The following is a 106,320-nucleotide window of genomic DNA, read 5'->3' as shown; positions in this document are numbered from 1 at the left end:
TCTTCCTCGCCCGACGTTCCCCAAACCTTACGCCTTGTGATTAGAGTCTACATGCCCCCCTTACCGCCAACCGTGATCTGCGGCATCCTAGAAGTCACTGCATCCGTTAGTCGTGATCCGCTACTACATGTATGGCTGGAACTTGACTTCGGGCTGCATCTGTGTCCAGTGACAAAAGGGGGCTGCACTGAACACATTTTTGATGCTGTGGAAGAAAACTTTGAGTTTCTGTTTCCATCTCTATTAAATATCAGTATCGGAGTCATTAATCGTCAGTTCTGGGGTCTCACATCGTTAGTAATAACCCTGTACTTTGTTTCCCAAGACCTCTGCTTGCTGATAGTGACTTGAAAGTTGCTCAACTTTCATTATGTAATGATTAGTGGGGTCCGTTCAGTCTTTGGCCAGGCTTCCAGCATTCGACAGGATGCAATAAGGCAGCACGCTGCGCTACTTTGTCCTAACGTTTAATGGAGTTCAGCAACGGATGTTGAGGTGAACGAGTCCTGGGAAATTTGTCAATACCCACAAACCCGGGATGTGCGGACACAAAATGTAATTACCAAATATACAGAGACTACAATAGGACGTCGTGGGGGCAGCTGTAAACAGTCAGGATCCAGCGGCGGGGAGGCGGAGTCTAGGACCGCGCCGAGGAGGCGGAGTCTAGGACCGCGCCGACAGGCACTGATTCACAACTTCCAGCAAATGGGAATTCTCCAGCGCGGCCGCCACACGTTCCTTGTCCGCCAGCTGCTTGTTTACTGCAGGAAGACAACGGGAAAGAATGATCAGTCTCATAACAAGTCAAGCCTTTTCACACTTGCTAATTGCTGTAGGTGAAGCCTCATACTCCAGTCACATCCAAAGCTGCAACAACCAAACCGGTGATGTAGTGCACTTTGGTACGTTGCATTAGATACAATATATCAGATCATACTGGGCGCCATTTATTAAAAACACGTCTAAAAGCGAAAGTTCATATCTAGCGGAACCGGTGCGGAGTATTAACAGCGGCAAAAACCGCATCAGAACGCGCGGATCCCCCACATTTGCACACGCTGCGGGGTATATTCGCACACCGCGTGACGTCACTTCATGACGTGAAAACGCGATTTTCCACTTCGGAATTCTGCGTACGGATTCTGCCCACTGACCAAAGTAAACAGATCAGAGCCAAAAAAACGTATCAGAAGGACGCGGATTTTATGTGGTTTAGAGGTGGAATCCATGTGGAAAATCCCGCAGTGCATCCGCGCCCGGGGGCGCTCACAGGCAGCGGAATCTGGCGCTATACGGGAGCGCACCGAGCGTCTGTTCAGATGTGAGGGATGTTGATGCGGATTTCGCTCTTTCAATTATAGTCTGCTGCGGATCAGCCATAAATCCACAGCGATGCAGAATGTCGCCGATTTCCTGCTGGGGAAAATCCGCAACAAATTTACTACGTGTGAATACGTCCCGAGGCCGCTGTCACACGGCCGAGAGAATCACGCGAGATTTGTGCGTTGCAAGACGCGCAATTACGAACCCCATTCTTTTGAGTGGAGTCACGCAGGAGCGATCTTTTTCCGCATCGCGATGTGGAAAAATAAATCGTGGCATGCCCTAACTGTGGGCGTTCCCTGACATCACCCATTGTTTTCAATAGGGCAGGTAAAGCATGGCACGGCGTGCGAGGGGCATGCGAGTGTGGTGCGAGGTTCCCAGTAAAAACAATGGCAAACACTGCGCAATCCTCTGCCGCCGCATGGACGCAGGATCACCGTTTAACCGAAGTGATGAGAGAGGCTTTTACACACAAGAACGCCTCGCGCCCGCGGGGACATCGCAGGCTGGCAAGCGCGATATTGGGCCAACTTTCACACGAGCAAGGGCGACATCGGGCCATGAGAACTCCCCGCAGATGTGAGGCGCTTATGTCAAACGCATCTTGCATCACTACGGGGAGCTGCCGGCCGCGACGCAGGGTCGCACATTTTCTCCTATTGCTTTCCATGAGTAAACCTCGCATCGCACTGCGTGCGCCGGACGTGTTGAGAACAATGGCGCCGCGAGGGCGCGCAGCCAGATAGGACATGCTGCGATTTGTTTCCCGCATTGAATCGCAGTGCCATGCAGGAAAGCGCCGCTCATGTCTGACTATTCACATTTCTGCGTCTCACAACACACAAATCCCGCGCGGTTTTCTTTCCGTGTGAAGGCGTCCCGAGGGCGTGCGGAGAATCTGCAGGACAGAATCTGCCTTAACACTCCGCGGTCGCGGTTCTGGTTCGTTGCGTTTTGCTGCGGCTCATCTCAAGTTTTGGTTCGAAAATCTGCTGTGCCAACGAATCGGCAGCGACTGTTGTGGATTTTGGCGCAGATTTCGGTCTCTCCACTGAAGAGTATGGCAGAAATCCGTAAGTTTTCCCAACCCCCTGCTAAAACGGACATACTGCAGATTAAATTTGCGCACGGACTTATTGCGGATGTTTCCCTGCGGCGCGTGGATGAGGTTGTTATAAATGTCCGTCGCGCCGCTGTAAATTCTGCGGATTTTCCATATGGAATATCAGGCGAATCCCCCCGTGTGAATAGGGCCTGATAAGGAAGCCACTCCTTGTCGCCCGCAGCAACCGAGACATCTTCCCCCTTGGGCAGCTTTAATAACTGAGGGTCATTGTGTGAGGGCCGCCGCGCCAGCAGCGAGTAAGCAGTGAGGCGGGAGACAAGCGGAGGCCTGAGGTGTGACAGGGGAGCGGCACGTAAATGTGGGCCTAGTTTATTAAAACGGTCAGTAAGATGTTCTTGTTGCCCCCGGCAACCAATCAGAGCTCAGCTTTCATCTCTGAAGCCGCTGTAGTAAAATGAAAGCTGTGCTGTGATTGGTTGCTACGGGCAACAAGAACATTTTTACCAATAGACAGTTTTGATAAATGAGGCCCATTATATGTAAGATGAATCTGTGATGCGAGGCCACAATAAGCAGGTCCTCCACAGTGAGGCCTAAGTCTAATGCTGTGCCGATGCATCATGGGAGAGCTGTAAGAGTGAAAACAAAAAGCTCTGCCTCAAGATGGTGTCTGATAAGCATCAGACAGGGGGCTGCACTGCAGGAAGTGACTGGAATATACAGAGGAGACCTCCGGAGTGTGACAGACATGGTTTTTAAGGAAGCAGAATTTTTGGGGGTATCTTGTGCAGTCCCCTTTAAGGCTGTGAGCCAACATATAGCAAAGTCCAAATGTCCCCCTGCTCCTCACCTGCGTGTTCGGAGGCGTGAGTACCGGGCGTGATGTGAACATCCACCTGCATATAAAGACAGTTTAAATCAAGGTGCGCAAAACAGAAGGACAATTAATTGTGCGCTGTCACTTTAAATGACTTTCACGGCTTGTAATCTACTTTTATCTCAGCATGCAACCGTGACATCCGCCTATCTGTGCTGGAGTCGGAGATCCAACCCCTGCTATCATCATAGCTCAAGATCCTGATTCTGTTCCTTCCCCATGCTTTACACTGCAGCATTGCTCGCTCAAATTATCTTCCAAGCAAACGCCGAGCAGGAAGCTGGTGCCTGGCATCCAACTAGAGAGGACACAAGGGGCCCAAGGAATTGGTGGGGCTCCAGATGTGCAGCCTTTAAGTACTGATGGCCTATCCTCACTGGAGTGAATGGAAACTGTGCCTGTAATACCAAGCTGGGCCACAGCAGACAGAGCGGAGCTGTCTGCTTCCTGTACACTGGTTCAGCGAACAGCTGATCGGCAAGGGTCCTGGGCAGCAGACCCCACTCATCTACTACTGGATACCGCTCCTAAGTATAGGCCATCAACGTTAACCCCTTAAAGGAGATGTCCCGCGCCGAAACGGGTTTTTTTTTTTTTAAACCCCCCCCCCGTTCGGCGCGAGACAACCCCGATGCAGGGGTTAAAAAAACAAACAGCACAGCGCTTACCTGAATCCCGGCGGTCCGGCGTCTTCATACTCACCTGCTGAAGATGGCCGCCGGGATCCTCTATCTTCATGGACCGCAGGGCTTCTGTGCGGTCCATTGCCGATTCCAGCCTCCTGATTGGCTGGAATCGGCACGTGACGGGGCGGAGCTACACGGAGCTACACGGAGCCCCATAGAGAAGAGGAGAAGACCCGGACTGCGCAAGCGCGGCTAATTTGGCCATCGGAGGGCGAAAATTAGTCGGCACCATGGAGACGAGGACGCCAGCAACGGAGCAGGTAAGTATAAAACTTTTTATAACTTCTGTATGGCTCATAATTAATGCACAATGTACATTACAAAGTGCATTATTATGGCCATACAGAAGTGTATAGACCCACTTGCTGCCTCGGGACATCTCCTTTAAGGAAATGAATATTTTGGTCATAAGAACATGCCAATTGTTTTGAAGGCTTGTGTTTTGGTGGTGTACGGTGACCCTCATGGGAGCACGGATTGTATTCTATAACTTTTATTAATGGTTTTGGAAGGCAGGGAGGAAAAACATGAATTCTGCCATTTTTTTTGCTTTTCTGCCGATCGGTATGATTAGGACACCAAAGTTATATTTTTCTTTAGGTTTTTCCAGAATAAAAACCCTTTTTTAGTATTTTTTTTGTTTCACTGCATCCAAACTCCAATACGTTTTTTTAATTTTACGGACGGCGCTCCAGGGGCTTGTTTTTCACGTTTTTTTTTATTGGTACCATTTTGGGGTACATATGGCTTTTCTTGATCGCTTTTATAGGGGGGCAAAACAAATATATAAAAAAGGAAGTATTCTGACGCGTTCTTTGCTTTTATGTTTCGTTGTTTTTTATACCGTTTGTCGTGCAGAATAAAAAGTGCGTTCAATTTATTATTACATTTTACTGCCTACATTTATGTCCCTTTAGGGGACTTGAACTTACAATCTCATCGGTACTGCAGTGTATTATAGCAATCACAGGCTAGGGCAGACCCAGACATCATTCACTGGGGTCCAGTTGCCATGGCAACCCATTAGCACTTCGCAATTACATTGACGAGGATGTCAACATTAATCCCTGCATGGGGGGGTTTAACGGCAAGGATCAGTGTTCTCACCGATCCCTACTGCTGCAGCTGGCGGAGGCTCACCTCCTGAGCCCGTGCCATCCACATGCCGTAAATAGATGGAATTTCCCCTCCACCTCTTCCTCCCCGTGAAGCACATCATAGGGGTTAAACGTTACATAACCCCTTCAACAGCCCCATGGCCACCTACCAGTAATCACTCACCTTAAATCTCTCGGGCAGGGAACGCAGAAGCTTGACTTTAATGGACAGCCCGATCAGGGTGGCCATGCTGCAGTGAGGGATTGTGGGAGTGAACTCCACCGACACCGTGCTCTCCTTATCCTCCACCTGTAGAGACATCAAGTGTTAGTCGAAGTGCTTGGGAAGATACGCTGCACTATATCAGGCGTTCTACTCCAATCACAGCCAAAGCTGCATACAAAAGTCTACTTTACAGCAGCTAGCAAACAACATCCATAGTGAGCTTAGCCACGGGACTGCGAGGGTTAACAGTCTGATGACAGAAAAGGGGGAATAAATGACTTCTCTCACAATACAGCAGATTACATTGTAGGAGTCAGAAAACCAGCAGAATGTTAACCGCAGCTCTGGGAGTGACTAGAGCACAAGACCGTCACGTTACTGTATACTTTAACCCCTTGGTGACATGAGACATACATGCATGAGGGGGGAGTATAAAGTGGGCTCAGAACCTAAACCCATCCTACGCCCGCTGGCTATCAGCGGATAGCTAGTATGCTCCGGTTGCAGCCATGGAACTACTTAGATGCCGGGGTCAGTGCTCACCGCCCCCCCCCCCCCCCCCCCCCTCCCCGAGGAGGTGCGCACCTTCACCCTGATCTCCTCCACCACGTTCAGCTCCTCCAGGCTCAGCGGATGCTCCGGGTCATTGATGGAGCGGATGAGATGTAGAAGGTTAAGGAAGTTGGTTCTGAGAACGCGAATCCCCCGGCCGCCGCCGTCCCCGAGATCAAAGGGCGCCGGAGGGGAGTCTGACGCTCTGCTGGACGGGAACAGCTGGAAGAAACCTGATGTGGGTAACCCTTCCCACCCCGACACATATATACATAGCGGGCGAGAAGGGCTTCCCACAAAATTATATATATATGTCATGTGGATGGCGGGGGGCAGGAGCGGCAGCTTCCCGCTGTAACTGCTGAGAACGCCGATCCCCATTGTTAACCCCTTTCATGCCATGCACAATGTTGACCGCAGCATGCAGGATGTTGAGAGGGAGGGCACACCCCCCTGTGATGTCATCAGTCCGCCACAAAATCTTGGAGGGCCATTGGGTTTCCATGACAGCCGAAAGCCAGCCAATGACATCCAGGCAAAAATGGTAATATTACACTGCAGCACAGGAGTATTGCAGTGTAATATCTGAGCAAGCTTGAGACTGCAGGGGTTGGAGGGGGAAAAAAAAAAAAAAAAAATTAAAAGATTGTAAAAACACACTTTTTGGCACATTTGTGGCCTTTTTATTTACAAAAACAACTAAAAAACCCTCCTGTGGTGTCGCTTCAGTACAACGATGTGGGCACTCTTCTACCCCACAGGGGAAACGCAAAAAGAGCCAAGAAGCTTTCTGCCCGCGTCGCCGCCTGAAAAAACACGAAAAAAAAAAAAAAAAGACTTGTTAGAAATAGAAAAAAACGATACATAATGAGTGTTGAAATTTTACCAATGTGTAAAAAAGAAATAAAAAATCTTACGAGATTTGCGCGTTGCGAGCCGCACGAATATGAAGCCTGCTCTTTTGAATGGGTCACACACGTGCGGTTTGCTCCCGCATCGCATACAGTTCGCGGCGCGGCGCCCTCACATCGCATGTCGTACTCACCGGCGGCGGCACGCAGTGCGATGTGGGGTCTCCCCATTAAGAAAACAGAAACGCCTCGCAGCAAAACCGCACGTTGGCGAGCGCGAAATCAGCCGTGCTCTGTGGCTCGGTATCGCACTCGCCCGTGTGACGCCCCCTCAGGGGTTAGTGTCGGGTCTGTGCAGGTTATTGTTCACCGACAGCAAGCAGAGAGCTTGAGAATTGTGAGAACCAAAAAGTAAAAGTTTAGAAGAAAGTTACAGAACTTTTCATTCAACTTTTACTTGAGTTGCTAAAAAGGCGTGGTCTCGCATACAGTTGGGCGGGGCCTTAGTCAGCTGGCATCGGGGCGGGGCCTCAGTTATCGCTAACGGTCGGATCACGTGCGGTACAACACTACGGTCAGGATATCAAAGATCTCGCGGTCGTCGATCCTGTCGTGCAGCTGCTCGTCCTCGTCCTGCGCCGTCACCTGCCGCTCCCCGCTGCGCTGGTAGATGAGCGGGTTGGCGTTCTCCAGCTGACTGCTGCCCACCATCCTCTGGCCGCACCGCGCAACCCAACTACGAGGAGACTGGCACCGACAAACCGGCTATGGTCATGTGACGCGACATTAATCCCGTGATTGGACCGTTAAACTCCTCCTGCGTTCTCATTGCTCGCACAGTTATCACGTGTGCAGGAAGTACTGGTGACGAAGAAGGAGGGGTTAAGCTTGATTGACAAGGAGAGGCTATTATGATACCCAATAGCGGTGCTCGTTCTGTCAGGAAGCTCCGCCTCTTTGTGCTTCAGGATCACCTGTAGTTTTACAGCACGGAAGTCTTGTCTAAGAAGGGCGGAAGTTGAATTCCGCCATTATTGATTCTGGAGAAAGTACTTTTTAAAGGGGAAGTGTTTCTTTTTTTTCCTCTTTGACTCAGTGCTCATTCACACGGCCGGATGCAATGTTGGTTCATGAGCGTTTTGCACAGATACCGCTGATTCATTTAAATGGCTATTAAGCCAAACAAAGTGGTGGAGTACGCAGGTTTGCGCAGTGTTTTGCGCATACCCACGCGTATATATGTGTGCAAATGCGCACAAAATAAAGCAGGCTCTATTTTCTTGCGTTCACGAAAATCATAAGCGCCAAAAAAAGAGATGAGAATGAACCATTGAAATGAATAGGTTCTGTTCTCCGTGTTTTGCGTGCGGGATGTTTCCACGCGCAAAAACACAGTTGTGTGAAGAAGCCCTCAAATCAACAAAAACACCGGAGTGATGGCTGGCATCTGAGTGCGCTCCGCTTTGCACCGATCATTGATAAGGGCGGCTTCACGCGGGCGTATGGGATTTTGCATATGAAGAAATCTTTTTTGCGCACGTATCGGCGTATTTTACTGTACTTTTTGCGCTCGCGGGATGTTTTTTTCCGCATGAGACACAAACGCCCCGAGTTACATGGCCAGTTGGCCTTATCAGCTCCAGATGCGTTCTTTTTCCCGTGGAATTGCGCTGCTTTTTACGCCTCTGCTTGCATATTGCGCGCACATTTGCGCATCCCACATAGACGTCTACAGGTACCTTTGATGCACCGGACATTAGAGCGCGTTCTATTCTTTTGCGGTCGCCGTTCACATGAATATATTTGCGAGATCTCTGCACCTCGCAGCACACAACTCTCGTGCGGTTTTCTCGGCCGTGTGACACCGGCCTAACGCCTCTTTCATACGAGCAACAGCGGTATCGCCGCAAAAAAATCGCCGCGCTATTGCAGCCTTGTTCCGCTAGTTTCACACAGGCGATCGTGATTTTGCCACGAGAAAATCGCGCCACCATCACGCCTTTTTTTAAAGGATAATTTCGCATCGCTGCCGCCCGCGATTTATTACCCCAACAGTTAATAGGATGCAAGTTTGTTGCGATGCGATAAAAAGGAAACGTGGGAGATAAAAAAAAAAAATCGCACATCGCAGAAAGATGAAGCACACCGCGATTCTGTTCTCTCAACATGGCATCAGTGAAATATCGCGGATCGGAAGGAAACCGTTAAAAATCATTGGCTTCAGATTGAGTTTGTTACTGACCATCCCAACAGGTGAAAGTCGCAAGTTCATGTGATGCGATAAGAAGGGAGGCTCCATGGGGAAACATGGGAGATTACAAAATTGCACATCGCAGAAAGATGAAGCAGCCGCAATGGGGTTTTTTCGCAACACGGTATCAGTGAAAACGTTGCTAATCTGAAGGAAACCATTGAAAGCGCGAGTCTCACAAACGTGTTTTGTAGCGCTGTCGCATTGCTGGAGAATCGCATGATTTCGTCGCCCGCGTGGAAGCCGCCTACGCCTTAATTTTGTCCTTTTGCGGCAGCCGACGAGCAACGGCTGGAAGATATATAAACCGGGACAGGATATAAAAAGAAAAGAAAAATCCTGAGACTGGCGGGTTTTCACTGGATGTCACCGCTGCTCTCTGGATATCACCACTGCTCTCTGGATGTCACCGCTGCTCTCTGGATGTCACTGCTCTCTGGATATCGCCATTGCTCTCTGGATGTCACTGCTGCTCTGGATGTCGCCACTGCTCTCTGGATGTCGCCACTGCTCTCTGGATGTCACCGCTGCTCTGGATGTCGCCACTGCTCTCTGGATGTCGCCACTGCTCTCTGGATGTCACCGCTGCTCTGGATGTCGCCACTGCTCTCTGGATGTCACCACTGCTCTCTGGATGTCACTGCTCTCTGGATGTCACCGCTGCTCTGGATATCACCACTGCTCTCTGGATGTCACCACTGCTCTCTGGATGTCACTGCTCTCTGGATATCACCACTGCTCTCTGGATGTCACTGCTGCTCTGGATATCTCAACTGCTCTGAATGTCAACGCTGCTCTCTGGATGTCACTACTGCTCTCTGGATGTCACTGCTGCTCTGGATGTCACTGCTGCTCTGGATGTCAACGCTGCTCTGGATGTCAACGCTGCTCTCTGGATATCACTGCTGCTCTGGATGTCACTGCTGCTCTGGATGTCAACGCTGCTCTCTGGATGTCACTGCTGCTCTCTGGATGTCACCACTGCTCTGGATGACACCGCTGCTCTTTGGATGACACCGCTGCTCTCTGGATGTCACCGCTGCTCTCTGGATATCACCGCTGCTCTCTGGATGTCACCACTGCTCTGGATATCACCACTGCTCTGGATGACACCGCTGCTCTCTGGAAATCACCGCTGCTCTCTGGATGTCACTGCTGCTCTGGATATCACCACTGCTCTGGATGTCACTGCTGCTCTGGATGTTACTGCTGCTCTCTGGATGCCACCGCTGCTCTCTGGATATCACTGCTGCTCTGGATGTCAACGTATATATATATAGCATTGCTAGTCTTTTTAGAATAAATCTGCAATTTATTTGTCAAGCCTTGTCCGTTTTAAAATGAACCATAACTTTGAAGATTGTGTTCATAAGACTGGGTTCCAGCTTACCTGTGATAAAAAAGTTGGTGGTGGTGCTGCGTCCGAGGAGTGTGCCCACAGATGAGGGTAGAGTGAAGGCCTTGTCACGGGCTCTACCATCTCCTCGATACGGGTGGCTAGGAACTGATCTTGTTGCTGGCTGGGGGAGAACACAACAAAAGTAACCTAAGTAACCTGAAGTCCTGTTTGTCACTCGTGACGCCACTGTTCAGTTCTGTGCTGCAAATCCCTTTAATAAAACAAGGTAGTCCACACACAGGAAAGTACTTTGGCGAGTCAAGACGGGGAACGGTCGGTTACTAAACTTTGGTAACGGTACTCAAATAAAACAGTCTTATCACAGGAACAAGACCAGTGCAGGGTTTCAGCAGTGAAGGTACTCGGGGCATTTGTACAATCCACAGCCTGAGTTATCCGTCGGATCTTTCTCTCTCCACTGTCGCACACTCACTCTTCTCTCGCTAGTAGCGGTTTCCATTCTTCCAGGTAGTATGTAGAAACTGCGCTATACACCCACGCGTTTCCACCACGTCCGGCTTCCATACTCTCCTGGAAAAGTTGGTAACAGGAGGGTTCCTGGCACGGCCGGGCTCTGGTGTGAGTGGCAGCCCGTCTCTCCATCTCCTTTTTCTCTCTCACATTCTGACTCTGTTGCTCTGTTTCTGTCTTTCACTTCTCATGCATCCACATAATTACCCATACATCACATGACCAACAACCAATCCATGAAAAGACAAAACGATACAATTCCCAGACAGCACCACACATGAACAGACATTAACTCTTTCATGCCTGCAAACTTCCATGCACATAAAACTGATGCATCTTGCAATTAAAGCATGAACACAAGACAGACATAAAGCATGCATACTGAGGTGCAGTAGTGGACCCCAACTTTTGTCACTGCAGTGGCAGCGAATCTGTGCAGGTATGTTAGAGTGCAGGAGCCATTAGACCGATCAGGTGATGATTTGAGCTTTCGTTCTGCAGGCGTGCAGAAGCCCGGGAAAGCTGGGTCCTAATCCGCCTGTATTCTGACGACTCCAACCTTGCAATCCCGCTAAAGTCATCGATCGAGGCTCTGCCGTGACAAGTGTTCGCAGCGGTGAGAGCACTCAGATTAGTCAATCCGTGACAAATTGGTGGAAGAGGCGGGATCGGTCGGGGTTCCCCCTCTCTCACCATTACAGGACCCCAAGGCTAGTCTCACACAGGCGTTAGTAAAAAAAAAAAATCAATGGAGGCGTTCTTAGGGGGCGTTTCAAACGCTGCAAAAAAACGCCTGTGTGAGAGCGGTCTCAGGCTGCCTTCTCACAGGGCAGAAACATGGAGATGTCAAAAACAGAAAGACTGAAGCTCCACCCTTTTGCCACCTTTTAAGCGAAATGTCCACGGTGGAAAATCCGCTGCAGACTTTGTGGATTGGCCGTGGATTTCACTCCCTCGTTTGAAGAGCTGAAATCTACAGTGAAAACTATACTTATATTCGTGATCGCAGGTCAGCCTCCGCGTCGGATCGGCGTCCTTCCAGCAGCCTATGGCATTCAGGGAGTATTCGCACTGTACTTTCACGGATCGCACTTTGCTGCATGCAGAACAAAACCCTTAATTAGAGCCTCAGCGGTGGCACGAAGACTTTGTCGTTTCCCAGAAGAGGTTTCATCTTATCGCATAATCTACTAATATGCAAATCAGAGCGGAAAGATACCGTGACAGCGCCAACGCCGGCGGATGTGCGGCAATAATCAGGCTTGTTTGCTCCGGATGGCAGAGGAAACAAAGGGGATTAATGTGATATAACGCTGGTTCTTGCTGTTCTTCTTTGGCTGCCATGGACAGTAACCCCAAACCTAACCCTAGGAGTGGGGTCTGCACGACCTCTGACCCCTCAGCGTGCAGTCACAGGGGAAGAATTAGCTATAATACACAAAGCCACATACGGCCAAATCTGCACCAAAACCCGCTTGTCTTAGGGCTCCTTCACACCGGAGTATCTGCGCACGTCATTGAGTTCGGTCTCACTTCCCAATGCAAAAATATAGAGCATGCTGTATTTTGTGCACATCTGCGCACCAAAGGGAACCGTAGAAGGCACGCGCACGCCATATGCACAAAATACAGTGGGGCAAAGAACACAGCAGGCCCTCGTTAGGCTAAATAGTCTTTTACATCAGGGCTGGGGGGGGGGCATGATATGAATACGCCCTGCATGCAAAAAAACGTACAGTACAATGCGCTGATACGTGCGCAAATCAACCTTGTTCACAGCGCAAATGTGTCATGCTGAAGTGAGCGCATTGCCGCATCCGCTCATATGAAGGAGCCCCAAATACGGATTTTGATACAGACTTGCAGTCAGAATTAAGGCATTTTCAGTTCCACATCAGATCCGCACGGAGGCCGGCAGATTTTCGTGCAGAAATGTACGCATTTTGTGCTGCATCCACATTCCACCTGTGTGAATTCTCCCTTATTGACCAACCATATATAATGTCCGGTTCTCACTAGCGCAGCGAAGGAAAGAGGAGATTTTACATCAAGGTCACAATGTTAAGAGATTCCTATTGATTTCGGGAGATCAAGAGCGTGGCGGCGGCGGGCACACAGGGCACTCAGGGTCAAATATAAAGATGCTGAACGGCCCCTTTATTAGAGCCCTTAACTAGTAGCGTTGGGCTCCTTTGGCTTTCAGAACCACAGCAATTCATCATGGCGCAGATTCCACTTGGTGTCAGAGGAGGCAGCATGCACCAAGAAAACCTTCCCCCACCATTACTGCACCTCCACCAGCTGACAGGAAGGGGTCAGCGACTCATGCTGCTGGCGCCAAATTCTGACCTCCCATCAGCAATAGAAATCTGCATCCAGGAGATGTTTCTCCGCTGCTCAGTGATACAAGTTTTGCGCTCTTTTGCCCGCTGGAGTCTTTCTGTTTCTCTTAGACACAATGGCGCTGGAACTGGTCGTCTGCTGTTATAGCCATCCGTGCGGAGGAACGGCGAGTTGTGTGTTCGGACACGTTAGTTGGAGCTCCAGCGTTGTATTCAGCTGACTGTGCAGCCTGTTGGTCAAAATGATTCCTGACATCCTCCTCCGACCCCTTTCAGTGATGAGTTGTTTCCATCCACAGGATCCCCTTTTACTGGATGTTTTTCTCCGTCACGCCATTCTCTGTATACTCTCTACACCGTTACATTAAAAAAAACGCTGCGGCTGGCAGTGAGACCCCGGCTAGTCTAGCACCGATGACCGGCCTCGTTGGAAGTCGCTCTGATCGCTGGATTTTTCCATCTAATGTTAATTCACACTGAAACTGATCCACGGAAAACTTGTCACGTGATTTTATATCGCACTCTGGGGCAGAATTTCCATAGAGGGAAGCGCCAAATGTGAGAGAGCTGCAGGATATAATAAAGGTGCCATAATGTATGTATCCTATGATGACGACGCTATATTCCCCACATCGTCTCATCACTTCCGTGTTCTTGCCTATTGTAGACCCGCTCCTGGTTTTGGCTCACAAAATACTGATGTGTATAGATCATTGTCAATCACTGATTAGGACCGCCCACTGGACTCCTAAGCAAGTCTTACAAGTTACACCGACTCTGTTCCTATACATGTATATATCTGCTCAGCTCCTCCTGCCCACAGATCGGGGTGACAGGTTCTCTTTAAAACAGTTCTGTGCCGAGGACTGAAACTTAGGGGAAACTGCGAGAGAAAAGCGTCCTGAAGGGAGACGGCAAGGACTATCAAAGGGTGGCCGAGGGGATTCCTGATCTGTCATCCCTGCACTATATTTCCTTCAATTCTCACTTGTTTTCAGTCTCTCAGTCCCCGGTGACCGCCGGGCTCCGTGTTCTGTTACCTCCTACAACTTCATCAGGTGTTTATTGAGGCGATTAATACTAACCGGCGAGTTATATCTCTCATAAACTGTTACCGGCAGGACAAAAGTCCAAGGAGTCAACTTAGTACATGGGAGGGAGAAAGGATTCACGAGGTCTACTGTATATAACCAGTACATAAAGCCGTATCATATCAACCATTGGATGGCGTTCCATAAATAATATATAGCACAGTGTGCACTATATGACCCTTGTGGGTATCATTATCCTAAACCTCAATTGCCTCTGTAGTTCTATTCTTGTACAAGGGGGCAGTAACATAGAGACATAGTATGTAAGGCTGAAAAAGGCATCTGTCCGTCCAGTTCAGCTTATTAACCCCCCAATGATGACCATGGGGAAGGAAAAAATCCCAACTAGGTAGAAGCCAATTTTTCCCATTTAGGAGAAAAGATTCCTTCCTGACTCCAATCTGGCAATCGGAATAATCCCCGGATCACCGGCCCGTCTGAAGTCATTAATGATTATAACGCATAATATCATAAAGCTCAAGAAAAGCATCCAGGTTCAGCTTGTACTCTTTTATCAAATTCGCCATCACCACATCCTCAGAAGAGAGTTCCGTAGTCTCACTGCTCTTACAGTAAAGAACCCACTTCTATGTTGGTGTAGAAACCTTCTTTCCTCTAGATGTAGAGAGCGCCCCCTTGTTACACTCAGAGTCCTGGGTCTAAATAGATGAGAGATCTCTGTACTGACCCCCGATGTATTATACATAGTTATTAGAGCGCCCCTTGTTACAGTCCTGGGTATAATAGATGATGGGAGAGATCTCTGTACTGACCCCCGATATATTATACATAGTTATTAGAGCGCCCCTTGTTACAGTCCTGGGTATAATAGATGATGGGAGAGATCTCTGTACTGACCCCCGATATATTATACATAGTTATTAGAGCGCCCCTTGTTACAGTCCTGGGTATAATAGATGATGGGAGAGATCTCTGTACTGTCCCCCGATGTATTATACATAGTTATTAGAGTGCCCCCTTGTTACAGTCCTGGGTATAATAGATGATGGGAGAGATCTCTGTGCTGAACCCTGATATATCTGTACATAGTTATTAGAGCGCCCCCTTGTTACAGTCCTGGGTATAATAGATGATGGGAGAGATCTCTATACTGACCCCTGATATATCTATACATAGTTATTAGAGCGCCCCTTGTTACAGTCCTGCGTATAATAGATGATGGGAGAGATCTCTGTGCTGACCCATGATATATCTGTACACAGTTATTAGAGCGCCCCCTTGTTACAGTCCTGAGTTTAATAGATGATGGGAGAGATCACTGTACTGACCCCTGATATATCTATACATAGTTATTAGAGCGCCCCCTTGTTACAGTCCTGGGTATAATAGATGATGGGAGAGATCTCTGTGCTGACCCCTGATATATTATACATAGTTATTAGAGCTCCGCCTTGTTACAGTCCTGGGTATAATAGATGATGGGAGAGATCTCTGTACTAACCCCTGATATATCTATACATAGTTATTAGAGCGCCCCCTTGTTACAGTCCTGGGTATAATAGATGATGGGAGAGATCCCTGTACTGACCGCTGATATATCTATACATAGTTATTAGACCGCCCTCTTGTTACAGTCCTGGGTATAAATAGATGATGGGAGAGATCTCTGTACTGACCCCTGATATATCTGTGCATAGTTATTAGAGCGCCCCCTAGTTACAGTCCTGGGTATAATAGATGATGGGAGAGATCTCTGTGCTGACCCCTGATATATCTATACATAGTTATTAGAGCGCCCCCTTGTTACAGTCCTGGGTATAATAGATGATGGGAGAGATCTCTGTACTGACCCCTGATATATCTATACATAGTTATTAGAGCGCCCCCTTGTTACAGTCCTGGGTATAATAGATGATGGGAGAGATCTCTGTACTGACCCCTGATATATTATACATAGTTATTAGAGCGCCCCCTTGTTACAGTCCTGGGTATAAATAGATGATGGAGAGATCTCTGTACTGACCCCTGATATATCTATACATAGTTATTAGAGCGCCCCCTTGTTACAGTCCTGGGTATAATAGATGATGGGAGAGATCTCTGTACTGACCCCTGATATATCTGTGCATAATTATTGGAGCGCCCCCTTGTTACAGTCCTGAGTATAATAGATGATGGGAGAGATCTCTGTACTGACCCCTGCTATATCTATACATAGTTATTAGAGCGCCCCCTTGTTACAGTCCTGGGTATAATAGATGATGGGAGAGATCTCTGTACTGACCCCTGATATATTATACATAGTTATTAGAGCGCCCCCTTGTTACAGTCCTGGGTATAAATAGATGATGGAGAGATCTCTGTACTGACCCCTGATATATCTATACATAGTTATTAGAGCGCCCCTTGTTACAGTCCTGGGTATAATAGATGATGGGAGAGATCTCTGTACTGACCCCTGATATATTATACATAGTTATTAGAGCGCCCCCTTGTTACAGTCCTGGGTATAAATAGATGATGGAGAGATCTCTGTACTGACCCCTGATATATCTATACATAGTTATTAGAGCGCCCCCTTGTTACAGTCCTGAGTTTAATAGATGATGGGAGAGATCTCTGTACTGACCCCTGATATATCTATACATAGTTATTAGAGCGCCCCCTTGTTACAGTCCTGGGTATAATAGATGATGGGAGAGATCTCTGTACTAACCCCTGATATATCTATACATAGTTATTAGAGCGCCCCCTTGTTACAGTCCTGGGTATAATAGATGATGGGAGAGATCTCTGTACTCCTGATATATCTGTGCATAATTATTAGAGCGCCCTTTTGTTACAGTCCTGGGTATAATAGATGATGGGAGAGATCTCTGCACGGATCCCTGATATATCCATACATAGGTATTAGAGCGCCCCTCAGCAGTCTTTTTTCTAAACTAAATAACCCCAGTTTGATAACCTCCCTGGGGATTGTAGTTTGCCCATTCCATTTATTACTGTAGTTGCCCCCTTTGTACCCGCTCAAGCTCTGATATGTCCTTCTTGAGTACTGATGCCAATAACTGTCCACAATATTCCATGTGTGGTCTGACCAGTGACTTGTGAAGAGGATGAACAATGTTCTCGTCATGTGCCCCTAGACCTCTTCTGATGCCCCCCATGATCCTATGTGCCTTAAGCTTATAGTTAACTAAAACCCCTAAGTCCTTTTTCATGTCGGTGTTTCCCATTTGGTGTGTAATGGTGGGTCAGAAAAGGTGTTGTCTCCCGTAAGGAGAGCACCCAGAAGATGCGTGGAAACACCCAGTAGGTAAGTAGGTCAGGGGGTGCATCGTCTCTACCCAAGAGCACCCAGAAAGGGTGTGGAGACACCTAGGAGGTGAGTGAGGAGACTTACAAGGGCATGCATGCTCCTCTGGGTAATATATGCAAATAAGGAAGATGGAACACTACCTTTACTACAATGGATACTAGCACAAGAATCTAGAGGAATCTAGTACAGTGGCCTTTGGGAGACCCAATATCTGATGTCTCAATGGTCATAGCAGATTTTCTTCTACCTCTTCACCTTCATTGATCTTCACTTGGGACCCCCTGAGGTGATACTATTTCTGGTGACTGTTTTTCGCTGAAGGGGCCTCTCCTAAGTGTAATGACTCCCTGTTATAAGGAGATATCGGAGGGGCGAGTCCACATCGGGGCTCCACTCTCGTCAGTGTTGTATCTTTATCCGGCACTAATTGCCCAATCGCTCTGGTTTTAATCTAAAACAATAAAGGTTATTTTTTAATCCGAGAAATTTTTGAGGTAATTAAGCTTTTTTTCTGCCTTCTGCGATTCCTTCCAGTGAGGGAAATCATGTGGATCTTATATAAGTAATCACACAGCAGTAAACTCCTTATCAATCATTAGCGGAGACGGAGAAGTTGTTTGTGGAGCGAATGCTGCGCTGTCAGCGGGACGCCGTGTGCCGGGCTGGATGAAACATTATCCCACTAGGTATAACGCCCCCCAGGGAGAGGTATAACACGGGGCGCTGATGGTGTAACAATCACAACTGACATCTCACCTGAGTTTTGTGGGGTAGAAGTCATAACTTTGCTTTTGTAACCCAAGATGTTGACAAATGTGAATTTGGTGCTTTGCCAACTTCATGATCACAGATTGGCACCTTAATTGGGGCAATTAAAGGAATTTTCCAGTCTTGTACATGGCATATTAATTTACTTTCTGTCTTAGGGCTCTCTCACACATACTTATTTTGCACATGGGAGCATGCAGCTGGTATGCAATGACACGTGGACCTTCTGCGTGCCGACAATCCCTTACATTATATTGGCGCACACACTGGTGTTAGCCAGCAGATGGCACTGTTGTATAACAGCAAAAAGAGAAAGCCTTTTAGGAAGCCCTGAATCCAAAATTGGATTGGAAAGGGTTAAAGGGGTTGTCCAGGCATCCGAAATACTTACCCAGTCTAGCGGTGCCTGAACCTCCACTTCCGACCCGGTTCCGACACCATGTCACATGTATGGCCCTTTTCCATCTCCCGTCATGTTATCGCACGGGGCGGTGTTTTCGGCTCATTTTAGAGTGACCCTACAGTTTCAGGGTCACTCTAAATTCTGTCCAGGCAAAGGAGAGGAGAGGAGTATATAACCTGCAGCTGTTCTTCTCTGCTGCCCCTCCGATCCAATAGTTTCCGGCCATCCAAGATGGCTGCAGCAGTTTTCAAACTGTCTAATGCGCACTGTTCATTGCTCTGATTGGTCAGTGCTGATCACATGAGCAGTCCAGTCCAATCAGAGAGTAGATATAGTGCATTCATAACACCTTCTTGAATTTTGTCTGGAAACCGGAGGGTCACTTTAATAACTAAGCCAACACTTTTCTCTACCTCCACCATGGCAGAAAAGGGGCCTGGCTTGGTTATTAATGGGCAACAGAAGGGGCTATGTAACTCGGTGTCGGAACCCGTCAGGATATGAAGGTCACGACCCCGCTGGATCCGGAAAGCATTTACCTTCCTTGGACAAGCCCTTTAAACAAAGTAGCAGCAGAAATCTCTCTGTACTCCAGGCTGAGAGCTCTTATCTACACTGATACATTGTAGCGAACCAGAGCTGTCAAAGCAGGACTATGTCTAAAAATGATTTTTAGTCTTAGTTTACCACGTGGTCACCTGATATCCTGTGTAGTGGAAATGAAGTGACAAGAAAAGGAGGCCACACTTGTTGCTTTCTATAAATGTATGACTTCACCCCATCAACTCCATCATATTTTTTTTACTATCAATTCTTTTAAAGAGGAACACTTGTAACTTTTAATCTATTTTTGCTGGAAGGGCCCCTAAAAATAAGGCGATTACAAAGTATCCTGCTGCTGTCAACCTCATTGATCAGCTGTAATCTCTGGGAGAACACAGCTGCAAGTGTTTTATTTTCCCACAGCACTCCCACAGGGCAAATGCAGTATTACACAGTTCTCATCAAATCCATGTAATATATGGATATGTTGGGTTGCCCATGAACAGAGGGAGACACTGGTGGCCAGAGACCCAGTAGTTGATCTTGGATTTGCTACTAATTATTTTAATTAGTGTTTTTTTTTTCAATCCTGACATGTATGGGATCAGATATGACCATCAGGGTTTTGTTTTTTTTAACTTTTTGGTGCAACTCTGCTGTCACTCCTCCACAACAAAGCTGTAAAGTGACATACACAAAACCAGTTCAGACTATCGTAGGAAAAGACGGGTCGGTCAGCTGACGGCTTCTATACCACGGAATACCCTCTGACCAGACCTACATAATCAATGCCATAATATATTTCCAGGGTGACCTGTGAGTCCCCTTTGTTGCATTCACAAAGGTTGTTCAGTTGAAGTCTGAATTTCACATAGTCCAGAAAACCGATTCACCGCAGTGGAAGTCACGTGAAAAAGTAGCAGATAACCGTGCCGCCACAGTAGAGAGCAGCTCTAATCGTATGAGCGGACTGGCAGGGCTGGGATCCTGCATATACACATTTATCATGTATGCCAGGTCATTGGCTGCCAACGTGGGGCGGTCTGCCCCTCCCCAGCTACCTTGCATCTAGATACTACAAGGAGTGATATCTGCCAGCTCACTGATTAGGTTCAGTCTTAGCCGGAGGACTCATGTACTGCTGATCTGTATAGCTCTCTGCCCGCTGACTTCACATCTGTTACAGTCATGGAAAAATTTCAGCAGGAAACCCCGGATTCGCACAATCCGCCGGACGAACTGATAATTTTTGTGAATGGCAAAAAGGTAAAAAAAAAAAAAAAAAAATTGCAATTTTTTTTATTTTGAATTGAAATTTTTTTTAGATCTTTGTTACATTTTTAGACAATTAATATTACGCAATTTCAACAAATCGTTTCCACGGACACAATTATGGATTTTTATTTGTTGCGAAAGGGAAAAAGTTTACAACAATTGCTTGTTTTTCAATTTCAATTTATATTTTTTCATATTTTTATCGCATTTTTAATACATTTATAGCATGAAATTGCGATGAACTGTTTTAGCGAACGTTCGCAACTATGGATTTACAATTTATATGATTGAGAGAAAGTTAAAAAAAACAACCTGCATTTAATTTTGACTTGTAATGATATATATAATTCTGTCTGAATGGATTGTCCGTCTATCAGAGGACGGCCGGTTATATTTGGTGTTAGATCTTATTTACACAGGTGATATAATCACACCCGTCCTCTGCGGTTGAGCGGCGCGCAGAACTCCAGCAATGTATTAACCTATTGTTTCCAAGAGTATCATTTACACGGACGTGTTTCCTCTCGCTGCGATGCGGTCAGACTGAAGATCTAAAACTTGTTCTATTTGTCCACGAGGTCATTGAAAACTTGCTAATTATTTGCTGTGGGCAAATTAATAATCGCCTCATCCCGCTTGTATATGGGCCGCGCAATATTTATATTTTTCCTATTAAAACAACGTGCGATTTTCGCATGCGTGAAAATGTGAAGAAATCCCATTAAGGCTTATTCACACAGCGTATATTGTTCCCATTTTCACAGCCGGCCGATATACGATACCATCTGATGCATTGGATTCCAACGCATCAGATCAGATGAGCGATTTTCATCCGCATTAAAGCGCCCGGCCAGCCAAGATAGCGCATTTTGGCCGGGCGCTTTTACGCAGCGCAGGAAAGATAGTCCTGGAACAATTTTTCTGGCCAGAATACGTTGGTGGCTGCATAGACTTCTATGGTAGAAGGAAGGTGGGAGGGAGTTCAGCAGCGTGACTGCTAAACTCCCTCCCCCTTCTATCCGCCCCTTGCTGGCTGTTTGCAATGGGAGGGGGCGGGATGGGGTGGGAGTTAGTTGCTAAGCTCCCGCCCCATCCCTCCCCATCCTGCCCCCTCACATTGCTGGCTGCTGACAAGGGGCGGAAAGTTAAGGCTCGTGAACGGGCGCACATGCTGTTGCCCCTTTCCCCTCCGTCCCCCATGCAGGCTCACCTCTCCTTTCCTCCCCACTTTCTCTTTGCAATGAGAGGGGACGGTTTGGGTGCGGAACTAAGCACCGCCCTGTCCCTCCTCCTCCCATTGCTGGTTGTCCAAAGCCAGCAATGGGAGGAGGCAGAAAGGGGCGGTGCTTAATTCTGCCCTCGTCCCACCCCCTCACATTACAAAGAGCGAGCAGCTAAACTCCCTTCCACCTCCCTTCTCCAGCCGCTGTCATTGGCTCCCATAGGAGCCCATGCAGTGAACAATGTATTCCGGCCCAAAAGATAGTTCCAGGACTATCTTTTGGGCCCGCCGTAAAAACGACCAGCGTTTCCAATCATCAGATTGGATGATCCATCATCCAATGCATCAGATCACAGCGTATATCAGCCAACCGTGAAAACGGCGGGCCGTTATACGCTTGCCGGAAAGAAGCCTTCATCTCATTATCATCACAGGCAGGATTACACTGAGAGGTGACACCTATATACAGATAACACAGGACCCACCATTGACAATTGGTCATTAGCTGCGACTATCAACTCCCCCACCTGCACAATGACTCCCGCACAGGTCACGGATCGTGTCTAGAACAATCTCCATACAAGTCAATGGGTCCTTCTATGTGAATGGCCTATGAAGCTGCTCTTCGTGCCGTTAAATGCCGCTCAGAAACGACGGCCGCCTCCAGAGTCATTTATGGACAACAGAATGAAAAATTCTACAATCATAAAATGAAAACAGATTAGAAAAAACTTTTTTTTGATCTGATCTTAATTAATAAAAAAAATTGGTATTTAGTCCCTTTATGTAAATTAGTAACTTGGTAAATGAATACATAGTCACAGTTAGGGATTGATATGTTACACATAGTGTAAGCCACCAACACACAGCTGAGCGTGACATCGGCTCTTGAAACTCGGCCCAATATCGCTCTGGTGAACGTGCGATGTCCACACGAATGCGAGGCGTATTTTTGTCAAAAAAGCCTCCCATACTTCCGTGAGGTCGCGATCCTCAGGCATGGCTTTCAGCGTTCAGCCCCGTCAGAGGATCGGCAAGTGTCTCCCATGGGTAACCGCCCCTCGCACGCCGTACGATGTAATTTCCTCTCCCATTGAAAACAATGGTTGATGTGTGTTCCGAGGAACGTGCAGAGAGTGAGCGCGCCTCAATTGTTTCCCACTTGTGTATATGACTCATCCAGAACAATGGCGCTCATATTTGTGTATCTCGCAACACACTAATCCCGTGCGATTTTCTCAGCCATTTAGAAGCAGCCTAAAGATTTTTTTACTTTTCTCCCCCCATTTACAAAGTATCAGTTTTTAAACTTTTCAAAAATATTCAATTTACTAATTTAATTGTGCTTTTTTTAATTGTGTTTTTTTATTTACATAGTTTTTTTAGGTCAGGTTTATACCATAATATTGGAATAAAGTTCATTAACATGCCGTCACATTTGGGAATTGACACCGGTATATATTTTTGGTGAATAGGAGCTGAGCTGCAGTACCAGACACAACCTTTGGAGAAATGTGGCGCTGTTTTCTGGCGAAAGCAGCCAAATTTTCTAATCTTGGACAACCTCTTTAAGATTTATTTAAATGTCTGATCACCGGGGGTCTGACTGCTGAGACCACGCTGAGAACGACGCCCACCCCCCTGAATGCTCCATGTAAATGCAGCCACAGTGCGCATGTGTGACCACTACTCCATTCACTTCTATGGGAGATAGTCGAGCATATCAATCTTCATCCCATAGAAGTGAATGGAGCAGTGGTCACGCTCCACCGCTCCATGTCCATAGGGCATTTGGGATGTGTTCTCTGGATCGCTGCGGTTAGACCCCTGCCCGAGTGCCCGCTCCCCTTCCTCCTCCGGAGAACCTCTGTAACTGCAGTTAATCGAGTTTATGAAGACAATGTTTTCACACATGGACGGCGAACGAAGCGAAGATCCGTGGAAAAAACAAAAAGTGCTGCCAACTAGGAGATGTGTGCCAAGCCGGATCATTAATCTGTAGTTTTATAACTTTGATAACCCTTAAGACTGTTCTTTAACCCCGCGAAGACACAGCTAGCTGTTACTGTTTTCATCCAAGAGCCATAACTTTCCCGCCGTTGTCATAGCTGTATCAGGGCTCTTTTATGTTTGCAGGACGAGTTCTTTGTTAGCGGCACCATTTAATGGACCGTCTAATAAACTGAGAAACTTTTTGAAAACTTTCAAAAAATTATTTGTAGGGTGGAATTGAAAAAAAAACAACCCCCCCCCCTACCCCCGCAGTTTTTTTTTCAAAGTTTATTTTTTACATACTCTGCGCTATAAGACATGTTATCTTTATTCTGCATGTAGGACGATGGCGATACGAAGTTTATGTAGTTTTTGTTAAGTTTTAATGCCATTTTTCAAATTAAAAGTTTGCTTTGTGTTGGCAATTTCTGCAACTTGTGTGGTGCAGAGTGTTAAGGCAGCAGAATACAGTCCTAAGCCCTCGCTCATGACCTGAAGGTTGCCAGTTCAATCTCCATGTGGTTCAGGTAGCCGGCTCAAGGTTGACTCAGCCCTCCAGACATTCGAGGTTGGTAAAATGAGCTTGCTGTGGGGTTAAAGATGACTGGTGAAGGCAATGGCAAACCACTCTGCAAAAATGTGGCATCACCCTACCAGTCGGTCACAACTTTTAGGGAACATACGACCTTTTGGTAATTTTCTATTCCATGAGGTGACGAAAAAACTGAAATTCTGGCGTTGTGAACTTTTTTTTACAGCGTCTGAAACAAACCTCATGATATGTTGATGTACCAGCATGAGAATACCAGTTCTGTTAGTTTTTTTATTGTTTATAGTTTTTATACTATGAATAGGGGGCGGAGCTTGTAATGGCAGCATATTACATACAGTTCAGGGTCTATCGTCCGGATCTCCTTTGTAAGTATCATTTTAATGTTTTGGGGGTTTTTTCACTTTTTTTTTTGCAGGTTATCGAAAAAAATGCAGACCCTAAAATGACTTTGCTGACTTACCTCCGAAGGAAATGTATCCGTGTCGTGTTTATATACAGAGGCGTGCGTATGCTGTAATAAAGCCGTTATGTTTGGGCAGGCGTTGTGGCCTCTTAGGTTCTTTTTTGTTTCTTTGTATTTTCCGTGCCGTCGCTCAGCATGGATGCAGGAACCCGCAGTCTATGAGCAGCGTTAGTTGTGTATGGGCGGCGGGTCGCACGCCTCCATTGACAGCAATGGAGGGCGTTAATGCAGATAGAGCATGCTATTAGCCTAATACTGAGGCGACCACATGGCAGCCAACATACAGTCTATAGGAGCTGTACAGACAAAATGCAAGGTGGTGTTATCATAGAGGCACACATGGCGACTGCTATGAGGTGCCAGAACAGAGGGGGTCCCAACTCTCATTGCCCCATCCCTTTTGCTACTTCATAGGGAGAACGGATGCAATACCCCCTGTAGCAAGGGGGGTACTCTTGCCTCGGGATCGCTGACCTCTCATACCAGAAATGGCGCCCCACACGGGTAAACACGGCTCAGGACTAGCGTATCTCTTTGTCTGGCTCCTGCCAGCATTTATTCCACAGCACATCATGTCCATAAGCACCCCAACTTGGGTGGGAGTCCAGGGGCGTTCCCTGTTGGACTCTTGCCTTTTCAGGCCACCTTCCTGTGCTGCGCTGGTCCTCTCTCAGGTGTTGAGGTTAGGGTCGTCACCCTGTCAACCTCTGGCCTTTTTGGTCTGCACCAGACCCTGGGCTAGCAGCCCTCCCAGCTCCACTGAGTTGTCTCTCTTCCTCCTGTCTTTGGCAGGAACCGGCTTTTATCTGGTTCCTGCTCCACCCCTTGGTTTACCCTCGCACCAGGAGTCCTGTCTCTGGCCCTCTACAGGCCCCCCTGTGCACTGCACCGCTACAACCCCCCCCCCCCCCCTTTGATATAGGCCGTATCACCTTTTCTTCTTGGCCCTCCGGGGTCAAAGCTCCAGGCTCGGGGGTCTCTTTCTAGTTTTCCTTGTCTGACAAGTTCTCTCTTCTTGTCTTCACTCGGCTCATCACAACCTTGCCGATCTCTGTCAGACCGTGCTCTCACAGCTTGCAAGTTGACTTCCAAGTGCAACTACGTATCCTCTGTGGCTTGTAACTTATCGTCAGGTTTCTCTACCTGAACCTTCAATTCTACTTGCTGTTCCAAGGCTTTAGTAGACTTTTCTAGTTCATGTACCGTCTTTTCACCATCATCCTTGGAGCTGACCAAGTCCTCCATTTCAGTGTGGAATGGCTTGGGGTCTCTTGCCCTAACTGGCACTTTCTGAAGTTCAACTTCCATATTGGATACTTCACATCGTACATCACTCATCTGTTCAACTGTTGCAGGTGCCATTTCTTCAGTCTGCACTTCAGTAGCGGCATGTGCACTTATTTCCATCTGTGGGCCTTCTACCACAGAGACACTTCCATTCATTTGCACAACTTCCTTATCCAGGACAGGAGTAATTTCTGAGGCCTTTTCCCCAGTCTCTGCTACCTTCGTGGCCTTCTCTGCTTCAGCAGTTTCGCCTTCTGCCTTCTCTTTGGTGACTTGAACTTCAGAGGATTGCTCCCCTCCCATCTGTAGCTCAGCTCTCACTTTCTCAATAACTTTCACAATTTTATCTCTTTTTTAGAATTCAACAGGGTCTTTTTTCCACTTGTCTGAACTGGGCCCTAGACCTCTCTAGTCTCTGAACCCTCTTTTCAGCAATATGACCCTTTGACTGTCAGAGCTTCACCTTTGCACTTAACGTCTTAGCGGACCTTGGCAATACCACTTTTTCTCTTCTGACACCACCTTCAGGGTGCGCGTCAAGGTTAGCGCTTCAGTCTCTTTCTTGATCTTCTCCAACAAGGTCTCCATTCCTTCTAGCGATTGTAGGAACACACCTTTTAGCTTTTCCCGTATCAGGGTTCTCTTCTCCTCATCTGTCTTAGCGCGAATCCAGTCTTGCATTTCAGTGTGCACCCGCTTGTTACACCTTCCTTTTGCAACTTTAGGGAACCCCCGACTTCCCCTCAGTAAGCCACTGTTCACACATCTTTTGTTTCTTCTCCCAGTTGGACACCGTCTGCATTGGTAACCAAGCCCTACACTAATGTCTTCTACTTTCTGCTGAAGACTCATTCTAAACTTCTCAAGTTCATCGTAGACATCAGTTTGAAGACAAAGCAGCTGATTTATTACTTCCACCTCTTTTAGGATTTCACCGTCTTGCTCTCCAACCACGACCCCGCATGCAGGGTTCTCATACAGTTTCTCTTCCATCTGTGACATCATTTTCATGGTGTGTGTTAAAGTTAACACTTCAGTCCCTTTCTTCAGCACGCTCACATTCAGTGACATATCTTGCAGACCTGATTTCCTCCTCTGTAAGCTGCTGTTCACATATTTGCTGCGTCTTTCTTAGTTTGGACACAAGCTCCTTTTGGAAACCAAGCGTCACAGAAGCATCTTCTATCTCTTGCTGAAGATGTACTTTAACCTTCTCAAGCTTATCACAGGCAGCTGTCTTCTCTTCATACTGCTGCCTTGTAGCTTCTAACTCCTCTTGTATTTCTCTTTTCTGCTCTTCCACAGAATCCAAGCACACAGCACTCTTCTCCAGTCCATGTTTTAGGTCAGACAACCCAGCCTGAAGTGTTGCAATCTGCTTTGACAGGTTTCTCTTAGCTTCTGCATCTCCCTCTAACTGCTTGAGGAACACATCTCTCTCATCTTGCATTATCTTCAGATGTGCACTAAGACCAAGCCTCTGCTGCGTCTCTTCTTGTACCAGTCTCTGAGACTCTTCAGCTTGAGCTTCCAGCTTCACCTGGAGTCTATTCACCTGCTCAGACAATGCTGTCTGCCTTCTGTCACTTTCAGTGACTTTTACTTGTAGCTCTTGGAGCTGCATTTCCACTGTATTTCTCTTGCACTCATATGCACACTTGTCTTCCAACAACCCCTTCACCTTTTGGGTCAGCTCAAGACACTCACTTTTCCATGTTTTTCCCTTTTTCAATTTGCTTCAACTGCTTGCACAGTTTCCCCACAGCTACAGCATGACTCCATTCCAGCTCCTGGATTTGGATTCCATGTACTTCAGCTTTCTCATCCAAGCTCATCTGTAGCTGGGACACCAGTCTCTCATGCAGCGCTTCCTGGTTTTCTTTGTGATCTAGTAAGTCTTTCAAGATCTCTGCTTGCTTCTCTGCCTGACTGCAAGCAGCTTTCTCTATTTCCAGCTCTTCCTTGAGCTGACTTATCTGGCACTCCAAGTCACCATTTTTCTTTGCCAACTACATTTTCAACTCTGCAACCTGATTCTGCAAACCTGTAGTTTGATTACGTGCATTTGTAGAAGCTCTTTCTAACTCGCAACACGTCATCTCCAACTCTTGGGTTTTCAGTTGCAGTTTCTTACAGTCCTGTTCATACTGCACAGATTGTGCCTCCAGACATACTCTGCGACCAGCCTCATCTCTGGCTACATCTCTGAGGTCTTGTCTCTTCATGGGCTGTTGAAAGATATCCCTCATACTTTTTTCTCACTTCCCATTTCTTCTAAGCTCTGTTCACACTGAACATTCTTCTGTTCCAGCAACACCCGGTGATCAGCTTCCTCCTTAGCCAATCTCCCAAGATGCTCATTCTCCTTTAAGAGAGCTGCACTCTTTGCTTTCAGCTGCTCAACTTCTTGAAGAATACTTTCCTTTTCTTTTAGGAATTTATCTGTCTGCTCCTCTGTTAACAGCTGTTGCCTCTTGGCCTCTTCTCCAAGCAGACACAAGTTAGTCCTTTCTTTCTCAAACTGTGCGTCAAGTCTTTCATTAGCAGTTTAAGATGCTTCTTCCAGAAACTTCATATACGCTTGCATTGGTGCAAATCCCTCCTGAATTTTAACCAAGCGTTCTCTTGCTGTCTCACCCTGAATCTCAGGATCTGCACTGACAACCTCACTTGTCTCCCTAGCATTTTTTACCTTCTTTTTTCTCTTTGCAAGTTTAGTACGATCTATCCTTTCTCTCTCTAAAGGCCTAGTACTACTAACTTCAGCATTTCTAGTCCTACACACACTATCTTCATTCTTTCTTCCCCCTCTCACTAGAGGTATACTTGCACAGGCTCCCACATGGGCTTTGTCTGCTTTCATTGCACCCTGTTCACATCCTGACTTCATTTGGGAAACATATCTACACATGTTGGGCACAGAATACATCCCACCATCCCCCACACATGACAGGCCAGGGTTAATAGACTTTTCTTGCCCCACCCGGGCAGCAACACAGTTCACAATACAGTTTGTGGACTTTTTTCCACCCAATGCACATACTGCAGTTTTCCCAGCACCCTCCTGCAAGGAAAACATTTTGTTATGCAGCATTTTTGCCACATTGCCATCCATTAGTTCACAGTCAAGTCCATATCGCGCAGAACACACAGTCTTTTCAGGAGTCTCACCACTCCATGGAACGTGATCACAGTCCTTTGGCGGGGACACCTCCCGTTGTACACCGACCAGTGGGGTTTTTCTGGCCACTTTGCCACTGGACACCCGTACATACAGAGGTCCATCTGAAAACACCCCCAGCATGGCTCTTTCTGGCTGCCTCCTGCACTGCCCGCCATCTTGACTGCCCAGTCCATAATAAACACACAAGTTCACTAACTTGCCTTGTAGAGGTTCTCGGAGGTCCTCTGTTGCCCTGCAAGGCAACTGCAGCCTTCGGCCTCCTGGCCCTTTAACCGCAGCTTCGGCCTCCTGGCCCTTTAACCGCAGCTTCGGCCTCCTGGCCCTTTAACCGCAGCTTCGGCCTCCTGGCCCTTTAACCGCACCCTCGGCCTCCTGGCCCTTTAACCGCACCCTCGGCCTCCTGGCCCTTTAAACGCACCCTCGGCCTCCTGGCCCTTTAAACGCACCCTCGGCCTCCTGGCCCTTTAAACGCACCCTCGGCCTCCTGGCCCTTTAAACGCACCCTCGGCCTCCTGGCCCTTTAAACGCACCCTCGGCCTCCTGGCCCTTTAAACGCACCCTCGGCCTCCTGGCCCTTTAAACGCACCCTCGGCCTCCTGGCCCTTTGAACACTGCACACTCGGCCTCCTGGCCCTTTGAACACTGCACACTCGGCCTCCTGGCCCTTTGAACACTGCACACTCGGCCTCCTGGCCCTTTGAACACTGCACACTCGGCCTCCTGGCCCTTTAAACGCACCCTCGGCCTCCTGGCCCTTTAAACGCACCCTCGGCCTCCTGGCCCTTTAAACGCACCCTCGGCCTCCTGGCCCTTTGAACACTGCACACTCGGCCTCCTGGCCCTTTGAACACTGCACACTCGGCCTCCTGGCCCTTTGAACACTGCACACTCGGCCTCCTGGCCCTTTGAACACTGCACACTCGGCCTCCTGGCCCTTTGAACACTGCACACTCGGCCTCCTGGCCCTTTGAACACTGCACACTCGGCCTCCTGGCCCTTTGAACACTGCACACTCGGCCTCCTGGCCCTTTGAACACTGCACACTCGGCCTCCTGGCCCTTTGAACACTGCACCCTCGGCCTCCTGGCCCTTTAAACGCACCCTCGGCCTCCTGGTCCTTTGAACACTGCACACTGCACACTCGGCCTCCTGGCCCTTTAAATGCTGCATACAGCAGGTATTGCACCCTCGGCCTCCTGGCCTTTTGTGCGCCACTCTAGATCTTGCCTGCAGCCTCCACCATATGTAGCAAGGGGGGGGGGGGTACTCTTGCCTCGGGATCGCTGACCTCTCATACCAGAAATGGCGCCCCACACGGGTAAACACGGCCCAGGACTAGCGTATCACTTTGTCTGGCTTCTGCCAGCATTTATTCCACAGCACAGCATATCACATCACATCATGTCCATAAGCACCCCAATCTGGGTGGGAGTCCAGGGGCTTCCCCTGTTGGGCTCTTGCCTTTTCAGGCCACCAGCCTGCAACATCTTCCTGTGCTGCGCTGGTCCTCTCTCAGGTGTTGAGGTTGAGGGCATCACCCTGTCAACCTCTGGCCTTCTTGGTCTGCACCAGACCCTGGGCTAGCAGCCCTCCCAGGTCCACTGAGCTGTCTCTCTTCCTCTTGTCTTTGGCAGGAACCGGCTTTTATCTGGTTCCTGCTTCACCCCTTGGTTAACCCTCGCACCAGGAGTCCTGTCTCTGGCCCTCTACAGGCCCCCCCTGTGTAGTGCACCGCTACACCCCCTACAAAGCTAGTATTGTAATTGTGTCCCCTGAGGCAAAGGACAATCAAATGAAAGCCTACCTTAAGATATCCTGTTAGGGATTTAATGGGAAAGTGGGGTATGCCCTGCTCATCTGTTATCTAGAGTGGATGGCGGTTATAAAGAGCGCCTCTCTCCCTGGAGGACCTATTCTGTCCTGCATTACACAGACACCCCATTGATTTTAATGTGTGCCTTGTAATGCTTCATTTGCCCTGTGGTGGTGCTGCAGGGAAATTGAACAGTTCCTGTGACCTTCCCCGATCATCGTGTGATCAGTTTAGTGTCTGAGGACCCTTCTAATAAAAGGGATTGTCCAAAGTGGAGAACCTGTGAATGATATTTCTCCAGGATGTTTTTCAATCTCCACATCACATCCATTTCTGGGATTGTGTCGATCTTGTTGGTGGTTATCCTCTTCTTAAGACGCCTGATTACTTGTTTTTCTTACTATGATTATCACCTTAACATTGCCTTCTCCAGTGGGGCTACCAGGAACCAAGCTGGGCTGCGGTGAAGGTGGCTGCGGCGCCTGCACCGTGATGATCTCCAGATATTGCATATTCCAGCAGAAGATCCTGTATCCTTTGATGTGGTGGCAGATCGCTCCTAGTGTAATTCCTTTAATCATATTGTTAAAAATGGTCCATGTAGCTTTAAGGCAGAGCTCCGCCCTTTAATTGAGACTCCTCCCCCTCAGTCATAGTACTGCAGTTTTCTGAGAATCTTAGTTTTCTGCTAGTGATTTACTCACTTCTGAGCTTGTGCTTATACACTGCAGCCAATCTACACAAGCAGAGCTGCAGTGTAAAGCATGGGGGTAGATACAGAACCGCATATTGGGATGATATTCAGCAGTTGCATTGGTCTTCCAGTTGGGTAGCACATGCTTGGTGATAGAAGTCCATAGAGGTCTTCACAGACCCTGAATCACATATGAAATAGCATTGTTAGTCCGTTTTAGTGTCAGTATTCACTGTAGATTCTAGCATTCTATTCTTGAACCTAGAGGGTTGGGCTGAACAGTGTTCTAGATTCCTCTTGAATTGGGATGTTCTAGGTCCTCCTACAGTGTGGTTATGATCCCATACCCAATCCTCGTAGACATTATGCGGTGAACGCCTGCCTCGCTCCCGTCTGTTCTCTCAACTACACGTCTGTCACCACGGTGGAAGGAATCGGAAGCACGAAGACAAGACTTCACCCCGTCCAGGTAACAATGAAGCCTGCGATTAATGTGAAGATCTGTCCCGCAGTATACGTGCTTATAGGACTGACTACACACAGAACAGTCTGTTTGCACTACTTTGGGGTCTCAGGATCCGGATCCCTTTTGTGGCGTGCACAAGGTTGGTCCCACCCTGTGGGTTGAGTGGAGTAGTGCTGCCCTGAATTGTATTATATGTTCTACACACAGAACAGAGGAGGGACCGTAATGAAAAAAAACTATATGGCGCCCCCTGCTGGTGCTCGGTCTATCCATTATACACTGCTATGACCCTCATGTGGGACAGAGTGTTAAGGAAGCAGAAATGCAGTCCTAAGCTCTCCCTCACAACCTGAAGGTTGCAGGTTCAATCCCCGCTTGGATCAGGTAGCCGACTCTACGTTGACTCAGCCTTCGACTCTTCTGAGGTCGGTAAAATGAGCAACCAGCTTTCTGGGGGGTAAAAGAAGACTGGGGAAGGCAATGCCACCCCTTCTGCAAAAACAGTCTGCCGAGGACTCAGTGCTTACAGCAGGGGATTTTACCTTTTACCATTTGTCAGTAGAAGGCTCCAGATGGTCACAGTGACCCCATAAGGAAGACAAAGTGACCCAACTGTGAAGACAGCCACAGTGACCCCATAATAGACAGCCACCGTGATCTCATAATAGACAGCCACAGTGAGCCCATAATAGACAGCCACAGTGAGCCCATAATAGACAGCCACAGTGATCTCATAATAAACAGTCACAGTGACCTCATAATAGACAGCCACGGTGATCTCATAATAGACAGCCACAGTGACCCCATAATAGACAGCCACGGTGATCTCTTAATAGACAGCCACGGTGATCTCATAATAGACAGCCACGGTGATCTCATAATAGACAGTCACAGTGACCCCATAATAGACAGTCACAGTGACCCCATAATAGACAATCACAGTGACCCCATAATAGACAGTCACAGTGGCCTCATAATAGACAGTCACAGTGATCCCATAATAGACAGTCACAGTGACCCCATAATAGACAGTCACAGTGACCCCATAATAGACAGTCACAGTGACCCCATAATAGACAGTCACAGTGATCCCATAATAAACAGTCACAGTGACCCCATAATAGACAGTCACAGTGACCCCATAATAAACAGTCACAGTGACCCCATAATAGACAGCCACAGTGATCTCTTAATAGACAGCCACAGTGATCTCTTAATAGACAGCCACTGTGATCCCATAATAGACAGTCACAGTGACCCCATAATAGACAGCCACAGTGATCTCATAATAGACAGCCACAGTGATCTCATAATAGACAGCCACAGTGATCTAATATTAAAGGCAGCAATAATGACCCCATAATAGACAGCCACAGTGACCTCATAATAGACAGCCACGGTGATCTCATAATAGACAGCTACGGTGATCTCATAATAGACGGTCACAGTGACCCCATAATAGACAGTCACAGTGACCCCATAATAGACAGTCACAGTGACCCCATAATAGACAGTCACAGTGACCCCCTAATAGACAGCCACGGTGATCTCATAATAGACAGCCACTGTGATCCCATAATAGACAGCCACGGTGATCCCATAATAGACAGCCACGGTGATCCCATAATAGACAGTCACAGTGACCCCATAATAGACAGCCACAGTGACCCCATAATAGACAGCCACGGTGATCTCATAATAGACAGCCACAGTGATCTCATAATAGACAGCCATAGTGATCTCATAATAGACAGCTACGGTGATCTCATAAAAGACAGCTACGGTGATCTCATAAAAGACAGCTACGGTGATCTCATAATAGACAGTCACAGTGACCCCATAATAGACAGTCACAGTGACCCCATAATAGACAGCCACAGTGACCCCCTAATAGACAGCCACAGTGACCCCCTAATAGACAGCCACAGTGACCCCCTAATAGACAGCCACAGTGACCCCCTAATAGACAGCCACGGTGATCTCATAATAGACAGCCACTGTGATCCCATAATAGACAGCCACGGTGATCTCATAATAGACAGCCACTGTGATCCCATAATAGACAGTCACAGTGACCCCATAATAGACAGTCACAGTGACCCCATAATAGACAGCCACAGTGACCTCATAATAGACAGCCACAGTGATCTCATAATAGACAGCCATAGTGATCTCATAATAGACAGCTACGGTGATCTCATAAAAGACAGCTACGGTGATGTCATAAAAGACAGCTACGGTGATCTCATAAAAGACAGCTACGGTGATCTCATAATAGACAGTCACAGTGACCCCATAATAGACAGCCACAGTGACCCCCTAATAGACAGCCACGGTGACCCCCTAATAGACAGCCACGGTGATCTCATAATAGACAGCCACGGTGATCTCATAATAGACAGCCACTGTGATCCCATAATAGACAGTCACAGTGACCCCATAATAGACAGCCACAGTGACCTCATAATAGACAGCCACAGTGATCTCATAATAGACAGCCATAGTGATCTCATAATAGACAGCTGCGGTGATCTCATAAAAGACAGCTACGGTGATCTCATAAAAGACAGCTACGGTGATGTCATAAAAGACAGCTACGGTGATCTCATAAAAGACAGCTACGGTGATCTCATAATAGACAGTCACAGTGACCCCATAATAGACAGCCACAGTGACCCCCTAATAGACAGCCACGGTGACCCCCTAATAGACAGCCACGGTGATCTCATAATAGACAGCCACGGTGATCTCATAATAGACAGCCACAGTGATCTCATAATAGACAGCCACAGTGATCTAATATTAAAGGCAGCAATAATGACCCCATAATAGACAGTCACAGTGACCTCATAATAGACAGCCACAGTGATCTCATAATAGACAGCCACAGTGATCTCATAAAAGACAGCTACGGTGATCTCATAAAAGACAGCTACGGTGATCTCATAAAAGACAGCTACGGTGATCTCATAAAAGACAGCTACGGTGATCTCATAATAGACAGCTACGGTGATCTCATAAAAGACAGCTACGGTGATCTCATAATAGACAGTCACAGTGACCCCATAATAGACAGCCACGGTGACCCCCTAATAGACAGCCACGGTGACCCCCTAATAGACAGCCACGGTGATCTCATAATAGACAGCCACGGTGATCTCATAATAGACAGCCACAGTGATCTCATAATAGACAGCCACAGTGATCTAATATTAAAGGCAGCAATAATGACCCCATAATAGACAGTCACAGTGACCTCATAATAGTCAGCCACAGTGATCTCATAATAGACAGCCACAGTGATCTCATAATAGACAGCCACAGTGATCTCATAAAAGACAGCTACGGTGATCTCATAAAAGACAGCTACGGTGATCTCATAAAAGACAGCTACGGTGATCTCATAATAGGCAGCTACGGTGATCTCATAAAAGACAGCTACGGTGATCTCATAATAGACAGTCACAGTGACCCCATAATAGACAGCCACAGTGATCTCATAATAGACAGTCACATTGACCTCATAATAGACAGTCACAGTGACCCCATAATAGACAGTCACGGTGACCCCATAATAGACAGTCACAGTGACCCCATAATAGACAGTCACAGTGACCCCATAATAGACAGTCACAGTGACCCCATAATAGACAGTCACAGTGATCTCATAAGACAGTCACAGTGACCCCATAATAGACAGTCACAGTGACCCCATAATAGACAGTCACAGTGACCCCATAATAGACAGTCACAGTGACCCCATAATAGACATCCACAGTCATCTAATATTAAAGGCAGCAATAATGACCCCATAATAGACAGTCACAGTGACCCCATAATAGACAGTCACAGTGACCCCATAATAGACAGTCACAGTGATCTCATAATAGACAGTCACAGTGACCCCATAATAGACAGTCACAGTGACCCCATAATAGACATCCACAGTCATCTAATATTAAAGGCAGCAATAATGACCCCATAATAGACAGTCACAGTGACCTCATAATAGACAGCCACAGTGATCTCATAATAGACAGCCACGGTGATCTCATAATAGACAGCCACGGTGATCTCATAATAGACAGCCACAGTGATCTAATATTAAAGGCAGCAATAATGACCCCATAATAGACAGTCACAGTGACCTCATAATAGACAGCCACAGTGATCTCATAATAGACAGCCACAGTGATCTCATAAAAGACAGCTACGGTGATCTCATAATAGACAGCCATAGTGATCTCATAAAAGACAGCTACGGTGATCTCATAAAAGACAGCTACGGTGATCTCATAAAAGACAGCTACGGTGATCTCATAAAAGACAGCTACGGTGATCTCATAAAAGACAGCTACGGTGATCTCATAATAGACAGTCACAGTGACCCCATAATAGACAGCCACAGTGATCTCATAATAGACAGTCACAGTGACCTCATAATAGACAGTCACAGTGACCCCATAATAGACAGTCACGGTGACCCCATAATAGACAGTCACAGTGACCCCATAATAGACAGCCACGGTGACCCCATAATAGACAGTCACAGTGACCCCATAATAGACAGTCACAGTGACCCCATAATAGACAGTCACAGTGACCCCATAATAGACAGTCACAGTGACCCCATAATAGACAGTCACAGTGATCTCATAATAGACAGTCACAGTGACCCCATAATAGACAGTCACAGTGACCCCATAATAGACATCCACAGTCATCTAATATTAAAGGCAGCAATAATGACCCCATAATAGACAGTCACAGTGACCTCATAATAGACAGCCACAGTGATCTCATAATAGACAGCCACAGTGATCTCATAAAAGACAGCCACGGTGATCTCATAAAAGACAGCTACGGTGATCTCATAAAAGACAGCTACGGTGATCTCATAAAAGACAGCTACGGTGATCTCATAAAAGACAGCTACGGTGATCTCATAATAGACAGCTACGGTGATCTCATAAAAGACAGCTACGTTGATCTCATAATAGACAGTCACAGTGACCCCATAATAGACAGCCACAGTGATCTCATAATAGACAGTCACAGTGACCTCATAATAGACAGTCACAGTGACCCCATAATAGACAGTCACGGTGACCCCATAATAGACAGTCACGGTGACCCCATAATAGACAGTCACGGTGACCCCATAATAGACAGTCACAGTGACCCCATAATAGACAGTCACAGTGACCCCATAATAGACAGTCACAGTGACCCCATAATAGACAGTCACAGTGACCCCATAATAGACAGTCACAGTGATCTCATAATAGACAGTCACAGTGACCCCATAATAGACAGTCACAGTGACCCCATAATAGACAGTCACAGTGACCCCATACTAAAAAAAAAAATCACAATAACCCAATTATAAAGAAAGCCACAGTGACTCAATAGCACATTAATCTACAACGACCACATACTAAAAAAGCCACAGTGACCGTATAATAAAGACAGCAATAGTGACCTCAAAGTAAAGGCATCCACAGCAACCTCATATTACAGACAGCTATAGTGCCCCCATAATAGAGGGGTTCAGAGGTTAGCACTGCTGCAGCTCTCGGGGTCCTGGGTTCGAATCTGCATGGAGCATGTATGTTCTCCCCATGTTTGTGCGGGTTTTTTCCAATTCCTTCCACACTCCAAAAACATTCTACTAGGTGACCTTAGACTGTGACCCCCAGAGGGGACATCAGGTGATGTACATGGCTGCGGAGTATGTATGCACTAGATAGAAATGGATAAAACATCCACAGTGACCCCACATAATAAAGACACCCGTAGTGACCCTATGATGCCCCGTGCCTCTATAAGGGCCCCTTCACGCAAGCGTATTGCGCAAAACCACTTGCCGCAGCAATGCATTTGGACAAGGTAGCTCAGCTTAATAAGGTCCAGATGCCTTCTTTTCCCCGGCGGTTTTGCGCATTGTTTCACACATCCCCTTCCAAATTTGCGCACCTCCCATAGACTTCTATGGGGCTTTTGATGCACAAACACACAAAAATAGAGCATGTTGCGTTTTTTTTTCCATGCGCATGCAAAGCACGCTCAGGGGGACGAACCCATTAAAAACAACGGGTTCTATTCTCCGCGTATTGCATGCGCTGATTTTGCATGTGCAAGTAACCATGCAAACACGCTCGTGTGAGACCGCCCTAAAATAATTCCAATGACAGCCATTTAGAGGATTCCATCAGGTTTAGCTCCTAATCACAAACTGGCCATCTGCGGTTCCCCCACAAGTAGTATCCACAGCGCCCCCCAGAGTCCCCACAACAAAGCCTGTAATCTCTGAGTCGCCGCAGCAGGTATAAGGTCTCTTATCTTCTATGGCTCAGTGTTACAGAATGGGCTCCAATGGGTCTATGTGGCTGAGGAATGGCTGATACGGCTTTGGACTTTGACTCCATCACAACTTCTAGCGGCGCAATTGTTATAAAATCACAACGGATCTCCTAAAGTCAATATTTTCCTATCAGATAGAAACGTTCTGGGCGACTTCTAAGAATTCAAACCATTTAGTAATACTTGTGATTGTGTCCCCCATACAAAGACAATGAGGCAGCCTGCAACTTTACTGCGCCTGTCACATGATCAAAAGTCGCCGTAGAGCCGCGTTCTTAGCGGTAACTTTGTAATATTAGTCATAAACTAATCTTATTTTTCAATTTCAGGAAAGAATAGCCAAGCGTCACGGCTCACAATGCGGGTTCTGCACGCCGGGCATTGTCATGTCTCTGTATGCATTACTACGTAATACGCCGCAGCCCAGCATGGAGGAAATAGAAGACGCTTTCCAAGGTGACAGAATGGGGACTTAGATTGAGAATTGTCCAGCATAAGAAATCCAATGCCTACAGCACCACCCCTGCCAACAGGTTGTGTGAGGTATTGCAACGCAGCCCTGTTCGCTTCAATAGAACAAAGCTGCAATACCAGATACAACCTCTGTACAGATGTGGCGCGGTTTTTTAACCCTGGACAACCCCTTTAACAGGACCTGGAAGTCTAGAACCGGATATAGATGTGATGACATGATTACAACTGGATCTAATGTCCGACTCTCCCCACAACAGGGAACCTGTGTCGGTGTACGGGATACCGACCCATTCTCCAGGGCTTCAAGACATTCGCCAAAGTGAGTTCCCCAGTGATGGTCTTGTGATTGTCCGGCTTTGGTAACGTACGTCTGACAACATCTTCCTTGATGCCACTCAATACAGTGCTGTCCCTAGGTCAGATGGCACCCTGTGTGGAATTTTTTTATGGCACCCCCATCATAAGGAAAAAATAGGTATATTGCACTGATCAGCAGTCTGCCTATATTCTGCTTGTGCAGAAAGCAGCAAGTTAGTAGCATCCCCACACCAAAACAGCTCAGGGAATAAATACTGTACCAGAACCCAGCTCATAACATAAATACAGCACCGGAGCCAAGCTCAGAACATGGATACAGCGCCAGAGCCAAGCTCAGAACATGGATACAGCGCCAGAGCCAAGCTCAGAACATAGATACAGCGCCAGAGCCAAGCTCAGAACATAGATACAGCGCCAGAGCCAAGCTCAGAACATAGATACAGCGCCAGAACCAAGCTCAGAACATAGATACAGCGCCAGAACCAAGCTCAGAACATAGATACAGCGCCAGAGCCAAGCTCAGAACATAGATACAGCGCCAGAGCCAAGCTCAGAACATAGATACAGCGCCAGAGCCAAGCTCAGAACATAGATACAGCGCCAGAGCCAAGCTCAGAACATAGATACAGCGCCAGAGCCAAGCTCAGAACATAGATACAGCGCCAGAGCCAAGCTCAGAACATAGATACAGCGCCAGAGCCAAGCTCAGAACATAGATACAGCGCCAGAGCCAAGCTCAGAACATAGATACAGCGCCAGAGCCAAGCTCAGAACATAGATACAGCGCCAGAGCCAAGCTCAGAACATAGATACAGCGCCAGAGCCAAGCTCAGAACATAGATACAGCGCCAGAGCCAAGCTCAGAACATAGATACAGCGCCAGAGCCAAGCTCAGAACATAGATACAGCGCCAGAGCCAAGCTCAGAACATAGATACAGCGCCAGAGCCAAGCTCAGAACATAGATACAGCGCCAGAGCCAAGCTCAGAACATAGATACAGCGCCAGAGCCAAGCTCAGAACATAGATACAGCGCCAGAGCCAAGCTCAGAACATAGATACAGCGCCAGAGCCAAGCTCAGAACATAGATACAGCGCCAGAGCCAAGCTCAGAACATAGATACAGCGCCAGAGCCAAGCTCAGAACATAGATACAGCGCCAGAGCCAAGCTCAGAACATAGATACAGCGCCAGAGCCAAGCTCAGAACATAGATACAGCGCCAGAGCCAAGCTCAGAACATAGATACAGCGCCAGAGCCAAGCTCAGAACATAGATACAGCGCCAGAGCCAAGCTCAGAACATAGATACAGCGCCAGAGCCAAGCTCAGAACATAGATACAGTGCCAGAGCCAAGCTCAGAACATAGATACAGTGCCAGAGCCAAGCTCAGAACATAGATAAAGCGCCAGAACCAAGCTCAGAACATAGATAAAGCACCAGAGCCAAGCTCAGAACATAGCTACAGCACTAGAACCAAGCTAAATATATTAGTACCAAAATAGGTTGCCCCAGGGCAACAAATTAACCTATGATCATGATCCCATGACAAAGTTTTTTACCGTCTGGATCCAGCTGGAGGCGCTATTATTGCTCCCCTTCTAAACTATAGGCAACCCTTCGCTATATGTCCTGTTATCACATAGCGGTAATGGAGGGAGATTCCTGGATTTCATTTATCAGCTAGAATGTGTTGTCTGAAGTGGACAATCCCTTTAAGAAGGAGGAAAATATTCCTATTTTCCAACATGGTCTATTTCTTTACTCCTGTCTAGTCAAACCTTGTATTCAGGGGGATGTTGGTGGATTTACCAGTATTGGCAGTGATGCCACAGCCCGTTGCTGCCGCCGTAAATGGTCTAATAAATAATTGGTGTTTTATATTCTCAGGACGGATGTTGTGGCAGAAAGACAGAGAACGGCTGCTGCATGGATATGAAAGAGGAAAACGAGGTACAACTCCTGCTGTGTTATAGGAAACAAGTGCTGTAGGGTGCCCACATGACACTGAGCAGACAACCGCGTAATAAAGTGCCCACATACCAGTATCAGAATGTGAACAAAGAACATTGACCAGATAACAGTGCCATAGAGTGCCCAGATAACAATACTGTACAGTGCCACAGAGTGCCAAGATATCAATACTGTACAGTGCCACAGAGTGCCAAGATATCAATACTGTACAGTGCCACAGAGTGCCAAGATATCAATACTGTACAGTGCCACAGAGTGCCAAGATAACAATACTCTACAGTGCCACAGAGTGCCAAGATATCAATACTGTACAGTGCCACAGAGTGCCAAGATAACAATACTCTACAGTGCCACAGAGTGCCAAGATATCAATACTGTACAGTGCCACAGAGTGCCAAGATATCAATACTGTACAGTGCCACAGAGTGCCAAGATATCAATACTGTACAGTGCCACAGAGTGCCAAGATAACAATACTCTACAGTGCCACAGAGTGCCAAGATATCAATACTGTACAGTGCCACAGAGTGCCAAGATAACAATACTCTACAGTGCCACAGAGTGCCAAGATATCAATACTGTACAGTGCCACAGAGTGCCAAGATAACAATACTCTACAGTGCCACAGAGTGCCAAGATATCAATACTGTACAGTGCCACAGAGTGCCAAGAGAACAATACTCTACAGTGCCATAGAGTGCCAAGAGAACAATACTCTACAGTGCCACAGAGTACCAAGATATCAATACTGTATAGTGCCACAGAGTGCCAAGATATCAATACTGTACAGTGCCACAGAGTGCCAAGATATCAATACTGTACTGTGCCATAGAGTGCCCAGATATCAATACTGTACAGTGCCATAGAGTGCCCAGATATCAATACTGTACAGTGCCATAGAGTGCCCAGATATCAATACTGTACAGTGCCATAGAGTGCCAAGATAACAATACTATACAGTGCCATAGAGTGCCAAGATAACAATACTGTACAGTGCCATAGAGTGCCAAGATATCAATACTGTACAGTGCCATAGAGTGCCAAGATAGCAATACTCTACAGTGCCATAGAGTGCCAAGATATCAATACTGTACAGTGCCATAGAGTGCCCCAATAACAGTGCCATCGAGTGCTCAAATAATAGTTCTATAGTGTGCCCACACAACATTAAGCAGGTGACAGTGCCATAGAGTACCCTGAGAAAATTGGCATACAGTGCCCAAATAACGGTTTCATAAAGTGCCAAAAAACAGTGTTCTACAGTTGCATACAGTGGCCAAATAAAAGTACCATGCGGTGCCCAAATAACAGAGCCATACAAAGCCTAAAAACAATTCTATAGAGTGACCATATTCACCGTGCATCAACCATACAATTCTCACATAACATTGCCATACAACTAACAAATAATGGGCCCATGCGGTGCTACAGAGTGCCGAAATAACAATGCCACACACTAAATAAAAGTGCCATACAATTCCCAAATAACATGTCAATCCAGTCCACAAATACCAGTGCCACCAAGTGCACAAAATGTACCGCCTTATAGTATCAAAATAACAAAGACTTACAGGACCCAAATTACAGCACCGTGCAGGGGACAAATAATACCGTCATACAGCACCCACATAATTCCTTACAGTTCATGCTCACATCTTAACTGGCTGATGCTGTGGCTGCTGATTGGGACCCACAGAGCGCCCTTATGACTAGTGTACCAAGGCGGCTGGGGCGGAAATCAGTACACAACTGCAGCTCTGTTTGGGGCGCTGGTGGAGGCTTCTAAATGGTGGAGGCTACAAGGCAGCTGCCCCTATTGTGCTACTTACAGTATAAGTCTGGACCTTCCTTCAGCCATATAAAGCAAAATCTATATAATTTAATGATGACCTCCGCTGTTATCATTACGGATAACGATGAGCGCAGTCCGGTACGGCCGGCTCACCAAATTTAGGTTGAAAGTTCAGTTTAGTCAGAATTGGATGAAACTGAACCAGAACATCACTAATACCACTAAAAATGGCGTATAATACTGTCTGAGAGACATAAACATTCCCCAGTCACCAAGGAGGTCATCTAAGTACTTCTGGGCTGGTTGTAAGGCAAGGTTAATGAAGAAGAAAAAGAAGTAGAAGAAGGAAAAAGGAGATGAAGGAGGAGGTGGAGGAGAAGAAGGCGAAGAAGAAGGAAATGGCAGAAAGAGGAGGAAAAAGAAAGAAAATATTTTTTTTCTCCTTTTTCTTATTTGTCCTTCTACTTCTTCTTCTTCATCATCATCTTCTTTGTCTTTCTTCTTCATCCTTCTTACTTGTTCTTCTTCGCCCCCTTTTTCTTCTTTATCATTCTTTGTCCTTCATCAATCTTCTTCTTTTACTCCTTCTACTTCTTTGTCCTTCTGTGTCATTCTTTATCATTCTTCTTCATCCTCCACCTTCTTCTTTGTTCTTCATTCCTTGTTTCTTTTTTTACCTCTTCATTCTTCTTCTTTTGCGTCTTTGGCCGAGACAAACTGCCTGAGATTCGGGTGCGCGCTGATACAAATTTTTAGCAAAGTTTGACCTGAAACAAGATTCAACTTTTTCAGTTCGCTTAACACTAAGTCCAGCGACATCAGCAAACAAACACAAAACAAACCTTTCTTGCATCCACAACACATAGAACCTGCTCACACCACACACAGAGAGAGAATGAGAACAGAGAAAGCTGACCACACCCACACCTGGGAAGAAAGCTGACCACACCCACACCTGGGAAGACAGCTGACCACACCCACACCTGGGAAGACAGCTGACCACACCCACACCTGCGAAGACAGCTGACCACACCCACACCTGGGAAGACAGCTTTTATGTGTACTGACCTGGAGTGATTGACTGACTGGAGACACAAACATGCTCAGCCAGTGCAATCCCCACCCCTGAGCAGGAAAGCTGCAGATCATCTGTAGCACCACAGATCCCAGGAGACAGCCGTAACAAATAATATCCATGGCTGAGAACACCGCCTCTAGCTTCTATCTTTTTTTCCCATAGATACCATCATCTCCGGCTTTGTTTGACCCCTCAGACTTTAGACCCTTGGATCCAACACAAGAACCGATCTTTCCTCCAGAGTTACTGGTAGGTTCACAATTTGAGCTATCCGAGGGGTGCTGATAAGTATTGAGCCCACCCAGAAAAAATTGAGTTAGAAGGCTGAAACTGCCGCACTGTTCTACATATCCCCCAGGATGCACTTGTGACGTCTCGCCTGCAGCTTTTTAAGTCCTTGCAAATGGACTTCTTCCGACAAATCACTCATTTGCAGCATTAGTTGCCTCCAAAACCCTCCCAAACCTTCGTCCCTTTAGGTGTCTTTTGAGATTGGGGAACAGATGGCGGTCAGACGGAGCCAGGTCGGGCGACTGGGGTGGATGGGGCATCAGATGAAAGGCTAAGAAGGTCATTTTTGCAGTACTGGCCCCTGCTGTGTGTGACGGGCATTGTCATACAACAGGATGACCCCTTTGGAGATCTTTCCTCGATGTTTTTCCTTAATATTTTGCCTCAGCTTTGTCAATAATGAGCAGTAATATGCTGCATTGATGGTTGGACCCTTTGGGAGGTCCGTGAGCAGAACTCCCTTCCTATCCCAAAAAATGGTTGCCATTTGCTTCTGCGCTGACCTTTGCACACAAACGTCTTTGGCCGGGGGAACCCCTGTGCCTCCATTCCTTAGACCGTTCCTTTGTCTCTGGATCAGTAGATCCATCATCACCAGTTACCAGTTTGTCCAGGTCATCTGACTCATTTCTTGCAGAATACTCCCCAGCAGCCACCGATGTCTCCACCCGTCTCTTCTATCCGGGATCCACTCAGCTGTAAGCCATCTCATTCCCAAGTCGTTGTGGATAATGGCACCAAGTCTCTCCCTGATATCCCCAGATGTGTAGCCATACTTCTGGCTGATACTCGGCGGCCCTCCATGGTCATGTCATGGATGGCTCTCACGTTTGCAGGCACGGAGACGTAGACCGGCCTCCACCGGGTTTATCACTTTCAACACCGAATAGCCAGTTTTAAGATTTACAACCCAACGTCTAACTGTTGCCTATGAAGAGCCGCCATCACCCAAAGCTTGTGACGTCTCATCATGGATCTGCTTCGCACCATGGAGAAACAGGAACGTGATTCTGGTCCTCTGCTCCTCCACACTGAACGTCTTTGGAGATGCTCCATGTTCACTTAGGAAAAAAAGAGATAAGTTAAAGTCACGGGTGCCGGTAGTTAATTTTTGCATCACTGAATATAGACAAGTACACCCTGAAATTTCAAGGTCCCTAGCTCCATTTTTTCCGGGTAAGGCTCAATACTCATCAGCAACGCCCCGTATGTATGTTTCACCAATATTTTCTTCATTAACTTTCATCATCTCCTCCAATTGTAGATCTGGAGGTAGAATTATTATCATCAGTGGAGGCATTTGTCCAAGTATGCATCCTGTGGTCATATTAGGCTTTGCAGCAGCTACCTGGCATTGGTTGTTTGAAATAAATTTACAGTCTGCTGATATCCCTAAATGTTTTTGCACCCCTTTCAATCCGATCTACCGATCTCTGAACTACATTTACTGTATATTCTAAACATTTTCTATAAGTTGCTATGTTAGGATAAGCTGCGATTCTGATATATTTTCCTCCCAGCTGTACAGGGACGCCCCGCGGAAGCTGCTGGTCTTTAAAGGGGAAGGCATCACCTGGTATCAGCCGTCTGACCTCAGGGAGCTCTTAAGCCTGAAGGCTCAGCATCCTAGCGCTAAGCTTGTGGTGGGGAACACGGAAGTGGGTGAGTAATGAGACAATGTGCTGAATATAACATGATTATCATATACCATATGATATATACACACTGATGGCCACTTTATTAGCGCACCCAGCCCTTTCATGATTGGCCCTTCCCTGTACGGTAATTCTCCCCGTGACCCCGGAGTGCAGCATAAAATCACATAAATGTTTTCCGTGGATCAGTTTCAGTGTGAATCCACATTAGATGGGAAAATCCAGCAATCGGAGCGACTTCCAATGAGGCCGGTCATCGGTGTTAGACTAGCCGGGGTCTCACTGCCAACAACGGAAGGGGATTTTCTCGTGTGGAGAGTATACCGAGAATGGCGCGATTAAGAAAAACATCCAGCGAAAGGGGATCCTGTGGACGGAAACAACTCATCACTGAAAGGGGTCGGAGGAGGATGTCAGGAATCGTTCTGACCAACAGGCTGCACAGTCAGCTGAATACAACGCTGGAGCTCCAACTAACGTGTCCGAACGCACAACTCGCCGTTCCTCCGCACGGATGGCTATAACAGCAGATGACCAATTCCAGCGCCATTGTGTCTAAGAGAAACAGAAAGACTCCAGCGGGCAAAAGAGCACAAAACTTGTATCACTGAGCAGCGGAAAAACATCTCCTGGTCAGATGGATCCAGATTTCTGTTGCTGATGGGAGGTCAGAATTTGGCGCAAGCAGCATGAATCGCTGACCCCTTCCTGTCAGCCGGACAGAACATGTCAGCACCGCCATCTAATCTGCAGCAACTACAAGAAGCTTCCTGTCCGCAGGGGCCGATATTTCTGTAGAACGAGTTCATCACCTGGCAGAATCTACACCATGAATTGCTGCGGTTCTGAAGGCCAAAGGAGTCCGACGCCACTAGATGGGGGTCTGATAAAGGGGCGGTCGGTGTATAATCTTACTGACATTGATGATTGAAGTTGCTTTGTTTGTTTTTCCAGGGATTGAAGTGAAGTTTAAGCACATGTCGTACCCGCTGATTATTGCCCCGAGCGGCATCGCTGAACTAAATGCGGTTGAGCGGACTGCAGAAGGTAAGATCCGTAAATATCCAGTCGCCGCATCTCATGGCCGTGCGTATCGTTCCATCAGTGCGTTCTTCGGCAGGGATTCGTTTTGGTGCCGCCTGCAGTTTGGCCACACTCGGTAACGTTCTCCAGAAGGCTGTATCTGACCTGCCCCCGTACAGGACAGAGGTGTTCCGGGCCGTTCTGGAGCAGCTCAGGTGGTTCGCAGGACAGCAAATCCGAAATGTGGCTGTAAGTAGGACTCACAGGTTTACTGTTACCTATATGGCACCAACATATACTGCAGCGCTGCACACAGATTACACATCTACAGTACTCTAAAATAGTCCACAAACTACAGCCATATGGGAACGACTGAGATTGCAATTACCTGTTATCCCCACACTGACCAGTGTCTATGATGGTGTCTTCCAGGCCATTGGTGGAAATATCATGACGGCCAGTCCGATATCGGACCTGAACCCTGTCTTCATGGCGAGTGGCAGCACGCTGGTCGTCGTCTCTCAAGGTGACAAAACTAGATTTCCTATATATGGTCAGTAGAATAGGGCTGAGGTGCAGGAATGTATGTGCCCAAAGCCATTTATAGTGCACTGTTTTCTTATGAGGCCAGGGGGCGCTATAGGCATGCTGGGCCTACAACAGACGCCCCATCAGTCCCTCTTACCGTATATTGGTAATAATGGCGCCTCTATGGGCTGCAGTTAAGCTACGTATTTATGTCAGTTACTGCCGTTTTCTGTGCAAGCCTGGCCCTCACTTAAAGGGGGTCGATGACTTTTGCATTGAACCTATTAAAAGCAATGAGCATTTGCATACTGAAGTGGTTCTCCGGCTGCTGCAAAACTACAACTCCCAGCATGTCCTGATACATGCATGCAATCAAAGCATGCTGCAAGTTGTAGTCCTGCATCGGTGGACATGCTGAACCTCGACCCCGTATCACAGGAGCTGGCATATCAGACAGAAGTGCAGATACTGGAGAACACATTGATAGATATATACCATGTACAGTATATGAGTGCAGCCTTAACCAAAGGTCCAAAAATGTATTTACAGAGAAGGAGCGGACCCTCCGGATGGACGAGAACTTCTTCACTGGATACAGGAAAACAGTCCTGGAGCCGCATGAGATCCTCCTGTCTGTTGAGATTCCTTATTCCAAAGAGGTAACGGGAGGTGCAATGGGACAGCCAGGGGTGTAAATGCAACTCGCCGCAAAACGCAGAATTGTCCCCTCTTCAAGAAACAAGTGTGTGTGTATATATGTGTATATATATATATATATATAGGCCAGGGAGGGGTGCTAATAATTTGTGGGGGACATACTGAAAGGGGCATTGGGGGAAACAACCAGATGGGGAAAGTGTAGTGGAGAGATGAGTCGTGGCTAGAAGAAGCCCTAATCGCGGTCTGGGCCCAGACAAGGAAGAACTAATACTGTGTTTCCCCGAAAATAAGACAGGGTCTTATATTCATTTTTGCTCCCAAATATTTCATTTTTACATGTATAGCTACGTGGACACTATTTAAAAATCATGCTAGGGCTTATTTTTGGGGTAGGTCTTATTTTCAGGGAAACAGGGTATATACAATACTCTCCCCATCCTACTGCTTCCTCCAATGCCCCTTTCATTATGCCCCCATACTAGTGCCCACTCTGTGCCTCTCAAAATAATAATAACCCCTCTGTGGCCCCACAAATTACCTGTGCCCCCTCTGTGGGCTAACTAAGTAATAGTGCTCAACTAATACTGCCCCCATCTTTGTTTCCTCAAAATTATTATTATCGCAAGCAAGCACAGGTGGCATCTTCGCTGATTGGTGACATCTATTTTCGTTTTTTTCTTTTTATTTGTGCCCAGATCGCCACGAAGACTTCTTCCAGCCACAACTCTTTTCTCCGCAACATTATTACCATCCTATTGCAATTCCCAATGCCCCTTTCAGTATATCCTTATAATACTACTGCCGCTTTTATGCCTCTCAGAGTAATAGAGCTCCCTCTGTGGCCCCACAAATTAATAGCACCCTCTCTGTGGACCATTTAAGTAACAGTGCCCCTTTTGTGACCACAAAATTAATAGTAGCCCATCTTGTGGTCCACCTAATAGTGCTCCCATCTATGGCCCCACAAAATTATTGTTACCTCCAGTGATCACAGGTGACATTTTCCCTAATTTGTAACATCTGTTTTCTTTTTTGTCCTTTATCTGAGCCCAGAGCATCATGAAGACACAACGTTTCTCTCCATGACACTCTCCCCATTCTGCTGCTACTCCCATACCCCTTTCAGTGTGCCCCCTTAGCACTAGTGCCCTCTTTGTGCCTCTCAAAGTACTAGTGCCCCCTCTGTGGCCCCACAAACTAATTTTACTTACTCTATAACCCAACTCATCATGCCCCCACAAATGGATAGTGCTCCCCATATGTAGCCTGCCCCCTCCCCAGTCAGCAGCAGAACACATTTACTAACTTGCGGTACTGCCAGATGCCGCACAGCTCCCTGCAGTACATGACCTGACGCCTCCCCATGTCTCCTGCTCTCAGTACAAAGAGCAGGAGACATGGGGAGAGGGGGATTGAGCGATGTACAGTACTCCATGGGGATGAATGGCATTCAGCAGTAATGTATGGTTTATGCCTGGCGAGTCATTAGGTTGGACAATGATATTCTGTTTCAAGGCCCCCTGCCCCACGAGCCCCATAGCAGCTGCATGGTCTTCTGCCATTGACTGCATGCCACTGTAGACAACTACAGGAGCTTTACAGTTTGCCAACAGCTCCTCATATTTAAGCTTTCGGTACCATGTGACATTGGGAGGGTACCGTGTGGTCAACTACAGCTACATCCCAAGTTATCAGGTCTGGAGTTCAGCAGGAAACATTTATAAATTATTTAGGTCAACTAAAGTGCTGGAACGGGGGACGCTGGTCTACATGATGTTCCCTACGGGGGGACGCTGGTCTACGTGTTGTCACCTATGAGGGACACTAGTCTACATGATGTCCCCTATGGGGGATGCTGTTCTACGTGATGTGCCTTACGGGGACGCTGGTCTACGTGATGTCCCCTACGGGGGACGCTGGTCTACGTGATGCCCCCTACGCGGGACGCTGGTCTACGTGATGCCCCCTACGGGGGACGCTGGTCTACTTGATGCCCCCTACGGGGGACGCTGGTCTACTTGATGCCCCCTACGGGGGACGCTGGTCTACTTGATGCCCCCTACGGGGGACGCTGGTCTACGTCATGTCCCCTACGGGGGACGCTGGTCTACGTCATGTCCCCTACGGGGGACGCTGGTCTACGTCATGTCCCCTACGGGGGACGCTGGTCTGCGTCATGTCCCCTACGGGGGACGCTGGTCTGCGTCATGTCCCCTACGGGGGACGCTGGTCTGCGTAATGTCCCCTACGGGGGATGCTGGTCTATGTCATGTCCCTTACGGGGGATGCTGGTCTATGTGATGTCCCTTACGGGGGATGCTGGTCTACGCGATGTCCCTTACGGGGGATGCTGGTCTACGTGATGTCCCTTACGGGGGATGCTGGTCTACGTGATGTCCCTTACGGGGGATGCTGGTCTATGTGATGTCCCTTACGGGGGATGCTGGTCTACGCGATGTCCCTTACGGGGGATGCTGGTCTACGTGATGTCCCCTACGGTGGATGCTGGTCCATGTGATGTCCCCTACGGGGGAAGCTGATCTACGCAATGTCTCCTACGGAGGATGCTGCTCTACATGATCTCTTCTACGGGGGACGCTGGTCTACTTGATGTCCCCTACAGGGACGCTGATCTACTTGATGTTTCCTATGGGGGACGCTGGTCTACTGGACGTCCTCGACGGGGGATGCTGGTCTGCGTGATGTCCACTATGGGGGATGCTGGTCTACGTGATGTCCCCTATGGGGGACGCTGGTCTACTGGACATCCTCTATGGGGGACGCTGGGCTATGTGAGGTTCCCTACTGAGGACAGTGGGCTCCTATGTGAGTTTACATGCTAGACCAATGCTCCATACAAATTTCAGGTATTCTAGCAAGCAGTGGGAGATCCTCTAGACTGAATACAAGTGTATGAAACCCTCAGCTATGAGATGTTCTAGTTTTGTACAAGAATGTTCTCATTCACTGACGACAAGCAGAGATCTTAAAAACAGTGAAGAATTGAAAGACAAAGTCTATTAGAAGGTTGCATAGCTTTTCCTTATACAATGATTGAGCTTTATTCACACTGAACCAGAACCGCAGCGACTGCTGACTTTCTCTTTGATGTGACAGCGTGAATATTTCTCTGCCTACAAACAAGCGTCGCGGCGGGAGGACGACATCGCCATCGTTACCAGCGGGATGAAGGTTGTTTTCCAGCCTGACAGCCATCAGCTAGAGGAGATCAAGCTCAGCTATGGAGGCATGGCCCCAGTCACCGTCATGGCAAAAGACACTTGTGCAGCATTAGTTGGCAGGTAATTTATTAATTCACTATAGTCACACCCAAAGCTGCATTCGTAATCTGGTAACCAGAGAGCAGTGCATTCTGGCATAATAGATATTGAGGATCTGCTTGACTATAAAGTGAAGTAAATCCACCATCGGTTTTTAAGGGCAAACTGCAAAATTTTAAATGCAGCTCTGGATGTAACTGGAGTATAAGATGGAATGAAACTCATAATTATTGCTAGAGAATCAAAAGGCATTAATCATGTATCATGAGGAACCCTGCCGATCACCTGACTGAAGAGGCCACAGCGCTCCAGTGAGCACCGCGTCCTCTTCTCAGGTCATTCATCACATGGCCTGACATCACCTCAGCCCCATTCAAGCTACAATATCAGGCATGGCTGCTATACAGTGCATGGCGCTGTGCCTGGTATGGACTGAAGTGACAGCAGCAGTCACCCGAGCACCACTGTCCCTTTAATCAGCTGATCAGCGTGGATCCCGAGCAACGGACCCCAACGATCCATAATGTAGTTCAGAAGAATTCCTTTTAAGTAGAATATTTTGGAACACTTTGGCACTGATGAAATGAGGACACGGCCAATTTTTAAAGTCTTGTGAGTCTCAAAAAACAAATTAAATTTTTTTTTTAAAGGGTATTTCTGATTTTGTCATCTCTGCGCTTGTAAAAAAGTATTAGACGCAGTTTTCTCATTTGCCACTAGATGTCAGCAGAGCATATATTACTCTTCCATGCTTGTAGTTTGGCAGTCTGCTAACTTTTTGACTTTTGCCTGTTCTGAGTTGCTATGTAAGATGGAGCAACAGAAGATGTGTGACATGCCATTAGAGCTCGCTGTCATACTAGCGGTTGGCTGACGGTCACATGATCATATTCGCCTTCTTCTACTGCTGCTGACTTGCCGTTCCTTTCTTAATACATGGCTTCTGGCCATAACTCAAAGCAGCGCATCATTGATGATATCGTCCATGGAGAAGGGCCAGATGTTTGTCCATTCCCCATCGCAGACACATTTGCTGGTACCAGTACCGGAGAGGCTTGTATGGAGGTTATAGGCAGAGGATACGGTGGTCGGTGCGTGGAAACAGAAACAGAACTGATGCTAGAAGTGGGACAGAGTAACTCTAAGGGCAGTCTCACACAGACGGTTTTAAATGCGGTGTTTTACAATGTTTTAGAATGGCGTTTTTAACGCGCCCCATCATGGCAATGGGTGATGCGATGCTGCAACGCCAAAAAATAGAACAGACAGCGTTTGCTTTAGCGTGCTTTAGAAACGCTCGTCGAAGAAGCTCCACTGAAATAAATGGGGGGTCAACACCAGCGTTTCAAAACCTGCTAAACGCTGTAAAAAAAACACCCGTGTGAGAGCGGCTTTAGTAACAGGAATCGATAAAAAATACAAAAAAACCCCAAAACACAATATTTTTAATGTTCTTCCTTGTGGCGAGCACCAGGAGGGTGTAGGGAGTCTTATAGGCCATGCAATGCTGCCTGGGAAAAAGCTATGCAAATGAGAGATCGAATAATGCTCTACAGCACCACCTACAGTAAATCAGCTATACTAAGAACCAAAGCCCGACCTTTATAACAGGCCTTGTAACATGACTAAGGATGTAATCCGAACCAGAATAGCCATGTACACAGTGCTGGCCTGAGGTTATATACCACCCTGTGCAGAAATCTGTTGGATGACTCCCTCCCGTTATAAGAAACAAATGATACATATATATATATAGTACTGCTATGCAGTCTGCTTGTGCAGAAGGATAACCACAACAGAACAGCTCAGTGAATAAATACGGTACCAGAACCCGGTTCATAACATAAATACAGCACTGGAACTGACCTTAGTGCATGGATACAATCCCAGAACCAAGTTTGTAACCTAAATAAAGTAGTAGAATTGTACAGTAGTGTTGCGGGGGCATAGATGGGCTGACGGTAGCACCTAGGAACATAAGAGGGGAGGAGACAGTCAGTAGGAAGATTCTTCATGTAGTTACACAAGATGCCACTGCATGGAAGGAGAAGATCATCTGGCCAGGTGGACCTAAGGGGTGCGATTGCCCACAGCCTACTTCTGATTGGTGCGCCAACCTACAAGGTTGGACCGTCTCCCTGTGCGACTGCATCGATCGCATATAGCTAAGGCCAGCCATGCAAGTACAGACAGCTGTTTCGGGATTCTCGCCCCTCATCAGTGCTCAGTAGGGTTGTGGTTGGCTGGGTGAGAGACTGTCACTTTGAGTCTGGGGGTGGGGGGGGGGGGTGGGGGGCATTGGTGTTGTGGAAGATTATTCAATCCCTCATTTGCATAGCTTTTTCCCAGGGAGCATTGCATGGGAAATAAGGCTCTCTACACCCTCCTGTGTTCTCCATGAGGAGAAACATTACTTACTGTGTACTGATTAGAGGTAAGAACCCCAAAATTGCTGTTGGCACAGGGGTACTCTGGTTTGGGTTATATCCCTAGTCATGCTGCAAGAGCTATTACTGGTCGGATGTTATATGTAAATAAGGAAGATGGAACAATACCCTCTGCAGCGCCACCTATTGGATGGCAACATACCTGCAAATCAATGTCCGACCCTTTTATATAACTTTTATATAACTTAATAACAATGATTGGGAATTGAAAACCAAGCCAGAATCCATACACAGACAGCTGTTTCGGGGTTGCAGTAGGTTTCTGGCTTTGCTAGTCAGAGGCCTATGACGTGGATTGGGAGTGGTATCATCACATAGAGAAGATACCTTCCACTAGGTGGCGCTGTGGAGGAATATTCCATCACTCATTTGCATAGTTGTAGTTTGCTATTGTTTGTAAGCCATTGATCCCTTTTGTTCTCTCCACACAGAGAATGGAATGAGCACCTCCTGCAGGACGCCTGCCGACTCCTAGCCAAAGAGATGTCGCTGTCCCCTAGCGCTCCTGGAGGAATGGTGGAATTTCGTCGGACTCTGACTCTCAGCTTCTTCTTTAAGTTTTATCTTACAGTTCTTAAGAAGTTGGAAACAGATTTAAGAGGAAATGTAAGAGCGAGTCTTATGACCTCCTCTTGGGGTTATTTTGTTCTACAAGTGGCAGTAGGGAATGACTTATATAGTGATCAACCACCTCATTGGGAATTTAAAGGGATCCTCCAGTTATCATGTTGTTTCCAGGAAACTGATAGTATTTATGATTTGGACTGGTTTTCTGTTCCTTCCTTTCCAATCACGTACACTTTTAAAAATTATGAAATACCTGTTTCTGCCACCAGAGGGCGATCTGTATGCAGCAGTTTGTACGCAGTAACGGGTCGATCCACCTTTTTAGGCGATTACGGCTTTCAGATGTTGGAAAACAGATTCCACAAGGTAGCGAGCATCCTCCATACTCCCAGGTAGTTTTGGCAAAGAATTCAAGGGAGCTTTGCCGGGCCGCTGCACTTCAGACAGTGCTGTCAGCTTGTGGTTCTGTCCGCATTAACAGGGCGGTCAATATCAGTTGATTGCCAGGGATCCCAAATGGTGAACCCCCACCAATCAGCTATTCATGACCTATCCTGAAGGTAGGTCATCAATAAAAAAAGTCCCAGAAAACCCCTCTAAAAGCAAGATGCTCCTCCTGATTAATTACTCATCATTTCAGCATCTCTGCTTGCTGTACATATGTGTGTGCATATATCTGCATGTGCAAAAAATTGCTACTTTTTTACTCCAGAAACTGGTGTAAAAAGTTCTGTAAATGTGCTGCATGGAATCATTCTCTCTCCACTGGTTCTCCCACAGTTTCGTTGGTGCCCGTTCCCTGCTGCACCCTTCTTCCAGCTCCAGCGCTGAGGTCCCATCACAGGGTCATGTGACCAGTGCAGCCAGTTAATGGCTGTATATAACTTATGTTACTTGGTAACTGGCTGCAGCGGTCACATGACCCTGTGTCAGGACATCATCGCTGGAGCCGGAAGAAGAGCGCAGCGGGGGACCGGGGGCACTGCGGGAAATCGGGTTCAGTATGGGTTTTTAGGTTTTTATAGAGCGCTAAGCAGATTGCAACTTATTTTTTCTCTCCCCTGACCGCCCCTTTAAGAATCTATGTATACACAGAAGCTTTATCATCCCCTCTACATGTTTTATGGTGCAGTTTGTACCTCCTTTTTCTATATCATATGAGGAGTCAATAGTTTAAACTTATCACATGCAATTTTTTACAAAGTCACACAATGTTCACACAAGCCCCTCCCACCGCCGACGGGGCGTTCATAGGCTGATTTGTCATAAGAGGCGTCATTTAAATCAGAACGCCCTTCTTGGTTATTTTTCACATTTTTTATTTTTTTTCTACTTTCAATTCCTTTAGAACAATTTCCCCGGCACCGTCCTGCCGGAATACGAGAGCGCCACTGAACTGTTCCATAAGCCGCCCACGTCCGGCGTGCAGCTGTTTCAGGTAAGTTCGGTAGTTGTAATAAGCTCGTAGCTCGGGGGTTCACTCATTGTTAGATTATTCTACATTTTGATAAAAAGATGCTGCCGATGAAGGAATCTGCAAGAAAAAAATGTTTTGCTGTTATGGCCACCAGGTGGCAGCACTCATTACACCCAGAATAGGGAAAAGTCACTTAACCCTTTCCAATCCACTGTCTGACGTCTAAAGACATTCTGATTGAAGGCTGTACAGCTCCAATGTCGGAAGACGTCTGGCAGGATATTCTTACTGTATATTACTGGCCGCTCTGTTGTCGGGGGCCTCTCCAACATGTCACATACCGCAGTACTGGCTCTAGCCAGTAGGTGGCGCCATTGTATAATGGCAGAAAGAGAAAAACCCCTAGGAAACTCTGAATCCAAAATTGGATTGCAAAGGGTTAATGTAAGTCTCCCTAGAAAGAAAGGAGGATGGCAAAGTTATAACGAGCACCGATCCATTATATCACACACTGCAGTATATGCAATATATTTCTGTATTTGCTTTGCAGGAGGTTCCAGCCGGGCAGGACCCTGACGACTTTGTAGGTCGTCCCATCATGCACTTGTCAGCCATGAAGCAAGCCACAGGAGAAGCCGTGTACTGCGACGATATCCCCCATTACGAGAATGAGCTGTATCTAGCCTTAATAACCAGCACCAAGGCGCACGCTAAAATTATGTAAGTGGATGAATTACTTTAGGGGGCACAAAGGGGCACTGTTACTTTGTAGGGGCACAGAGGGGCATCATTACTTTGAAAAGTTACAGAGGGTCGTTATTAGTTTGTAGGGGTACAGAGGGGGCACCATTACTTTATAAGGGTGGAGAGGAGCATTATTATTTTGGGGTGACTTACTTTAAGAGGTCACAAAAGGGCACTATTACTTTGAGGGGGTAGGGCACAGAGGAGCATTATTACCGTACTTTGAATGGGCACAGAGGGACACTATTATTTGAGGGGGCACAGATTAACACTATTATTTTGAGGAGGAACAGATTGGCACTATTTAAGGGGGCACAGAGGGGCACTATGACTTTGAGGGAGCACTGACTGCACTATTACTTTAAGAGACCCAGAGGGGAATTATTGCATTGTACGGTTACAGAGGGGGCACTATTACTTTGATTGGACACAGAGGAGCACAGATGGGCACTGCCACTTTAAGGGGGCACAAAGGAAGATTATTACTTTGTAGGAGTACAGAGGAGGCACTATTACTTTAAATGGTCATAGAGGGGTATGATTATTTTGAGGGTCACTGTTACTCTGTGGGGGCACCGAGTGGCATTATTACTTGGCGGGGTACAGAGGGGTGGGGTTGGAGGCGTGGATTGAGATATTAAAACCACATCCCTCTTCTTATACTTTGAACATTAGGATACATTCATTGGTTTTATTCATTAAAAGTATAGATAAGGGAGGAGATTCCAATGGGGAGGGGTACACAGAAGGGGACCCCATTTGGGCTCATATGTCACATCAAGCAAAATCCAACACACATTATAGTGAATACTGAATATCAGACACAGTGATATATACTGTATACCACAGACTGCTGCTGTGAGGCCCAAAGAAAGGAGGTTCGGGTTACCCCCTCCCTCCTCTCTTGCCTCGTAGACTTTCAAAGGCCTCCCTATAGTAATGTGTGGGGTCCTATTCTGGCTGTTATGGGGGTCCTCACATGTTCTATCATAGATGCTGCTTGTGCTTCTCTACAGATCCATAGATAAATCGGGGGCTGCGGCCGCTTCGGGGTTCGTCTGTTTCCTTTCTGCTAACGATATTCCAGGAAGCAACGTGACCGGGATCAGACATGACGAGCTGATATTTGCAGAACATACGGTAAGTGCGATCAGGGATCTGCCAGCCGACATCGCAAGCTGCTCAATCATTAGGAGCCGTTCAATTCATTGCCTAAAATGGCTGATAACAGGGAACAATACAGACGCACAGCAAATGGAGTGCAATGTTCCTTTAAGCTCTGATTCATACCTTATAGGTGACTTGCGTTGGACACATTATTGCTGCGGTTGTCGCCGACACCCAGGAACACGCACAAGACGCTGCTAACGCTGTGAAGATCACGTATGAGGAGCTGGAGCCCATCGTTACAATCCAGGTACGTGAAGTTAGGAATTAGCTTTTCGGATGCAGAGCTCCTTATCTACGTCCCTTCATGCAGCTGTAGACAGAAGAAAAAAGTTTTTCTGCCTGCAGCCACCACTAGGGGGAGTTAAGGGCATTCTGATTTATACAGCTCCCACTGAGCTAAGGGGGTCGCTATTACTACTGGGGGCACTAAAGGGGCACTGTTACTTCAGGGGTCACTGAGAGGGGGCACTAGTACTATATGGTCCACTGAGAGGGGGCGCTATTACTACTGAGGCTACTATTACTATAGGGACCACTGGGAGGGGGCACTAGTACTATATGGTCCACTGAGAGGGGGCACTATTACTACTGAGGCTACTATTACTATAGGGACCACTGAGAGGGGGCACTAGTACTATATGGTCCAGTGAGAGGGGGCGCTATTACTACTGAGGCTACTTTTACTATAGGGACCACTGGGAGGGGGGACTATTATTATAAGGGCCACTGGAAAAATGGAGGTAAGATCATATGTTGTGATAAGCCAATCCCCTACCCAGGCCCCCTTTTTTTTTACCTTGGCTGGTATTTTTTGGTGACAACCCTATGTGGGGAGGTCTGAACACGCATCTCCTGCTGGAGGCTGGAATGCTCTATCTTGGAGAAGAGTCTACCCTTGTGTCTGATGCCACAAACTACTTGGCCATATTGGATCCTTGGATGGCCAAGTGGTCTAAGGTGCCAGACTCGAAAGTAGACTCTTCCTGAACACTCTTCTGTGAGCACTTTTAGATCCGCTCCAACCTGGCGTGGGATGGGGTCGTCCTCATCAGGTCTTCCTCCCCTGCCGGATTCTGCATATAATCTCCTCTTTTTGCACAATTTTTCCAGGATGCCATTGACAAGCAGTCGTTTTTCCTTCCTATCAAGAAAATTGAAAATGGGAGCATCGAGAAAGGTTTCCAGGAGGCCGATCACACCCTGGAAGGTGAGGGCTCTCGGTACCTTTGCAATGTACCGGTGCATCAAGATACAATATTAAAGGGGTCATCCCACGAAGAATATCGGGGCCTATTTATTATGTCCTAGATGCCAGAATTCTGGTGTACAAATGTCACAATTTGGTGCACGGTCCAAAACAGCAACTTTTTAAGTACTTATGCCACATTCTTTCACTTGTTGTAATAGTGGGTGGGTCCAGTATTCGGGGGTGGGACCAGATGCGGCCTGTCATATTTCCTATAATTTGGCATAGATCATACATAAGCCTACTCCAGCTCGGAGCTGCACCAGATGAGACCGACATATTAAGAAACTTGCCCATCCTAATACATGTGTTGCTTGTAGCCGGGCATATAGTTTATGTAGACCAGGGAATGAAAAGCCGCTCTCAGTAAACAAGACTCATTGTTTCTAGTTACATCCAGACCAGAGTTATAAACTTTTTTTTTTTCACTTTCTAAAAATGTTTGTATTCTCAGATATTCCAAGACTAATTTTGAAATAGCGCCCCCAACTGTTGCTATTCTATGTCCAAGGTGGTCATACAAGCTTGGCTCAGTCTTGTACATGGTCAGACACGCTCAGTCTTGTATATGGTCGTAAACACTAGGTCTTGTGTATGGTTGCACATGTTCAGTCTTCTACACAGTCGCAGATGCTCAGTCTTGTACACGGTCGCACACGCTGAGTATTATAAATGGTCACACACGCTGAGTGTCATACACTGTCACATACTCAGGGCCGCTCAGTAATGTACACGGTCGCACACACTGAGTGTTATACATGGTCACATACTCAGCCCCGCTCAGTAATGTACACTGTCGCACACGCTCAGTATCGTACACGGTCGCACATGCTTATAAATGGTCACATAGTTAGCCCCGCTCAGTCTCGTAGACGGTCACACATGCTCAGTCTTGTACACACGCTGATTGTTAACCAACGGTCACACACTCAACCCCGCTCAGTCTTGTTCTCGGTCGCACATGCTCAGTCTTGTACACGGTCGCACATGCTCAGTCTTGTACATGGTCGCACATGCTCAGTCTTGTTCTTGGTCGCACATGCTCAGTCTTGCTTCTTTCTCTGCTCCCCTGGCTATGTGGAGGGATTTCTGTTGTTGTGAGCGTCCGCTTCTGAAGCCCCAGCGTCTTCTCTGCTTGTCAGAGGAGATGATTAGCAACTCCAGTAATGGAGCATTCACCCGGGTGAGTGCAATATCGGTGTGAGAAACTTGAACCCATATCACACATTTAAGTTGGGCTCACAAGACTTTGTTTGCCAGCGGGTGGCGAATGTATCTCTCGGGCGGAAGCATGCACAAGTACACAATGACATGTACTTGCTGCATAACGCCAATCACCATACACTATCTTGGTATGTGCGCCAGTAATTCATGTCAAGATAGAACATGCCACAATTTTTTTCCCCGCACGTATTTTGCGCACAAAGTGTAAGCGGCACAACTAAAAGTCTATGGGAGACCGATACTGCGCCAAACTGTGAGACCGGCATTGAAACTGTGATTTCTCCTGCGATGCGTTTTGTGAGAAATATGCATAACAACGATTTTTACACGTTTGAAAATCGCATGTAGTTTCAATAGGAAAAATAGAAAAATCGCATCACATTGGCGTGACAACCGCATCTTCGTGCCACTGATGCAATTTTTTTTTTGCTGCCATTGGAAATAATGGACGATTCTGAAACAGAATTGCCCAAAAATAGGACGTTGCAATTTTTCAATCTCCGCCCACCAGCCCGAGAGAAAAATCGTCCGTGAGAATTAACATATTGAAAGTAGTATATTCTTCTCCCATGCGATATCTGATGAGATCACAATCCCTCAGGTATCAGGCGTGAATACACCCCAACACTCTCACTATTTGCTCCCTCTCATCTTTGTCTCCAACTATCTGCTCACAATTTATTTGTAGTCTGTAAGATGGAATCACATCGGTCTGCAGCGGAGCTGTATACACAAAACGGCAGGAGATTTATAGCCAAGACTACTTGCAAATTGCTTCAAGCTTTACTGTAGGTGCACTGGAGCAATAACAAATGATTGTAAGGGTGGCCGTACCTACCTTCTGGGGGTGCACTATGACGCTCCGACCCATGGCTTCCGGGGGCTTCCAGTAAGCTTGTGTTCTTGTCGTTCCTCAGGGGAGATTTACATCGGGGGTCAAGAACATTTTTATTTGGAGACAAACTGTTGCATCGCTGTCCCGAAGGGCGAAGACGGAGAGATGGAGCTGTTTGCCTCCACGCAGAATACGACGGAGACGCAGGTAGGACCACTGAGGGTCAAGGAAGAGCAATGGTGTCCACTGCAGCCAATCAGAGTGCAGCTATGGCACTGGTCGCTCATGGGCTATACCCCCTTGGCACTGGTTACTCTATATGACCTCCATGCCTTCAGTCCTTGCCTATCGTCATTGCATCATACATGTGACACGTAACAGACCCATTTTCCCGTCTCCACCGTAGAACTTTGCGGCCCGCGCTCTCGGGGTTCCTGCTAACCGTATTGTGGTCCGTGTGAAGAGAATGGGGGGAGGCTTTGGGGGAAAGGAATCCAGAAGTACCATCCTGTCTACAGCCGTGGCAGTGGCAGCGTACAGGTAAGGTCTTACATTTTGGCTCTTTGCTTAGACTGTAATTTAACCCTTTCACTGACCGGACAGTATTTATGGTACACGTCACCCTCCTGGACACATTTAGGAAATTTTTGCAACAAAGCAGTTATGTTTTTGTAAAAAGCAAAAAATGCATAAAAATCTCATTTTTGCCACTAAACTCGTAAACTCCTGATAGCTTATCCTCAGGATATGTCATGAATAGTAGACCGCCAGGTGCCTGGAAGCCTGGATCCCCGCTGATCGGCTGTCTGCTTCAGCTCAGTGCACTCGACTGGCAGACAGCTCCGTTCTCACCACAGTGGCCTGGCTTGGTATTACAAGCAAAGTTCCCATTGAAGTGAGTGGGAACTTTGCCCGCAATACCAAGCCTGACCACTGCAGTGAGAATGGAGCTGTCTGCTGCCTCTAAAAAGTCAGCTCAGTGCATGAACACACCGGCCCAGAGAACAGCAGATCAGTGGGTGTCCCTGCTGATGGGCTCCTGCCGATCACCTATTGATGATGTATCCTAAGGATGGGCCATAAATGGTTTACAACTGGACAACCTCTTTAAAGTCACGATGCCCTTGGAAGAGGAAGGGTTAATGACATCGGATACACTACTGTTGGTCCAACTTGTCATTTTGAACCTGTAATTATGTAGGACGGGTCGCCCTGTGAGGTGCATGCTGGACAGAGACGTGGACATGCTGATAACCGGAGGCAGACATCCCTTTTTGGGCCGCTATAAGGTATTTTTGCAGATCTCTAACTAGTGAGAAATTTGACATTCCCACAACTTGATGCCCACTAATGGCGTCATGCAGTACTGGAGTCACACTGTCATGTGTAGCGCCACATAGTGCCCAATTAGTGCCACACAGTTCTGGCTCATTCATTAAATGTAATCCTGCCTGTGTAACGACATTAGGGTTTGGGATCAGTCCCTCCATTAGCTCCCCGTACAGATGGAGGGCATCAGTGCACCCTCCGCACAGACAGCCTTCAGGACACCTCAGTGCCCACTAACCCTTTCTGCGTGAACTATATCTGATACATCATATTTCAATATATTTGCAGGTCGGCTTCAAGAAAACAGGACAGATAACGGCGCTGGAAGTGTCTTATTATTCAAATGCTGGAAACTCATGTGACCTGTCTCATGGGGTAAGTATCCTTATACAACCGGTATTAGAGCCTCCTGCTGACCATGACCGGACACCAGGATCCACTGCATATAACCCAGAGAGGAGCTGAAACTACATGGGAATAAAGATTAACCATAGGCAGAATGTAAACTGTTCAACAACATATGTGTAATACTTCAGAGCTGCACTCACTATTCTGCTGGTGGAGTCACTGTGTACATACATTACTTACCCTGTGCTGATCCTGAGTTACACCCTGTATTATACTCCAGAGCTGCACTCACTATTCTGCTGGTGCAGTCACTGTGTACATACATTACTTATCCTGTACTGATCCTGAGTTACATCCTGTATTATACTCCGGAGCTGCACTCACTATTCTGCTGGTGGAGTCACTGTGTACATACATTACTTATCCTGTACTGATCCTGAGTTACATCCTGTATTATACTCCAGAGCTGCACTCACTATTCTGCTGGTGGAGTCACTGTGTACATACATTACTTATCCTGTACTGCTCCTGAGTTACATCCTATATTATACTCCAGAGCTGCGCTCACTATTCTGCTGGTGGAGTCACTGTGTACATACATTACTTATCCTGTACTGCTCCTGAGTTACATCCTGTATTATACTCCAGAGCTGCACTCACTATTCTGCTGGTGGAGTCACTGTGTACATACATTACTTATCCTGTACTGTTCCTGAGTTACATCCTGTATTATACTCCAGAGCTGCGCTCACTATTCTGCTGGTGGGGTCACTGTGTACATACATTACTTATCCTGTACTGACCCTGACTTACATCCTGTATTATACTCCAGAGCTGCGCTCACTATTCTGCTGGTGGAGTCACTGTGTACATACATTACTTATCCTGTACTGCTCCTGAGTTACATCCTGTATTATACTCCTGAGCTGCACTCACTATTCTGCTGGTGGAGTCACTGTGTACACACATTACTTATCCTGTATTATACTCCAGAGCTGCACTCACTATTCTGCAGCTTCAGATCTTCAATCCCCCAGCATTCCCTGCTTGTTCGCGCTCTGCATTGAGCTTGCTCGGGTGATTTGCATTCTGTGAAGTGTCATTTCTGCACTAGACACTGTACAATCTTATTACCCTCCTCTCTTATAGCTCTGCTGCTGGGGTCAGACAACAAACTTACTGACTGTTTCCAATACAAAACCAGCAGTTGCAGACTGATAAAAGACATAAAGTCCCGTAGTTATTGCTGACTGTTGGGATGGTTCGGTCCTTTCTCTCCTCTGGTCTCCGGCTCCGCTTCTTCCACCCTCATTAATTGTCTTCTTTTTACAGATTATTGACAGAGCTTTATTCCACATGGACAATTCTTACAAAATCCCCAACATTAAAGGCGCAGGATACGTGTGTAAGACCAACCTACCCTCTAATACCGCTTTTCGGGGCTTCGGTGGCCCGCAAGGAATGATGGTAGCAGAAGCCTGGATGAGTGATGTAGCCGAGGCGTGCAGACTGCCGCCCGAACATGTAAGTTCTGTCCGGGCAGGAAACTGCCCCAGAGTGGGGTAATAACATAAAAGCGGTAATGCCCACCTGATTTTTCAGGACCCTTATTTCATGTCGGGGCCACCTTTAGATATGGAAATTAGATGGTAATACATTGCCACGGAATTAGTAAATTCTTTGTTAATTCCAAGATCTCTGCTTGCTATCAATGCAATGGACACTAATGCCCATTAACCCTTTATTAGCTTCATTTGCATGTAAATGAGCCTCCAGGAGCTGCTTGCGGAACACAGCAGGAGATCAGAACCCGGCAATCAGCTCCTTTGTTCTCAAAGGGGCTGTCAGATGAATACAATGTAATCAGCTGCTCCTGTGCAGAACACAGTGTACAGTCCCTGCCATCTCTCTCTGGCTGAACGATGGATTTTAAGCTCACCTTAAAATCATCATTCAGCCGAGGAGTGAAATATGGAAGCGTTTACACGCAACAATTATAACTCATATGCCATCGTTTGAACGAATTTCGAGTGATAATCGTTGCGTGTAGATGGGGCTTTAGTCACCGTCAGAGTTCGTCTTGTAATAGACCTTTCACACATGCGGAATATTTCTGCAAGAAGCACCTAAAGACGCAGAAAAGTCCGCAGCAAATCTACATGTATACATGCAGGTAATGAAGCCGAAATCCGCAGCGACAGAGTAAGCTGCGTCTTCAGGGCGTCTCGCAGATATATTCTGCATGTGTCTCTAATGAACCTTCTGTCTACCTAAGCGGCGCAGGATCAGGACGGGCTGTCAGCCCCTGAATATAAACCATGCTTTTATTCACTGACAGCAAGCAGAGATATAATCATGTTCTCCCCACATCCCCGGATGCAGCGCAGTTCCTCACAGACTGATATTGCGGTACGATGTTTTTGCTCACACAGGTCAGGAGGCTGAACATGTATCAGGAGGGAGACCTCACCCACTTTAACCAGAAGCTGGAGGCGTTCAGCCTGCGCCGCTGCTGGGACCAGTGTCTGAGGAGCTCCCGCTACCAGGAGCGGAAGATCGCCATCGCAAAGTTCAACAAGTGAGGAACGAAAGCCTCTCCGGTGACTCCTCTACCGTAACCGCGTGTTGAGTAAATGTTCGGCAGTCAGTTCTTTGCTTGTACAAATGGCGCAGATGTTATTAGATGGGCGCGATATTCACGAACACACATCGGCCATAACATTAAAAGCCTGATATTGTGTATTTGCCCCTCTGACCCCCCCGAGGCTCGGACTCCTCCGACGTGTCCTGTGGTCTCGGCACAAGATGGCAGCAGCCGATCCTGGAAGTTGCTCGGTGTGACCTCCGTGGATCGGACTTGTTACTCCCCATCAGATAAGTTTTGGGGTTTGGAGAAGTTATCACCTCCATCTCTTTGTCCTGTTCCTCCTCCGTTCCTGCAGTGCGTCCGGCAGATTACCGTCCTGATAGGGGCGCTGCCATTATGGAACCCCGCTGCCATGAAGGGGGACTTGTCTGTACAATGTTAGCTAGGTGGTACGTGTCACACGATGCCAGGACCCAAGTACCCAGCAGAACATTACCCATCACACTGCCCCGCTCGCATGTCCTCTCCCCATCCTGGTGCCATCTCCTCCCTTGGTCAGTGACGCACCTGGCTGTCCACATGATGTAATGTAACATGTGATCCGTCACATCGGGCGCTGTCTTCCATCACTGCAGTTCTGATGCCCATTGTAGGCATTTTCAGCAGTGGATGGGTCACATTGGCGCTCTGACCGGTCTGTAGCCCCCGTACACAGCGAGCCGCGATGTCCTGTGTGATCAGACACCTTTCTATCATCAGTGATTTGTCCTACAGTCGCTCTTTTGGGGGATCGGACCAGACGGGGGTCTTCACCCCCCCACACATCAGTGAGCCTCGGGCGCCCATCACCCTGTCACCGGTCACCAGTTGTCCTTCATTGGACTAATTTTGGTACCCCCACCATGCTGGTAACACCCCATAAAGCTGGCTATTCTAATGACGCCCTGATCGGTCGTCCACACATCACAGTTTGGCGTTTGTCGCAGTCGCTCCGATCCGCACACGTCTCTATTTTTCCTGCTTCAAACATCAACTTCAAGTCCGGACTGATCACCGGCTGCCTGGAATATCCTCCCCCGACTCGCTCCATTGTCACCAGATAGTCTGTGCTATTCGCTTCAGCCATCAGTGGTTTTAGTGTAATGGCTGCCGTTCGGTATATTATATGTATAGTGTATATCCTGCGGTATATTATATGTATAGTGTATATCCTGTGGTAATTCCATTATCTGATGCCGTATTTTGTGCCGCCCCACAGGCAGCATCGCTGGAAGAAGAGGGGCATTGCAGTCATCCCGACCAAGTTTGGCATCAGCTACACGCTGTTCTTCCTCAATCAGGTTTACACTATTTTACGCTTTTCGCCGGCTCATTATATGTCCCTCACATTCCCCTTACTCCCATGTATTTGTTGCAGGCCGGCGCCCTGGTCCACGTCTATACCGATGGCTCGGTCCTTTTGACTCATGGAGGAACAGAAATGGGTCAAGGACTTCATACCAAGATGATTCAGGTACCGGTACACGCGTGATAACTGGCAGCGACTACTTTTATATTGTTCCAATGCATCCTAAGCAGTTCTATGTGTCTCCATGGTAACAGACTACAAACAAACCCCGTGTAGTCTGACCCTGCAGGTTTAGTACCTTCTATCTGTCTTATATTTTAGTATAGTTTGAAGTATAGCAGCCCCTCCTGATTTCATGCCATTGTCTCTGTGTGGCGGTCTTCATCACTACATCTAATACTTTGTACTTTTTTACTGTTTTGCAGGTCGCCAGTAAAGCTTTGGGGATACCAACCTCAAAAATCCATATCAGTGAGACCAGCACCAATACAGTCCCCAACGCGTCTCCGACAGCCGCGTCAGTCAGTTCAGACCTCAACGGCATGGCGATATATGTAAGAGTCTCAGCGGAGGGTGCAAGGAAATCATAAGAGCCCACTACAGAACTCAGAATGAGCTCCGAGTAACGTACTGCACTTCCGTCATTGTCCACTAGTCTGGTTTTAAATCCCAAACTCTGTTCTGATGAATTCTGTAATCTATCTGTATAGAAGCTCTGTTTTCATGACTTAACAAGTATTTCCATCTCCCGCCCACAGCATACGCCATGAAAACCTGCTATATACAGGCCCCTCGTCTGGGACCCCACCGATCTCGGGAAGTGAGTGGAGTGGAGGTTACGTTGGCATTCAGTTGTTCCATTCACTTCAATGACTGCGCCGGAGATTAGCGAGTTCAAGCACTTCTGCAAACTCCTGCGCTGTCATTGAAGTGAATGGAGCAGCGTTGCAACCTCCCCTTCATTCACTTGGATTCCGATTGGACCCCCATTCTTGAGATCGGTGGGGGTCCCAGTGGTCAGCCCCCCCCGTTGCTCATAACATTATGCTCCTGTGAATAGGGGGCAGCTTTATAACTTCTCACAACCCCTTACCTCTCATAGAAGTGAACTGGAGTTACTCAAACAGTATAGCACAATGAGCGCAGCTCTTCCTGCAGCCCCTGAGTTATGGAGTCCCAGTACTCTCTGTGTTATGTTGTTTCTGTAAGTCCCGACCGCTGCATTCAGCAGTATTCCAAAAAAGTCCCAGATGGGAATACGAGTTTAATTGATATAACTCTGGAGTCACCACTAGGGGGAGCTCATCACATAGAGATTTATGCAGCTCCCATTAAAGGTCTATGAGAATTAAATAGATCAGTTTCTTGGTGGAGAGCTGTGGCCCCCAAATACACTGGGCCCTTAGGCTGTGCTCGGTTGCCCAAATGGCTTATATATATAGAACGCCAAATGCAGTTTATCTTTGCCTATCAATGTCATATCTTCTCCTCCTTATCGTTACAGAACGCATGTGAGACATTACTCCAGAGGCTGCAGCCTTACAAGAAATCTAACCCCAAAGGGACATGGGAGAGCTGGGTAAGTGTGCAGTATAATGATAATCCACTTATAAAGTACCGACGTATTGCATGGGCAGATACATTATGGTGTTGTCGCTATCCCCACCGGACAACCCTTCTTTAAAGCAAGGCGCCTCATCTGGGGTGCTGCAGGAGGCCACATAATGTATAAGGACACACCTGCAAATGAGTGGTCAACCATGTAGTAAATGGGCGCCCTGACTCCACTCAGGCTCATACAATGGGGTCCCAAGCAGGAGACCCACCATATAACATCCATATGCTCTAATACTCTATAAGCCCTAATAGTCCATATGGGCAAATTTTGCCCAATTGCTACAAGTGTTTAAATATTGGAAGGTGTGAATACTAAAACTGTACAATCCTACAGCAGCAGCTAACCGAGTCCTTCCAGAATTACTAGCATAAAGCTCAAACGATTGTCAGTCTGACCTCTAGTGTCCAAAATGAAAACTGCAATATTTGAAGTTGTGCACAGTGCCAGTGAGATTTAGTATACAAATATGATTTTCTGTTTCGCAGATCAGATCTGCTTATGAGGACAGAGTCAGCCTCTCGGCCACCGGATTCTACAGGTATTCCCATAGACCTGATTGTATGTCCAGTATTTCCTGTACATGAAGTCGGATCTTTAATTTGCTCTTTTTTTTCACTCCAGGATTGACGGCATTGGTTATGACCCTGTGAAGAATCAGGGGAATCCCAGCAACTACTTCAGCTACGGGGTGGCTTGTTCTGAAGTTGAGATTGATTGTTTAACTGGGGACCACAAGGTAACATGTGATGTGATATATTATAATACACTGCAGTACAATGGGATATAATCTGCAGTACATTGGATAAAATGTTGCAAGATCCATCAATATGGAATTCGGGTGCAATGAAAAAAAACCCCGCAATTTCGGTGAAGTGTTTTTTTTCTGACAGTGTTCACCGTGTGATATAAGTAATGTCAGCAATGACAAATATGTTTAGCTTTTTTGTGTTTTTATATTTTTATGTTAAAAAATAGGAAAATGTTTCCTTTTAACTTTTAATATTTTTTTATCATTTATTTTTACTTTTTTTCTCTTATTAGGGACTCGAAACTTACGATTGTTTTATCACTCATGCAATATATAGCAATACTTCAGTATTGCAGTATACTGTGTCTCTACATATTGTATCATCCTATTAGACCCTGCCACAGGCATGTGTTAATACCTATAAATAAATGGCAGCCCTGGGAGCCTTCACAATTCCCCTGAATGGCAGACACCCTGTGATTTCATTGTGAGGCAGCCATTTGAGAGGCAAAGGGAGCTGCCTCCCTCTGTAGAGTCAATTAAATGCCACTGTCAGATTTGACAGCAGCATCTAAATGCTTGACAGCTGTGTTCAGAGTTGTCGGACAGTGCCATCCTTGTCCATAAGGTTGTGTCTGGTATTGCAGCCCAGCTTCATTGAAGTGAATGGGAGCTGAGCTGCAATACCAGACACAACCCATGAACATTGGTGGCGCTGCTATGTTTGTCTAACCTTGCACAACCCCTTTAAAAGAGGTTTCCCAAGACTTTACTATCCATAGATCGGTGGGCGTCTGTTGCCTGAGAACCCTGGCGATCTGCTCTCCCCGCAGGATGCTGTCTAAGTGTACAGTCTTTTCGTACTGCAGGAAGCAGACAGCTCCGTACATTGTTGTGGCTCGGGTTGGTACTGCAGGCGGGGTCCTATTAAAGTGGAAGAATGAACCAAGCCGGGCTACAATGTATGGAACTGGGTGTTTCCTGCAGTAAAACATAACATTAAGATCCTCGCCCAGGTACACAGCTAATCACAGGAGGTCCTGAGGAACGGTCGTCAATAGCTAGAATTGGGAAAGCCCTTTAAGTTTGGACATATTTAATTTAATAAAAACCTAAATCAATCTCATTCTTGCTTTTATATGATTTTTTTTTCAGAACCTGCGTACGGATGTAGTGATGGATGTGGGTACAAGCCTTAACCCGGCAATAGATATCGGGCAGGTGAGTGAGCTACAATCTATGTAGCCGCCATGTTGGACATGGCTTCCACTAACGTTAGAGCCCAATGTTATTCTTTCATGGTTCCGTACCTTAAAGGGGTTGTCCCACTTCTAGCTATTTTGCTGCAGAAAGCAGACAGCTCCGTACATTGTGCAGTGGCTTTGGTAGGTATTGCAGCCTTAATCCTATTGTAGTGAATGCAGTACCAACCCGAGCCACTAGGCAATGTACAGAGCTGTCTGCTTTCTGCAGCAAAACTGCTAGAAGTGGGAAGTGGGACATCCCCTTTAACTGTATGATATTGAGACATTGTAATCTCTCCCTTTCTGTATCTCCTCATAAAAAAAAAAAAATATATATATATATATATATATATATATATATATATATATATATATATATATATATATATATATATATACACTACCGTTCAAAAGTTTGGGGTCACCCAAACAATTTTGTGTTTTCCATGAAAAGTCCCCCTTATTCACCACCATGCGTTGTGAAATGAATAGACAATAGAGCCAAGACATTGACAAGGTTAGAAATAATGATTTGTATTTGAAATAACATTGTTTTTACATCAAACTTTGCTTTCGTTAAAGAATCCTCCTTTTGCAGCAATTACAGCATTGCACACCTTTGACATTCTAGCTGTTAATTTGTTGAGGTAAGCTTGTGAAATTGCACTCCACGCTTCTAGAAGCATCTCCCACAAGTTGGATTGGTTGGATGGGCACTTCTGGCGTACCATACGGTCAAGCTGCTCCCACAACAGCTCAATGGGGTTCAGATCTGGTGACTGCGCTGGCCACTCCATTACCGATAGAATACCAGCTGCCTGCTTCTGCTGTAAAGAGTTCTTGCACAATTTGGAGGTGTGTTTAGGGTCATTGTCCTGTTGTAGGATGAAATTGGTTCCAATCAAGCGCTGTCCACTGGGTATGGCATGGCGTTGCAAAATGGAGTGACAGCCTTCCTTATTCAGAATCCCTTTTACCCTGTACAAATCTCCCACCTTACCAGCACCAAAGCAACCCCAGACCATCACATTACCTCCACCATGCTTAACAGATGGCGTCAGGCATTCTTCCAGCATCTTTTCATTTGTTCTGCGTCTCACAAACGTTCTTCTTTGTGATCCAAACACCTCAAACTTGGATTCATCCGTCCACAACACTTTTTTCCAGTCTTCCTCTGTCCAATGTCTGTGTTCTTTTGCCCATCTTAATCTTTTTCTTTTATTGGCCAGTCTCAGATATGGCTTTTTCTTTGCCACTCTGCCCTGAAGCCCAAAATCCCGCAGCCGCCTCTTCACTGTAGATGTTGACACTGGTGTTTTGCGGGTACTATTTAATGAAGATGCCAGTTGGGTACCTGTGAGGCGTCTGTTTCTCAAACTAGAGACTCTAATGTGCTTATCTTCTTGCTTAGTTGTGCAACGCGGCCTCCCACTTCTTTTTCTACTCTGGTTAGAGCCTGTTTGTGCTGTCCTCTGAAGGGAGTAGTACACACTGTTGTAGGAAATCTTCAATTTCTTAGCAATTTCTTGCATGGAATAGCCTTCATTTCTAAGAACAAGAATAGACTGTCGAGTTTCAGATGAAAGTTCTCTTTTTCTGGCCATTTTGAGCGTTTAATTGACCCCACAAATGTCATGCTCCAGAAACTCAATCTGCTCACAAGAAGGTCAGTTTTGTAGCTTCTCTAACGAGCTATACTGTTTTCAGATGTGTGAACATGATTGCACAAGGGTTTTCTAATCATCAATTAGCCTTCTGAGCCAATGAGCAAACACATTGTACCATTAGAACACTGGAGTGATAGTTGCTGGAAATGGGCCTCTATTCACTTTTGTAGATATTGCACAAAAAAACAGACATTTGCAGCTAGAATAGCCATTTACCACATTAGCAATGTATAGAGTGCATTTGTTTAAAGTTAGGACTAGTTTAAAGTTATCTTCATTGAAAAGTACAGTGCTTTTCCTTCAAAAATAAGGACATTTCAATGTGACCCCAAACTTTTGAACGGTAGTGTATATATGTATATATATATATATATATATATATATATATATATATATATATATATATACACACACACACAGATACATTATATAATTATTGTGCTTGCTCTGGGTTGCTACGGTACCATCAACTAGTAATCTCTTCTGTACATGGACTTCCTCTTGTGCTTTCTCCATTCGCATCAGTGTGTTCTTGTCACATAACAAGAAGTCCATTTACTAAAGAGTTATCCTGTTGTGGTTACTATGGCAATCAAGAGCAAGCGCAATATTTCCATGAATGCAGGAGTCGGTAGAAGAAGAGGAGTTTAATAGAAAGTTGCTTTATTTTTAATTTAAAAGTCCAATATCCCTCTTAGTGCGCTATTGTTATGTACTAACTGGCAGAATACGATAGTGCGAGCCGGGTGCAGCCATAATCAGCTGATCCGTATAAATATTCTGTCCTGCTCCCAGATTGAAGGTGCGTTTATCCAAGGACTTGGCCTTTTCACATTGGAAGAGTTAAAATACTCCCCGGATGGTAACCTGTACACACGGGGCCCCGGGATGTACAAGATCCCAGCGTTCGGGGACATCCCAGCGGAATTCAATGTGTCTCTTCTCCGGGACTGTCCAAACAGCAAAGCCATCTACTCATCCAAGGTGAGACCACCGTGTGTGGTGTAAAGAACATAAGGGCGTTGTTCTCTGGTCAGCGCGGTTATGGCGGTACTACATTGGTATTTGTTTTGTTGTCGCCGCACTCAGAGACCCAAAACATTTTATTTTCCACCGGCTGAGCTGCGGGGCGCATTTATGTACGGGATGTAGCTTTTATCGGTACCATTTTGTGGTTTGTAATAAGTAGCGTTGAGAAAACCGAAACACATGAACCCTGTTTGTCTGAACTTTGCTACAAGTTCAGCTCAGTGCGCACCCGGACCTCAGGCAGGTTGTCTCCACTGAATGAATGCAGTAAATCTTTTTTTTTTTTTCCTTTATTTCTTCCTTTTCCTTCCTCCCCCTTCCCTCTTTCCCTTTTCTTCCTTCCTTCCTTTTTCTTCCTCCTTTCTTTCCTTTTCCTTCCTTTCTTCATTCTTTCCTTTTCCTTCCTTCCTTTTTCTTACTCCTTTCTTTCCTTTTTCTTACTCCTTTCTTTCCTTTTCCTTCCTTCTTTCCTTTTCCTTCCTTATTTCCTTTTCCTTCCTTTCTTCCTTCTTTCCTTTTCCTTCCTTATTTCTTTCCTTTCCCTTTCTTCCTTCTTTCTTTTCCCTTCCATCCTTTTTCTTCCTCCTTTCTTTCCTTTTCCTTCCTTCCTCCTTTCTTTCCTTTTCCTTCCTTTCTTCCTTCTTTCCTTTTCCTTCCTTTCTTCCTTCTTTCCTTTTCCTTCCTTATTTCTTTCCTTTTCCTTCCTTATTTCTTTCCTTTCCCTTTCTTCCTTCTTTCTTTTCCCTTCCATCCTTTTTCTTCCTCCTTTCTTTCCTTTTCCTTCCTTCCTCCTTTCTTTCATTTTCCTTCCTTTCTTCCTTCTTTCCTTTTCCTTCCTTATTTCTTTCCTTTTCCTTCCTTATTTCTTTCCTTTCCCTTTCTTCCTTCTTTCTTTTCCCTTCCTTCCTTCTTCTTCCTCCTTTCTTTCCTTTTCCTTCCTTTCTTCCTTCTTTCCTTTTCCTTCCTTCATTCCTCTGTGCTGATTTCTGATATAGGCATATGCATCTGAATTATTGCCCTTAGTGACTGCCATAAAGAAGCTATATTGGCGGTCACTATGGGACAATGTTGTACATAGAAGAGGTGGGTCACGTTATTACATTCCCTCTTCTTGATAGCCTATAGACAGCTGAAAATTAACCAAGGAGGCGCCTAATTGGGTATAGAAGTTGTATAAACAAAACAGTAGCAGATTTTTAATCAAGACTATTTTAAGAAGTGTTCTCTTTTCATTTGAGATGCATTGGAGCAGTAGAAGGGGGTTGCAAAAGTATACACACCGTTAGCAATCACATGGTCTGCCTCTATGATACATACATGTTTGCTAAGGGGTTACGTTACATGCAATAATAGCAGTAAAAATCTCTATACATTGAGCTTCCCCCAGTGGTGGCTGCTGGTAATGTGAAGCAGTTCAGTACCAGCTCTGCCTTTCACTATGTGGCACATGGTAGTTTTGGGTACTGCACACCGCTGGTTGCTACTCAGGACACACAGGGGTGTTGACCCCTGTCCCACAATCCATATGTGCCTCCCTGTGTATCCTCTACTACCATACTGCTTCATTATTAAACAGATTTGCCACTGAGGAGCCTAGAAAAGCTGAGTTATAACTCACATGGGAGCCATAATGTTGGCTGTATTAGTCGTCACCCAGCTTTTCCAAGAAAGGATAAAAGGATGATGATTTTGGTGGTAAATGCTCTCTAATATATTGCTGCATAGATGGACCTATAGGATTATATAGGGGGCAGGTGATCAATATCTGATGCCCCTGGAGGGGACAAGGAGCCTCCTCCTCCCACCAATCACAAGACATGACTGATACATTGTTGCAGTCTCCTATTTACATTGATGCATTTCCTCCCCAGGCTGTCGGGGAGCCTCCACTTTTCTTGTCGGCCTCCATTTTTTATGCCATTAAAGATGCCATCATGTCTGCCAGGGCGGAGTCCGGCGTCACCGGGATATTTAGACTGGACAGTCCGGCTACACCAGAGAGGATCCGTAACGCTTGTGTGGATCAATTCACCAAACTGGTAGGAGCCTATGGGGGACGGGCCAACCTTGCCATAATGGCATCCCTGTCCACCGCAGTAGCCAGTAGCCACACGATCTTGATGATGATGCCAGCAAGACCATGCAGCCATTGGCATATGGTGGGCAAGGACTTGCAGCGATCGCCCGGACCCAGAGGACATGGGACACTGTTTAATTCTCATTAACTTTAATTCCTTCAAGACCGAGGGCTTAAATACTCATCCAATGTTAAATGAAGGGCTTGAAAAGTTCTGTAACTCCATCATATACCGGGTGAGGCAAAAGTCAGGACACACCCTTTTAATTGGTGTATTGATGAGAAAATTGAAAAATATTTAACCATGTCCATCCGGCAGAACGGTGGACCCATCAAACACGTCATGTAAAGCACTTGGTGGAACTTTGGCCTTAACTGCTAAACAACTGACACCTCTAGTGTGTCTCTGAGTAAGGATGCGGTCACACGAGCGTAGGCGTATTTACGTTCGCACGAGCGCAACGTATAATCGCCCGAGAGAACGTTTTTCGCCGATCACGACCAGAGCTAGAAAGCGTATTTTCGTTTGTTCCTACTTTGCAAACGATCTTTTCGGCCATCGAATATGCGTTGGCGCGTATTTCGGTCGCATATGTTCCGTTTTTTTTTCGGGTTGCCGTTTTTACGCGCCGTAAAATCGCCCATGTGAACGAATACATTCGAAACCATTGCCCCAGATGGTCACGTATATACGTTTGGTCGCAAAAATGCGCCGTTTATGCGCTCGTGTGAACGCACCCTAAATTCTAGAAGGAATGATAAATCACATGACCCCCTTCCCCTGGAAAAACCCAAGGTGAATTCAATATGGCGGAGTTTAAAATGGCTGCCAAAAACGTCTCCCCCCACCAAAAAAATGCAGCCTCCTTCCCAATTAACACTTTAACCAATTTAAAAATGAGAACATTGGCTTCCAAAGTGTGAAACAGGTGTATTCAGACTTTTGCCTCACCCTGTGGGCTTATTCAGACGTGCGTGTATATTGGCCGGGTTTTCACGCCCAACCGATATACGCTGCCCTTCTTTGCAGGGGGAGGAGGCGGGCCAGGCGGGGAGCAGTGCACTGAGCTCCTGCCCCCTCTCTGCCCCTCGCCACTGTTTACAATGGGGGGTTTGGGACGGGGGCAGAGATAAGTTCCGCCCCCGGCCCGCCTTCTCCCACTGCAAACAGTGGAGAGGGGTGGAGAGGGGGCAGGAGCTCAGTGCACTGCTCCCCGCCTGGCCCGGCTCCTCCCCCTGCAAAGAGGGGCAGCGTATATCGGTTGGGCGTGAAAACCTGGCCGATATACGCAAGTCTGAATAAGCCCTGTACTTGTATTTCAGTTTCTCACTATTTCCAAGATCTCTGCTTGCTGTCAGCAAATAGAAATATTCTTGTTCTTTCCCAAATGACTGAATACCTATGCAGACCCTCTACTCCTTACACTTCTACTCTGCCATATAACTCCATAAACTCAACACCCCCATGTTGAGAAGTACAAAGCAGACCTCCCCTTTAACAGATCCGGGGTAGAGCAATATATATAAACAGTATATGTTACCTGTCATTTAACATAGGTGCCTGCAAAACTCCATAATCAACGTTGGGAGGCTCACGGGTGTCTCCAGAGGACGCCTGGGGTGGATAATCGGCAAGAGAAAAGTTTGAATGTAGCACCTCAATACAATAAAACTGATATTTTATTTAACCCTTTCCAATCCACTGTCTGACCTCTGAAGACATTATGATTTAAGGCTGTACAGCTCCGATGTTGGAAGACGTCCGTCGGGGTTCTCTTACTGTATATTGCCAGCCTCTCTGCTCTCGGAGCCTATCCAACGTGTCACCTCATGCAGTACTGGCTTTAGCCAGCAGATAGCGCCATTGTATAAGGGCAGAAAAGAGTAAGCCCCCTAGGAAAACCAGGATACAAATTGGATTGGAAAGGGTTAATCCAATATTAAAACCTAGTTGCTGGTCCGATCTCCTGAGACCTCGGAATACACCTACGCGTTTCAAGCCAGAAGCTGCTCTATCTAATGACAACATATAAAATGAAAGAGAAAATCTTTACCACCCCAACCAGCTGTATGAAGGTCTCTGGTACAATGAGGTCATGTGACTATGAGACATTCGTGACCTACAGCTGGTTGTGGTTTTCAATATTTTCTCTTTCATTCTATATGTTGTCATTAGTAAGAGCAGCTTTTGGCTTGAAACGCGTAGTTGTATTCCGATGTCTCGGGAGATCAGACCAGCAGCTAGGTTTTAATATTGGATTAACTAAAATAGCGGTTTCATTAGATTGAGTTGCTGGATTCAAATTTTTATCTTTTTTACTACTTTTACCTATTTCACAGTTTAGTTTGAGCTTGTTTCTATGGTTTCTAAATGGAAACCATCAGCAAGTTATTCTTAATATTTATTTCTATTTACAACTTTGTTAAGATAAATATGCCATTCTGTAAGAAGATTATGCATCTGATTAGCTCCTTGATTCGTGAATACCCAGAGCAAATAGCGGTTGTCCAGTTGTACACTATTGATGTTTTATCCTTAGAGTAGGCCTTCAGTAGTAGATCAGCAGGGGTCTGCAGCCCCAGATACCCACCAATCAGCTGTTTGCTGTGCCAATGCATTCCTGCACTGAGCTGATTTCTGCAGGAGGCAGACAGCTCCGTTCTCACTACAGTGGTCAGGCTTGGAATTGCAGGCTGTGTTCCCATTCACTAATTACTTTTCCTGTAATACCAAACCTGACCACTGCAGTGGAAACAGAGCCGTCTGCTTCCTACAGAAAACAGCTCAATGCATGAGCCCATTGGCCCTTTAAACCAGCTAATCAGTGGGGATCCTAGGCAGCAGACCTATGCTAATTTACTATTGATGGCCTACCCTAAGGATAGAGCATCACTAGTTTACAACTGGACAACCCCTTTAAGTATCATGTTAAATAACAGTATTTGGATGTTTGCATGGTAATGAGTATCAGCTATTTACATATTAATAGGATGGGCTGTCCTGGCTACTAATACAATAAAGTATAAAGCTATGATACGATTTGTCAGTATAATCCCTGCTTGCTGATGGTTTCCAAGTAGCAAAATAATCTGAATAGAAGTGAAAGCGGCTAAAAAAATTGCAGCTACTAGATTTAACATATGTATTTATACGCTGTGCTGGTTCAGTAAACGATCCCTGCATTGTGTTCCTGCAGTGTCCGGCACCTGAACCCGGAACATTTAAGCCGTGGTCTATCAGAGTCTAGAACTAGAATACTGTGAATCCGAGGGACGTCGGCGCAATTACTGAATATACAGAGACTGATGCAGTCGGTGATGTTGGATACTTCCAGGATCCCACGAGAACACGATAGATACACAGTATTGGGGTGCTATGTGTGATTTGTGAGCACTGAATAATTTATTGGTTTTATTTTATGTAAATATTAAAATTTCAATAATCCCGATCAGCAGTCATTGTCTCTTTAAATCTCCTGTCATTTAACGCTTTAATGGGGTAGTTGTAAACTACTGATTGCCAATCTCCTATGAAGGGTCTGACCTGCTAGTGACCTTGTAGGACCTGTGGGCTGGGGGCGGGCTCAGCCCTGCATTATCTCCTATGAAGGGGTCTGACCTGCTAGTGACCTTGTAGGAAATGTGGGCTGGGGGCGGGCTCAGCCCTGCATTATCTTCTATGGAGGGGTCTGACCTGCTAGTGACCTTGTAGGACCTGTGGGCTGGGGGCGGGCTCAGCCCTGCATTATCTTCTATGGAGGGGACTGACCTCCTCATGACCTTGTAGGACCTGTGGGCTGGGGGCGGGCTCAGTCCTGCATTATCTCCTATGGAGGGGGCTGACTTGCTAGTGACCTTGTAGGACCTGTGGGCTGGGGGCGGGCTCAGCCCTGCATTATCTCCTATGGAGGGGGCTGACTTGCTAGTGACCTTGTAGGACCTGTGGGCTGGGGGCGGGCTCAGCCCTGCATTATCTTCTATGGAGGGGACTGACCTCCTCATGACCTTGTAGGACCTGTGGGCTGGGGGCGGGCTCAGTCCTGCATTATCTCCTATGGAGGGGACTGACCTTCTCATGACCTTGTAGGATCTGTGGACTGGGGGCGGGCTCAGCCGTGCATTATCTCCTATGGAGGGGTTTGACCTGCTAGTGACCTTGTAGGACCTGTGGGCTGGGGGCGGGCTCAGCCCTGCTTCATCTCCTATGAAGAGGGTCTGACCTGCTAGTGACCTTGTAGGACCTGTGGGCTGGGGGCGGGCTTAGCCCTGCATTATCGCCTATGAAATGGACAGGTTTAAAGGTCCTTCACACACACAGCCTCTAGGAGACTTCTAAAAAATGGCGCTGTCCGGCGCCTGCACTACGTGGTTATTGGCTGCAAACCCAAGGGCAGCTGCACCGTCACCAGAGCTGCCAGGAGGGAGACCATCAGAAGGCTCTGATGACCTGGGGGCTGAAGAGGAAGCACAGCTTAATAGTAGATGGTGCTGAGTCTATGAAGGCTGTCTTTTAGGTATACCATAAAATTGTATTAATTAATGCAATTCCACAAATCCAGTTTATACTTTTTATACAACTCAAATCCGGAAGGTGTTTAATGGAGGACCGAACAAATCTCGTACAATTGTCTTGTCCGTGTGAAACCGGCATTAATTAGAGACAATAAATAATCCAGTTATCATTGTGACATGTTCTTGCCCTCTGTTCAGTGGGGTACAAGGAAGAGTTTGGGCAAAAACTTAAATGACCCCCCCCCCCCATTATAGGGTCCAGTTTTGCCACTTAGGATAAGAGGGTCTGGTGTGTGTTTCCTGTTTGCTGTCCTTTAAAATGACCTTGGAGCCAATTCTCCACCTCCTTATTTGCTAATAATACAGTTCCTTTATGGAAGGGGGTCCTGCTTACATTCTTGCTACAAAGTATCAAAAGGTATGGTACAGTGTGTGCTCGGGTCCCAGTTGCATGGCCAGTCTCTTGTGTATGCAGCTCCTATGCAGACCATTGTGTTTCCATGATTACAGATGTATTGGTCTGATCCTGCAGTCATATTTAGCCCCTTCTCTCTTCTTGATAACCTACAAGCAGAGGAAGAATAACCAAGTAGATACATAAGTAGCCATAGGAGCTGCATACACAAAACAATATGAGATTTTTAGTTAAGACTATTTGCAAAATGTTTTTTCTTCTCATTTGAGATTCACCGGAGCAATAAAAAGGGGGTTTATAAGTATACACACCCTTAGGGCTCTTTCCCACGAGCGTATATTGTCTGGCGTTTTAATGGCCAGCCGATATACGCTATTATCTGGGGCGTAGAAGCTCGTGAACGAGCGCACAAATCTAACGTCATCATGCCGCCGCCCCTTTCCCCACCCTACCCATTGCAGGGTAATGTCTGCTCTCCTCCCTGCTCGTTCTTTGCAATGGGAGGGGGTGGGAAGGGGTGAAGCTAAGTGGAGAGTGTGGGAGCTTAGCTCCGCTCACGTCCCACCCCTTGTCCACAGCCAGCAATGGGTGTAGGCGGGACGGACCAGTGTTTAGCTCCGCTACATCCTGCCCCTTCCCATTGCAAAGAACGAGCGTGGAGGAGAGCAGAGGTGAGCCTGCACGCTGCTAAACTCCCTCCATCCACTGCCACGGGCTCCCATAGCAGCCCATGCAGTGGCCAACGTATTCCAGCCCAAAAGATAGTTCCAGGACTATCTTTTGGGCCTGACGTAAAAATGCCCGGCACTATATTGGCCTGGTCGGGCGCATTTACATCTCTGGAATACGGCCATGTGATCTGATGCATTAGAATCCAATGCATCAGATCACAGCGTATGTCGGCTGGCCGTGAAAACTGCGGGCCGATATACGCTCGTGGGAAAGAGCCCTTAGTGATATAAATATAAATTGGTGGTTTTGTTTTGATTGGAAGCCAGGGAAGTTTCTTTGGACATTTTAGAAGGTGGGTTGATAAATTCATTTGATTGGTTGATGTGTTGTTTATGAAGCACTCGGTTCAGGACAGACACTGTTAAAAACAACATAAAATGTAACGAGAGACCATAAATAATCCATATTCTGATCAAGGTACACTGTCGCCATTGGTCCTATTTCTAAATAAACTGTTGCGCAATGGGAAAGCCTCGAAGTCCCACGAGTAGAGCTGAGAAAGCTGCTTGAGCTGTTCCTTGTTGAGCCCACGAACCAAGTTGTCCAAGAGCCACCTTGATATCACCTTCAAGTCTAATGATGGTGGCAGCTTCACCGACTCCGGTAAACCTATTCTCCTCAGTAGATGAGGCAGTTCCGCCTTGAGGAAATCTAACATCACGATGTAGTCATATTGGACAAAACAAGGGTAACACGACCTGATGACAGAGCCGGACGAGACGCCTCCCTCTCCAGCCTCCATCATGAGGACATCTTCAATGAACTCCTCAAAGGAGACCTGTCCAGCACTGCCCTGCATGTAGCGAGATACGAGTCTTTCATATGGATTCCCAACAAAGAGCACCTTGGTGTAAGTTCGAAGCACTCGGGCCAACATGGTTGGGTTGTTCTTGTCCAACTCACCAGGATTCAGATCAGTGTATTCTTCTACAAGTAGGGGACTTCTTATGGTGACATCAGATCTTCTCTCCATAGCTTGTACAAGCTCTTCCCAACCATCCATGGTCACATCTTCTGGCTTGCAGTAGAGTGTCTTGAGCTTGTGGCTGACGGTGATGCTGGACAGAAGATGTTCTGCAGATCCCGAAGTATTCAGACTGTGCAATTGTGGAAAGCGGTTACAAAAACGTTTCAGCTGCTTCTTCCTAAGTTGCTGGACGTGAAGAAACGTGTCTAAGGTGACCGACGTCCTTCTTGGTTCTTCTCTTACTCCTGCTGAAAGGATTAATAAGCAAAATGAATCATATAAAATGTATAAAGGGTTACAAATGTCCCACTGACTCTTTAAGGACGCGGCCCAGAATCATAGATTCTCAGCCTAGATTAGTACTTAACCCCTTCATGCTGATCCTGTTCCATACATGGCGGGTGCCGGGTGTCTGAGGCAGCTGACACCCCCCCTCAACAGCTGTGATCAGTGTGAACGCTGATCACAGCTGTTAACCCTTTGAATGCCGCTGTCAATTCAAACAGCAGCATTTAAATGCCCCGATTCATGTTTGGGGGTCCCGAATGGCCTCCTGTGATGATATTGTGAGGTGTTGTTTGGTTGCCATGTGAGCCTGGGGACTTCTGGGGCCTTGATAGACTGCTTGTCAGAACGCTATATAATGCAAGAGACTAAAAAGAAAGGTCTAGACATTGACATACGTTTCTGGTTGTTGGTACGTTGATGAAACTGAGCTAGAGCAGGAAATAAGTGATAAAATATTGCTTGTGTGCAACCACCACTAGAATCCTAGAATGATAGAGTTGGAAGGGACCCCCAAAGTCATCGGGTCCAACCCCCTGCTCAGTGCAGGATCACTAAATCATCCCAGACAGATGTCTGTCCAGCCCTTGTTTGAACGCTTCCATTGAAGGAGAACTCCCCACCTCCTGTGGTAACCTGTTCCACTCATTGATCACCCTCACTGTCTAATATCTAATCTGTGTCTCCTCCCTTTCAGTTTCATCCCATTGCTTCTAGTCTTTCCTTGTACAACTGCTGAAAAAATTATACAGCTGTAGTGAGCTCCCCCTAGTGGTGGTAGAATACAAATAATGGCTTAGAAGTGAGTTCCAAATATTAGGAAATTCCCCTACATGCCTGTCTGGGAGACACAGACCTGCAAGAAGATGCACCATGGTGCAGGACAGAATGCATGTTGGCCTAAGGCTAGATTCACATTTGCATGAGCAGCTCTATTTGCAGTTTCGGTTCAGAGGATGTGTGCTGCATGCTGCGCTGTCCTGGAAACCACTGGAGGAAAATGGAATTGACCCCATGGGTCTGTCAGTCGCCGCTTGTTTCTGCCATAGGATGGTTCCAGCATTCCGTTTTCCTGCCACCATAACCCAACAGGAAAATGGAAAGCTGAACGCTACTGTGACCCGAACGCCTAGATGGACCTCTCAAGTTTCCGTTCATTTCAATGAGATTTAAGATCAATGTGAGGGGAGGGGTGGGGGGTCTATTACTTTTGCAACGGACTGAAAAATGTAAACCTTTTGTGAGATAATAGAAAAAAATTCACCCCATAAAGAGTGTGAATCCTGCAGAAACAAATAGGGCAAAGTATGGGCAGCCTCCATTGGGCATGCGGCAACCTTGTATCGAATGCAGCGACTCCTGCGGTCTCTGATGCGTCGCCCTCACGCACCTTCAGATGTCATCCTGAGATGTCTCACTGCCTTATTCTCAGAAGCCGCTCTGCTATATTTGTCCTTCAGTAAAGGCCCATTTACACGGAGTGATGATCGCTCAAAGATCGCTCAAACGACAGTGACAGCTTTGAGCGATCATTTTGCATAAACTATTAAGTAGCTACTCAGCTAATAGCTCATTAGTGTGCAAATTAAGCCTTAGCTGAAAGCAGTTAATAGCCCAAGGGCTCTTATCTGCTTTCAGCTCCTTTGTTCTCCAACGGGAAACAATGCTGTCAGTACTCCCTGCGGAGAACTGCTGATGAGGCTGAACAATGATTTTTAGGTTGACTTGAATTTAACGATCAGTTATCAGTGCCCGAAAAGTGCACGATAGCCACGCGTTTAGACGCAACGATTATCGCTCAAATGACCGCTTTTTAGCGATTTTTGAGCGATCATCGCTCCGTGTAAATGGACCTTAAGTCATGATGCAAATCACTGAGGAGTGACCTCTGGATTAAAGTCACAAGCGATTAAAAATACAGAGAGCGTGTTGGCACCAGTGAGGGCACACCTCATCAGCACCCTCGCGGCGCAATTGGATGGTGCTGATGGGCTTGCATGGCAAACCAGAGTCTACTATAGGCTCCTAGGGCTGCCATGCACAGATGCCTATCAAGCCCTGCCCATGGCAGGGCATGAAATGCAATATCAAAAATTGCTAGATAATGCAATACTTTAGTATTGCAGCATATAATACAGGCAGTCAAATGATCGGTAGTTCAAATCCCCTGGAACTAAAAAAAAAGTAGAAGAAGATTTAATAATGTTTTTCCTAATAGTAAAAAAAAAGTCAAAGCGCATTCGCCTGCTCACTGGTAGCCTTAAAGCTGGTGACAGATTTCATTTAAGAGGTGACATTTAAAGGAGTTGTCCTGATAAGGCTGTATTCAAATGGCCGTGTGTGAGCTGTGCCCAAGCCTCTCCCTCTGGATATGGCACTGACGCCCCATCCATGTGTTGTCTAATGTGCGGAACAGTGGGCAATGGACATTGCATGTTCTACTGTCATCCGTGAAATGTTCCCAGAAGAGGACATGGTCTGTGAAAAAGATATGCTTGTCTGAAGAGCCCCTCTGATGTTAATGGGTCCGAGTTCTGTCCAGCCTAGCTCAGAATTCGGATCTAAAACTCGCCCTGTGAATTAAGCCTTAGGCACAACCTCAAAGTAATACTGCTCCTCTGTGCACACGGTTATACTGCCCCTTCAAAGTAATAGTGCCCCTCTGTACCTATCAAATTAATACTGATCTCTGTGCTCCCTCAAAGTAATCATGCCACATTGGACCCCCTCAAAATGACATTGCTCTTCTATGTCCCTTCACAGTAATAATGCCCCTCTGCTCCACCAAAGTAATAGTGCCCCTCTGTGCCCCCCTCAGAGGTATAGGTGCCACTCTATGTCCCCCTCAAAGAACCAGCATACCCTCTGTCTCTGCATGCCTGTGCCCCCCTCAAAGTAATAGTGCCCCACAAAATAATAGTGCCCCTCTCTGTCCCTTCAAAGTAAAAGTGCCACTCTGTGTCCCCTGAAGTCTATAGCTTCTCCTGCCCCCCAAAACTCCAGCCAGCAGAAGATAAACTTTCTGACTCTCCTCTGGTCACATCGCAGCTCGGTGTATAGTAGAGTCTGACTCCTCCCCCGTCTCCTGCTCTCAATAGGAGTGCTGCAGAGCAGGAGACTGGCAGAGAAGTGAGGCTCCACTATGCACTGAGCTGCACTGTGGCCCCCAGCAGTGTAAGAAGGCTTGTACTCTGCTCTTGTCTACTTCCCTGACTATATACAACTATATCGGAGTCCTGACTATCGGGTCCTTTGGGGGGCGTCTATATGTTGGTTCCTCCATCCGTGGGGCCCTCACTGCTAGGGCCCAGCTGCTTAAGATAGCAGCCCTGTATCATGGAGCGAAGCCTAGGGGCAGGCTCATGCTAGGGTAATTTTATCACATATTACGTAAATATAACATGCAGTGAATGGAGTCCATGAAAATACATTGATTGTCATTGGCCCACTCACACTAGCATTATCCACTGTGTACAACACGCGTGTAAAAAAAATCAGCATGTTCTATTTTACGGCACGATAGAGTCCTATTGTTCTCGTTGGGCGCGTAATAAATGCTGTGTATACGGAATTACTTTGCGCATGTGCGACGGTTATATGTAACGTCGCTAAACAACAGAGCGGGACATTAAAAAAAGAAACATGTCAGACAGCGCATGACAGCGAGCGGGAGATACACGGTCATGCGCAGTGCGAAATCGCTGGCCTACACAGCAATATGCCCGCTGCCCACCGCCGGCTCACAAAGCGGTATACATGCAGCGTTTTCACGCATACGCTCATGTGAGCCGGCGCTGCCCATCAGCTGAGGCTGTCACGTTAAGGGATATGCAAATAGGAGATTGTACAATGCCTCTGCAGCGCCACCTATTGGAAGGTAGCTTCCCTATAAAGCTGTATTCACACGGGCGATTTTCATGTGCGAGTTCTGTCCGATTGCGAGATGGATCTCAATGGGTTAATACATACGAGCGGTTTTTCTCTTGGACCGATAGTCGGAGATGGAAAAATTGCTGCGTGACCTAATTTAGGGTAATTCTTGTTAAAAAAAATCACGTTATTTTCTATGGCAGCGTGAATAAAACCGCATCGCAATCTGCATGCGAGAGTGATGCGTCGTTCACAAGTACAGCCCACGGGCTCATTCACGTGCGCAGCATTATTGTGCAGTGTTTTGCGCCATCGCCCTTGCGTGTTTGCACACGACTTTGCCTTTTTTTGCGGACGTATTTCTGCATGTACGAGCACGCTCCCATTGGGTTCAATATGTACTATTTTTGTGCACAATATGCCCAAAACCAGAACATGCCGCGTACAAACAAAATGCGCCCGCAGAATTCACGAATGTGACTGAAGCCATTGAAACCAATCGGTTCTATTCAGTGAGTATTATGTGTGCAAAATTTGCGCACTTACTACAATGTGCAAGTACGCCCCTGTGATCTGGCCCCACTAGAAGTCTGTCTTTCCAACAAATACCTTCCAATAGGTGGCGCTGCAGATACATAATACCATTTTTCATTTGCATACCAATTTTCCCAGGAAGCATTGCAGGTCCTATAAGTCTCCTCACACCTACTCGCCGTTCTCCACAAGGGGAAACAGAACCCCTCGTGACTTTAAATGATGTCACTGAGCTGAGTGCGGTGATGTCACCCCATGATCCCACCTAACTTGACCCCAAATCCTCACCTGTCCTCTCAATCATCGTCTGCTGGTGCCACCCTGCCGCCATCACCGTCTTCACCCACAAGTAAATAATTCCCATCATAATCAGTAATATTAGGAGTCTGATCAGAAACTTCATTCTCAGGTCCTGGAAGGGAATAAAAGCCTCGCTGCAGACTTCACCGCTCCCCTCCCCTACCGGGCCCATGGGACAGCAGGTCAAAGTACAATGTACTCAGCGATACATAACATGTCACGCCGGTCCGCAGGCTCACAGACAGGTAGAAGTGCAGTGGGACCCTTGGAGGAGCTTACTCCATAGCAGCACAGAGTATTTCAGGGGGAATGTGCTGATCTTCTGGGAGGCAGCGACCTGCTCTGATCTGATGACATTAGTGGAGTCAGGATTGTATGTGATCGGGTCACCATGTGAAAGGGGAGTGATCAGCACTGAAAGGATTTCAAAACCTCTGAGCAAGAGTAGGTCTGGAACACAAGTGCTCCATTCACTGACAGCAAGCAGAGATCATGAAAATGGTGATGAAGTTATATATAAGGCCACTTTCACACAGGCAACAAAATCTCGTCATCTTCTCCCAATGCGACAGCGCTACAGAACGCATGTTATGTGAAGCCCCTGCTTTCCACTGAGTGCCTTCACATCAGCGATGTTTAGTTTGCTGCTGCATTGCATGAAAAAATAATCACGGGTTGCTGAATATTGTCGCAATTTGCAATATTTTGTAGCCCATGTTTCCCTATAGCGCCTTCCTTTGTGTTGCATCACAGGAAAACGCGTTTTTCGTGCGGTGTAATGCAACTTTTACAGTAGGAAGTTCTATTTTTCCCCTAAAATAAGCCCTACCTGCATTTAAAAAAATCACATAACAGACACTGTCTGCTCTGCCACACTTCTCCGCAGGTCTCCGGCACTTGTCTGCAGTCTTCAGTCAGGGGTTCAAAAACCCCACCTTCAGGAAGCACTGGCTCTGATTGGTTCTGAGCACCAGCCAACCAGACCCAGCACTTTCTGGAGGCGGGTTTTTTTAATTTCCTGGGCAACAGAAAGTGCTTCAGAGCAGTGTCGGGGACCAAGCGAGAATACGTGCCGGAGCCCTGACAGCGGCGGAAGGGGATGTGTATATATATATATATATATATATATTTTATTTTTTTTTTTAACTGCAGCTCGGGATGATTTTCAGGGAAGGGCTTATATTTCAATCCCTTCCCCGAAAATCACTGCGGGGGTTGTCTGTATACCTTTGCTTTCAATGGGGCCGGCTGCGTAGCTCTTTTTAGTTAGTGCGGTCAGCTTCTTAATGGCAACTGCGTCTTTACCCGCGGGTCACGTGTCGTCTGGGATGTAGGTACAACAAGTCTCCCCTATCATCTTACAGACACTCCCCTTTTTAGCTAAAATCATATCTAAGGCCATTCTATTTTGAAAGGTCATAGTCGAGGTAGGTCCTATTGGTCGACTAGTCCCTATAAGGCATCTCTAGTGTAATTTATAAACCGCTGCTAATTATAATAAACATAATTAATCCAGTCAACATTTTATTTACCATAAGGATCAGGAAAATGGACTCGAATCTAGTTTTAACTTGGTCTCTAATTTTCATAACTCGTCAGGTACCCCCCTTGGCTATCCTAGACGTCAATGTATACGTGTAGATCAAAACTACCACCAGGAGTCTCTCTTCTCGCTCTAGCATAATGTTACAATACTAGTAGTGTGCACAGGTACGCACAGCCTGGGACTCCCTAATCTTCACCCACACCAATGTCCCTCCTGGAGATAGCCCTGAAGGTGGACACGTCCAGGCCGCCAACTCTGACCCTACACTGCCTAGTGACAAGACTGGAAGGAACCGCCGTACCTATGCAGAAAACAAGGATAGACCAACATGACAGGATAACTACAGAACACAGACTGAGTTGGATCGAGATAAATTAACTATTGGGGGTAACCTCATTATCCTCAATGCTGTCTGACAGAATGTGGAGGAGCATAAGGGCTTTTGCTAAGGCAAACTCCCCTGTCCAATTACCTTCCAGGCGGGTCCTCTACCTCATGTCTCCACAAAGCCAGTAAACGTCTCCTAAGGACTGGACCTAATTCTACTTCCATTCCCCTCCTATCGTACCGTAGGAGGAGCAATACCTGTTAGTGAGTTCCCCAAAAATCTCCCTCCACCTTGTCTGTTTGCATAGCAGGTGTAGTTTCTGGGGTAGATTGTAATACTCTTCCCGGGGCAAAACACTTAAGTAGTTATAGAGTATTCATTTTTCCACTTCTCACAAGCAGTGTAATTAGCGGAAATGTTCGTGAAGAGACTAAGAAAAAACTCTTCAACATCTACAGGGAGATTTAGGGGGACCATCCCCGAGTGTGGTCGGGCACTACCGCACACGCAACAGTTAGACTTGTTGCTCCTGTTAGCATTGTACCTCATCAACTCCAACCAGAGATTCTGGTCAGAGTAGCCAGTCGCTACTGTCAAGGTGTCCTCAAAGGTAGAGTCGGCTATGATCATCATGTTTGTCAAGGTCTTTATCTTACGGCGGAGGGGGTTAATTATGGGCACGGGACTAAGTGAAGGCCTCCATTTGGGAGCATCTACCATATCCCTTATTTTAAACTTCCCTAAGGGATCTGTCCTCCCGTACCGGTATGTCCCCAAACTGTAAGTCCCCCCATCCCCCGGGCTTGGATTTTCCATGGTTAGTGTAAAAACCGCATTAAAACCAAGCAACATACTAAGTTCAGCCTTCCAATACCTGCTGTCCTTATTATTCTCAAGGAGGGTTATACGACTAATTAGGGGATTTCTCGCTCTTGTCTTTCTTATTTAAGGCACTTCGCGGTTTATAGGACCAGTCTATTCCTGTGTTACATCCCACTAATCCCCAATAACGGCAGTCTTCTCCCCAGACATTATCAGTGGCGCAAACATATTGTATTCCCCGGGTATGTAATTCATATAACCAGCTGGACTGAGCTAAAACTGGCCTGCGGTGGGATCTTGCGCCTAGACACGGGGCCACAGTACAATAGTCGAAGGAATATGCGGCTACTTGAGCATTGGACGAGTTATACCAGAAGGTAACCATACCCACATATTCTTCTGACTAAGGATTCCAGTTGCCACCCTCCTCTCTCACTGGCCCTAACCAGAGTAATGTCTTTGGCACAACTAAGACTGGTCTCCCGGATCTGAAGCTTTCTTACAGTATGAAGCATGGATCCATGTAAGTCTTTCGGCTAGTTTCACAGCTGTGGCAGTAGTCAGAAGCACCTGGTAGGGACCATCAAATCAGGGCTCAAGAGGGTGCTTCCTGAGGAACTTCTTGACGCACACCCAATCCCCAGGCTGCAAAATATGTGTCCCAGTGTCTGCCTCTGAGTCTGGAAGAGAACACCTGTGCATAGGCTTTGGTTAGTGCTTTAACAACGGAAATCACATACTCAGTCAACACATCAGATTGTAATTGTAACTACTGAGGATAGTAACGACCTAGCCTTGGGGCTAGCCCAAACAATCTCGTAGGGAGATAATGTATAATCCCCCTTGGGTTCATATCTAACACTGAATAGGGCTATTGGATAACAGTCTTTTCAAAGTAGCCCCATTTTCAGCGTCATTTAAAGTATCTTGCTTTTTAGCGTGCCACTAAGTCTCTCCACCTTTCCACTACTCTAAGGGTGGTAGAGTGTGTAAAAGGCCTGGGATACACCCAGAGTAGACATGACATGTTACATTCACCTGCGAAGTTTGTACCTCTGTCTGACTCTGAATCCCTTCTGGTACCCCATATTCACAGTTTACCTTGTTCATGAGCTTCTTTGTGGTTACCTACTTGTTTGCCTTGGTAACAGGGTCAGCCTCCAACCTGCAAAAACGTCATCATAACAAGCACATATTCATACTTCCCAACAAGTGGGAGCTGAACGTAGTCAATTTGCAATCCCTGAAATGGGTAGAGTGGTCCCGGCAAGTGTTATGTGGCAAATTTACTTCTGCCCTGTCTCACCTATGGCATAGATCATACTAAACTGGACAAATGATGCAGCAGCTACAGAGAACCCAGGAGTCGCCCGTCGTCATTGCTGCTTCACTAGGTGGGTCTTTCCGTGCGTCAGCTGGGCCATCATGGGATACAGGAACTGTGGTAGGCAAGTGCTGTTGACTGTTCACCATACGCTATCCTGTTTCTGCTGCTCCCATTTTAGTCCATGTATCCTTTCCTTCCTTGCTGGCTTGTAACTGCAAAGTCTTTAGCATATCAAAGTCTAAATTTTGTCAATGTCCAAAGTTTTTGCCACTGACTCATGCTGTCAGTATCTTTTCTTCTTTCTTCCACGGCTTGAGGGCCGCTGCCTTTGCTGTGCTGTCGGCGAGGGTGTCGTCTCTCGCTTCTCCAGTGTAGGAATCGGTGTGAGCACTCAACTTTGTCAGGTAGAAGTAGAGCCTCCATGAGACTCTGCACCACTGCACCATTCTTAATTGACTGTCCTGCTAAGGTAAAAAACTGTCTGGCCCTCCATATTGGGCCGTAATCATGAGCTATGCCAAATGCATACCAGGAGTCAGTGTAAAGGATTGCCGTCTTACCTCTCGCCACTCTACTCGCCTCAGTGAGGGCCTTCAATTCCGCTTCTTGTGCTGAGACATGTGGAGGCAGAGCTTCTGCTTCTAGGACATCTTGTTGTGTGACCACTGCATATCCGATGTGGAGTCATCAATCCTCACCCTGGTACCATCTGCAAAAAGCTCAACATATGCATTGTCAACAGAGGTTCCAGTAACTGTTTGCATACTTGCAGTTTCTTGCTGTATCAGTACTAAATAATCGTGTTGATGTTCTATTTCACATGGATCAGAATCTTGTAGCACAAAATCATTTATTTCCTTTTTATTTTATTTTATTTATTTATTTTTTTTAAAAACCCAATAGCTGATCCACCACACCTAGATCACCCATGACCTAGATGACCTATGAACTAGATCATCTATGACCCAGATCACCTATGACCTAGATCACCTATGCCTCCCCCTTTTGAACCGGAATATTCAATTGAAAAAAGGAGTATTTGGGTTCAAACTAGTACAACGTTGAAAAAGGAAACCAAAAGGCACAAAAACAAGCACTTTGTATGTCAAGGTGACATTGTATGCAGCAAAATCTGAGCGAAAATATCCTTTAGATATTTTTTTCTTTTCTTTCAGGTCACAGTTAGCATTTCTAACACAAGGGGGGACAACAGAAGCAAAATTTACAGTCAACCAGTGAAATAGTATCCAGGGAATTTCACCGTTTAACTTTCACTCTCCTGTCGGAATATAATTATAGCTTCAGTGTAGACTGACCCTAGAATATACAAAGACATAAGGAAAAAAACTAAAAAGAATGCGGATGAATTGACATCCTACTCTGAGCAATTAAGTCCCTCTTTCTCACATAAAAACCAAAACTACTTTGTCAAATTGCGTGAAAAAGTTTGCTGGGTGACTAGGGAAATTATTCCATCTGTAGGAGCCTCCCTTAACATCATCTGTCTGAACATCCATTGGAGAAGCAGGCAGCGGAAAACAGAGCCCCTGGAACACACCATGAGAGAGCGTCCCCTGCTCATGGGTCCCTGACCTCTGTCCCCCATGCATCAACTCCAATCTTCCATACACTATAAACCAGCTTAGTCATCTACTATGTACTAAGCTGCATCTTCACAAAGAACAAAGGTTTGTTTCCCTGAACTTATCACAGATCCAAGGTGGCCACATTTTGGAGTGTAACAAAGTCTGGTCAAACAAGACCTTACTTCAGACAATCTGTGATAGACATGATGATTAGTCAGTATAAAATGTCTATCGATTTGCACTAAACTAGACGTATTATGTGTGTTTTGTGACTTCAGCCTAATGTGGAACTCTGCTGCGTAAGGAAAGAGTTAAATCACAGTGTTATATGACATTGCTTGTGTCCATATTGAGTGTTTTTCCCAGTCCCTCCCCATCCCCCACACAGAATCTTCTTCAACAAAGAGATATCTACTTTCACTTTCAGGTTCGACCACATGTTAAAGACAAAGGCTCCTACTTGAGAGAGGTGGGGAGAGGGGGAGGCGGGAGATTCTATATGATCCGACAAATGAGAATCCTATATGTTACTGATGTAACTTGTTGCACGCCCATGTTATGCTTTACAATAAAAGGCCCTGTCTGGCTGTTTCTGGGCAGAGAGCCATTTTTGACATGAGACTGATACCTCGTGTTTGACTTGGTCAGTGTGCACATACTGCTTCTACACAATTTGGAAGCTACAAAATACCCCGAAACCTGCTGGAGAAAACCGTAATCCAGATCAGTGGCGTCCCTGGGTGGACCGAGTTAGAGATTTTGATTTCTTTCATTCTGGAAAAATACAGAGATCGGCGGATGGAGAACTCAGGGGCCCGAAAATCTACAGAACACGGTAAGATTGCTTTATGTAAATCTACCGATGTGATCTGGGTTCTGACTGCTTTTCTGCCTGTTTCTGATCCAGAGTGATAAATCAATGAAAGGCAGGTAATATAGTTCTTTCTTACTCGGAAAAAAGACCACCGTTTTAACCTGCTTAAGGGGTATTTTGTATGCTGTGGCTGCTATGTCTGAGACGGTTAAAAATTGTGTATACAAGACCAAGAGACAAATTCTGTGAGGGTTAATGTGTCAGAAGGGCGGACTCGGCTGTTTAGGTTTGAGGGAGCACGCCAGAGAGAGAGACACTTACTCCTAGGTAAACTAGTGTGAGGTTAGGAAGATTTATGATACGCATATTTACCTTATGATTGAGCGTGTTATGTTCTCATATGTGAAAAGGTATATACGCGGGAATATAGCCATAGTGTGACGGCTGATGTCTCCAGAATATTGTTGAGGTTTTGGTCATTGAAAATAATCGTCAGTCTCTGTGTATAGCTAAATGTCCTGTCTAGATCGTGTACAAGGAGTGCTCTTGGGGATTACTAGTAGACGGTGGGTTGATATAAAGGTAGATGAGATATATACCTTGAGCCGTTGTGGGTATTCTCCCGTAATCCCGTCTGTTTGGTATTATAGAAAGAATGTGCAGTGTTGAATATTGGGGGAGGGGTGCTGATAAGAGAGTGAACGGAAAGCATTCCCCAATTAACCCTTTCTGTTCCCTTTGTCTTGTGTTTTGTAGAATTAATGTGCATTGTAATCTGAGTGGGAAAGAGAGGTTATATTGGAAGGATTTGAAGAAAGCAGATTTTACAAGAGGAACACTACTGTGTCCAGAAACTTCAAATAGAATAGAATGAGGGATCAGTACAGGATGTTTTGGAATATGCAAAACATGTAGAAAGTTTTACAAATAAATGTCAGGTTATGGACAGATAAGCAGAAATGAATATGGTAAGATAGATTGTAGAAAGTTTTCAGAAGATGAGCAGGAAGCCCAGCAGAAAGAAAGGTGTTTTTAGATTGCTAGGAGGAGGTATAACATAGTTAAGAGATTGAAGAGGGGAAAGCATGTAGGGGGGTATGTGTATTGCTAATGAACAATGTAATGCCTTTGTGTTGACTACAGCCCCTCCCTGTAATGGCGGCCGCGCTTGCAATGTTTACAACTCCACATAGTGTGACCCTGAAGTTACTTCCCCCCATGTGCTCACTTTCAGGGTGTGTGATGTTACTTCCGGTCCCTCCCCATCCGGGACAGGACCTGGCCCCGCCCCTTCTTCCTCCAGCAGCCATTTTGCCTCACCTGGGAGATCTGTAGCCCCGCCCCCTTCTGCCTCTGGCGGCCATTTTGTTGCACTTGGGAGGCCTATATTCCCCAATGCCGCTGTATCACAGTGTTAACATCATGATTGTCTGAAGTAAGGTTTTGTTTGACCAGACTTTGTTACGCTCCAAGATGTGGCCACTTTGGATGTGTGATAAGTTCAGGGAAACAAACCTTTGTGGAGATGCAGCTTGGGACATAGTAGATGACTTAGCTGGTTTATAGTATATGGAAGATTGGAGTTGATGCATGGGGGGCAGAGGCCGGGAATGCATGGCAGGGGACGCTCTGTCATGTTCCCAGGGGCTCTGTTTTCCACTGCCCGCTTCTCCAATGGATACTCAGACAGATGATGTTATGGAAGGCTCCTACAGATGGAATAATTTCCCTATAGTCACCCAGCAAACTTTTTCACGCAATTTGATGAAGTAATTTAACTTTTTATGTGAAGAAAGAGGGACTGAATTGCCCAGAGTAGGATGTTAATTCATCCGTATTCTTTAGTTTTTCTTTAAGTCTTTTGTATATTCTAGTGTCAGTCTACACTGAAGCTATAATTATATTCCGACAGGAGAGTAAAAGCTAAACGTGGCCATTCCCTGAAATACTATTATACTGGGTGATGTAAAATTTTACTTGTGTTGCGCCCCCTTGTGTTAAAAAATGCTAACTGCGACCTGAAAGAAGAAAAAAAAAATCTAAAGGATATTTTCGCTCAGACTTCGCTGCATATAATGTCACCTTGACCTACAAAGTGCTTGTTTTTGTGCCTCTTGGTTTACTAGTTTGAACGCAATTACTCTTTTTCCATTGAGTATTCCGGTTCAAAAGGGGGGAGGCATAGGTGATCTGGGTCATAGATGATCTAGGTGTTGTAGATCAGCTATTGGGTTTGAAAAAAATAAATAAATGGAATAAGATAACAAGATTCCGAGCCATGTGAAATAGAACATCAGCATGATTATTTAGTACTAATTCAGTAAGAAACTGCAGGTATGCAAACAGTTACCAGAACCTCTGTTGATAATGCATATGTTGAGCTTTTTGCAGATGGTACCAGGGTGAGGATTGATGACTCCACATCGGATATGCAGTGGTCACACAACAAGATGTCCTAGAAGCAGAAGCTCTGCCTCCGCATGTCACAGTACAAGAAGCGGAATTGAAGGCCATCACTGAGGCGTGTAGAGTGGCGAGAGGTAAGACCGGCAATCCTTTACACTGACTCCTGGTATGCATTTGGCATAGCTCATGATTACGGCCCAATATGGAAGGCCAGACAGTTTTTACCTTAGCAGGACAACCAATTGAGAATGTTGCAGCGGTACACAGTCGCATGGAGGCCCTACTTCTACCTGACAAAGTTGAGAGTTCGCACCGATTCCTACACCGGAGAGGCGAGAGACGACACCCTCGCTGACAGCGCAGCAAAGGCAGCGGTCCTCAAGCCGTGGAAGAAAGAAGAAAAAGATACTGACGGCATGAGTCAGTGGTAAAAACTTTGGACATTGACAAAAAATTTGGACTTTGATATGCTAAAGACTTTTACAGTTACAAGCCAGCAAGGAAGGAAAGAATAAATGGACTAATATGGGAGCAGCAGAAACAGGACAGCGTATGGTGAACAGTCAACAGCACTTGCCCACCACAGTTCCTGTATCCCATGATGGCCCAGCTGATGGACGGAAAGACCCACCTAGTAAAGCAGCAATGATGACGACGCTTGAAAGAGGATAAGCGACTTCTAGGTTCTCTGTAGATGCTGCATCATTTGTCCGGTTTAGCATGATCTATGCCATGGGTGAGACAGGGCAGAAGTAAATTTGTCACATCACACTTGCCTAGACCACTCTACCCATTTCAGGGATTGCAAATTGACTACGTTCAGCTCCCACTTGTTGGGAAGTATGAATGCGTGCTTGTTGTTGTTGATGTCTTTGCAGGTTGGAGGCCGACCCTGTTACCAAGGCAAACAAGTAGGTAACCGCAAAGAAGCTCATGAACGAGGTAAACTGTGAATATGGGGTACCAGAAGTGATTCAGAGTCAGACAAAGGTATAAACTTCGCAGGTGAATGTAAGATGTCATGTCTGCTCTGGGTGTATCCCAGGCCTTTTACATACTGTACCATCTTAGGAGTAGTGGAAAGGTGGAGAGACATAGTGGCACGCTAAAAAGTAAGATACTTAAAAATGACGCCACTTTGGAAAGACTGTCATCAATAGCCTTATACAGTGTTAGATATGAACCCAGGGGGGATTATACATTATCTCCCTACGAGATTGTTTGGGCTACCCCAAGGCTAGGTCGTTACTATCCTCAGTAGTTACAATTACAATCTGATGTGTTGACTGAGTATGTGATTTCCGTTGTTAAAGAACTAACCAAAGCCTATGCACAGGTGTTCTCTTCCAGACTCAGAGGCAGACACTGGGACACATATCTTGCAGCCTGGGGATTGGGTGTGCGTCAAGAAGTTCCTCAGGAAGCACCCTCTTGAGCCCTGATTTGATGGTCCCTACCAGGTGCTTCTGACTACTGCCACAGCTGTGAAACTAGCCGAAAGACTTACATGGATCCATGCTTCATACTGTAAGAAAGCTTCAGATCCGGGAGACCAGTCTTAGTTGTGCCAAAGACATTACTCTGGTTAGGGCTAGTGAGAGAGGAGGGTGGCAACTGGAATCCTTAGTCGGAAGAATATGAGGGTATGGTTACCTTCTAGTATAACTCGTCCAATGCTCAAGTAGCCGCATATTCCTTCGACTATTGTACTGTGGTCCCGTGTCTAGGCGCAAGATCCCACCGCAGGCCAGATTTAGCTCGGTCCAGCTGGTTATAGGACTTACATACCTGGGGATACAATATGTTTGCGCCACTGATAACGTCTGGGGAGAAGACTGCCGTTATTGGGGGTTAGTGGGATGTAACACAGGAATAGACTGGTCCTATAAACCGCGAAGTGCCTTAAATAAGAAAGATAGGAGCGGGAAATCCCTAATTAGTCATATAACCCTCCTTGAAAATAATAAGGACAGCAGTTATTGGAAGGCTGAACTTAGTATGTTGCTTGGTTTTAATGCGGTTTTTACATTAACCATGGGAGATCCAAGCCCGGGGGACGGGGAGACTTATAGTCTGGGGACATACCGGTACGGGAGGACAGATCCCTTAGGGAAGTTTAAAATAAGGGGTATGGTAGATGCACCCGAATGGAAGCCTTCACTTAGTCCCGTGCCCATAATTAACCCCCTCCGCCGTAAGATAAAGACCTTGACGAACATGATGATCATAGCCGACCCTACCTTTGAGGCACCTTGACAGTAGCGACTGGCTACTCTGACCAGAATCTCTGGTTGGAGTTGATGAGGTACAATGCTAACAGGAGCAACAAGTCTAACTGTTGCGTGTGCGGTAGTGCCCGACTACACTCGGGGATGGTCCCCCTAAATCTCCCTGTAGATGCTGAAGAGTGGTTTATTAGTCTCTTCACGAACATTTCCGCTAATTACACTGTCCGTGAGAAATGGAAGAAGGAATACTCTATAACTACTTAAGTGTTTTGCACCGGAGAGAGTATTACTGACTACCCTGGAAACTACACCTGCCAGGCAAATAAGCAGGGAGGAGGGAGATTTTTGGGGAACTCACCAACGGGTATTGCTCCTCCTACGGTACGATAGGAGGGGAATGGATGCAGAATCAGGTCCAGTCCTTAGGAGACGTTTACTGGCTTTTTGGAGACATGAGGTATAGGACCCGCCTGGAGGGTAATTGGACAGGGGAGTGTGCCTTCGTAAAGCAGGTTTTGAGTCCTTATTTGCTATTGTCACTGTTAATAATAATGTAGATTGGATGAATTATATCTATTACAATCAGCAGAGGTTTGTAAACTACACCAGGGATGCTTTTGCAAGGGTTAGCTGACCAGTTAGGGCCCACTGTATCCATGGCGTTCCAAAATAGAGTGGCCCTGGATATGAATTTAGCAGAAAGAGGTGGGGTATGTAACTTCCTGTATGTGTATTATCCCTTTGATCAAAAAGAGTATGAGTAAGGGACTGGATAAAGTGACACCAAAGTTTCCCTTGTTTGAAAAAGATGAAGAGCCAGTTCCGATAATGCCAACCACATACGCTACCAAAGAAAAGGAGAAATGTACTAGTACTGCGCCTGCCCCGATCTCCTAAGATGGATTGTCAGTGGAATTCCCATTTGCCTAGGGATAGTGCAGAAGATCTTAGGTTCCGGCGAGGGCACACCCTGTGGGGTGTTAACTTGTACAGATAGAGGGTATGGATGCCCGGAAATGAGCCCAGGGAATCCATGGCCTCCCTCTGAGGTGAGGTAGGGATCCCCCCTCCTAGGAGTAGGGACTTACGGGCAGTGGGAAAACCCTGACGCAAGGGTGAGGCGACCTGGACGTGTTCACTATTAGGACTATCTCCAGGAGGGACATTGGTGTGGGTGAAGATTAGGGAGTCCCACGCCGTGCGTACCTGTGCACACTACTAGTATTGTAACATTATACTACAGCGAGAAGAGAGACCCCTGGTGGTAGTTTTGATCTACACGTATACATTGACGTCATATCATAGCCAAGGGGGGTACCTGAGAAGTTTTAAAAATTAGAGACCAAGTTAAAACTAGATTCGAGTCCATTTTCCTGATCATTATGGTAAATAAATGTTGACTGGATTAATTATGTTTATTATAATTAGCAGTGGTTTATAAATTATACTAGAGTTGCCTTATAGGGACTAGTCGACCAATAGGACCTACCTCGACTATGACTTTTTTAAAAATAGAATGACCTTAGATATGACTTTAGCTAAAAAGGGGAGTGTCTGTAAGATGATAGGGGAGACTTGTACCTACATCCTAGACGACACGTGACCCGCGGGTAAAGACGCACTTGTCATTAAGAAGCTGACCGCACTAACTAAAAAGAGCTAACTTTTGGGACCAGCACTCGCCATGGATAAGCGGGTGGTAAAGGATCCTGGCACAGACGGGCGTCGCTGTTGTATGTGAACTGATGGTTATCTTTTCTGTTCTAGTCTGCTGTGTTATGCCCTGTGTCAGAGAGACCTGTGAAACTGATGCTGGAAAAGCCGCTCCCACCATGAGTTTGCTGGATGCATCCCCAGAAGGAGTGGACAAGTCCTACACCCCCTTGAAGACTCTAAAACGAACCTTCAACGCGCTCCAGTTATAGGCTCATGCGCAGAGAACTGTGAAAATCAGATAGAGAGTTAGAGGATAGACATTTTAAGGGGGGATTGTGATAGACATGATGATTAGTCAGTATAAAATGTCTATCGATTTGCACTAAACTAGACGTATTATGTGTGTTTTATGACTTCAGCCTAATGTGGAACTCTGCTGCGTAAGGAAAGAGTTAAATCACAGTGTTATATGACATTGCTTGTGTCCATATTGAGTGTTTTCCCCAGTCCCTCCCCATCCCCCACACAGAATCTTCTTCAACAAAGAGATATCTACTTTCACTTTCAGGTTCGACCACATGTTAAAGACAAAGGCTCCTACTTGAGAGAGGTGGGGAGAGGGGGAGGCGGGAGATTCTATATGATCCGACAAATGAGAATCCTATATGTTACTGATGTAACTTGTTGCACGCCGATGTTATGCTTTACAATAAAAGGCCCTGTCTGGCTGTTTCTGGGCAGAGAGCCATTTTTGACTTGGTCAGTGTGCGCATACTGCTTCTACACAATTTGGAAGCTACAAAATACCCCGAAACCTGCTGGAGAAAACCGTAATCCAGATCAAATCATGATGTTAGCACTGGTTACAGTGGCATTGGGGAATGTAGGCCTCCCAAGTGCAGCAAGATGGCCGCCAGAGGCAGAAAGGGGCGGGGCTACGAATCTCCCAGGTGAGGCAAGATGGCTGCTGGAGAAGGAAGGGGCGGGGCTTAGTCCTGTCACGGATTGGAATGGCCGGAAGTAACGTCACACACCCTGAAAGTGAGCACATGGGGGAGGGGGAAGTAATTTCAGGATGGGGGCAGGGCTCACCACACTTGCTGCAGAGTCACACTTTGTGGAGGTTTTAAAACATTGCAAGTGCGGCCGCTATTATAGGGATGGGCTATAGTCAACACAAAGGCATTACATTGTTCATGATACAGGCAATACACATCCCCCACTACACTCTCTCCTCTTGAATCCGTTTCCTACATTATACCACCTCCTAGCAATCTAAAGCATCTTTCTGTCTGCTAGGGCCTCCTGCTTATCTGCCTATAACATTCCTTTCTTTCAGCAACTTTCCTGATCCTTATCTTTGCTTGCTTTTTTCCCCGCCATTCTCTAGAATTCCTAGACAACCTAGATCTATGCCGTATTCTATTCTGCCTGCTCATTCTATCCTATTTGAAATTTCTGGACTCAATAGTGTACCCTTGTAAGATCTGCCTTCTTCAAATCCTTGCAAATCACAATGCAAATTAACTCTATAAACACAAAACAAAAGGAACAGATGGGTTAACCAGGGAATGCTCAGTGGCTTAACATCAGCCCACTCACTATTAGTAAAACCCCCCAGTAACAAACACTGCACATTCTTTAAACAAGACCTTTGACTATACACAAAGACTGACGATTATATTCAGTGACCAAGACCTCAACAATATTTGGAGTACCCAGCCGACACACAACACGGCTATAATTCCCCGCATATCCCTTTCCACATATGAGAACATAACACGCTCGATCATACGGGTAAATACGCCTATTTTAAACCCTGCGTATCCCTCCTTACGTATGAGAGCATATACCACGCTCGATCATACAAGTGCATACGCCTATTTAAAATTTTCCTGGCCTCGCTCTCCAAGTGTATTAGCGCAAACCGTGCCCTATTACATAGGAGAGTGCACCCCGGGCGCGCTCCCTCAGGCTTATACAGCCAAGTCCACCCTTCTGACACATTAACCCTCTCAGAATCTGTTTCTTGGTCTTGTATACACAATCTTTAACCGTCTCAGACACAACATTCACAGCATACAGAATACCCCTAGACAGGTTACACGGTGATAATCGGGTAGACAGAACTAGAGTTATTACCTGCCTTTCAGTGAACAGTCTAGTCTGGGTCAGATATAGGCAGATTAACAATTAGAAGTCACCTGACACAGGTAGATTAACATAAAGTAATCTTACCGTGTTCTGTAGATTTTCAGGCCCCTGAGTTCCGCGTGTTATCTGCCGATCTCTATATTTTCCAGACTCCGACTTTCACAAACCCACCCGCCCAACCAGAAGGACGCCAATTGTACTGGATCATATTTTTCTCCAGCAGGTTTAAGGGTATTCTGTAGCTTCCTAATTGTATAGTGTGCACACATAATGAAAGAAATCAATAGGTCACAAGTCATCAGCCTTGAATCTCAACCAGCTCTCCGGAGTTACAATTCCAGAGCCCTAATTTATTGAAACACACAATACCTGCCCTTTATGGGCGTTCAACAGATTACATCAGTAACGTATACATATTCTTATTCGCTGGATCGTATAGAATTCCCTGCCCCCCTCCCCACACCCCTCTCAAGTCCAGTGTGTAAGCCAGTCTTTGTTCTATCAACATGTGGTCAGTTAAAGCAGTTCTTTATTTGAGAAGTTGGAGAGTGGAGGAGGGGCTGGATACACTTCTTCCGTATTGCAATGTGGCTTTAACTCTTTCCTTATGCAGTGGAGCTTTATATTAGGCTGAAGTTATAAAACACACATCTTTCACCATGCCATTGTCCAGCAATTACCATAATGAAATTATGCAGCCATTAGCCTCTACAGAGTTAAATCACTACAGCTGCGTAATACATCTAGATTATTACAAATCAATAGACATTTTACGCTAACTAATTATCATGTCTACAACAGTGCCACCTATTGGAAGGCAGCATTCCCTCAAGCCAAAGTCAGACTCTTTATACAAGCCTTGTAACAATGACTGGGAATTAAAAGCAAAGCCAGACTCCATGTACAAATAGCTGTTTCAGGGTATTTGCCCTTCATCAGTGTACAGTAGGAGTCAGAGACTGAGCCTCATAGGCCAATGTAGCTGGCAGACACCATCTTTAAGCCTCTGAGTGCCCCAACTCATCAGGATCCTGCGATCACATTGCGGGGTCCAATGGGTGACAAAGGGAACCCCCTCTCTCTGTCAGCCCTTTACATGCTGCAGTTATATTAACCTTGGCATTTAAAGGGGTAAACAGCAGGGATTGGCAGTGTCCCTGCTGTTAGAGCAAGTACCAGGCTGTCATCTAACTGCCGAGCATCCGCTCCCCCTGACACAGGAAACCTGTGCCAGGCTTATGATGCATCATCGTAAAAAGTTGTTTGGGTGCTCATTAAAGGGTTATTTAAAAAAGAGCAAAGGTGTACAATAAAGGTTTTTTGTTTTTTTTAAACTATTTTTATTTTACTTATTGCATGTTTTACGCACACTAATTGTCTTGTATAACTCCACCTTTGTGCGGAAAGCTTTATGGCCAGTAGATGGCGCTACACTACAAGCTTTACCCGGGGAGCACATACTGGATGTCACCTGGCAAAACAGCATTCTAGAAACCTTTTACAGGATGACACACATTACAGCCGCTACAAACTGTATCATTATATGCTACAATCGGATCTGAAGGAGCAACGAAAATGTATGTTATTAGGACTAGAAATAAAGACTTGAAATTAAAGGTCACATTTAACCCCTTAAAGTTTGTTTGACTTCCAAACTTCTGTGCCAATTACACAGTGACTCCACCAGCAGAATAGTGAGTGCAGCTCTACAGTATAATACAGGATGTAACTCAGGATCAGTACAGGATAAGTAATGTATGTACACAGTGACTCCACCAGCAGAATAGTGAGTGCAGCTCTACAGTATAATACAGGATGTAACTCAGGATCAGTACAGGATAAGTAATGTGTGTACACAGTGTCTCCACCAGCAGAATAGTGAGTGCAGCTCTGGAGTATAACACAGGATGTAACTCCGCACCAATACAAGATAAGTAATGTATGTACACAGTGACTCCACCAGCAGAATAGTGAGTGCAGCTCTGCAGTATAATACAGGATGTAACTCATGATCAGTACAGGATAAGTAATGTATGTACACAGTGACTCCACCAGCAGAATAGTGAATGCAGCTTTGGAGTATAATAGAGGATGTAACTCAGGATCAGTACAGGATAAGTAATGTTTGTACACAGTGACTCCACCAGCAGAATAGTGAGTGTAGCTCTGGAGTATAATACAAGATGTAACTCAGGATCAGTACAGGATAAGTAATGTATGTACACAGTGACTCCACCAGCAGAATAGTGAGTGCAGCTCTGGAGTATAATACAGGATGTAACTCAGGATCAGTACAGGATAAGTAATGTATGTACACAGTGACTCCACCAGCAGAATAGTGAATGCAGCTTTGGAGTATAATAGAGGATGTAACTCAGGATCAGTACAGGATAAGTAATGTTTGTACACAGTGACTCCACCAGCAGAATAGTGAGTGTAGCTCTGGAGTATAATACAGGATGTAACTCAGGATCAGTACAGGATAAGTAATGTATGTACACAGTGACTCCACCAGCAGAATAGTGAGTGCAGCTCTGGAGTATAATACAGGATGTAACTCAGGATCAGTACAGGATAAGTAATGTATGTACACAGTGAGTCTACCAGCAGAATAGTGAGTGCAGCTCTGGAGTATAATACAGTAACTTGTGCTTGGCTAAAGCCCCATTTACACAGGACAAATGTTGGGTAAACGATGCCCGACAATCGTCCCCCATGTACTAGCTTATGTTCTGTTGCACAGAAGCGAGTATTGTTGGCTGGCAGCGGGGCAGCTGGAGGTGATTTCTCTCCCCGCTCTCCCCCGCCCCTCTCTATTCACTCAACACAGCGGCTGTTCAGTACTGAACTGCTGCTGTTTACTCTGAACAATGATCGTTCAGCTCATCCTCCATTGTTTATGCAGCTAAATAATGAAAGATGAGCTGAACGATGATTGCTAAACAGCAGCCCTTCAGTACTGAACAGCTGCTGTGTTAAGTGAATGGAGAGGGTCGGGGGAGAGCACGGAGTGAAATCTCTTCCAGCCGTCCCAACCCCCTGCTGGTCGCTCCATCAGAGAGCCAGTGATACTCGCTCCTGTGCAGCGGCACGGGAGCGAGGACACACAGGGACGAATATTGGGCATCGTTTGCCCAATATTCGCCTTGTGTAAATGGGGCTTAATGGTCTAAAGGAGCAAAAAGGGGATGACCACAATGGGCAGCAGAACTGTCACCTACTTTTCCCATAAAAGAGTAAATGTGGGGATTAGGGCACTAATTATAGTTGGCAGGGGGGAATTTACTAATCGGTAGATGGGCACCAAAATTGATTACAAAAACAGCAATGTATTAATGATGAGAGAGGGATCATAGAAATCTAGGGAATGCAAAATGGTAACCATTCCAGAGCTGCCAAATGTTGCTGTTCTCTATTTGTACTCCAGAGCTGCTATTCAATGTGACTGTTAGAGATAGCTGAGTGCTCCGTCAGCCGCATTGAGGATGAATGGAACGGCACTGCACATGCGGGACCCCGGCTCCATTCGTGCACAGTGATGTGAAGAGAGGGACACGGGACCCCTGTTCTCTGGATCGGTGGGAGTCTCAGCGGAGAGACCCCCACAGATTAGACTTTTATCACTCTCGGTTCAATCTCTTTAATGGCTCCATCACATCAGTGTTTTCCTTTCAGCTTTTAACAGATGAGTTATTTTAAAATGCGATGGAACCGAACATCAAGCAGTGTCCTTTTTGCAACGGCTCTGGTAGACAGAAGAGAGACCGGGTGACAGCCGGTGGAGGCGGTGATGGCGGTTGTCACCCAGCTTTCCCATGAGCTAGTCTAATTACACTTCATTTTTGGGTAGTTTCTGTCACTGATGAGCCGCAGCTTCAGATCCTGTTTTTTCGTGATTGAGTCTTTTATTATTGAATTTCTCATCCTGGCAGGAAAATAATATTATGTTGTACAAGGGCATCAGGATGTGCGGCTTCTGCACAGCGAGCCCAGGCCAAGTCCGCGACGACATCCCAGCGCTAAAAATACCACCTCATATTCTTCCTTTATTTCTCATTTTAAGGATATTAAGTCAATTAACACGTGTTCAGCTTATCTGCTGGACGTCCGCCCCACCAATCAGATCCTCCGGGAGTCCGAATTCTGCGTGTTCCATATCTCTCACAGCCCTGCATCAAGGATTATAGGGGATATGAAAAGTCTGCACACCCCCGTTACAAGGCCAGGGTTGTCATTTGTTCATTTCCCCTTTCCGTGTGACCCGTTATCTGGACAATTAGAGTGGAAAACAAACGGAAATCTTTACAGTAGAAAAAAAAAAATAATAATAATGTGGTTGTATAAGTGTTCACACCCTCTTATATTTGGGGATGGGGTTGTGTTCAGAATTAGTCAATCACATGTAACCTCCTCATAGATAGTAGTCTGCACTCCGTACTTACAGGGATTCTGGTTCCCCCATATAAAGTTTGGCTCTTCTAGGAGGATTTTCCAGCCATTTTCCTAGTTATACAGTGCAGTACCTCAGAGTTGGGTACTGCAGCTTTTTTGTACTTCTGTGTTCATGTGCTGAGTTG

At 46.4% G+C, this 106,320-nt stretch overlaps 3 protein-coding genes across 3 annotated transcripts; 1 reads left to right on the top strand and 2 right to left on the bottom strand.

Annotated features, from left to right (window-relative positions):
* Positions 1–451: 451 nt before the first annotated feature.
* Positions 452–7,506, bottom strand: CIAO2B (cytosolic iron-sulfur assembly component 2B). Its single transcript, XM_066595125.1, has 5 exons — positions 7,269–7,506; positions 5,867–5,946; positions 5,240–5,365; positions 3,246–3,291; positions 452–764 (listed from the first exon to the last, which is right to left on the bottom strand). Exons 1-5 carry the CDS (start codon positions 7,393–7,395, stop codon positions 667–669), a joined length of 477 nt encoding a protein of 158 aa, XP_066451222.1. The 5' UTR covers positions 7,396–7,506; the 3' UTR covers positions 452–666.
* Positions 7,507–24,590: 17,084 nt separating this feature from the next.
* On the top strand, positions 24,591–78,665 carry XDH (xanthine dehydrogenase). The gene is made up of 35 exons (XM_066594801.1): positions 24,591–24,747; positions 31,455–31,551; positions 32,076–32,184; positions 38,874–39,000; positions 39,276–39,337; positions 41,225–41,287; positions 44,341–44,427; positions 45,990–46,131; positions 47,079–47,171; positions 47,245–47,396; positions 47,580–47,673; positions 48,225–48,334; positions 51,453–51,637; positions 54,495–54,669; positions 55,979–56,068; positions 56,598–56,767; positions 57,808–57,931; positions 58,089–58,208; positions 59,072–59,168; positions 61,349–61,473; positions 61,673–61,806; positions 62,468–62,555; positions 62,884–62,970; positions 64,276–64,467; positions 65,376–65,521; positions 66,789–66,870; positions 66,948–67,043; positions 67,304–67,432; positions 68,383–68,457; positions 68,982–69,034; positions 69,118–69,232; positions 70,400–70,465; positions 72,951–73,139; positions 75,056–75,223; positions 78,459–78,665. Exons 1-35 carry the CDS (start codon positions 24,591–24,593, stop codon positions 78,507–78,509), a joined length of 4,050 nt encoding a protein of 1,349 aa, XP_066450898.1. The 3' UTR covers positions 78,510–78,665.
* Positions 78,666–81,332: 2,667 nt separating this feature from the next.
* LOC136620073 (carbohydrate sulfotransferase 14-like) lies at positions 81,333–86,979 on the bottom strand. The gene is made up of 2 exons (XM_066594800.1): positions 86,865–86,979; positions 81,333–82,135 (listed from the first exon to the last, which is right to left on the bottom strand). The coding sequence occupies exons 1-2, from the start codon at positions 86,977–86,979 to the stop codon at positions 81,333–81,335; spliced, it is 918 nt and encodes a 305-aa protein (XP_066450897.1).
* Positions 86,980–106,320: the final 19,341 nt, after the last annotated feature.

Source organism: Eleutherodactylus coqui, chromosome 3 (assembly GCF_035609145.1).
Source record: "Eleutherodactylus coqui strain aEleCoq1 chromosome 3, aEleCoq1.hap1, whole genome shotgun sequence".
Taxonomy (NCBI): Eukaryota; Metazoa; Chordata; class Amphibia; order Anura; family Eleutherodactylidae; genus Eleutherodactylus; species Eleutherodactylus coqui.
This window is presented reverse-complemented; position numbering and strand designations above follow the sequence as displayed.

Coding starts and splice junctions, on each gene's coding strand:
- XDH (XM_066594801.1), top strand. CDS start 24,591: ATGGCAGCATATTACATACAGTTCAGGGTCTATCGTCCGGATCTCCTT. Junction 51,638..54,494: donor TGTGCAGCATTAGTTGGCAG/GTAATTTATTAA, acceptor CTCTCCACACAG/AGAATGGAATGAGCACCTCC. Junction 66,871..66,947: donor CGCTGTTCTTCCTCAATCAG/GTTTACACTATT, acceptor TATTTGTTGCAG/GCCGGCGCCCTGGTCCACGT.
- CIAO2B (XM_066595125.1), bottom strand. CDS start 7,395: ATGGTGGGCAGCAGTCAGCTGGAGAACGCCAACCCGCTCATCTACCAG. Junction 5,947..7,268: donor CGACGACCGCGAGATCTTTG/ATATCCTGACCG, acceptor TTAACCTTCTAC/ATCTCATCCGCTCCATCAAT. Junction 3,292..5,239: donor CCCTGCCCGAGAGATTTAAG/GTGAGTGATTAC, acceptor CTTTATATGCAG/GTGGATGTTCACATCACGCC.
- LOC136620073 (XM_066594800.1), bottom strand. CDS start 86,979: ATGAAGTTTCTGATCAGACTCCTAATATTACTGATTATGATGGGAATT. Junction 82,136..86,864: donor GACGATGATTGAGAGGACAG/GTGAGGATTTGG, acceptor TAATCCTTTCAG/CAGGAGTAAGAGAAGAACCA.